Source organism: Solanum lycopersicum, chromosome 8 (genome assembly GCF_036512215.1).
Source record: "Solanum lycopersicum chromosome 8, SLM_r2.1".
NCBI lineage: Eukaryota > Viridiplantae > Streptophyta > Magnoliopsida > Solanales > Solanaceae > Solanum > Solanum lycopersicum.
This window is the reverse complement of record NC_090807.1, coordinates 59,034,865-59,176,202: the sequence shown is the minus strand read 5'-3', so window position 1 is coordinate 59,176,202 and position 141,338 is coordinate 59,034,865. Positions and strand designations below refer to the sequence as shown.

The following is a 141,338-nucleotide window of genomic DNA, read 5'->3' as shown; positions in this document are numbered from 1 at the left end:
ATTCAACAGATGTTATTGGTGAGACATTTAAATATGAGTAACATCTTTAAATTTTAATTGGTGAGAACAGACCAATTAAAAAGTTGACTATTGTGTCTCTGAAAACTGCTATTTTTGTCCACTGACCAATTCTCTATTTTTAGTTAAGTAATTCTTTGGTTCCTAATTATTGACATATGATGGAGTGAAGTAGTAGCTACATTCCACTTTGTTTGGATTCGGACAAATAATTAACCAGTAGCATCCTAGTGAAAACCAAAAATATTAGGAATCGTTTGACCAAAAAAAAAAATTATTCATATTTTTTGGAATAATTTTTATATTTTATTTAAAAATCGGTGTTTAGTTATAAAAATTTTAAATCAAACTTTAAGTTGCATTCCAAATTCAGAAAATAACTTATAACCTGTTTTTCAACTAATTTTTTACTTTTGAAGTTGTATTTACATATGTTCAAAAATAAACATTATTCATAGTATTATGCATTAGCTCTTTCATCCAGCCTTCTAATTAGCGAAACCATTTATACTTGTGTGTAAATTTTATGGGTTTTAGTTAGACATGAATGACTGCTGTTAGCACTATTATAATTCTTAATAAAGAATGAATTGTTTATACGCACGCGTTTAGATTTGTGACTATAGCGATCTTTGCATGTTTAATTTATTTGGATTTGTGTTGTTATTAATCTCACCAACCCTTCATTCATAATACTATTGGCTCGTTAGTTGAGTAGTCACTTTCTAAGAATTGCCTGGTCAAGACCACACATGGGAAATTTAATCATTTGAAAATTGCAAGTGAGAAACAAAATGGAAGAAAGTAAGAGGAAATTAAAGGAGTAGTTGGTGCATGCATAATAAGACCTATATATAAGTATGCAAGACATATCAACAAAATGCACTCAACAGTTATAAATACCTCTCCTTTATTCTAAGCAAACAGAAAACATACTATTAAAATATAAATTTGCGTTTCACGAGAATGGGTAGCCTTTCACTTGAAATGGTATGCACTCTTCATCTTAGCTAGTTACATGCACAATTTTGTCGTATATTATGTCTCAGACATCCTCATTATATCACAAAATATATTTTATTTACTTAATTATATCATTAATTGAACTATGATATTTGACAGGATTTTGAGCCATCACCCATGACACCCAGAAGTTTAGCAGCGATGACACCTAGAAGTTTAGCGCGGCGAAGATTGTTTCCAAATGTGGACAACAAAAAACAGAAGGTGGAACAATCAGGTGCAGGACCAAGGAAGAACTTACAACTTGAAGTCATGGAACCTGCTTTGGACAATGATGGTCCTTCCTTGGACACTATATTGGTCAATTATTTGGACACACTTACTCAACGAGTCAATTATCATTTAGGTTATCCAGTCAATATATGTTATGATCACTATGCATCTTTAGCACCACTTTTACAGTTTCACTTAAACAATTGTGGTGATCCTTTCTGTTGTGCTGAATTTGAGATAATACGAGAAAATATAAACGCGAAAAACAAGACAACAGATTTACGTGGTTCACCAATAAATTGGCTACGTCCACGGGAAGAGAGGGAGCAGTTTTATTATGGAGAGGCAAAAACAGAATTACAGAATAGGGTTTCCCATAGCGTCTATATATAGTGCTAAGCTACGCCCTAACAGGCTTGGGCCCAACATACAGAATCAACAGAAAATTAAGGGCCCAATACAACATAACTTTATCTTAACACAAAAAACATTAAGTAACTATTGTCACAAAATCATGAATGTGCCACTGATAAAAACATGGGAGAAAGAATATTTTCTTAAAAGTTAAATGTATTGACTCAATATATTGGGGAGATCCCATCCTTTCTGTTTGTAGCGGGTCCGATTCAAGGCATTCAACAAATCTCCACCTTGACTTGAATTCTCCGAACAGATTCTTCAGACGCACTATGATAGTGCCAGGACTCCCCCTCTTCCTCAGAGTTGCCCCGCAGGGCAATTAACAGCTTCTGATGTTGAGCAAGTCCAAACAGTGTTGAAACTTGCTCTGTGGAACCGGCTTTGTAAACATATCAGCAGGATTATCAGCAGTTCCTACTTTCTTCACCTTGATTCTCTTCTCACTTCTCAGAAAATGATACCTTACGTCAATATGCTTGGTTCTCTCATGATGGACTTGATCCTTGGCTAGACAAATTGCGCTCAAACTGTCACAATACACCGTAGCCTGATCATGATGCAGACCAAGATCACTAACCAGCCCTTTCAACCAAATCCCTTCTTTTGCAGCCTCTGTCAAGGCCATGTACTCCGCTTCCGTAGAAGACAAAGTCACTGTAGGTTGCAAAGTTGCCTTCCAACTGACGACAGATCCTCCAAGGGTAAACACATAGCCAGTCATCGATCTTCTTGTGTCAACATCTCCAGCATAGTCTGAATCAGAATAGCCAGTAACCAAGCACTGAGTATCACCTCCATAAATGAGACCAACGTCAGATGTACCTCTAAGGTACCGGAAAATTCTCTTCACAGCCTGCCAATGTTCTCTCCCTGGTTGTCCCATGAATCTGCTCACTACACTGACTGCATGTGCTAAATCTGGCCTTGTACAGACCATAGCATACATTAAACTTCCTACGGCACTGGCATAGGGGACTCGTGACATATACTCCTTCTCTTCTTCTGACTGTGGAGCGAACATGGCAGTGAGATGGATATTGGCAGCACTGGGGGTATCAATGGGCTTAGATGAAGACATGCCAAACCTCGCCAAGACCTTCTGAATATAGCTTCTCTGTGACAAGAAAAGTTTCCTTCTCTCTCTGTCTCTAATGATCTCCATCCCTAAAATCTTCCGAGCGGCTCCCAGATCCTTCATCTCAAACTCAGCACTAAGTAAACCCTTCAGCTTCTGAATGTCATACTTCTTCTTTGCAGCTATCAACATATCATCTACATAAAACACCAGATAGATGAATGAATCATCATTGAGCCTATTGTAGTAGACACAACAATCATATGAGCTCCGAGTATAGCCCAACTTCACCATATAGCTGTCAAACCTTTTATACCACTGCCTTGGAGACTGCTTAAGTCCATATAAGGACTTCTTCAACTTGCAGACGTGATTTTCCTTCCCTGGAACTTGGAAACCATCCGGCTGAGTCATGTATATCTCTTCCTCCAACTCTCCATGTAGAAACGCTGTCTTCACATCAAGTTGTTCAAGCTCCAGATTCTGATGTGCAACTATCGCTAGTAACACTCGGATGGAAGTATGTCTGACCACTGGTGAGAAGATCTCATTGTAGTCCACTCCCTCTCTTTGGTTGAAACCTCTGGCAACAACCCTGGCTTTATACTTGACTCCTTCTGCTGGTGATATCCCTTCCTTCTTCTTGAAAACCCATTTGCAAGTAATAATCTTTCTCCCCGAAGGCTGTATGACCAGATCCCATGTCTGATTCTTGTGTAGGGACTCCATCTCATCTCCCATAGCGGCAAACCATTTTTCAGAATCAGAACTTAAAATGGCTTCTTTGTAAGTAGACGACTCAGATGTATCTACCTCTTCAGCAACCTGCAGTGCATAACCCACCATGTCCTCAAAACCATACCTCGTAGGTGGCCGAACTCCAACCCTCCTTGGCCGATCTTGAGCTATACTCTGATGGATATCTGATGGCATAGATTCTGGAATATCAGTTTCTGTCTCTGGCTCTTGATCCTCCTCTTCAGGTTCCTTTAAATCTCTCTCGTTCTGAATGACTTGAAACTCCACCTGTTTGTCAAGACTCCCAGTTTCTGACGTAGTTGTAGGCTTCACAATGGTTCTAAGCAGAGAACTTTCATCAAAGACAACGTTCCTGCTCATAATAACCCTCTTTTCTGCTGGAGACCAGATTCTGAAACCTTTCACTCCATCTCCGTAGCCCACAAATACTCCCTTTTTAGCTCTTGGTTCTAACTTACCTTCACTGACGTGATAGTAAGCCGTACAACCAAAAGCTTTCAGATTTGAATAATCAGCAACTTTTCCTGACCACATCTCCATAGGTGTCTTGCACTGTATGCCTGTATGTGGTCCGCGGTTAATCAAGTAGCAAGCTGTACTAACCGCTTCTGCCCAGAATCTTCTATCTAGCCCAGCATTAGAGAGCATGCACCTTGCTCTCTCCAGAAGTGTTTGATTCATCCGCTCAGCTACACCGTTCTGCTGTGGTGTATTTCTGACTGTACGATGTCGAGCAATCCCTTCATCCTTACAGAATTGATCAAATTCAGACCAACAGAATTCCAGCCCATTATCAGTTCGCAACCTCTTGATCTTCTTCCCTGTTTGATTTTCCATCAAAATTTTCCACTCCTTGAACTTCTGGAAGGCTTCACTTTTATGCTTCATCATGTACACCCAAGTCATCCTTGAGTAGTCATCAATAATGGACACAAAAAATCTGCAGCCTCCCAAAGACTCAACACGGCATGGACCCCAGCAATCAGAATGGATATAATCAAGTGTGCCTTTTGTTCTATGAATGGCCTTTGGAAACTTGTTGCGATGTAGTTTTCCAAAAACACAATGTTCACAAAACTCTAGGCTCTTAACCTTATGACCAGCAAGTAAATCCTCCTTTGACAGAATTTGCATCCCTCTTTCACCCATATGACCAAGTCTCATGTGCCATAACTTAGTCATATCCTTCTGGTGAAATTCTGACGATGCAACATGGGCTGAACCTGTAACCGTGGAACCTTGTAGAAAATACAAAGTACCACGCATGACACCTTTCAGAATCAAATTTGAACCCTTCCAGACCCGCAAGACTCCATCTTTTCCCGACCAGCTGAATCCCTTGCTGTCCAAAAGACTGAGAGATATCAGATTTTTCGTCATCAATGGAACGTGCCTGACCTCGTTCAATGTGCAGAAGCTACCGTCATGTGTCCTTAACTTGATCGAGCCTGTCCCAACCACCTTGCAGACAGAACTGTTGGCCATCGAGATGCTGCCTCCGTCTACCTGCTCATAAGTCGTGAACCACTCTCTCCTAGGACAGATGTGATAGGATGCCCCAGAATCAAGAACCCACACATCTGAATAATGAGTGTGCTCATCCGCAATTAGGGCAATATCTTCTTCAGAATTGGTGTCTTCTTCAGCAACAGCAGCAGACACTGATTGTTTTTCCGATTGCTTCTTCTTCTTCGGACAATCAAATTTCCAATGTCCCTTCTCCTTGCAGTAATTACAAACATCATCCGGCTTTGCACCCTTCGACATCGGCTTATTTTTCTTTCCGCCGTTTTTCCTTCCCTTTCCGCTACTGGTGAACAGACCGGAAGGCTGTATGTCCGTACTTGTGCCGTTAGCCTTATGCCGTAATTCCCTGCTATGAAGGGCCGATCTGACTTCTTCCAGTGACACAGTATCTTTCCCAACAATGAACGATTGAACAAAATTCTCAAACGACATTGGGAGAGATACTAACAGAATCAGGGCAGCATCTTCATCCTCGATCTTCACATCGATATTACGCAATTCTAATAACAAAGTATTCAATTGCTCTAAGTGTTCCCTGAGTTGTGTACCTTCAGCCATTCGTAAACCGAATAGACGTTGTTTCAGAAGCAGCTTGTTGGTTAGAGATTTTGTCATGTACAAACTCTCCAGCTTCAACCACAGACCAGCAGTAGTCTCTTCATCCGAGACCTCCGTGATGACGTCATCCGCGAGACACAGCATGATCGTCGAGTGCGCCTTTTCCTCCAGAATCGCCATCTCAGGAGTAACGACGGCGTTCTTGTCTTTCGACAACGGCGCCCAGAAGCCTTGCTGTTTTTCAACAAGGCCCGCATCTTGATCTGCCATAAACTGAAACTGTTCCTCCCTGTGAATTTGTCGATTTTCACGTTCAAAGCAGACATCTCGAATTCGCCAAGAACACCGATTAACCGAGAGGCTCTGATACCAATTTGTTGTGCGGAATTTGAGATAATACGAGAAAATATAAACGCGAAAAACAAGACAACAGATTTACGTGGTTCACCAATAAATTGGCTACGTCCACGGGAAGAGAGGGAGCAGTTTTATTATGGAGAGGCAAAAACAGAATTACAGAATAGGGTTTCCCATAGCGTCTATATATAGTGCTAAGCTACGCCCTAACAGGCTTGGGCCCAACATACAGAATCAACAGAAAATTAAGGGCCCAATACAACAACATTGTATACCGTCAGCGAGACCCCCGTCCTTTCTGTTTGTAGCGGGTCCGATTCAAGGCATTCAACACTTTCCTTCAAAACACTGTTGATTTCCATTCTAAAGACTTTGAAGTGGCTGTTTTGGATTGGTTTGCACAACTTTGGGGAATTGAAAAGGATCAATATTGGGGATATGTTACCAATGGTGGCACTGAAGGCAATCTCCATGGTATTTTGTTAGGGTAAGTTCATATATACTTATGACACAAGCATATCATATAATGAATTTTATTATTTCGGTGCTCTTACATTTTCATCATATTATTTTTTGCAGGAGAGAGTTACTTCCTGAAGGAATATTATATGCATCAAAAGACTCTCATTACTCAGTATTCAAAGCTGCAAGAATGTATAGAATGGATTCAGAAACAATCAACACATCAGTAAATGGAGAGATGGATTATTCAGATTTAAGAGCAAAGTTACTTCAAAATAAGGATAAACCAGCTATTATAAATGTCACAATTGGTATATACCTATACTCCAACCTCTTATCATTTTTCATTTTTCTTTTATGTGACCAAATCAGTCATCTTATGTCTTTTCCATTGATGGTTCTTTTAATTATAGGAACTACGTTCAAAGGAGCTATTGATGATGTTGACGTTATTCTTGAAACACTCAAAGAATGTGGCTATTCACAAGATCGATTTTACATCCACTGTGATGCTGCACTATGTGGTCTTATGACCCCTTTTATAAACAATGTGAGTTTCAATTGCTTCTTACTTCTAATTACAATATCTTTAGTAATTCTCAAAGCGACAATCTAATTATTCTTTTTAAAAATTTGAACAGATGATTAGTTTCAAGAAGCCAATTGGAAGTGTCACAATTTCTGGTCACAAGTTCTTAGGATGCCCAATGCCTTGTGGTGTCCAAATAACAAGAAAAAGCTACATCAATAATCTCTCAACAAATGTGGAATACATTGCTTCTGTGGATGCCACGATTTCTGGTAGCCGTAACGGTTTAACTCTAATTTTCTTATGGTACAGCTTGAGCGCAAAAGGTCAAGTTGGACTTCAAAAGGATGTTAAAAGATGTCTCGACAATGCCAAATATTTGAAAGATCGTCTTCAACAAGCAGGGATAAGTGTCATGCTGAATGAGCTAAGCATCATAGTTGTACTTGAAAGGCCTCGTGACCATGAATTTGTGCGTCGTTGGCAACTCTCATGCGTCAAGGATATGGCACATGTTATTGTAATGCCAGGCATCACACGAGAAATGCTTGACAACTTCATGAGTGAATTAGTGCAACAAAGAAAAGTATGGTATCAAAATGGAAAGACTAATCCTCCTTGTGTTGGAGAGGATATTGGTGCTCAAAATTGTGCATGCTCTTACCATAAGATTGACTTCATTACTCCTTAGAAGGCAAAGAAATGAGAGACGACCTTTGTTGCCGTTAGTATGTTTTCCATTGAGATGCCATTTTGTAACTCTTATTAATTCTTTCATTTGTTAGAACCATTGAAATTGAATTATATACATGAAACATTTTTTAAATTATAAAGTTTTGACACTCTTTTATGATATTCTTTGAATAAAATTCCTTGACATTCTAATTCTTAGTCTTGTTAGTTAAAATTAACAAGTTGAATTCATTAATTATTCAAAAAATTATTATTATTATTTGTTGGAAATTGTGGAAACTAGATGTTATTGCAGAAGTATAAAGTTTCACATAAAAACAAGGTATATTAATGAAGGAATATTAATTGTATTGAAGTGTTAACCTAATAAGGGAATAATGGGAGATATATATAGGATATATAGGAAGGAGTACTAATCCTAATATGTCTAGGATTAAGGAGTACTAATCCTAATAGGACTAGGATTAAGGAGTACTAATTTTAATAGGACTAGGATTAGTACACAGTAAATACTAATATTATTTAATACTATTTATTTAATACTATCTGTCATTATCCCCCTCAAGCTGAGCTGAGCGGAAGCGAACGAAAGCTTGGAACTGAGGTAATCGTGCTGTCGGCTCGGGAGAGGCTTGGTGAGAATATCAGCCGGTTATTCTTCAGTGGGTACAAGAACCCAAGTTTTCTGATCAGTCAAAGCCTTAAACTCGTCATCCATAGCATGACGCCAATAAGCATTTTGTGAGGCAACACAGTAGGTTGTTGGTTCACTATCGGGAAGGGGTGTATTTGGTAGTATGGTAGCCTGAAAGGTTTTGGGTTTAAAGATACCGGCTTTGCCACGGGTTAACATGGGATGGGTATTGGCGGGTGGCACGGGCGGTGGTGATTCAGGGGTGGCCGGGAAGGACCCAAAACGGATCGGGCTGGAGATGTTGTGGGTATGGGGTGGTTCGGGTTGGTTGTGAGTGTGGGTGGTGGTTGCGGGTGTATTGTGGGTGACGGTCGAAGGGGTGATGAAGGGTGGTTGGGTAGTGGATAGAGGTGTGGGGGAAGGTGATGAGGGACCCTGTGAGTATGTTGGAAAAAGAGGAAGGACGCCAATGAATGATGTATTTGTGGAGGAGGAAATAGACTCGTAAGGAAACTCATTTTCGACAAATTTGACATGACGAGATATGTAGACTTTATGAGTTTGTGGGTCAAGACAGCGATAACCCTTGGAGGTAGGATGATAGCCCAAAAAAATACAAGGACGGGATCGGGGTTGTAATTTGTGAGTAATATGAGGGCGTAGCCAAGGGTAGGCAAGACACCCAAAGACGCGGAGGTTGGTATAATTGGGAAGTTCTTGGTAAAGGAGTTGATAGGGTGATTTGTTGGAGAGGGTGTGACTGGGCATTTTGTTAATGAGGTAGTTTGCGGTGGCTAGAGTAACCACCGTTTCAATGAGATGGCGATGCTTACGCTTAGCCACCCCATTTTGTTCGGGAGTGTATGGACAGGAGGTTTGATGTATAATTCTCAGGGATTGCAGAAACTGGCCAAAGATGTTATTTACATATTCCTTTCCATTGTCACTTCGAAAAAGTTTAACATGAGAATTGAATTGTGTTTTGACCATTTTTTCAAAAGTGACAAAGGTGGTGTATGCCTGTGATTTGTGTTTTAGTGGGTACAACCAAGTGTATTTTGTAAAATCATCCACAAAACAAATATAATAGCGAAAACCAGTAAATGAAGAAACAGCAGTAGGACCCCATAGGTCAGAATGAATAAGTTGAAAAGGTGCAGTTGTACGCTTCTCAGATAAAGTAAAAGGTAATTTATGAGGTTTTGGCAATTGAACAGGAGTCACAATTGTTTACATGAATGGAAGAAAAACCTAATTGAGACATTAAAGAATTTATTATTTGAGTAGACGGGTGACCTAGACGACTGTGCCACAACAGACTGTGGCCATCGGCCGAAAGAGCCAGCGGAGCCACAGGAACGCTTTTTGAAACTGGGTGGGCAGACGAACTTGTGCCAGGAAGAACATACAGACCATGCTCACAGGGGCCCTAAAAAATCACCCTCTTGGTAGTATTGTCTAGGATCTGAAAATCATTAGAGGTGAACAAGAGTGAGCAATTATTGTCTTTTGTGAATTGGTGAACTGAAAGGAGATTGATTTTAATAAAAGGGACGTGGGTAAGGTTACCTAGGTGAAAGATAGCGGTGGGGGTTTTAATGGTACCCGTGCCAGTGTGAGAAATATTAAGGGACTCACCGTTGCCAACAGTAATACCATTGGAGCCATGATATGGATTTGGAGCGTTAAGCTTGGATAGATCAGAAGTAACGTGCATGTTGGCCCCAGTATCCAACAGTCATTCAGAGGAAGGGCCGGCTTGAGATGCATAATTGACACGGTTATCACTATTTCGGCTCTCCTTATACCGAAACCAGCAACGAACAGCGGTGTGTTCTGTTTTCTGACAGATTTGATAAGTTAGACGATCCCGCTCGTAAGTGCCCTGCCCGCCGCTGGAAGATGACTGTCCGCCGCTGTCGAAGGAGTGCAGGCTGTTGTTGCTGTCGTGCTGCTGACCGTCGTACGGCGGACGACTGCCCTGCCGACCGCCACGCCCGCTACCTCCGCTGTTTCTGCCGTAGCCGCCGCGGCCCCCCTGCCGGCTGCCACCACGCCCCCCGCGATAGTTCTGGCTTGCGGTGAGGGCGGTGGCCGGCTCCATTACAGCGGCTTCTCGGAGAAGAAGTTTGCTCTCCAGATCCACGTTGATTTCTTCACTTTTTAGCCACGAGGAGAGAGTAGCCAGGTCACGGGCGTTGGACTGATGCGAACCGCCTGTTTAATGGAGGAGTAAGCTGATGGGAGCCCCCGAACGACGCACATGACGAGATCTTTTTCGGAAATGATTTCATTCACGGTGTCGAGGGCTGTGATGATGGTGGAGACCTCGTCTAAATACTCCGTCATAGTTTTCGTGCCTTTGGTAATTGTGTGGAGACGATCACGCAATTGAAAAATATGAGAGTGGGAAATTGATGCATAGCGTGTTGCGAGAGCCGTCCACAGGGCTGAAGCAGTTGTGTAGGATCGGACGTGTTTCTGAACCGTGGGAGAGATGACCGCAATTAAACATGATCGGGTCTGGCCATCCACGACTTTCCAGGCGGCATGGCCCGGATTGGTTTTTTCTAATTTGTCCGTGGCGGTGATGACTGCCGGCGGCGGTTCTGTGCTTCCATCGACGTATTTGAGAAGGTAATTGGCCTCAAGGGCTGTAAGAACGGTGATTTTCCATGTAGGGTAATTTATGTCTGATAATTTTTTGGGAATCAGGGCATGAAGATGCCTGAGAAGGAGTTTAATGCCAGAAGGAAATGAATCGAGAGGATCCACCTCGGTTGTCATGGCTGCCGCCGCCCAAGAGAAGAGAGGGAACGATCGGTGCCCTAAAGAGAGAAAAGAAAAACTAGAGAAAAGAAGATCTAGGTTTTCTGGCTCTTGATACCATGAAGGAATATTGATTGTATTGAAGTGTTAACCTAATAAGGGAATACATGGGAGATATATATAGGAGATATAGGAAGGAGTACTAATCCTAATAGAACTAGGATTAAGGAGTACTAATCCTAATAGGACTTGGATTAGTACACAGTAAATACTAATATTATTTAATACTATTTATTTAATACTATATGTTATTAATTAACAACAAACTTACCAAATTTTTACTCTTAACTCATAGAGTTGGATAAAAGTAAATACTGATCATAATAGTGTTGAATGTCTTGAATCGGACCCGTTACAAACAGAAAGGATATACAATGTTGTTGTATTGGGCCCTTAATTTTCTGTCAATTCTGTATGTTGGGCCCAAGCCTGTTAGGGCGTAGCTTAGCACTATATATATATATAGACGCTATGGCAAACCCTATTTTGTAATTCTGTTTTTGCCTCTCCATAATAAAACTGCTCCCTCTCTTCCCGTGGACGTAGCCAATTTATTGGTGAACCACGTAAATCTGTTGTCTTGTTTTTCGCATTTATATATTTTCTCGTATTATCTCAAATTTCGCACAACAAATAGAAATATGGTGACAGAATTCAAGATATAGGACAAACAATTATACAATTTTTAAGTTTTGGTTCTAGCATACTTGGACCTTGTAATTTCTAAAGAAAAATTGAAGTTTGAAAATTTCAGTTGTATGAATTAGCAAACGTTCACCAATAATAGGTAGGATTAGGTTCCACCATGTCTAGTGGCAAATTGAGTACCACATCACACTTCAAAAAGATACAAAATCCATACACATTTTCTTTTGAAGTTAAGTTTTATTTAGTAATAAGTGATAAATTCTTTACTCATTAGAACTAATGTCGCTAAAGGCTTTAGGAACATATTCAAAGAGTGATAATTACCGATAAAAAAACATATTTAGCGACAATTAAAAATTAAATACCGCTAATAATCATTTTTATTATAATGTTTATTCATACAAAAGTGAAACTAATCTTATATGATATAAGAGAAGGAGATGCCTCAGAAACATGGGTCAGTTATTGATTATACGTGGATATTTCGTTTTTCTTCGTGTATTTTGCTAATACATCCGCTACTATCAGACCAAAAAGCTTTCAAATTGTCTGAAGGTTGACTTTAATAAGCATAAGTTTAGATTCATATATCTAAAATTTATTTTCAATCTTTGATTTTTGTTTTTAACTTTGGCCATATAGGTCTAACGTTAATTTTGAAATAACTAGACTAATAAATTTTAGATATTTCTAAAGTAGGAATCTTGAAATCGACTATTGGATTGACATTTATCATCAAGTGTCTAACATGGCCAGACTAAATATAAAGTTATTATAAAAAAAAAATTAAATTTTTAAATACAATTAATTTCGAGTCTAACATTTATATATTTAAAAAAATATCAATTTCTGAAAGCTCAATTGCAATCGGAATAAAAAAATATTCATTATTCAAACATGTTATTAATGCCCCATTAGATCTATAAATTATAATTGGTGTGAAGATAGTTAAAATAGACCAATTCAAAGGTTGACTCGTGTCTTTGGTTCCTAATTATTGACATTTGGTGGAGTGAAGTAGCTAAATTCCACTTTGCTTGTATACAAAGAATCCACCAAGTAGCATCCTAGTGAAATCCAAATATTAAGTAGGACTCATTTGACCATAAAAAAATATTTTATCTTTTTGGACTATTTTTTATTTTATTTTATTTCATTTAAAAATTAGTGTTTGAGTATAAAATTTTTTGAATCAAATTTAAAGTTGCATTTTAAATTTAGAGAATAACTTATAACCTGTTATTCAACCGATTTTTCACTTTTAAAGTCATAGTTATGTATATCCATAAATGAACATTATTCATAGCATTATTATGCAAGGCAAATGGAGAAATAACATTTTAATGGTTGTAGTTAGACATGAATGGTTATTATATTAATAAAGAATGAATTGCTTATAAGTACGCGTTTAATTTGTGATTATAGTCTTTGCATGTTTAATTTTATTTGGATTTACTTTCACCAACCCATCATTCATAATAATATTTTCTAGTAAGTTGACTAGTCTTTCTAAGAATAGCTTGGTCAAAACCGCACAGGGAAAAAGTTCATTTAATTTGAAAAATATATAAATATATACTTAATGGAAGTTAGAAAAAGCAAGTGGGACACAATTGAAGAAACTGAGAGGAAATTAAAAGGGTGGTTGGTGCACAAAACCTTCAACTTGTAAGGCCTATATATAAGTATCACAAACATATGAACAAAATGTACTCACCAGTTGCTAGCTTCTCCATTATTCTAAGGCCTAAGCAACCAAAAAAAAAAACTTACTATAAATTTGTATTTCACAAGAATGGGTAGCCTCACACTTGAAATGGTACGTACTCTTCATGTTTGTAACATGCACAAACATCTCCTCTACTTATTATTGAAATTATGTCTCTTGATTTTGTACGACCTCCTCTATACATACAATATGTTTTTATTTACTTGAATATATCTAATCTTAAATTGGATATTTATCATGATTCTTGACAGGATTTTGAGCCATCACCTATGACACCCAGAAGTTTAGCAGCGATGACACCCAAAAGTTTAGCACGACGAAGATTGTTTCCAAATGTGGACAACAAAAAACAGAAGGTGGAACAATCAGGCGCAGGGCCAAGGAAAAACTTACAACTTGAAGTCATGGAACCTTCTTTGAACAATAATGGTCCTTCTTTGGACACTATCTTGGTCAATTATTTGGACACACTTACTCAACGAGTCAATTATCATTTAGGTTATCCAGTCAACATATGTTATGATCACTATGCATCTTTAGCACCACTTTTGCAGTTTCACCTAAACAATTGTGGTGATCCTTTCCTACAAAACACTGTCGATTTCCATTCAAAAGACTTTGAAGTGGCTGTTTTGGATTGGTTTGCAAAACTATGGGAAATTGAAAAGGATCAATATTGGGGATATGTTACCAATGGTGGCACCGAAGGCAATCTCCATGGTATTTTGTTAGGGTAAGTTCATATATTCACACACAAGTTCATATAATATAATAACATCTATTTATGTTTTTGGTGTTCTTAAATTTTTTGGTATAATTTTGCAGGAGAGAGTTACTTCCTGAAGGAATATTATATGCATCAAAAGACTCTCACTACTCAGTCTTCAAAGCTGCAAGAATGTATAGAATGGATTCAGAAACAATCAACACATCAGTGAATGGGGAGATGGATTATTCAGATTTAAGAGCAAAGTTACTTCAAAATAAGGACAAACCAGCTATTATAAATGTCACAATTGGTATATACCTATACTCCAACCTCTATCCTTTTTATTTATCTCTTTTATGAATTTAGCCATCTTATGACTTTTCCTTTGATGGTTCTTTTAACTATAGGAACTACGTTCAAAGGAGCAATCGATGACCTGGATGTTATTCTTGAAACACTCAAAGAATGTGGCTATTCACAAGATAGGTTTTACATCCATTGTGATGCAGCACTATGTGGTCTTATGACCCCTTTTATAAACAATGTGAGTTTCAATTGCTTCTTACTTCTAACAAACTCGTAAGTAATTCTCAAAGCGATATTCTAATAATTCTTTGTGCAATTTGAACAGATGATTAGTTTCAAGAAGCCAATTGGAAGTGTCACAATTTCTGGTCACAAGTTCTTAGGATGCCCAATGCCTTGTGGTGTCCAAATAACAAGAAAAAGCTACATCAATAATCTCTCAACAAATGTGGAATACATTGCTTCTGTCGATGCCACTATTTCTGGTAGTCGTAACGGTTTGACTCCAATTTTCTTATGGTATAGCTTAAGCGCAAAAGGTCAAGTTGGACTTCAAAAGGATGTTAAAAGATGTCTCGACAATGCCAAATATTTGAAAAATCGCCTTCAACAAGCAGGAATAAGTGTCATGTTAAATGAGCTTAGCATCATAGTTGTACTTGAAAGGCCTCGTGACCATGAATTTGTGCGTCGTTGGCAACTTTCATGCGTCAAAGATATGGCACATGTTATTGTTATGCCAGGCATCACCCGAGAAATGCTTGACAATTTCGTCAGTGAACTAGTTCAACAAAGAAAACAATGGTACCGAGATGGAAAAGCAGAGGCTCCTTGTGTTGGGGAGGATATTGGTGCTCAAAATTGTGCATGCTCTTATCATAAGATTGATTATATTAGTCCTTAGAAGGCAAAGAAAACGAGAGATGACATTTTGTAACTCTTATTATTTCATTCTTTTGTTCCAACATTGAAATTGAATTGTATACCTGAAACTTTTTTTAAATTATAAAGTTTTAACACTCTTTTATTCAAAGGGTCCAATCTACGATCCGTAGAAGTTTCTACTAACCGTATATCAAATATGTAGACTTTATACAATTTAATTTCGGGCTCAATTGTCTATTCTAGTACAGATCCAAACTACAGCCCCTAGAAGTTCTTACGACTCGAATAATGGATCGTAGGTATTGGATATTAAAATTCAGCCTCTCTGAAGTTTCTGACAGTACGGGTCGTAATTCAATCTACGACCTGTGGAATGGATCCATAGTTCGCAGATTCAGAAAACACTTATATGACAATCTCTAGTAAAGCGGTCATAACGTTTTTCTCAAAACTCAAAATAGGGTAAACTTGGTAGAGTTAGAAAGACTCAAAGAGCTTCAATATGATAGGTCATGGGACACACAATTCATTATGTATTGGAAGATGTGATCGTATGAAGTTGGGTTAAGTAGAATCTTATGTCAAAACTTAATCAGTAAGGAAGCTTTTGACTCAACTTTGTGCTAGGGGTTCTTGGGACCTTAAGTCATATTCAAATTCATTCCAACACTTAAGATATGATCTTTACACATATGAGTTGTAACATCTCGCAAATAGAAAGAACTAGAAAAGAGTTTAAAATCTGAAAATACTTATTTTTTGAAAGAATAAGAAAATTTGAAAATTTTAAGTAAGTTAAAAAAGTGAGTTTTTGTTCAATTTCAAACGACCATAACTCTTAGCTTAGGATGATTTAGGTGTATTTTCAGATATGCGCCTCTGAGTTTGTGAGATTTCGATATCGTACGAGTGAGTTATGTCTTTCAGAAGTTGGGTTGTTGAATTAAGGAAAGCCCTATCCGAATTTGGGAAGGATAAAGTTGTATTTTCCTTACCTAATTAAATTAATTCGTTTTTAAAAATTAATTGGGGTAAAACCAGACCTTTGTTCAGTTTAGAAAAATAAAATTCACGCTAGAGAGAGAAAAGAGGAGAGAAATCAAAAATCGCCAAGAGCGGTCAAGCTTTGCACGTGAAATTCGTCAGGGATGATCCCTAAAAAGGTATGTGAGATTCCATAGTGTTTGATTAGTTCATCCACACACCAATATTGTTTCAATTCAGCGAATTTAAGTTGTTTGAATGCTAAGAAAGTGAGTTCTTGAAGAACATTGTTGAAAAATTCGTTGAGTTCTTGATGGTTGTGTTGTTGAAGCTTCTTGATTGTTTGATTCATGTCCAGGTATAATTTTGAGTTGAATCTAGTATATATTGATAAAACTAATGATTTTAAGTGTTTGGGGAGATAACCATGGAAGTTTAGAGGGTTTAAATATGAAAAACAAAGGAGGAAAGTCAAGAACACCTGGGTAAGGGGGTTGGGGTGTCGCAACTCTCAAAACCCCATAGACCAGTCTCTGTCCGTAGGGCCTTGGGGCGTCGCGCTAACCAGAACTTCCCGCCCAGCTCTCTGTAATTTGAGGGTTGGTGACCCACGACTATCAAAGCGCCAGGGACGCCGGTTCTCTCCATTCTTTCCCCACCTTTTCGTATGACTCCCTCCGTTTAAAAAAGAATGACCCTATTTATTTTTTAGTTTGTTTCAAAATAAATGACCTCTTTCTTTTTTTGGCAACACTTTAATTTTAACTTTTCACATAGCATATATAAGACACAAGATTAAAGATTATTTTGGTACATTTGACACAACTTTAATTTAGAACAATAAGATTAAAAAGTCTTCTTTCTTTTCTTAAACTTCGTTCTAAGTCAAACTAGGTCATCCTTTTTTAAACGGGAGGGGGGGAGGATAGTTCCAAAGTGATGAACCTATATTTTTTAGTTGATTCCAACACTCTAAGGTACATTCAAACATCATGAAATCATTCATTAACATGAGATCATGGACCTTGAAACCATAATCTAATTCAAGAACAGTTAATATTAAAGTCAAATAAGTTAGGAGTCAAGTTTAGAAGTTAAGAAACAAGTTAAAGCAAAGTTCTTAACAGTTCAAGAGTCTTTAGCAATGTTTTAATTTTTTTTAAGACTTAAGAGTTGAGTTCAGTAAAGAGTAAAGTTGAAGTTCTTTCTTCAAAAATTATATGGGGACTATCTATTCCCAAAAAGGTTTAAAACAAATGTTATCACATTTAAACAAGAACAAAAACTGAGATTTCCAAAGAGCATTCGGGCTAGTTTTAAGAAAATAGTTATAGCTTTCTAAAATGAAGCAGGCATAGAAACTGAGATTTCCAACATAGCCTTTGAGCTAAGTTTTGAGCACTAATCACAAATCACAGAAGAAGTATGTTTTAAAAACATAAGAGCCAGTATATCTTGGAGTAGTATTGAGCACGTAATTAGGGACGAGCATAAGTTTAAATAACTCACATCTCCATAAAACTATGTAGCCACTTTGAGTAAAAAAGGGTCATACTTTTTAGATGAATCCTTTTCATAGTAGACTAGTAGGTCCATTAGACAGTTCAGGTCTTATACCTTTGGCCGGGTATAGAGATGCTCTGACAGCGTGAGGTAGATTGATGTATCATCACTATAGCTCTTATGTGATGGTTGTCGGTTAGAGAAACTCCCACATAAGTTATTGTATTTTTATATACACAATTCATTTATATTCTTACATACATCTCAGAATAAATTGTATCTTTGCATACATACAAAGTTTACAATATGTTTTTAAATAACTTTTCTTTATATTACACTTGCTTTTTAAATTGTTTTATATTGAAATGAGTCAGTTATGTTGATTTGAGTTAAGGAAGGTAAGTCTTCAGTTTCTTTCATATTCTTTCTAGCCAATATTGTTTTAATATTCCAATTCGCATACTTGTACATTCAATGTACTGATTCAGTTGTCTGCATCGTGTTATGATACAGACACAAATAACGAGGATCGGCATCCAACGCACTATTGATTCGGTTCAGCACTCCGTGAGTCAGTTAGTGAGCCTCCTTGCATTCTGAGGGACCCCTCTTTTATTGCTTTCTGATTTAGTTCATTAAGTTATTGTGGAATTGTTCCAACATCCATGTCAGTTGTGTAGACACTTAGTTATAAGTCTTTGAGCTTTGTAATGCAGATGTTTAGCTATGAGACTTGAATAGCCATTCTGGCCCGTTAAATGCTTTGTTTTAAGACATTCTCAGTTCATTTCACAAGTTCCTTATATAGGTTATTTTTGTGTTTTAAGTTTTTCTCTAAGTAAATAAGCCAGACCAAGGGTTTGTTTAGGGCCAACAATGGTACTCTTCGAGTGCCAGCCACGTCCAAGGTGTAGGCTCGAGGCGTGATATGAACAATTTAAAAATTACCCGATATAACATTTTTACTACAAAAAATAATATTTCGGACCTTACCTTAGAAACTTTTGTGGTGTTACAAGTGCTTATGTTACTCATAGAGGTTATTGTGGACAAAATATTCTAGGTTTTTTTTGTAGGTTTCAATCATTAGTCCATAGGCTTGACATGTATATATATACTAGTTTCTGACAACGTGCGTTGCACGTTTATTTTTTACTATTGTTACATAATATAAATTTTTTCTATCAAATAGAAAATGTTTAAATCAACAATATTAATTTTACCAATTATATTTCATGTATCAACAAAAAGAAATAAAAAGGGATTGCACATTTGGCATCAAGCAAAAAGTATGTGAAATTAATTAATATAATATAGCCTTCTTTAACTTTGTTTAACTCTTTTTTATGATCTAAATATCAGTGATAACATTTTATAGCCATAAATGGATATTAAAAATACATGCACACTTATTAATGAGAAATGATAGAATGAAATATTTATAGTATTTAAGGTTCTAAAATTAAAAGACCGTAATATCAAAATTATACAAGATTAAAAGCAATTATATTTAAAATATAAAACTGACAGATATATAATTTAAACACTGAACTTCATATATACATCTATTTCAAAAGCTCATAATAATAACTAAAAGATTACAACACCACAATGAGTTTATTAGAAATGCTAAAGAAATTAGAAACAACACTAATCTTTGTGATAGAGAATATATATCGAAAGAGATATGAGGACTTAGGCATGTCTAAAAAGAAGTCTTCAAGTTCTTCTCCCCACCTCATGTATTCTATTTTTTCATGTCTTTTTTGCCTATCATAGATGGAATAGTTTTTTTATTATTAGTTGAATGACAATATCTTTCATTTTTCAATGGTTATCACCTAGTTCTTAAATAGTAGTAAAAATGTCAGTTTAAATTCTATATTTTTTCAGTTCTAAAATAGTCTTTAATATATGAATAGATGGAAAGATGAAAAATACAAATCATAGTTAGACTTAATAAGAGAATTAACATTACCACTAATAATTATTGCTTTGAACTTGAAATCTAGTCTAGTTTGAATGAATAATTAAAAAGATGAAAAACACAAGTCATTGTAATAAGTAATAAATTGAGGAAATTAGAAGTCATCTCAATAATTTATTACTAATTCATTCATATATAATAACACACTTTTAATATCTTAGTGATAATAAATCAAATAAATAAAATTAGTGACATTAATCGGATAAATGGGGGGTCACTTTTTTTGTATGCCAGTAATTATTCTAGGATATACATGTACAAATAAAATATATATTTTCACATTCCAAACATTTAATTATTTCCTTATATTTTAATTAAGAATTAATTTAAGGAAATGCAAAAGTCATCTACATTTTTATTAAGATGAGACAATTTAACATTTAAACTAAATAATTAAATGCTTTATAACATTTTAATTTACAGTAAAGGTAAAATTGTAATTCAACTTTTAACTTTTTTTTGTTCCCTCTTATAATAATGTGTGTGTGAGTGCGTATATATTTCGGCCTCGTCGGCTAGCTAGTGCTTTTTTATTTTAGACTTGTCTACCACTATTTATATTTATATGACTTATTTTTATTTAGGTCATAACTTTAACGGTCCAAACTTTATATTGCAGATGTTGTGTTGTCCGATTCAGACCCGCAGTTTAATTAGCTAATATGTTTCAGCGGCTAACTCGATTGAATACGGTATTGAGTGTTGATCGTCCCTCCCTATTTTGGATCATGACATCTAACTTCCTTTTTTAAAAAAGATCAAATCCAAAAGTTAAACTGCAGGGCAAATCCAATAGATTGTTGCAGAAAAATCCCGAGTTTGCCTAAAAAAACTGCAACCCAAATAAAAATTCAAATTCCAATTTTGCGTAAACAATGCCACAGCTGCAACAGAAAAAAATAATATTCCTTCTATTTAAAAAAGAATAATCTAGTATTCTTTTTAGTTTATTTTTAAAAAAATGATTATTTTCCTTGTTTTTTAGCAACACTTTAACTTCAACTTTCTGTGTGGCATGTTTAAGATCACAAGATTAAAGGATATATTGATACATTTGACATAATTTTAATCTAGAACCACAAGATTAAAAAAAAACTTCTTTTTGTTAAACTCCGTTTCAAATCAAACTATATGATTCTTTTTGAAATGGTAGGAATGATTCATTATTCAACATGTTATTAGTTATAACTCATTTATATATGAGCAATATCTTTAAAAGTAGGGAAACTTACATAAATATACTAAAATAAAAAAATATTTACCATTTATAGCAATAATATCTTTTTTTCACTTGATCACTTTTAATTCATTTTTAATATAAGTTTAATACATATTACAAATAACAATTTATTATTCATATATAATACAAATTTTAATAATGGATAATACATTTATCGCACATTTTAATACACTTATAATACAATATGTCAAATTTTTAACAAACAAACATAATATATTTTAAAAAACAATTATAATTCATATATATTGCATACATAATTCACTTTTAATTCATATTGTAGATTTGACATAGCATTGTTATAAATGGTAATAAATAAAAAGTATTGCTAAAATCAGTAATTATTTATTAAAATGTACTAATTTATGTAATTTTTCCTTAAAAGTAATTGGTGTCAAAAGAGTCAAAAATAGACCAATTCAAATGCTAACTTGCGTTTGAAAAGCTCCAACTATTTTTGTTCGCTGACCAATTCTCGAAGACATTTGGTGGAGTAAGTAGCTTAATTCCACTTCGCTTGTATTCAGACAAAGAATCCACCAAGTAGCATCCTAGTGAAATCCAAATATTAGGAAAAAATTATTCATATTTTTTTGGAATAATTCTAAATTTTTAAATCAAACTTAAAGTAGCACTTCAAATTTGGTAAACAACTTATTATAACATGTCACATTTAAAGTTGTATTTATACGTATAATATACAAAAATGAACATTATTCATAGTATATTATGCATTAGCTCTTTCATCCAGCCTTAATTAGTAAAACCATTTGTAATATGCAAGGTAGATAGATTTGTAATTGCTACCTCCGTTTAAAAAAGAATGTTCCTATTTCTTTTTAGTCTGTTTCAAAAAGAAAAACTCCTTTCCTTTTTTGGCAACACTTTAACTTTAACTTTCCTCGTGACATGTTTAAGACCACAAGATTAAATGACATTTTGGTACATTTGACATAACTTTAATTTAGAACCATAAGATCAAAAAGTCTTTTTTTTCAAGTCAAATTAAGTCATCCTTTTTGAAACGGAAAGAGTAATATTTTATTGGTCGAAGTTAGAAATGAATAGTCACTATTAGTACCATTACTATAATTCTTAATAAAGAATGAATTATTTATACGCACGCGTTTAATTTGTGACTATAGTGATCTTTGCATGCTTAGTTTATTTGGATTTGTGTTTTTATTAACCTCACCAACCCATCATTCATAATACTATTGGCTCGTTAGTTGAGTAGTCACTTTCTAAGAATAGCCTCGTCAAAGACCACACATGGGAAAAGTAATCATTTGAAAATTGCAAGTGAGAAACTAACAGGAAAAAGAGAGGAAAGAAGAGGGGTGGTTGGTGCACAAAACCTTCATCTTTTAAGACCTATATATATATATAACTATATGAACAAAATGTACTCACTAGTTGCTTCTCCATTTTTCTAAGGCCTAAGCAAACAAAAACAAACAACTTACTATAAATTTGTGTTTCAAAATATATAATGGGTAGCCTCTTGCTTGAAATGGTACGTACTCGATCTTCATGTTGGTTACATCTCCACTTGTTAAACAACTCACACTGTGTTCATTCACAAAGATTTGTTCGCAAAATTTTGTTGCCCCTACCCAAATATATTTGGATTTTGTACCACTCTTGTTAGACAAATTAAAATATATGTTTTTATTTACTTAATTATATCTGTCTTAAATTGGATTATGATGCTTGACAGGATTTTGAGTCATTGCCCATGTCACCCAGAAGTTTAGCAGCGATGACACCCAGAAGTTTAGCACGGCGAAGATTGTTTCCGAATGTGGACAACAAAAAACAAAAGGTGGCACCACCAGGGGATGGGCCAAGGAAGAACTTGCAACTTGAGGTGATGGAGCCTGGATTGAAGAATGATGGTCCCTCTTTGGACACTATATTGGTCAACTATTTAGATACACTTACACAACGAGTCAATTATCATTTAGGTTATCCAGTTAACATATGTTATGATCACTATGCAACGCTAGCACCACTTTTACAGTTTCACCTAAACAATTGTGGTGATCCTTTCCTTCAAAACACTGTCGATTTCCATTCTAAAGACTTTGAAGTGGCTGTTTTGGATTGGTTTGCAAAACTATGGGAAATTGAAAAGGATCAATATTGGGGATATGTTACCAATGGTGGCACCGAAGGCAATCTCCATGGTATTTTGTTAGGGTAAGTTCATATATTCACACACAAGTTCATATAATATAATAACATCTATTTATGTTTTTGGTGTTGTTAAATTTTTTGATATAATTTTGCAGGAGAGAGTTACTTCCTGAAGGAATATTATATGCATCAAAAGATTCTCATTACTCAGTCTTCAAAGCTGCAAGAATGTACAGAATGGATTCAGAAACAATCAACACATCAGTAAACGGAGAGATGAATTATTCAGATTTAAGAGCAAAGTTACTTCAAAATAAGGACAAACCAGCTATTATAAATGTCACAATTGGTATATACCTATACTCCAACCTCTATCCTTTTTATTTATCTCTTTTATGAATTTAGCCATCTTATGACTTTTCCTTTGATGGTTCTTTTAACTATAGGAACTACGTTCAAAGGAGCAATCGATGACCTGGATGTTATTCTTGAAACACTCAAAGAATGTGGCTATTCACAAGATAGGTTTTACATCCATTGTGATGCAGCACTATGTGGTCTTATGACCCCTTTTATAAACAATGTGAGTTTCAATTGCTTCTTACTTCTAACAAACTCGCAAGTAATTCTCAAAGCGATATTCTAATAATTCTTTGTGCAATTTCAACAGATGATTAGTTTCAAGAAGCCAATTGGAAGTGTCACAATTTCTGGTCACAAGTTCTTAGGATGCCCAATGCCTTGTGGTGTCCAAATAACAAGAAAAAGCTACATCAATAATCTCTCAACAAATGTGGAATACATTGCTTCTGTCGATGCCACTATTTCTGGTAGTCGTAACGGTTTGACTCCAATTTTCTTATGGTATAGCTTAAGCGCAAAAGGTCAAGTTGGACTTCAAAAGGATGTTAAAAGATGTCTCGACAATGCCAAATATTTGAAAAATCGCCTTCAACAAGCAGGAATAAGTGTCATGTTAAATGAGCTTAGCATCATAGTTGTACTTGAAAGGCCTCGTGACCATGAATTTGTGCGTCGTTGGCAACTTTCATGCGTCAAAGATATGGCACATGTTATTGTTATGCCAGGCATCACCCGAGAAATGCTTGACAATTTCGTCAGTGAACTAGTTCAACAAAGAAAACAATGGTACCGAGATGGAAAAGCAGAGGCTCCTTGTGTTGGGGAGGATATTGGTGCTCAAAATTGTGCATGCTCTTATCATAAGATTGATTATATTAGTCCTTAGAAGGCAAAGAAAACGAGAGATGACATTTTGTAACTCTTATTATTTCATTCTTTTGTTCCAACATTGAAATTGAATTGTGTACCTGAAACTTTTTTTAATGAAAATGTTTAAACACTCTTTGTGTAACATGAACTTACTGTTAATTTGTGATTGAAATAAGATTACGAATGAAGAAGTAGATGCATACATACAAAAAGGGAAGACAGCATGAAAGTTGTATATGTATTTTATTTTTTTTGTTCGTTTTTGACAGGGGCATACTTGATGATAGATTAATTTTGATAGAATAGCGCTATCAAACTGTTGTTTAGATAGTTGTAGGTTTTTTTTCTTTAAAAACTAAGAAGTTGTCTACACCTATATGGTTTTGGTATCAATATAATGCTTGTTCCCCAAACAATAGAATAAGACATTGATTCATGTTGGCATTAAAGAAAAATTGAGATGACATCGAAATCGAATGGATCATCTTGGTATGAATGCAATAAAAAAGATCGAAAGGATCCAAATTGAAATGAAAAAGACATTTTACAAGTCCTAAGGTAGAGTAGTACAATATATGAGGGGTATAAGTATAATTACACATTTTGGATGAGGCCAGCATCAACCAGGGGCTTTTGGTGCAGAAAAACTTTCAGCCTCTTCTTTTGCTAAAAACAATTTGAGATGTTTTAGTGCTAAATTAAGCATTTTGAGAATCTCAGCTTTTAGGGTAAGTATTTCAATTTGTCAGATTTTTTTTGCTCTCACTTTTTCTGATGTTGATTCTGTGTTTTAAAACTCAGATTGATTCTAATTTGAGCTTTCATGCCTCATTTGAGACTTTAATCGCTACCCAATGATTTCAGGTAAAAAATAAAAATTATTTTCAATTGTTGCATGTATTTTATTACAAATTTGCTTATTGCTCTCTTCCAATTTGAAGATTCAAGTATATGTATGGAAATTTTCTGGTGAAGTTGTTGCAAATAGTAGCTCTAACAAATTTTCACTGTGGAAAATGTAAGTCATAAGTATAGGTTGAGTTGAGCTGAATTTGGGCGCATCAAAATGAGTTGAGTTAATAAATTAGTGGGTTCACCCTAAGAAGTTATTTGGACTGAAATGCGGATTATATCCCAATTCAAATACATTGATATAAAATGAATAACAAATTGAGCTGGCTGCATTCATTTAGCTATGTTTGTGGGACTATAAACTGATTAGCATTTAACAATTCAATGCTAATGTTCCTTTCTATAAACTGATGCTTGGAAGAATATACTAATACTAATGGATTAACAGTAGCACGATCTCCATTACTAAAAAGATAGACAACGATTGATTACATAAAAGAGTTGTCTTGAACGAATTGGGTTGTAGATGATGAACCCCACACTCAAGCTCTTAAATCCTGTAAATCGGGTTTATTCAGCACAATAAGTGATAATGATCTAAATGCTATTACTTTTACTTTCCAGCAGGTTTCGGCTCTGCCGTATGCGTGAGACCTGTTGTCTCCTTTTCAAACACCATAAGAAGAGTACACAACCATGGAAGAGTTACATGTTTGGCTACATCCATGTCATCTGCCTCAATGACTGTTGCAAGAGTATGTCCTAATATTTCACTGTTTTCATATGCCATGTTCTCTTTTACATACTTGTTTGCGTTAAACATCTACTGTTCTAGTTTCTTTATTTTTTAACATGGAAACACTTTTAAGATATTGCCTTGGGTTATTCACAGCACTTCTTACATCTGGATTTTTCTTAGGATGCTGAATACGAATTGGAAAACCGAAAATATGAACTGCTTAATATCATCCAAGATACGCAACGAGGCCTAGTGACAACTGCTGATCAACGATCCACCATTGAGGAGGCTATGGTCTGCTGCTCGTGCTTAAAATGAAGTTCCAGTTTATCCTAGTGTATTGACTAATTGAGATATAATCAGGTTGTGGTTGAAGGTTTTGATGCTGGCAAGGAAATTGACTTGAGTAAGTTGGACGGAACATGGCGGTTGCAGTATACATCTGCACCAGACGTGCTCATTCTTTTTGAATCTGCTGCTAGGCTTCCATTCTTTCAGGTTCAATTTGGTGCATGCTAGATAAATAGTCAACTTCTAAATCAGTAGTAGTTTAACTAACAAATAATATGTAAAATGACCTCGTATTGTCGTAGTTCATAGAGGCTTCCTAACCAGTAATTTGGTATAACTTTTTACTGCACGGATCTTGTGTGCTTTGGAAAAGGAAAAACAGCTTTATTCCTTAAACCCCTCTTGGCTATCTCCAATCATGTGTCTCTAATATGTCTACTACTTTTTTCTTTAATCATAAATTTGTTCCACTACCATCTAATATAATTACAAAATGAACAAGAAACAAATAGACCAAAATGCTCCATTTTCTTTTCCATGACGAGTCAATTTCCTCAACCTGCAGTTCATGCGAGATTTATCAACTCCTATCATATCATTTGCTAGTTACATGCATACTCAGCTGAACTGATCTTTTTGAGCTATGTAATAGGTGGGTCAAATTTTCCAGAAATTTGAGTGCCAGAATGAATCCCGTGGAGGATTGGTACGCAATGTCATCAAATGGAGTGTTCCACGATTATTAGAGGTGCAACAATGCCTTTCCTCCCATTACTTGCTTGCAGGTGTAAACTTTTTTTTATTGCTTTATCTTAAGCTATTTTTACTCTAGGTTTATAAACAGATGTAATCCTACTTACTATGAGGTTTAGGCATAATTGATTGGCATATATTGTTAACAGATATAGACACTTGAACACACCTTTTTAGGTGAAAACTTTTAGAACTGATGTTCACTCAATATTTTCTCAGCCCCTGTCTAATTTATCCAGCTCTTCATTAATCCCACACCCTCCCTTTTCATGATACTCTATCAGGATATCCATTAAGGAGGTTAAAGAAGGTGATCCTATTGTAATTGTTCAGGTCCTTCAGGATAGTTAGACCTGTACAAAAACCTTATGCTCGAGTTTGGAGTTGTGCACTGTGCTTCTCCTTCTAGCATCTTTTGCTGTTGAGAAATTCTCTTAGTAGTATCTGACCACATCAAACTGTTTTAAGCCTCAACGCTGTGAAGGTAAAACAGCTAGAAATTAGAAATGCGGTCCTGACTGAAGCCTGGAAGATTGGAAAGATACTTGAAAAAATAGTATGACGTAAAGTATCAGAAGGATCATCTACTTAACTGTTCTTTTGGTTAATAACAGAGCGACTTGCATGAAGTTCCGCTCTTAGTTGACAATCATTTGTGTCAAGGAGGAGAAATTTGAGATGTCAGAAATTATCAACAATCTTAAGGAATGCCAGAATATAGCATCTTCCAAATTGCCGAATCTAAGAAGTGTGAAATTCCAAAGTTGATGTTTGCTGCTTCAATAGCCACAAGAAGGTTTCAACAGCTTAAAAATGGCATCTCAACCCTTGATGTTTCTAAAGTTTGGGACACAGTAAGTCAACAGATCACAAACGACATGAATGAGTTGTCCCAGTTATTCCAATTCCTAAAACTTCCACGATTAAATGGATGCTGATTTCTTAGTAATTTGAGGCTTCCGAATAAAAATTGAGATGGTAAGTAGTTACATTTTTATGGATTCTTGAACAAGAAACACTTCAAAAAGGAAACCCAAAAATTATACTTTTTGCAACTAATTTGCTTAAGCACTTCGCTTTCTAATATATTTTTGTTTTACACACATACACGCGTCTGGATTAGTTTGTGCATCTACTAGTCCAGTAGATATCTGCTACCTCTTATCAGAACATGTTGAATAGTTATTTCTGGCAAGGATTTGGCAAAATGGGAAAAGTTCACCAAGCGTTGCCTCTGCTAGACTGAACTTTGGTTTCACAGGGAATTCACTCAAGCTCCTAAACCACTATTTTAGCTGACACTTAGATGGCATCTGAGTTAAAACATTTTGGGGCTATTCTTTTGATGTCCTCTTGGCAGCTGTGGTGTTATCAAGATAAAGTGAGCCTCAATATCTGATATATTTAGCATACAAAATAAAACCTTTCTAATGGGCTGTTTAGTCCACAAGCAGTCCACACTTTTAGTAAATTGAAAAAAGCAGGTGCCCTAAGTTCTGAGAATCCAATAACATTTGGCCGCCAAGTATCTTTTATCTCTACTCTCATATATTACTAGTCTATTTAGTTAGAAATGACCTGTATCCACAGAAAGGTAGAAAACTAGTACTGATGTAAAGCATAACCTTTCTCTTTCTGTGGAAAACTAGTGTTGGTGTAAAACATGACCTTTCACGCCACCCTCCGCCCCCTCTGTTTCCTTCAGTTCTGCTTTCACTTCTGAAGTATTGAAACTGTACCTGCTTTAAGCTTCAATGTATTACATTTTAAAACATCCAAAGTTCTTGTTGATACCAAAGTTTGTAAAGTTCCTCCTAAAGAAAGCATGCCAATGCCACAGTCTAATGCCTATGTTACTCTCCTGGTATCTTACAATGTCTTGGGCCCACTTTGAAAGTGGTGTCATGTATTTTCTCTTCTTCTTGTTTGTCGTTTCATCATTTTGTTAATAAGTAAAACTGTTCAACTTATGAACTTTCATACACACTAGAAAAACGCGAGGTTGAGAGGAAGTAATAGAAAGAAATGAAATGTAAGATTACATATTAAGAAGGAAAAAGAGAAGACATGTTTAATTCAAATGATCTGATAGCTATCTGCTTATATCCTACAGGAGAATGAAGGTGCTACTCTGATAGTAACTGCCAGATTTTCTTCCGTTTCTGCTCGTAATATTTACCTCAAGTTTGAGGAGGTAAATTTTCTGATCACTAATCAAGTATACTAGTATTATTCTTGGCATTTTATGGATGAGTCCGCATCCTTCTCCTTAACATATACTATCTTGTCATTGGTTCTGGTGCTCGAGTAGAAGTCCAGGTCCATGTCCTTCTGAAGTAGGGTTTTGGAACTCCATACAGTAGGCCATGTCTAGATAATAGACATTAACGGATTCATTGCCTATCTTCTTGGATTTTTATGTCTTGTTTTGTGCTGGGTCTCTCTTGTAGTTTTGAATTGATTATTTTGGGATGCTTTACTTTACTTAGCTTCTGATGCTTTCTAATTGGAAAAAATAAATTTTGAAAATTCTACATGGATGATGAATAGTGAAGCCTTCCATGTTTCTGTGCTTTTTGCCTCTTCTGATTTTAAATTTCAGTAGTTGACGTCTCTAAGAGCTTGGTTACAGAGTCACCTACTGATAACAAATAAAATTAGAAGTCATGTTTGGTTGCAGACATCACCGATAATGAATATTGATTTTCTCGTTATTGGATGCACAAGAAAATTTACCAAGCATAAAATCACGAAGCCGGCCCAAAACTACTTATTATGATATGAACATTCCTCTTAAAAACGATCATTGATGTTCTCATTGTTGGACTTTCAATATTTTCTTTAGAATTATGCATGAAATTTTTTATTTGCAGATAGGTCTTCAAAATATTAACATCAGTGACGATCTGCAAGCTGTAATAGCTCCAGCAATTCTGCCAAGGTCATTTTTAAGTTTACAGGTACTTGGTTATGTAGTGCATTCTTTAGTCTTCTGTATAAATTTACTCAATAGGTGCATAGAATCAACTTGAGCACCTCTCCCAAATGGAGAGTTGGTCCAGGTACAGTTCAAACAATAAAATAACAGAGACCTAGTTTTGATCTAGTATAACAAGTTCATTCTTCCTAAGTCATATGCATATCATTAAAGACACAACTTGTACATGGAGCAAGCTTTTATGACAGGAAAAATACATATCCCTAAACTATAGAGTAAATATATGACCTCACGAATTGCTATCAACATTCTATGGGCTTATTGAGAGTTGCAGAAATATTGTCAAAATGATTTTCTTGGTTCGCAGATACTGCAGTTTATTCGAAGTTTCAAAGCTCGAGTTCCAGTGACCAGTCCAGAGAGGTATAACTTTATGTAGCCATAAATATCACAATTGACTAGTCCATTATATTCATGTGATGATGGTCCATGTGCAGACACTCTGTGGGGGGCCTCTATTACCTTTCTTATCTGGATAAGAATATGCTTTTAGGCCGCGCTGTTGGAGGTGGTGGAGTATTTATATTCACCAGGGCTCATACTCTTATTTGCTAACCAGCCAGTTCAAATACAAATAGTTCCATTTGTGAGTGTATGTTCCTATTAAGTTTCACCAATCTACCATGCATTTATGGATTCTCACACATACGAATAACAGAGATGAAGATCAAAGATGATAAGAAAGAAATTTCTATCAACGTTTCACTTGATTATACAATGAGAGCATTTACAAGAAGTCAAATACAAATTACATTGTGTAGCTAGATAAAAATATTGTTTTATGTATATATGTATTACGTTTACCTTCTATGCGATTTTGCCTCTTTCTATCTTCGACACTCCTTAGTGAAATTCCAGCTTCGCCAAGTCACTAGACTTGTTGCAGCTTTCATATGTGACAGCCATTAAATGAATAATCTACGTAACTTTAAACATGTTAGGAACCAAAAAATCAGGTGTCAGGCGGAAGTTAGCTAAGTATGAGTAAGAAGATAAACAAGAAACACATCAAAAGACACGAACATTTAGCGTGGTTTGATTAATAGACCTACGTCCACAAAGGAGATGAGCAATCACTATACCAAAAGATACAAAGATTTAACGTGGTTTGATCAATCGACCTACGTCCACAAAAGAGATGAGCAATTCACTTACAAAATATAAATATAGAGAGAAATAACCTCAATAAATTCACTCGGAATTCAAAGAGGTATACGAAATTCTCTCCCATAACCGAAATTCTCATAACCTTAGGACTACATTGTGAATGTTAATTAAGTTAGAAGGAACAAACATATATTTATAAAATCCTAAAAAAAATTATTAAAAAAAAGGACTAGTCAAAATATTAAATTTTTTTTCTAAAAGAAAAACTTATTTATGATAAAATTAGGACAAATAAAATTTCACAAAGCAAAATCAGAGGATATAATAACAATAGTCAAGAGGTCAATAAATCATTGATCGAAACATAGATTTTGTAGAGACGTATAGTAAACATCCAGTCTCTCACCCCAAAATAAAATTATATATATATTCGAGGAAAAATTACAAAAGTATGCTACTTAAAACTATTATTAACAAAATATCAAAATACTTATATTTAATTACAAACTAAGTTTTTAAATTACATACATAACAAAATATTTAATTTTGTTTTTTCAAAATTTTCTCTTTCTGACTTTTAGTAGATTGTGCCATATTTAGTGGACTATATTTTGGTATTTAATTATCAATTATTCTCTCATAGTAAATACACCCACATTCACACGTTTTTATTATTTAAAAAAATCTATTTTTTTAATATTTTGTGTAGTTATTATTTGGATTCGTTTTATATTCAGATTTGTGAAACCAATAAAGTTGGTTATAGTTCCTAGAAATTTACAAATCCTTTTCACACGTTAAGTTTTTCTTTTTCCTTTTACATGTTGAGTTATATTTTGGTGTAATTGAATTATTTATTTTATTTAATTAAAGATTTTTTATGTTTATGATACAAAAAGATTAGTACTGTTTTCAATAGGTATATGAGTTATTCTAGAAACTCTCTCTTACCTTTCATCTTCTTCTTCACTTTGGTGTTTTTTTTATCATAATGGTGGAGATGTACCACTTACAAAATACTTGATTTTCAATTGATAAATATTTGTATCCAATCGTAATTGTGAAGATATAGCAGTAACTAGTCCGTTGTATTTGGTTATTGAATCATACATTACTCCTTCAATATGGTAATCTATGTAATTACCTGTAAATTTATAATTATTCAAATAAGGTTATATAGTTGTACCATAAAATACATCAACACAGTCACTGTGCTATAATTGGTGTCACTGTGTATTAACAAATATACCATCATATGTTCCAGAAAACATTCTAATTTAAATTTCTTCATTTTCTTTTTTTAGGATAAAACTAATCAACATATGAAGTGTTCTCTGTTTATTTTATACACCAATTTAACAACTATAACATGAACATATATCATAGATGTCAAATTGGTGTGTTTTTTCACTAGCAAGTATACCCAATAATAATTATACTATGTTGGGTATAATTTTTTTTAAAAAAAATCTACATGAAATCTCATTATCGGTGGTCGCTCGATCGGTCCCCTATCAGAGAATTAGGGTTTTGTTTTGATAGGAAACAGCTTATAAAAGATAATATATATGAAATTTGAATAAATAAGGGAAGGTATAAAATTTTTGGAGTAATTTATGGAAATAGTGATTATCGTGGCTGAGTTGGAAATCCTTTTTTCATTTTAAATTCTGTTTTTGAAAAACAATACTGCTATTTTAGTGTAAATAAAATTTTTAAATTGTTTATTTAAAAAATCGACTCTATATTCAAACTAGTTAATGATTCAAAATATTTTAAAGAAAAATTAAAAAGAAAATATGATTAAAGGGTTTGTTCAATATGAATGAAAAATATTTTTCACAAAAAATATTTTATAGGGACTAAGCTTTTTGAATTTATTTTCCTATATTGGATAAGTAAGCAAAAAAAAAAAAAAAAGTATTTGTAAATATTACTGTAGGAGGGGAGGATGAGGATTATATATTGGGGATGGAGTGAAGTGAAATGTGTTTAAAGATGACAAGATACAAATCAAATATACTTATTTTTCCTACTTTTGTTAGAATTAGTTTTGAAAATATACATTGTACGTTTATCTCAAAATATTTCTGATAAATTTTGTATTACAAAAGATATATTTTATTATTTTTATACGTAAATATATCTTTCTAATAAAAAGAATATACCTTAAATTATAAAATTAACTAAAAACGCATAAAGTAAAACTAACCATTATAAAAATAGAAAATTCAAATGAGAATAGTAAAATAGCACTGTAGGCTAATGTATACAAAATAACAAATCATGGTAAAATCTCAATAATAATAACCAAAAAAGAAAAGCTGTACAATAACAACAACAAATAAAAATATAAGCAATAAACAATAAACAACAAACAAAACAAATCAAAAGAGACGATAGCAGAGAACATTGAAATTTTCACCTTTTAAAAAAAAAATTAATGTCATTTATTTATAGGATATAATTGAGGAAATCAAAGAATTGTCATGAATATAACATTAATATATTTGAGATCATGAATAAAGACGAAAAGAGAGGATAAAAAACATTATGAATATAATTAGTGAAAATTACATATATTTACATAAACTAGAGTTAGTATTAATAAAATTTATATAATGTACTTCGCACTAAAACAGATACTAATATATATATTAAAAAAATATATACATATATAGATTTGTATGATTCTTTTTCTTTTCGTAAAGAGTCACATGAAACTAATAAAAAGATTAATATATATATTCAAGAGTCTTTATAACGATAAGACTCATGTACTAATATACAATAATTTATTATTTAATATTTAATACGGGAGCAGAATCGTAATCTTAACATTGTTCCCAATAAAAGCTACTTTTGAAACTATTTGAACAAACCAAGTTTGAAAAAATTGTAACTTACCACGAACAAAAGAGGATTCGAGCAAATTTGAAAATTGAGAGAAATATTAAGGTAGAGATGGAAAAGGGCAAGAAGATGAGAGCCACTATTTGCATAATCACTATTTTCTTCCTTTTTTTCACAGCTGATGCCGCTTCCAAATGCAAAGCTTGGTTGGTTCAATCCATTCCCACGGATATGCCTGAACTTGCTACTGTTCACGGAGTCCTTTCCACAGGTAACTTCACTTCACCCAAATATCTTCATTTTTCTATGAAGTTTTGCTACCAATGTCTCTGTTGCTGGAAAGTTTGATCTTAATTTGTATACTGAGAGAATTTTCATCGACTCAAATTATAGCTCATAATGTCAGATATATGCTTGTTAATTGGGTTGATGATTATTTCAGCGGATGTTCTTCAGTGGCTGGCTGGAAACTCTTCAAAGAGTTTGGACATAATTGCACAATATTGGCAATTAGTACCACATCCCGCTGATCCTCGTTCAGGAGATTATGGATATTCAAAAGAGGATTTACTCAGATTTGGTGCGAACGAAGGGTTGAAAGTCTATAAAGCATTAGAAAATGCTGCGAATCGCAAACTTCCAATTAGGTAATACAGCTTAAGGTGATCTGTTATCAAATATCTGCTTTATTGTTATTATTATTATTACTTTCATAAACATAATCTGCTTTTTCTTGCGCCAAATCTGGCTCTATGAAAAAAGAGATGCAAAATAAAATGAGGAAAAGAACCAAAAAGATGACGAAAGAGTCATTTTTAAAAAGATGGCAAAAGTATTCCCAATCCATTATTAAACTTTGGTTAAACTGATATGCTCATATGCAATGCTATTTAGAATGATGAGTAACTTTCATGTTGAGTGAAGATTAGGTCTTTGGTTGGAAAACACCAATATAAACTCAAGACTTTTGTATCTACTATCTTACCCTGAGTTACAACTTGCTGTAAGTGCTGGATCGTAAAGATTTCATGAATGGTTATCAGATGTCTAAGTTTTTTCATTTTGGGCTTGGACATAGGTTACCTGGATCAACTTGTATGTCTTCATGAATGAATAAAGTTCTAAGTCTGTCAATCAGAGTAATTGGCTGGTCTCTTTTTATGTTTTCCTTTACAAGTCAACTAGGGAAAGAGATGAAAGACATGTATATTCTAGCAAAAAATGGATTGCAAGAGCATCTCTTTTACCCCTTTACTCATCACAAGTTGCATCTTAGAACTAGAACACCCAGGGTCTCCTGTCTAGTGGTAAGATGCAGCTTGCGATGTGTGGTTAGGCACACGTCACAAGTTCAAACCAATCTGCAAACAGAGATGGGTGTTTAAGTAGGGATAGGTAGAGGAGTGGCCATCGGAATTTCTCGGTTATAAAAAAAGTCAAAAATTGTATAGGGGAAGGCTGAAAAATTAAATGTCAACTGTAGATTATTTCTAAGGAACCTCTTATTTGGCTTTACAGGAATGTCAAGATTACTCTAGCTTACAATAGTTGAAGTTGACCTTAAAATAGAAATATTTATGTTCTTTACCAATGTATATGCTTTAACTTGTTTTTATGCATGCTTCAGCCACCAAAGGAAAACTTGAGGTCTTTGCTTGGCTTGTATGTGCATATGCTGATTTCTTCAGTTCCCTTGGAACTAATCATAGTTTAGACTTTTACAGCATTCTGGAGTTTCTCCCGATTACACAGAAGAACCATCCAACTTAGCTTCAGGGAGGCCAAATGTAAAGAATGTTACATTGCTTCTTAGCGACTGGTGGGGATCAGGTATAGTTCATGCTAAAGTTTGGATCTCAGACAGTAGAGATGTTTATATTGGGTCTGCAAACAATGACTGGAAATCTCTTACTCAGGTATTACTTTGGTCCAAATTAATAAGCATTGTTTTCACCAAGTGCTACCGTCCTTTTTGCATATTTTCCAACAGCAAAAGAAAGAGTTTTTGATTCTGCAACATTTTATCTTCCCCTCCAAAGTGGACAGCATATGACATAATTGAACTCCAGTACATTGCGTTCATTTTTATTGTTTTGCATCTTGGTTTATGAAACTATTCTGGTTCTCCATTTTATTCAGGTGAAAGAAGTAGGAATATATCTCACTGATTGCCCAGAAATAGCAAAAAAGGTTGAAATCTACTATAACAACCTTTGGAAACTTTCCCACCTTAATGTTTCAGCTTATACAAGATCAGTTTGGGATCAGCAATGGCAGATTAATCGCAAGGTTCCATGTTGGTCCCATTTTATAAATCCTAAAGAAAGGTGCAGGTATGTGAAAAATAAAAAAGCAGACACTCTTTCGAGTAACTGGCTTTTCCCCCTTTTCTCCACATCTTGCAGCAGCTTTATAAGAGTGGGAAACTCTTTTATATTTTCTTGCACATAATAATTGCATAAAGAAGCAACAAAGGAGAATAAAAAAATGAAGTCATATTGGTCTGCAAAAGTCTATGCTTTGGGGTATTCCTACTTCTACAGGTTGAAAAATCTATGCCTTTACGCAATGAAAGTACAGATAACCAAACCAAATTTGGAGTCTGCAAAAATTTATTTGGGGAGCTGCTAAATACCTTGCTGTAGTTATTCCCGTACCTCTCTGCTGAAACCCCTCCTTGCTGATGTATTCGGAAGAGAGATAGGATTGAACTCGAAAAATCAGGTGTTCAAGTTTGCGAAATAAGCTCGGGATTGACTTTAATGTGATTAAATTTCCTTACTAAGAAAATGAATTGATTTGAAACTTCCTGCCCCAGACCTTAACTGTTATTAATATGGCATTATGTTGTGTCTCGACAGATCACCACTTCCCAAGTACGTGGAAATTGCTCATGTCTCTGGCTACCCTGTATTGTCAGACCCGTACATGTCTCACCTTTCCATGGAGACACCTGGAGTCAATGATTCATCTTCCAATCCTCAACCCAACTATCTTTCATTTGCTCCTCCAGAGGTATGTGGTCACTACAACCTTTTACTAGTTATTATCTTCATTTTCATCGGTTCTTATATGACATTTATCTCTTGGGGTTTTATTTTTCATTTTTCCTTTTCATATTTTTTTCTTTTCCTTTGTACACAGTGGGAAGTCAGTAAGTATATACATTTCATCATGTTTACGTAACCCTTTATTCAGCGAACTGTCCAGAAATGACTGATCCAAATTCTTGAGCAAATTAGATTTTCTTGGAATGCCTGCAAATGTGGATACACTAATTTCATTACACTGAAGCAGAAGTTAAATACTACCCTTTTTCATCTAGATCTTATATAAATAGTTTTTATTTTCTACGCTTTCATGGATACTGTTATATAAAATCTATAATCTCCAGTTAATCTAGATATCCTCAAGTCAACTGCCAATATGCCTTAACTGCTAAAAAGAATTAATTATTACAATCATGTCCTTTGTAAATATTATACTTATGCAGTCCCATATTGCAGCTCTTGTTTGGCAAGTACCAAACAGATGAACAGGCGTGGGTGGACACCATTAAATCAGTAGGAAAAGGAGGAACAGTCAGAATTAACTCCATGGATTGGCTTGGTCAGTCAGGATACATAAAAGAAACAGTTTATTGGCCGACACTTTCTTCAGCTATTTCAGAGGTAACTTGTGCTTCTATCTTTTGCATGTTAATCTTCTACATCCAGTCTATATACATATATACCTTCTTTTATGTGACTCACTTCCCTTTGAAGTTTGTTCCAAAAATAACGACACTATTAAATTTAGGTATAATTAACTTTACAACTTCTCATTTTACCCTTAATGAGAATCTTTTATAACCACACAATGGTATGACATGTTTAAGGCCACAAGTTCCAAAAATTATATAGCCACACAAATGTTATGAATGATTTAGACCTCAAGTTTCAAAATTCTTCATTTTATTTCTTAAACTTTATGACCATCCAAGCTATGCCACGTAAACTGGAACAGAGAGAGTATCTGTTTTGACTTCTGATTGACCTTCTCATATTGTTTGCTTAGTGTATTTGACAACATGGTCCCTCTGTAGTTTTAAAATGGAATAAGTGAAACTTTAGAGTTTGGTATTTCCTGTTACCTGATTAGTAATACTGCCTATACAGCTCAAATGAATGATGCACTTTTTCGATTGAAACCTAAAAGCAATATCTACTGAGAAGTTACTCCTCTATTGTGTGCCGGTTGAATTAAATAAAATAGAGCATCCTCTTTCTGATGAACTCTATGTTTCCTAATATGATGAGGCTCTGGTCATTTAGTTTAAACTGAATCTGATGCCAAAACTATCCTGTTTTTGCCTACATGAAATTTCTCAAAATGATATATTCTTTGGTAGAAGAAAGAAAAATTGTTCCAAGTACAGATATAGGTATTTAACCTAGGCCCTTGATGATCACTCCGTCTATCAACCAACCCAAACTTGAGGAGCCAGGATAACTCGAATTGGTAGTTGTGCTTGGGTTTGTCGAAGAACACTGGAGAAATTATACATTCGTCAGCTGAATACAAAAAGAATTCTGTCAAAAAAGTAAGAAGTAAATGCCTCCACTAAATTCTTACGAAAAGATGGATCCTACTACTAGGAAAGGGGGTACACACCAACTTATTTGGCTAATCCAGTTCTTCTCATTTCGCTGTTTCCAGCTTTGTCATGAATTATTGCTTGGATGCTGTTAGGAGGCAATCACGGTAGCTGTTTCATCATTGTGAAAATTCTTTATAGAATTTCTCCATGATAGTTTTTGCTTATTAATTAGTTCTTTTCCCTTTTTTTACTGCATAAATCTGCTATTTAGTTTATAATTTCTCCTTTCCTATTTAGGCTTACAAAATACTTATGGAGCAATATTAGGTTAAAGTATGGTGGTAAATATATTGCCAGATTTGCAATCAAGTATTATGATAAAACCATGTAAAAAATCATTTTGTGGAAGCTGATAGCAATTTTCTCATGTTTCTTAGTGAATGTTGCTTGTCATAGTATGATCTTCTCTTCTTTCTTTTTTTAAATTGTTAAAAGAGGTGGTGGTAAGTGGTAAGCATAATATGGTCTTTTTAATATGCTTTTGACTTCTGAGAATACTTAAGTTCTTGTTTATGCTCAAGGAGTGTTCTACGAATAAGCAGTAATGTGCAAAAGACAAATTACTTCAACATGAAGTCTCTTAAAAAAGAAAAGTTCAGAAAGGAGCTGCGGAAAAGTATACATAGAGAATCGTTAAAACTCAGCTTACTCAACTAGGTAGTTTTTGTTCCTTCGTGGCAACATAGTGGAAGGGTATGGGAGAAACTGGGTATGAGCTGGAGATTAGGTAGCTTTCTTGCTCTATATACTAATGTCCCTTATATGGTTTCAATTGGAAAAAGCATCTTGTAGCCCCATTTCAGTCTACAACAATGGTAAAGGTTAATACATAGACCATTCTTTTCTATCTTTTAAAAGAATAATATACCCTTGTTGAAGCCGCCAAAGCTTTGGTCAAGTGGTAAGAGCAAACACATGATATATCCGTTAGGCATACATCATAGGTTCAAACCCTGCCGCAGATAAATTTATGACTTTATTGGAAGTTTTCTACCTATTGACCAAAGTTCAAAATTTACAGTAGGTTGCTTAAAAGGAATTAATTTTAAACATTGAAATTAAACCCTCTTTTGGTGTTTCTTGTCGCACTTTAAAATATTTATTTGTAATTGCTGCATTGATTACCCATTGCATTCATGTTTTCGTAGAATTATAATTGTTCTAACGGATCTATAAATTTACATGTGAGACTACTATATATAAAAGATGACATCGGATATACACAATACCAACTCCCTGATCTAGAATAATCACTATATCTCAGGATAGCATGTGTTTGTCCTTGATTAGAGCAACCTTGAAATCTTTTCATAGATTCAAGCTTTACCCTCATCCCGCATGTGAAATTAGGTTTACTTTAATTTTTTTCTATAATTTCCTAATGCAGGTTGTCTTCTCCAAGGGTGCAAAGGTTCAAATACTGGTCGCAAAGTGGGCTCATTTTATAAACAATACTGACCAGTATCTGAAGTCCCTTCTTTACTCCAACACCCTATGCTCTTCTTCAAAGTACAACCACTGTTCTGGTAAAGTTGAGATCAAATATTACATTGTTCCAGGATACAATTCAACTGGACCTGCAGTACTTAATGGTGCTGCCACTGGGAATATGTATCCTGGCTATACACGGGTTAATCATGGTAAATATGCAGTTAGTGATGTGCGTGCACACGTAAGCACCAGCAACCTGGTGTGGGACTACTTTTACACCACAGCAGGCGTTAGCTTTGGGACATATCAACCTGCCATTGTTTCACAACTTCAAGAAATCTTCAATGCTGACTGGACTTCACCATATGCTGTACCGGTAGAACCATTGGAGGAAGGCTATGCTTGTCCGAGCTGATGAAAAAAAGAAAAAAACAGGATTGTTCCACAGTTCTTTGAACCCAAAAGGCACAAGAGAATGATTAAAAGTCTTGATGCTTTTGCTTCTCTTTTTCATGGTAGAATTCAGCTACTTTTAGAGTTTAGGTCCTTACCATTTAGTTAAGTGGATTGACAATTTGTTCATCAAATAAATTTGATAAATTTTGTTTATGTAATGCAGCACTCAACTTACCAGATTTGTCTTCCATCAAAAATCAAATTTTAATCTTAAAAATTGAACCAAAATGAGATGTCACATGTGGAATTACACTAGTATGTTGAAATATGTAATCACTTTTATGTCCCAAGTGCTTCAAGAAATAAAATAAAATTCCACGTTTCTTTGACTTTGAGGGAATAGCATATGTTTGAAGCTCAATATAAAATCCTATTTAACTCTAGAGATTACTTTGAAATAAGATCCTTGCGTTGACCCTTACTAGGTTTTCCTTCACGGGAATTAACAAAACAATTTTCTACTCCAACCAAAAAGATTTTCCATAGAAATACTGTTAGGTGCAACCTGAGACAAGTCAATAGGCAAGATGACGCTATTTACAAAATGTAATCAAGTATAATGATTCTCATTCTATAACTAGTTTTTGCATTTTGCTCAAAGGCCAGGAGGTTTGAGAAGTGAAGGAACACAGCTGAATATGCCATCCAAATCCACAGGAACATTGATAGCTCGAGTAACAATTTCCGGCATCTCTGCGTTTCCCTTCCATGTGTTGAACCATGGTCCTCCCCCAACTTCAAGACCTGCCATATTGCTTGTAACATCCAAAATAACCTACAAACATCAATAGCATCAATTAACTAAATGAAGCAATCAATGCACTACGCAGTATAAAACAGGGAGTACTGTAAATTTCAGTATTGGTAATATAAGGCATCTTTGTATAATACAGAGTCATATATGGAGATCAAGTTTTCTTATTCCTATAACCAAACGACACCTAAAAAGTCCTCCAAATTCCAAGTGTTACATTCTTGCATCACCCTATGAATACATGTATCTCTCCACTTTAATATCCAAAAATGATAAGTATGCCCCAAAAGTAAATATTTACCTTTCCTTTACTCCCATTACTCTTCCGTTCCCACAACTGCAGTCTTAGCTCACCGAAACAAGTGTCTCTACATGCAGGAGCGAGACCCATCTCTTCCGTAGGAGCCCGCAACGTGGTACCAGGATCTTCTGCTGTTGCTTCTAGTAATACCTGTTCAAGTTAAATATCCAAATTAGAAAGCTAATGAATCAATCACAAATGCGACTAAATTAGCTTCCAGCTAATCAACGAAATATAGGGTTTTGGACATGATTAGGGCATTAATTTTCATCTGGTAAAGGCTATCCAATATGCTAAGCTTTCTTCAGCATTAATGCAAGACATTGACGAAGGAGTTATATTCTCGAAATGCAAACTTACCATATGTGTCTCATTCTCCGCAGATATATGCCATTTACCCCAGGGAGTAATTTCCCAACTAACACTAGCATTCCATGGAACAAATTCATAGAAGATACCTCTATAGTGAATTCCTATCTGCAATAAGCATAAGGATTAATAAAGCTAGTAAAATAATACAGTAAAGCAAAACTAGTAAAGTAGAAGCTTCAAGATACAGTACAAAAACACTATCTCTTTTGTCGTTTCAATGCATTGCTCAAATCAAGTTCAACAAAATTGGTAACCAACGAAGAAAGAAGGGGAGAAAAGTAGATTCTAGATAATTAGCTAGAGATAAGTACCAGAGCAACACTTTCAAAAGTCTCATTCAATCCCGGAAGTAGCCTTAGTCCACCACCAGCAGTCAAAGCAACATCTCCAATTGCACCTTCAAATACACTGCACTGGACCTGTAATTGAAAAGATCCGGTACAAATTGAGAAAGGAAAATAGTGGCTTGTTGTATTTCTGCCATTGAACGTGTCATATATGACCAGTTTGACAAACTACTGATTGTTCTCATTTCTTCCTTTCACCTGCATATTTGGCTATCCAGCCCACTGACCCTTTTTTTTTTCCCTTCTGGAGTTTCTGGTGAATATAGGTAAGTCTCCACATTGGCTAATTGAATAACTAATAGTTCATTTGTTCTTCCTTTCTTCAGAAGTTTGCCTCACAGAAATCTCATGGAGACTATAACGGCAAATATCAGATCCCTAAACTAGTGATCCCAATTCCCAAAGGCAGGACAGCAGACGAGATATATATAATGGTCGACAATCCTAAGACAAAGTTGGATACAAATAAGGAGCTGCAAATAATTGAAAATATTCTGCAAAAGTGAGATGCCAAGGAGGAAGGAGGTACCCAAAACCACTTTCTTGGGAAGGAACCACCCCAGTTCTTTTCGGAGTAAGAAGGGGCATTTTGAAACTCAAACCGCTGACCATCCCACTCTATCCAGCCTGACAGAAATAATTCATGATTAGGTACTCCCTAATGTTCCTTTTTTATGATTTATGAAACACGTAAAACACTGCAGTCAACTTTTCAGCTGATGAATATCTGCAGTTTAGCTCAAATACTGAAGAACATGAAATGTAAATCTGGTTTCTAAGGCATAGTACAAAATACCAATCTTTTCTATTTTCTTTATTCTATGCAGGCCAAACTTTGAGGTCATTTTATATATGATAACAATTTTAAAATAAAGTTTTTAAATAAGATTATTAAATATCGTAATATAATATTTCAATCCTAAAGTTCTGCGACTCTCTTAGGGTCTAAGATGTTTTTCAAAAGAAAATGTAATTTTCAGCCAGGTAGTAACGTTGTTCAACATGCATAGTTAAGAATCATCTCTTTCATTGCAAACTAAAAGGATATCACTATAACAAAGAAACACCTCTTAGGCTTATCTATCACTAGAAATGATCAAATGACCAATCAAATTACATAATAGCATGTTTATCACATGGTTGTCAAGATCACAATCCAGATCAAAAGATCATAAAGATCCAAGTTATGAGATTAAACCTGTTAACATGGTAAAATTGAAAATTGGAAGACTTAAGGAGGGTGTAAAGTGGTGTATAGAATCATATAATTCCAAACTGGGCAATGAGATCAAACTGAAAGAGCTATTGAGTTAAATTAATGAAAAGCTTCCAACACATACAACAGAGGACTCCATGAATGAAATATGAGAAGAGAAAAGTGCTCGAAAAGCGAAACCAAAACTGAAAAGCTCGGAAAAGAATTCAGATATTACCTGTTGAAAGTCCAGCTGCCATGCAAACTTGCCAATGTGGCTCAAATACAGGAAAAGCAGCAGGCCATCCTGCCGTGGACTTCTGCTTTGAGTTAACATCGCCCCATCCATAAATGGGCCGCGTGCTATACTCCCAGCTAGCAGTTTTCACAATTTCAGTATAATCTGTCCTGTCAAGTAAAGTTATGTCAATTGATCAACACCTATATTTCTCACATGATGAACGTATAAGGGGGAAAATACAAACATAATTTTTCTCTTGCCTTACTTTGACCATAAAATATCTGAGGCTCAATCAACCCTGATTACGAGATAAGAGGGATCAAATATTATTCATGAACTGGTTGATAGCATCACATATGGGAGAAGCTCAGGACCAGAGACTGTTCTTAAAGAATGGGTAAGGAGATCAGCAAGGTTTAGAAAACTTGTCAATGCTTAAGAAAGAGAAATGTGCTTGAAAAGAGAGACAGTAGAAATTGTTACAGTAACAACCCTAGCTAATATCATGGTAGCATACAATTGAAGAGAGCCGTGAAACCTTCCCAAACACTTTATACCAAGTCAATTTCCTAACTCTATCCCGCTATCATGCACCAGATGAGAAGAATCAAGAGGAGTGGGGACAGGGATTATGCATTTTGTTACCATTTCTTTCTGCTTCTACCTGGAGATGAAGAAATCACATAAAACTCACTTTCAAGTTTTACTTCAACAGACAGTCATAACTTTTTCACCTTTGTGGTGTTTTTTTTCTAAAAAGAGAACTGATTGAGATGAAGCTATAAGATAAAACAATTGGTTTCTAAAGGTGGGATAAATTCCATTTCTTAAAGTTAACTGGTGACTACTGTAGAGAATTCTAATCTCATCATTCGGATGTAAAACAAGATCCTTGCTTTGTGCTACAGTATATCTGTTACAACCTTGATATGCCGTGATTGAATTTAAAAAAAGATCCAAGGATTGTTAAATCCAGGACCATATCCTTTCCTCCCTTCCTTGAGTAAGGGTGACTAAAAGGAGAAGAAGTCTATCAAACTCATTACATCATGTAGACTTAAGTACCCTAGGATGGGAACCATCATGGACGAAGAAATACTGATACTCTAAGAGCATCACAATAAATGGAAGCAAAAACTGCTGCTGAACTCAATTTCTTCTACCCTATGTTTCAAGAGAACATGCATTTTGGAAATAATACAAGAAGTTCTCAATGAAATAACTACCTCCCGTCATCGCGAATAGATCCTTGATGCCAAAGTGGGGTAACTTGAAAACCCTCTGTGACGCAACGATTGAACTCCTGTATAAACCATTAGAAAGACAAACAGTCAATCATAGGGCATACTGGGAATGTGAATGATAGACTTAAGAAATACTTAACGTCCCATATTTGTTCTTATAGGAAGTGTCACCAGTCACGAACAACCAAAAGATTCTTCTAGATGTTTCACCAATGACAGCTGAAGTTAATACATTGTATGTCTTGGGAGTTTGGCGCACTACTGCTTGTTTGGGTAGTTTACTCTACAAGCTATGCTTGAAAATAATGCCTCAACGTTTGATTCATTTAGGGTGAGCTTGGTATGACGGCACATGTTTTTCTGCAGAAATTAAGTGGGTTTCTTACTTATTTTCTACTGCTCGGTAAGTAAGCAAGAAAATATTGTCCTAAGAGCATTTATATGTGATAGCAAAACACTATGGAGGCAGGATGATGGGAAGTAAGGTTCAGGGATCTAGGGGTTCAAGGGTGGGATAGTCAAGGGTTGGGGTTGGGGTCGGGGTTGGGGGGATTGGGTGGGTGAAGAGGAAAGTTATAATGCTAAAAAGGGAAAAGGGTAATTCTTTTTGGAACGGACTAAAAGGAAAGTAGGTCAAGCAAATTGAAATAATGGGAGTAGCTATTATCACAACCATGTCAAGATCTTTAAGTTTTATAGAGAATAGATCTATAATAATAGTTTACTCCAATTAAATAGAACTGTAGAGGGTAGCTTCAAGTAACTCCTACAAACACTTCGCCAATTATATAAAAGTGCAACATCATTGGTGTTTAGCTGAATAAATTACTCAATGGATAGTGTCATCATGTGATTATTTAAGTAAGCTCAGGTAAATGCAATATCAATGTCCAAACTGTAATGTCATGAAATGATCTCTAAAAATATACTATTACTTAAGAAAAATAAAGTTCAACAGAAGACAGAAAATGAAAAGTACAGACCTGAGGGCTAACTTCCTTATTTGGAGGCTTAGCACTATTTTGGGCAACAAAGGTGTTGCCAAGCATCAGTTCATGCCTACCTGATCATGAGATATTGGTATTTGTTAGTACACTAGGAAAAATTTTAAATGGACAGTATAACATGCTACATATGGAGTGTTATCACAAGCGGAAAATGCAAAAAGGCTCTAAGGTCCTTCGGGGCTTTAAGTGCAAAGCGCAAATTAAGTCTGGGCTTTAATGATAAAAGGCTCAGACATAGAAAAGCTACAAATATGTATGACCAGTCCAAGATTAATGATTGTAAGCATGAAAAACGAATATACAGTAAATATATTTGTAACAGGTCAGGTGTTCACAATTGTCCTTTTCCTTGTATAGAATGCTCACAAGCCTAAATTTGAGAGTTTTCTTGAAATCTTGTCGTATTCGAGAATATCGGTTTTACATAAAAAATTTAAAATATAATTTTTGTTTCTTCTTAAAATGCCTCAAATATTTATGGAAGATTTTTTAGTTATCATCTAATTGTGTTTGCGTTTAACTAGTAGGAGTTTTATTATTTATTAGTATTTTAACAGAGATAGTAAGTCTAGTAATATAAAAAATTATTACTATATGAGGTAAGCTTTATTCAAAAAGGAAAACAAAAACCTTTTCCTAAAAAAGGATAAAAATAGCTTTCACTTAGAGAATCATAACTAAGCATGCAAAGAGCTCAATCATTTACTTTCAATAGACGGGCTTTAATACGGCTAAGAACGATGGACAATGATAGATCAAAATAACAAGATTCATATAGAAAAGGGAAAAAAAAGAACATACTTCCCCAGAAGTTTGAAGACTCTTCACTATATTGACAAATATACTTGTCATCAGCACCAAGAATTTGAGCTCCCACGCCAGTAAACCGAGGCCCGTACTGCAGCTCCTCCAAGCTGCTTAATTTCTTGGTAAATGAAGGACTTTCAACAGAATACATGAAGCAGAAACTCTGTCTGCACTCTGGAATTGATACTTTAAAGAACCAACCTTCAAAGAATTTTCTGGTACTTCCATCAAAATGATACCTATGGCATCAAAATAAAGTGAGTTATCACCAATGGATCCCTTTGGCTTCTACGTTGCATTCTAGATAACAAAAAGAAAATTTTAACTCTAAATCACTACACCCCTCCCATTTTTCAACAGATACTGCATGGGGTGTGTTCGGTATGGATGAAATGGAAAATGGTTTCCAATTTCTTAACGTTCCGTTGGTCAAAATATTTGGTAAAAATTTTCTTTTGGAAAATATAAGTTCATTAAAATGAGAACAATTACTTCCTTAATGTAAGTAAGAAAAACAAATTCTACAAGTGACACTCTACATTGATCGTTTCGTCCCTATACTCCAACACATCTCATCTTCACCCCACCCCTGTAGGCACCATCCCTCACCACCCAACACCCAAGTTCCTTAAAAATGAGAAATAAATTCTACAAGTGACATCCCACATTGATTGTTTCCTCCCTATACTCCAACACGCATCATTTTCACCCCACCACGTAGACACCATCCCCACCTCTCATAATAATAAGCTCCTTAAATGAGGAAACATTACTTCCTTAATGGAAGTAGGAAAAATAAATTCTACAAGTGAGATTCCACATTGATCATTTCCTCCCTGTACTCCAACACACCTCATTTTCACCCCAACCCGTAGACACCATCCCTACCTCTCATAATAAGTTCCTTAAAAATGAGGAATAATTACTTCCTTAATGGAGATAGGAAAAATAAATTCTACTAGTGAGATTCCACATTGATCATTTCTTCGCTATACTCTTAACACACCTCATCTTCACCTCACCCCTAGACACCATCCCACTACCCAATCCCCACCTCTCAGATTATTATTCTTGATTATATACAAATAATGTATTTTATAAAAACACCGACCACAAGAAAATAAGCAACAAACTGGACACAACCATATCTTCAGTTCTTCCCAGCAACTTCCTCCCTCATTTTTCAATTAAAAATCAAACACACAAATTCAATGGGTTCTTAAAAATCAAATCTTTTTTGAGAAAATCACTGTTTTATCTCAATTCCATTCAACTAAATCATCAATTTTAGGAAGATGAATTAGAAGTTCTCTTACCCGCTATGAGGAGTTCGAAGAGGACGATTAGAAGGCGTAGAAGAGTAAACCGGTTTCACAGGCTCCCTGTTTTCCTTCTTTGTTGTGTCAACAGCTGAATCAGCTTTAACTACAAATGCATGTCTTGATTTTTGAGACTGCAACTTCAGAACAGCAGATGAATAATTGTTCAACAAAACTTCCCCATTTGCAATTGAAGTTGCAAAATGGGTCCTAATTCTACAAAATCCACCATTTTTCGAAATTGGAGAAATGGCGGAAACACACTCCATGGTTGATTTTGGATCAAAGGTGGGATTTTTAGAGTTTTTGAGGTGAAGTGAAAGCGGCAACTGTCTGCCACAGTACAATACTCCCTCTTTTATACACGTAATTGAAAAATATTTAAGCAAATAATTTAAATTATATTCCTATTTTATATCAAAAATATAATTTTATAACTAGTTTATATATTATAAATATTTAAGAACACAAATTTAAATTACATTCTCTTTCGCTTAAAAGGAAAGGAGAAATAGGAAAAAAATCAAATAATATTTAATTTTTGACCAATTTAATTATTTTGAACAATAAAATAAGTTTCGAAAAATTTATTAATATGAAATAGATATATATATATATATATATATATATATATATAACGATTTGTTTGATTTTTTCAAGTTAAATTTTTATTTTATTCTTACACATTTAAGAAGCTGCTCGAACCCACAAAAGTTTGGATATGAAAGATGATTATCAATTTTTAATTTTTACTAAATTGAATCTAAATAATAATTTCATATTACTCACTTTATTTTTGAATATTATTTATTTTATTTTGGAATTTTTGTTTGGTCATAAAAGTTACGCTATTAATTTTTTTCACCAATTAAATTGAAGAATAATTGATTGAAAAATGTATACTTAAAGTGAAAAAAATATTCACGCAATGTGGAATAGTTTTATTAAAGAATAGATATTTATTAGCATTATTTAATTGAACAACTTTCACATAAAGAAAAATAAAATTTACATTTATATGATATAACAAAGTTTCATAATTGTGTTTCATTGAAAACATGAATATGTATAATTCGCTATGCATATACAAAGAAATTCATTGTATAATTCGTTATACATATACAAAAAAAACAGTTATATACAAATCAATTGTATAATTTGTGTATGTTAAAACGAGAAAGAGAGAAAGACAAAAGAAAACTGGCCAGGGGAATATTTGTATTGTCTAATTATAAGTGTTTAGAACAAAGATATATATATTTGCAGATGTATATACAATTTTCTCTCGCTTTATACAAACAGAAACACAATTTATATATTTTTGTTTCTGTTTGTATAAGAGATAGAGGTGAGGGTGGCAAGCGAGATCTGGAAGAGCGGCAAGCAGCGAGTGAGATGCGGGTGAGGGGGGAAAGGAGAATGAAAATATATCTATATATACAATTTTTTCTCGCTTTATACAAACATAAACACAAACACATTTCATAAATTTGTGTTTGTATAGAAGTGAGAGGGAGCAAGCGAGAGAGGGAGAGTGGCGAGCGAAAGTTTGAGGTAGAGAGGTGACTGACAAACGGTTCGCTACAGGGGATAATTAAATTAAAGTGTAGTTATAGCATTTAATTTAATTTATTAGTTTGCCATTATATACATTATTTCTACATTTTTATAATAATTTTATCACATATTCTCTACTCTCTTTTTTTCTTACCTTTATCATTTAAATTAGGCGGAATAGTCTCGTGGACCCTTGTACTTGTATGTGTTTGTATTGTGAATCCTTCTACTTACATGTTTGTCAATGGAACCCTTAAACTCAATTATAATGAGTCTTTTAAACCCCTCGAACGATGTGTGTAGCTCAATCTCTTTTATATAAATGACATGTCATATCCACATCACATATATATGACATGTCATAATTGTTTTTAAAATTATTATTAATCAAAATTGTTTAATAAAAGAAAAAGAATAAAATATTAATTATATTTTTTTTACAGTAGAACTCCATTACTCTCTCCTACTCACACTATTTCACCACCAAAGCCATCGCCGGAAAATTATTTTTTTCGGTGATGCAGCTCATATTCTCACCCTTACTTGTCTTCATCTCCTTTGCACATCATCATCATTTTCCTTTCCTTTCCTCTTCCGACCTCCACAAAATCAACAACCTAAGCCACCAACCATAAGATCTAGGCAGTCGGCCGTTGAATTTCTCCCTATTTGAATAACAACATAAGAGAAATCAAGAGCGTAAAGATGAGTTATGCTACTTCGACATTGCTGAGAATGAAGCAGAGAAAAAGATTAAACATAGCTATTCTTTGCCCATTTATCTTCTTATTTTGAACCTTATATCATTTGTTTGAGTTATTAATGAGCCATATCTTCTCATTTTTGAATTATTGATTTTTTGTTTCATTATTAGTAAAGAAAACGTCACTTTGATTTAAAAAAAAACATATTAGATCTAGCCGAACACCATCATTATTTTCGCCTTCATCTTGGACGCACACACTCACCATTTTTGCCTCCACCCCCTAAAGGTTATTTATTTATTTGTACTTTCACTATTCCAAGAATCTTGATCCATCTCTGCTTCATTCAATGGCACCCTGATACTCTTTTCTAGTACTTTTTTTGTGTTCAGGATACAAGAGAAACTTTCTTGATTCTATTTCTATTCGAGCAACTGCTAGTAGTAGCAGTAGTAGTAGTGGTGGCGGCCCTAAGGATAAAATACCAAGAAAAAAAAGAGAGAAAGGGGCTGAAGCGGAAGAGAGACGGGTGGGAGTGGGGTGGGAGAGGGATGGTTGAGGAAGAGGGATTTTTAATTATTTTTTTTTAAAAAAAATTATAATTATTATTTTTATTTAAATATTTTAATGTAAAATATCTTTCACTCGCTATCAAACACGTGTTCACGTAAATTTCCAACTCAACATTATCAATGACACATAAGTTCGGTCAATGATTAAAGGGGTTTAAAATATTATGTTCTGATGAGTTTAGGGGTTCAGTTGACAAACATGTAAATAGAAGGGTTCACAATACAAACGCATACAAGTACAAGGGTCCATCAAGCTTTTCCGCTTTTAAATTATCGATATGCGACATCATGCAACAACAAAAATGATATAACATATCAAAATTTTGTATTCATTAAAATAATATTATGATATAATATAAAATTTTGTTTTCATTAAAATAACATTGTATAATATTATACGGTATGAAACAATAAGCAATAATCATCTAAATCGTAAAGGATTATCTATGAATTCAGCCAATATATATATATATATATATAAATGGATGAGACACTAGATATTGTTATATTAATGGATTGAGTAACGTCTTTTTGTTACTTATTAGGTTATTAATGTCAGAAAATTATCAATTAATTAGTCAATTTTAATTAGCTGTCATAAAATTGTTAAAAGGAGAATTTTCACATAGCCACTTAAAAATAGTCTAATTACTCTCCATAACTATAGTTTAATAATTACAATTCGTAGTTACATGCTATATGGAGGAAAGAGGTGAGCGAGACTGGGAGAGAGAGGAGAGAGGTGAGACCGCGAAAAAAGAGTGGGAGAAAGCTGAATTGTATATATGTATATCGGTTGTATAATTGTATATTATACATATGTATTTATATATATGGCTAGCGAGATTATGAGAGGAAGGAGAGAGATGAGTGAGATTGGGAGAGGGAGAAGAGATGCGAGCGAGGGAAGAGAGTGGGAGAGAGGTGAATTGCATATGTATATAATTGTATATTATACATATGCATTTGTATATACGGCAAACGAGATTGGGACAGGGAGGAGAGAGGCGAGCGGGAGAGTGGGACAGAGCTAAATTATATATGTATATTGGTTAGATAATTGTATGTTATACATATGTATTTGTATATCCTGGTGAATTATACATATACAAAAAGTGAGTACTTATACAAACTCAAGTCAGCCCATATAATTAATGTATAATGTTAGTCGCGAGTGGTAATTTATAGCAAACTATAGTTATGATAATAATTAAATTGTATAAGTTTGCTTATCCGCGTAATTTTCCTTGTTAAAAAGGGTCGATCTAATCTCATCCGGTCTAAGCCTTGCAGGTTAAGAAATTTTATGGGCTAGGACAGGTTGATTCTTTATTTGGAAGAGCCTAAAATGTTCATTCCAATCTAATTCTAAAAGGACCGTAGGCTAGGGAGAGTTAGTCCTTTATTTTCTTTTCAAACTTTAAATTCTATAACATGAAGAAAATAAGAAGATTTTCAAATCATATATGACAAATAATGGTGTTGTTTCAATAACATTAGTAAGAAAACTAGTGTGATTAACATGTATCTAAGATATTAGATATGCGAGATACATGTCTCTAGTGTAATGTTTCTAGATACGCGAGCGAGATAAGAGAGTGGTAAGCAAGATGGGAGGGAGGCGACCACGCGGGATTTGTCTATATATCCTAGATACATGCAAATCTACTTGGAGAAAATGTATCTAGAACAAATTAAAATCTAATTTTGAGTCCATGTATCCCAAGATACATATATCTGGACGCACCAAAATCAGGTGTTGCAACATAGCGTGCACATAAGTAATTAATTCATATAGTAGTAAATTTTCTGAGAGTTACCCTTAAATAATTAGTATTGACCCATGAGCTGACCCAACCCTAATCAAACCTCAAGCTTCAAGGACATATATGGATCCGACTTATAAACACTAGTTTAAATGGGCTTAAAAAAATCATATAACAATCTTACCTAATGACAAACGGATTGAACCAGCCCTATGGGCTAAGCTTATTTTGACGACTCTATAAAATATCATATTTCATATTTATTTTTTCCTGGTATACATTTATTTTGGACATATTAAGAAAATAATCAACGAATAAATTACATAACAAGATCCAACAACTGCACTACTTATTACTTATAACACAATCGATATGCTGCAATCAATAAAAGTTAAAGCCCAAAAAAATGAAAAAATAAGGGAAAAATCAATCACATAACTCAAACTCGAAATATCTTAAAATTAATTTGCATTTAATCTTATAAATATGGGGGAAATGCCGCTAATTACACAACAAATAAAATATATATCTAGTTAATTAAGATCGATATCATACGTTCTTCATCTTCGCGTTTATCTTGGTCAACATACTTTCCATCGAAGGCTTGGAAACTGATGTATAATATTTGAGACCAATTTGTATCGAAGTACATAGAAATAAAACAAAAGCTAGTTGAATATTAGCATTCAAGATTTCAAAGTACCACGAAACAAAGGCAACAACATTATATGAATCGATCAAAACAATGGAGAAGAGAACGATAGCAATTGCGAGCAAAAGGCAAATCAAGATGATAAAGACAGCCAGAAGAAGAACACATGAGATGATTGAACCATAAATAAGTGCAAGGAAAATTAACTCAATATTTGGTACCATTTGTCATAAAGAAGAAATTAATAGAAAGAATGACAAAATAATTTAATTAAGAGGACATTGTGGTAGTAAGTAGTACCATATATATTTTCATTTTCTCTTCTTGTTATATTTGGGAGAATGTTTGATTTGGAGAAAAGGGAATGAAGTGTGTTACACTCATTCTTTTTAAAATTAATTCTTATCAATAGAGTATAAAAGAAAGAAAGGTTTCGTAACATAGTAATAGGTCGATACGTTTCTTTTATTTATAATATATTGTATATATTTGTTTAAAGCTTTTTATTCTGATTTTGATTAAAAAATTCCCTAACTTACGTTTAGAACTTCACCAGAATGTTTTGTTTCAAAGATATCTTTTTTTATGATCTAACAATTCGGTATCCAAAATCAATAATATCGACTAATTCGAATTTGCAACAAAGATCCAACCTATATCTACTAGAATGATTAATGAACCTACTATTTTACATGCAAAATATACATTTTATTTATGTGGTAAATTGCTACATATAATAGATATGAAATCATAACTTTAAAAACATAGCGAATTCAATGTTATAATCTTAAAAGATTAAACTTATATAATTTCAAACCTGAATTCGCCTCTAGCAAAAATCTCAGTCCAGGAGAGTGCTTTAAAAAGTTTCACCATTATCATGTTTAAGTCCGAGATCTTTAGTTAAATATAATAAATTAATATAAATCAGAAGAAGAGAACTAGCATGATAAAGAAAAATGTGTCAATATAGCTAAAGATGACTGCCTAGTATACTATTAAGTACTCCATAAAAAAAAATGGAGGAAAATAGTAGGTGCATTAGGCAAGTCATCCTTGGCTAATTAACAAAGGCTTTTCTTTTCATGTAAGATCTCTCTTCCTAAATTTCTATATACTGTATACTATGTTTTTTCATGAATGTAATATGCAATTTATAGCTATGAAATTCAATGCATTTCATTTACACAATTTGCCTCATCCATAAATTAATATGCCCTTGTCCCAATCTCAATCTCAATCACCAATATAATGTTTATTTTGTTCTCTTGGAGGAATATGCTCATTTAGGCTGGAAATGAACATTAATTTTCTTCTTGTTGTTATACAATTGTCAACGGGTAATTATTTCGGTAAAAGATTACATCGTTTATATATAGTTAAAATTATTTTTCATGTATATATAATAGATATTAAATTCCTATATCTTCTTCATCAGTGGTGTAGCCACACTTGTGTCAGAGTATCTAATTGGACACCCTTCGTCGTAATAGTATACCGTATATTCAAGTAAAATGATAAATTAAGTGGTTAAATAAAATATTTTGGACACTGTTGACATAATAATATGATATAGCCTAGTAATTTCAGGCACCTTGAAAGAGTAAACATACAAAAATTCAAAGTGTTTTGTGTGTTCGGATTTACTACTAGCAATTTTATTTTTTTTACTTGCTTAAGAAGAGTAAATTCACTTTAGCACTTGAACACTCTTCGTAAAAATTCTGACTTCGCCAATATTCTTCATGTGTTTACTTTTAATATTTTGTATTTGCTTACTGAAAATTTTGGCTCTACATACAATAGTCAAACTAGATTGGAATATTAATGATGTTAAAGAATTGAAAGCAATGTTGGCTTGGAATCAAATAAATAGATAGTTACTTGACCTTCAAAAGCAGTCAATATAATAGATGCTGCTAGATATAGAAGAATCACATGCACAATTTTGAAAAAGTAATTTTGGTGAGTAGTCGTTTATATTTGACTAGCTAATCCACAGAGCTATAAATATGGGCTAGTTTATTCTATTCGGGTTAATTCATATATGCTTTGATATTTTACGAGTCAGGTTGGACTATTCTATTTTTGGTGTGGGTCAGTAAACGGCAGGCCCGACCCATAAGTACGTGGGCTACAGGCTTGTCAAGTCAGCTCACTTTTTAAAAATTATACATTTTTTAATGTATAAATTTAAGAAATCCCATAGTGTAATTTAATAATTACATTCTGTCCCGATAAGTTTAATAATTACAAAAAATCCCTTAAAATTGCTGAGCCGTGATACTTTAGAATGTTGTGATACATGGTAAATGATACATAGTAACTTAAAACTGTTAAGAAAAAATAGGGGATAAAAACGGTAAATTTAAAGCTGTTACTAAAATAGCTTAATTTGTGGTAACAGATCATTAATCAGCATTAAATCAGCACTTAATTGGATATTAATTTCAAAATTTGAAAATCAAAGATTGTATCAGTTATTTAGAAAACAATTGGAGCTGCCGAAATTTTTTTGTTGTTGCAGTGAGTTTTTGAAGATGAATACTTCGATTTTGATGAGACATTCCGAAATTTGGGTGAACGAATTGCAGTATGAAAATTACAAAATTGATGGAATCGTTGTTGGAGATCAATTTCGTTTTCTAATCTCAAAGCAGCAATTGCGGCCGAGTTGGACATTGATGTATCAAGGAAAGAAATTGAAATTCGATACATTGTAGAAGGTAACTCCTGTCCGATGAAACTTAAGAACGATATGAGTGTTTAACTATATTTTAAACTGAAAAAAAACGAGCCTGGATTTTCAATATATCCATTATGTATTGACACAATTGAGAAGAATAGTGGTACTGTACATAACTTTGATGGAAGAAGTGGAGAAATAACGTGTGTAGAAGGCACAACAAATGATACACAGGCTTTGGCAATAGTTGAAAATAGCTTATTTGAGACACATAAAAATTCAGAAGTTGGAGTTGCAAATGTTATAATCAATTCAGATATTGTTGATGTGAAGACAGGTCAGATATACAAGGATAAAGCAACACTTGTAGATGTGATGACGAAATATAAGATAAAGAACAACTTCAACTGCAAAGTGAAGAGGTCTGATCAACAAAGGTATGACAGTATTTTGATATTTTAATGTATCATGTGTTGTTTTATAATTTAATTAGTACATGAAACATTACTGTTCTATATGAAAACCTGCAAGTTTCATATGTTATTTTATAATCTAATGTATCATCATTTCAGGAATTTGTTTTTGATACATTGAAATAAGTATATTTGATACTTGAAAGTACTACTACTGATATAGTAAGGACTATATCATTTTAAACAGTCATATCACAAATAGTGGATAAATTTCATTAAAGTTTGATACTTTTCTTAAAAATTGGTTGATACTTTTTGTGTGATTCATTGTTTGATTACTTTAAACATTATTGTTGAATATATTATATATGATGTATTTGATATGTGTATTAATATGCTTAAAAAATGTACGCAGCTATGTGTTGGTATGCTTTTCAGACAAATGTGGTTGGACTATGAAGGCGTCGTGCAGGAAAAAATCTGATATATTCATTGTTAGAAATTTCAATAGTGAACATACGTGTCCGATGAGGGAGAGGGTATTAACCAAAGTCCAAGCAACAGTGGGATTTGTAAGTGGAGTGACAGCTCCAAAATTGGTCAATTATAAACGAATTTATACACCAAGGGATATAATTGATGATATTAGAGAATATTATGGTGTTGAAATATCTTACCAGCAAGCATGTCGTGCTAAAGAACGTGCACTCTCCATGATTAGAGGAAAACCATCTGCTGGATATAGACGGATGCCGCGATACATACACATGTTAAAAACTGTGTATCCAGATTCTTATATAAGAATGCATAAGACTGAAGAGGATGAATTTATGTATCTGTTCATCGCCTTAAGACCATTCATTAGGGGATTTAAATACTGCAGACCAGTAGTTGTTGTGGATGGTGCACATCTGAGTGGAGCTTACAAAGGGACATTTGTATCAGCAAGCACACTTGATGGCGCAGGTATTTTTAATTTATAGTAATGATGTCTTTTTATATATTAAGTATCAAATAATATAATGTGTGTGTAATCAGGTTGCATATTTCCATTGGCATATGGTGTTGTTGACACCGAAAATGATTGTTCGTGGACATGGTTTTTCGAACAGTTCAAACATGCATTTGGCGATAGAAAAGATATGTGTGTTGTTTCAGATAGAAATGAGAGTATCATGAAGAGTGTAAGGATTGTGTTCCCCGATGTACCTCATTATGCATGCATCTGGCATCTTTGGAAGAATGTATGTGGAAACTTCAAAAGGAGCAGAAAGGCCATAAGTGATCTATTCTACTCTATGGCCAAGGCATATAGAAAGGAAGATTTTGATAAGTTGATGGCTAAGGTTGATAGAATTGATCACAGGGTTAAGGAGTACCTTGAATATGCAGGTTACGAAAAGTGGTCAAGAGTTCATGCAACAGTAAACAGAGGTAGAATGATGACTTCAAACATTACAGAATGTATCAATGGTTGTCTTGTTGAAGCACGCCAATTAACTATATTAGAATTCTTGGAAGAGGTTAGAATTCTTTTTGGATCTTGGCATTGCAAAAACAGAGAAGTAGCCTCATACACAAAGGACACATTAGGTAGAAAATTTGAGGAATTGTTGATTATAAACGCGGCTAAAAGTTCAAAAATGGAGGTATGTATCATTATATGATACTTTATATTATATATATCTAATTCTGTGTATCATTATGCTTTTTTTAACATGATTTGGTTTTTAAAAGTTATATATTTAAAATTTTTAATGTACACAGGTTGTTCCATCATCTGAGTTTATTTTCTCGGTTTATGAAAATGGAAGAAGATATATTGTTTGTCTTGAGCGGAAAGTATGTTGTTGTGGTAGATTTCAACTAGATGAGATACCTTGTTCACATGCAATCGCTGTATTGAAAAAAAAGAATGTCACCGATATGAATCCGTATTGCTCTGATTATTACAAGCCTGATGCGTTGGCAAAAACATATGAAATTCCAATGGTGCCAATGCCAGATAAGAAAGATTGGTCAGATCCTAAACACGTGGTAGCTGAAACTGTGTATCCACCTAGATACAGAAGATCATCTGGACGACCAAGAAAAAGAAGAAGAAAGAATGCAGATGAAAAGATTTCGGTGAACACAAACTGTTGTGGACAATGTGGAAAAGAAGGGCACAACAGAAGAACTTGTACTTTCTACCCAAAAGAGAAGTGAATTTGTCGTAATGTTTCTATGATATAAAGAATAATTTATCACGTAAACATTTTAATGAATTTCAGTTTTAATTACGACTGCAAATTGAACACTTTGTGTTTAGATAAATAAACGTACAAACATGTGGTAATTACATTTGAAGTCGTGCTTATGATTATAAATACTTTCTTATTATTGGTGTTGATAAAAATACTTGTGTCAATATTTGTTTTGAATATATAAATCTTATGCTACGGTAAGATAACATAATGTACATGATACATATGGTTAATCTAGTGTATCATGTACATTTATTGTGTATTTTTTGTACACATTGTTTGTATAAAGTATCATGTACTTTTAGTGTGTATCATTGGTTTGCACAATGATACATCTCCATTAGATAAAAAATACAAATATATTGTTAATGTTATTGAGTACTTTAGAATGACTATAAATCATGTATCATGTGAATTTATATAATTTAACTTGTGTAATGCTTTTTTTGATATGTTTTTATTGAAATATACAGTAAATAACTTTCCTTTAAAAAAATAATAGCAATTCATATGAATATGCTATTCAATTTACCTAAATATCTTGTAAAATTTAAGGATTAGAGTGTAACATATTGTACATTATACATACGGTTTGACCAATGTATCAGTTATTTTTAGTGTGTTTCTGGTACATATGTATCATTTGGTTTTGGCAGTGTATCATCTAGATTAAATAAAAAATTTAAAAATCTTTATGTCTATGTTTGATTATAAATACTTTGATTATACTTTATTAAATGATTTAAACCTGGTTTTGTCAGTATATTTATTATGTCTATTTTTAATTAAAAATTTAAAAATCTTTACGTCTATCATTTGATATTTATATCTTCAATATAAACAAATTTGTTACGTAATGTGAAAAAAAATATTCATGGAAATTGACAAAACCAAAAAAATAACATTAAAAAGGATAAAAATAGTTGTTCAATAACATATAAAAATAATAAATATAACATTAAAACATTGTTTTATCATGAAATGCTACGCTATGTGAACTAAATCTTCTTCTGGTGGTGGTGTGACTACGCCCCTGGATTTTGGTGGATCATCATTGTCGCTAACATATCCGCACTTAGCCTTCTCACTTCCATAACTCCAAAGCAATGCTCCATATCTTTGACGCAGGTAATCAGGATTAAAATCAGCATAAGATATATTGATTTAGTCACTGATATACTCGGCAAATGCAGTAACATATAACCCACAGTCTCTACAAAAAATAAAGAATAAATTAAAAACTTAATGATACATTAAAAAGGGCAAATGAAAAAATTCTTGATACTTACAGGCTATCGCTTTCCTATGTAGGGATGTCTTGTGCAAATTCTATCATGAAAGGAACTTGAGGCTCCAGAAGTGAGCCACTATTGTTGTCTTTATATGCTTGGCAATCAGCAAATTTTGTGCGTTCATTTTCTTCAAAAAATCCACTGTCAAGTAGGTATGAAGGAAGCATTTTAGACAACATCTTGATCTCATGAGGAATTGTTTGTTTCCTTGTGCTAATTGATGAGTCAAAAACCCTTATCAACCTGTTTTTCAACTCAACAACAGCCAATACCCAATGGAATTGTTGATCACAGTTAATTGGGATGTAGACCTCATCTACAAGATGCCATGGTAAAGCAGCTGGTATTCCAAACCCTTTGATGATGTTAATTATTGACCTCTCATGTACAGATACAACTGAAGCGCGATCAATATGTTCTTGTGTAGTAAGACTATCATCATCATCGTCCATGTAATATCTATCATAACAGTTTTTTACATGTGACATGAACAAACAGTGGGTTGTTGTGTATCTGTATTGATCCATGCTGCAAAGTTTTGATTTTTTACGAAGGTAGTAAAAAATCACATCGATGTGCTATAAACAAAATGAAAACAGAGTAAGAAATTATTTACATCTAAACAATATAAAAAAAGAAATATAATTATGTGAATATAGTATGATACTTTTGCAAATTAAATAGTATGATACTTATACATAATGTATCATTGCTAATTAAATAGTATGATACTTATAGATAATGTATCATGATGTTATAATATAGTTATGACTAATACATATTTCATAAATAGTTTAATATTTTACCTCATCAGACCAACACTTGTTTGGCTGTGACATGGCATAAAACCAATTCTTGTTCATTGGAAAAGCAACAACAAAGTCCATCATCGTAAATCCAAAAGAAGAAGATCTTGATCTGTATTTATCGTCCGATGGGTTCCTGCATATATGATACATAAGTTTTCAATGTATGTACATAATACATAACACTCAATTATTTACAGTTTTTATATAACAAAGTATCATGAATTAGTTGTATATAAAATGATTACGCCTAACACTGAGAAAAAAAATGTATAAAACTTACTTATTGTTATGATTTTTTATAAGCCCCCTCAACAACCAATTCATGTAATCCTCAATCAGTTTCGGCGAAACTTTATCTGCAATGCCACATCCTTCGAACGGGAAATGGAGTCGAGCCATATCCTTCAATTTCTCTTTTCCCTTTTCGCTTGACCCAAAAGAAGTACAATATGGAGATTGAATCCTTCTCGAAGGCATTCTATTTCTATGCGCAGGAGTGACTGCATCAGTTTTAACAGCAATCTCCGTTATTGGAATTTCAGTGGGTAATTGACTGTCGGTCAACAAGTACTGACTGCTAGTTATATTCTTTGGATCGTAAGAATATAATGGTCTAGCATTGGTAGCATCTTTACCCAAATCTTTGATAAGCGCATCTATTGCTGCTTGAGTTGATGGCTATATTGTTGTTGAAGTTGAAGAATCCTGTATAATATGATGTAATGATTTTTAGAATAAATTTGTGTGTAATGAAATTATGTGTCATAAATCAAAATTGAAAAATGTACCGATGAATCCGTTGTTGTTTTTTCGGGCAACACATGAGGGATGTTGTGATGAACATTGTCGTCAACGGCTTGGTCCATGATATGTTCATTTAAATCTTGGTGCGACTGATGTGCGTCACCATCCTGAATATGCAGTTTTGAAATAAAAACTGTTAATATAATTTGTGCTGATACGTAACATTGATAACAATCACATGATACATAGTATTGATTAAATATGTATGATACATGACAGAATATAAAATGAGAAAAAAAATGATCATGATACAAATCATTGACTATATGTGCATGATACACAACATACCCAATGTATCATAAACATTACCTTTGAATCACTGACTATTGGTTCACCCTCATTTACGGCAACACCAACACCATCCACATCGACATCCCCTGCACCGTCGACGATATGATGCTCACCATTTTTACCAGAAAAACCACCACCATCCTCAGCTACACCACCCATATCATCGAGATCAACCGGTATTTGCTGAGATGTTTGTTTGTCAGACTGAAATGTGCTTGTATCAGCCTGAAAATTGATGTTCTCTTTGCTAATAGATTGCATCAGCTGGGAGTGATTTGCTTTTATCAAAATAATCAATTCCTCAAATTTCTTGTCAACCTAAAAATTGTAGATACATTTAGGATAAATAAAAGTTTGTTTAAAAATTACAAAATAATTTACTTACGTAAGTTTTCAAATATCCTTTCAACTCTTCAATATGAGGAATTATATTGTTGACATTCTGTGAATCTGCATATCCATGAACATCAGAAGCCGAGTTCTGAGAAACGTCTGGAACAGAACCATGTACATCAGCAGCCGATTTCGGTGACACTTGTGGAACAGAACCATGTACATCATCATCCGATGTCGGAGACACATTTGATTGATCAGGCTGTTTCTGTTCTGACACCTTCTTTTTTTGAATAATTGATTTTTTTCTTCTTTTTGACGGTGGTGGAGGAGATGTATCAGACACTCTAGAATATGTCCTCAATAATTGTTCTGGCGGTCTTGTGGAGAAATCATCTAAATCATCTTTCTCGTTTGGTTGTACTAATGGTATTGATGTAGAATGAGCATGTTCAACTTGAGCAATATCAAAAGCTTCAATTTCCTCTGCTGTTGGGACAATGTTTGAACATGCATTCTAAATGTATCACAAACACATAAGATAATTTAACTGTTAGATACAGTAATAATTCATAATGTATCACAAAGACATAAATAACGATATTCCATATACAAAAATAAAATTTTACCTTTTGGAAAATGGTGGACATAAGCATTTCAAACTTTGCCTTTTCAGACACAACTCTCCAATTGCATATTCTTGGGATGACATTGCGTTCTCTCACAGCTATTTCTGAATTTAAATTGGATGCACATTCGTATATCCAAACATTTAGTGCATATGGCATCCCATATAATCGGTACAACTTTTTACTAACGTCAAAATCCTGTCTAAGTGAACCAATTAGTTTGGAAAATGATAGCTGACCCCAAGGAAAATGTTGATATCTACCATCTTCAACCATTAGAAAGTCGACAATAGATATCGCTGTGTTATCAATAGTAGCTAATACAAATGTATGAATAAAGAACAGTATAGACATTTGAAGTGCATCCTGATTGCTCTCCCAATTACCCATCTTAAACCTTTGAACTAGTTGATGCTTTGTAACACTATTGACTGCCCCAGGGAAATACTTTTTAAAAAGCATACAATTAGTTTGTTCTGGGTATTTGAAATCATTGGTATTTCCTCTGACCTTAAGTCCTGTTAATAATGCAAAATCATCTATACCAAATTTCAGGACACACCCGTTGGAATGTCTAATATGCAACACATTAGGGTTGCTTTGTTCCAATTCTAAAAGCAATAAGCACTTAGTTATTTGGCCCTGAAAATTACATTTAGAGATGTCTAAAAAGGGTCCAAAAATTGTATCCTTAAACATTTGGATAACATTATCCCCCACGTATTTTTCAAAGTCCTTTAGGAAATTGTTGTTAAAGTTGACAGCAAACCTTATGGGATGTGTAGGTATATTTTTAATCTTGTACTTCAATGGCTGCAATTTGAAAATAAAACTGCAAATTAAAACGATATAGAAATATAACTACTAAATAAAACAACTAATAACTTAATGATACATGGTTTCAGTTTTCAGAATTTCATACTATATGAAAAACATGTGATACATGTCTATAACATGTATCATTGAATTAAATAAAACATTATAACATGTGATACATGTCTAATACATGTATCATAAACAACGACTAAACAACATACACAAAGAATCTATATGTATCATCAACTATATCTGATGAAACATTTATTAAACTTAATGAATGATACATTATAACAAGTTTCAAAACATGTATGAGTAGATCAACTAAACAACTAATACCTTACTGATACATGATATCATACAGGAATTCATTCTACATGCAGAACATGTATCATTACATTGACTAAACAATGTACACACAGATTCAACATGTATCATCAAGCACAGGTTATACTTTACTACACTTATTGAATGATACATTATAATAATTTTCAAAAACCTAATGATACATATAAAATATTATGAAACACAACAAATTCACGTATCAGTTGACCATCTAAAACACTATACACCCTTTTTAAAATGTATCAGCAAGCACACTTGATTCCTTAAAAATTTTACTAATTTAAACAACACCATTTTTAAGTACCAAAATACTAACCCGAGACAATGTAGGCCTAACAACAGTGTTTGCTGCTTCTTTTTTCCTTTTTTGTTGTATTTTTACAACCTTTGATTTTCGCCATGGTCTTTGTTTGAATCTTTTTGAAGATTCATAGGATCATGCAAAGACTTTTTCCTATTTTCTTTCCAATTATCATCATCGGAATCATATATCCTTCTATTAATTGACGGATCCATTACTATGAAGTAATAGAACAATTAACAAAAACGAAAAAGAGAAGAATATACGAATTGATGATGGATTAACTATAAAAAGGGTCTGGGTTCTTACGATTCAATATTAGGAAGAAATAGTCGAATATGGATTAAGAATAAAAAGAAGAAAATAGAAAAATCTGCTGGGTTGAAAAGATTCAAAGTTATGAAGAAATAGTGGGATGAAGACGATTAAGGAAAAAAAAGAAGTGAAAGGTGACTTTGGTAAGAACAAAACGGTAGAATGCAGTGGAAGTTACCCTGCTTCTATATTTTTTGAATTTTGAAATTCAAAATTTCAAAATTTAAAATTCAAAAACTGATTTAAGAGGTTTAAATGGAAAAAATTTAAAATTCAAAAACTGATTTAAGAGGTTGAGTGTTTTAATGGAGAAAAAATAGGCATTAAAATTGGTAAATGTGTATTATAGGAGAGAGAGTGTAATGTATCTAAAAACTTGCACTAAAATAAAAAAAATAGGGAATTATGTAATATTTAAAAAAAGTAGGGAAAATTGGAGAATATAAAAATTAAAGTTGTGTATTGAAGTTATTTTTCCTAAAAAAAATAGCATATAATGCATAAAAAGTAATTTACAAGGATACCCTCCACTACTATGGTAGAAAAGATGTAAAGAGGATCTTGAGGGGCAATTGAGTCATTCATCATTTTAATGCATGTATCAAAATCATTACATTGCTAATACCTAAAAATTCTTAGTATTACATTATAATGAAGTATATAACTAATGCAAACATTACTTGTACATAAATTAAAAAGAAGTACCAAATAAAATACTAATAATACACCAGATTAATTTTGCAATGTGCGAAATCTTACAAGAAAAACTTTTATAGTTCAAAATTGAGAAACAAGCTATAAATGATCATCATACATTTCATTTTTGGTGCTAGTATACGTATCAATCCCTTAATTAATATAGAAAATCACAATGGTTAAATAGTTCGATCAAGAAATATTTTTTATATAACTTTTTATTTTTAACTTTAGGTTTAAAATTACAAGATTAAAACACGATATATTTTATATGTATATTATTAATTTCAAAATAAAATAACATTTTTTTCTTTTAAAGCTACATATCAACTCAAACTCAATTTGACTCCTCTCTAGTAATGAATTTCTCCCAGTCTCTAATTGCCGGTATTTATTTGATCTCACTTTCTTTTTGTACTTAAAATCCTTTCTTATCTATCATAGTTTATTATGAATTTGGCTCCTTAACATTTTTTCCTCACATTACTTTAAAAAGAGAAAAAAAACGTATCTCCCAATTTCCAAATCTTTTCAAAAAAAATCATTAACTTTCTGAAAAATGATATGTATATTTTTTTATAAAAAAATATATTATTCATTCGATTTCATTGCATTACTTATAATTGCGACTCTTTTCATTATTCATGAGTTCATGTGTTGAAGAATGTTTTCGATATTTTCTTCTTCATCATATTTAATTTTCTTCTTACACCATTTCAACATATTTTTTCTCTTTAACTAAGTCTGATATTGAAAAATTTGATATACAAATATTCCAACAAAATAAATGAAAATAAGTTGCGAAAAAGGGGTTTCAAAGAAGCCAAAATTTGAAAAATATCTAGGACTTATTGCCAAGTTGTTCCGTAAGAGTGATAGAGAAAGAACTTATTTTAAAAAAAATAACATATGAAAACTGAAATAAGCTTTTTGAGACGAAAAGGTAAATCAATGGTGGGGTCTAACTCAGAAAATTTCAATTAAACTTTGTGAGAGAGAGGCATCAATTGAAAAATTACCAAGTCATTAATAATAAAATGAATTCAAAGTGTAAAATATCAACAATACAAAAAAAAATCCAAAATTGTTGATTTGTTGCAAAAAAGAATTTGAAAAAATAAACTTTGACAGAGAAGAAAGGATTTTAAAAACAGAAAGGAAGTGAGATTAAAATTAATTATGATAAAACTTTTTAGTTAATCAAACAAATTTGAGTCATAGATTATTTATATGACATGTCAAAATGTTAAAGGGATAATAAAAGAACCGAAGGGATTCATATCTAGAGAGGAGCCCAATCCACCAACACTAATACATTAAAACAGAGAAAATAAAATATGAGAAAATTACGCAATAAAGCAAACTTATACTATTTAATTACTCATCATAGAAATAGCTTGCTATAATTACCACTCGCGACTAACATTATACATTAATTATGTTGGTCGACTTTGAGTTTGTATAATTAGTCACGTTTGTATATGTATAATTCGCCAGAATATACAAATACATATGTATAATATACAATTTTTTAACCTATATACATATACAATTCACCTCTCTTCCACTCTCTGCCCTCTCTCTTCCCTCTCTCAATCTCGCTAGCCTCTCTCCTCCCTCTTCCAATTTCGCTTTTGATTTATACAAATGCGTATGTATAATATACATTTATATACAATTATATATACATAACAAGTCACCTCTCTCCCACTCTCTGCCCTCTCTCGCTCGCCTCTCTCCTCCCGCTCTCGATCTCGCTTGTCTCTCTCCTCCTCTTCGATCTCTCTTGCCATATATACAAATACATATTTATAATATACAATTATCTAACCAATATACATATACAAGTCACTTTCTCCCACTCTTTTCCCCTCTCTCGCCTCTCTCTCCCATTCTCGCTCGTCTTTCTCCTCCATATAACATATAACTATAAATTGTAATTATCAAACTATAGCTATGGAGAATAATTAATTATTTCTAAGTGACTATATGTGAAAGTTTTTCATAAAATATTTGGGCAAAGAAATTTATTTTTAATTATCTATAATTAACAACATATTTTGTTATTCATGGGAATATATATCCTATATATCCTTTCAATTTTAAAAAGCCGAAAAATCTTCTACAGTGTCCTACACGTAAAGGCCCGAGTGCTAAGTTACTCAATGATGACTCACTTATCAGATATTATATGAACAATAATCCACTTATGAGATATTAAATGGATCGATAACCCACTTATCATATATTAAATGAGTAATAACCCATTTATGAGATATTAAACGAGTAAGAACAGATTGTACCCTTAAATTTTAGCCAAAGGGTCAAAAAAACTGGCCAACCGGAAATCGGTCAGTGCATGCGGCGTGATGATGGAATCGTGCTCCAACTCCTACTCGGCCGGCAGTTTCTACGTCATTGTTGAGCCCTCTGTCATGGATGACCGTCAACTTGTAAGTTGGTACTACAATAGTACAGAGAATTTAGGTTATATATTTAATTTGCTGTATCAATTTGATTGAATGCTTTATTTTTATGCACAATAGAAATATTCAAACTTGATAAAGCTCCAATTTTGAGTGCAAATATAGACAACTAACTCATCAACGCTCCAATTTACAAAACAATCATATAGGTATTAGCATCATAGGGACAAGTTAGAGTGTTTAGTTGCAGGTTGAGAATGTCTATATATGTACTCACGATCTCGAAGTTGGAGTGCTTACTAAGTTCGAGTGTTTATTTATGTATTACCTTTATTTTATGGGTTAGTACTTTCATACTTACTTTGAACAATTCACCTAATTATCTTTTAGGTGATCTAGTAGTGTATGTAGAAGTTAGAACTCATAAATTGTTATGAACCAGACAATATTAGTTAGCTTATAATCTTGGTGTCTAGTTTAGGCTTTCTCATATGAAGCTTCAGTACGATTTTTAGGTGGTTTAATACTACTGTACTTCACCGCCATAGTTTCTCTTACTGGATTTTTTATAGATTATTTATCCATATGAGAGTTTCAGCTAAAGTTACTGGTTTTTGCTGAACCTGTATCTCGAGTGGCGGTTCTATCCCTGCTAAGAGGCAAATCCCAAATTAAGGGTCAGAAACCAGTGGGTGCGCATAAGAGACATTTGTTATTCAACATAATTAGAAGTAGCAGAACATTTTCAATTTGTGCACATAAGTGAAACAATGATCCCGCAAGGAAATTCATTGCTACGCGATATCTGTACTTTTTGAACTGAATAACGTGATGGAGTACTAGGAGGATTAAGGTGGCATTTTCTTCAAGGATTTTATATAAGAGAGCTTTGTACATAAATTATTTGTATCTCCTGGTTCTTGTATTGATGTTCAGTTGTCATCCCTTTTTAATTTGCTCTATTCAATAGTGCAAATGATGGTAAAAGTTCAGGTGCGGATGATGGAGGATTTATGTCTGAGGTCTTATGATTTTAGTTGCCTCCCCATCGGAGAGATGTTCCTTGATTATCATTCTAGTGGTAAACAGAATTTAATGCAGCATGTATCATTGTCCAATGTCCCCGCTTCTTCGAAGAATTGTGTAACCCTTAAGTTACTTAGAATCTCCTTTTATAACAAAGCAAAGAATGGATAATCTATGGTTGATAATAATACAGAAACTAGGATACATAGTTAATACTTGTGGTGTAGTTCGGATATTGATTCTTCAGTATCTATGGCAAATTGGCTAGTTTTTGGCTTTAGATTACACTGTTGGTACTGATCGAATTCTTGAGATTGTCAGCCATATTCTTCTAGTCTCGTGGCTCCTGCTTATTTGTTAAGATTGTTTTTCTGCTTGCTGTACATGAGCACTCAATTCGAAATTGGTAAAACTTTTGTGTTGCATCGTTCTAATTAGTTTTATAATTCGCACTACAATTTTATGTCTTAAATGGTTATAACTTATGTCTGATCTTAATTTTAAAAATCTATGTTTGTTGTTTCTGTGTGCAGCGGTTGCCAGACAAATTTGTCCAGGAACATGGAGATGAACTCCTTGATACCGTCAAGATTATTGTTCCCACTGATGATTTCTGGTGTGTGGGCCTGAAGAAGGCTGGTAAAATGATTTGGCTTCATGATGGTTGGCAAGAGTTTATGGAACATCATTCTGTCAACTGTTGGTACTTTTTACTCTTCAAATATGGACAGACCTCATGTTTCAATGTCCACATATTTGACCTAGCCGCTACTGAGATTGATTATCAACTTAGGAGTCATGGTAATGCTAAATCACGTGATGTGGCTCAGGAACTTTCTCACAGAAAGGATAAAATTGTTGGTGACAAGGGCTTCACGAGCTCCATTGAAATTGTGGATCTCTTGGAAACTGAGCAGGGACCAGAGAGTTCAGCTAAGTCATCTGAACTTCTGCATAGAGCCAAAAGACGTAAAATAGCATCTGGAAAGATTAAGATTACACGCTGCTATGAAACAAGAAGCAGAACAAACAAATTACATGATAACGGACAGCTATTAAATGCGAAGAATTTGAACATATCGGGCAATGGCAGTTTAACTAAGCCAGTAGGTGGAAAATCTGTTCGGCGAAGTATTAAAACTCCTATACACTCTGCAATGGCAACTGGAGGTATGACTAATCCAAATAATGAACAAGAGAGAAGTAAAACAAAGTACTTCATTTCAATGAAAGTAAAATATATGGAGATTCCAGATGAATTTGTATCAGTATCTTCAAATAAAACCAATTGCAAAACCAGCTAGTTTGTTTTCCAACCAAATATTTTAAGCTTGAAAATTTATCGGCATCATATTGAGATCTAATTTGATAAATGCAGATACAAGGAAATCCTTCACGAGCAAGCAACGGGAGAAATCTTTAGGGCGTGGAAGGTATGATCGTCGCGAAAGAGCACAACAAAAGGTATCAGAAACAAGCAAGGCCATTCAAACTGCCAAATCGTTCCAGAAAATCCTTATTTCTTGCAGATTCTTGAAAAATACAATGTAGAACGGAACTATATTCTGGTGAGCCTTTGTACCTATACATTAAACTGAACGTGTCATTTTTTTCTTCTTTAAACTGCTTTGTATCTCAATATATTCATACTCATGCATACTAATCTTTCATTCTTCTTGATGCATACTTCACAACGCGTCATAATCTGCAGAATATACCAGTTGAGTTTGTCCGAAAGTATATGCCAAAGACTTCAGAACTGATTGAACTTCAAGATACTGATGGAAATAAGTGGAAAGTCCGTTGCATTAGGAGGAAACTTCGGGTGCTTTTAAGCAAAGGATGGTTGAACTTTGTTACGGATAATAGTTTACTGGTAGGAGATGTTTGCGTCTTTGAGTTGCTCAAGGACGTTCAGGCTGTTGAATTAATACTGAAGGTGCACATGTTTCGCAATAGGGTGGAAGAAAATTCGAAAAATTTACACACTGGTAGCCTATCTGAACCAACTCTGTCTACCGGTAAAAATTGTATACTTCAGTTCGATGAAAGTAATCATACAAAGAGTTCAGATGCATTCAAACCATTATCTTCAGATAGAACCAATCACAAGACTGGTTAGTTTGTTTAACCAACATAAAATCTGAAGCTCGAAAAACTTATCTGCATCACTGAGCTAATTTGACGAATTGCAGATACAGAGAATTCATTCGGGCAGCAACAGGAGAAATCCGTAGTGCATGGAAGCTCTGGTAATCGTCGTAAAAGAGGACGACCAAGGGATGCAGAAGCAAACACTGGTTAGTTTGTTTAACCAACATAAAATCTGAAGCTCGAAAAACTTATCTGCATCTCTGAGAGCTAATTTGTTGAATTGCAGATACAGAGAATTCATCCGGACAGCAAGAGGAGAAATCCGTAGTGCATGGAAGTCTGGTAATCGTCGTAAAAGAGGACGACCAAGGGATGCAGAAGCAAACACTGGTTAGTTTGTTTAACCAACATAAAATCTGAAGCTCGAAAAACTTATCTGCATCTCTGAGAGCTAATTTGTTGAATTGCAGATACAGAGAATTCATCCGGACAGCAAGAGGAGAAATCCGTAGTGCATGGAAGCTCTGGTAATCGTCGTAAAAGAGGACGACCAAGGGTTGCAGAAGCAAACACTGGTTAGTTTGTTTAACCAACAGATCTGAAGCTCGAAAAACTTATCTGCATCACTGAGAGCTAATTTGATGAATTGCAGATACAGAGAATTCATCCGGACAGCAAGAGGAGAAATCCGTAGTGCATGGCAGCTCTGGTAATCGTCGTAAAGGAAGACGACTAAGGGATGCAAAAGCAAACAGGGCAACTACTGCTGCCAAAATGTTTACGCCAGAGAATCCTTACTTCATGATAACTCTTGGAGAATATCACGTGGTGCGGAACTATATTCTGGTGAGCCTGTCTACCTATACAATAAACTAAAGTTGTCTGATTTCCTTTGTTTTTTTTTGGCTGAAACTTCTTTGTATCTTAATATGTTCTTTACTCATGTAAAAACTAATTTAACATTCTTATTGTATCTTGACACATACTTTGCAATTTGTCCTAATCTGCAGAATATACCACCTGATTTTAGCCGAGATTATATGCCAAAGACTTCAGAACCAATTAAACTTCAAAATTCTGATGGCAGTAAGTGGACTGCACATTGCGTTAGGAGGAAAACGTGTATGTTTCTAAGCAAAGGATGGGTACATTTTGTTAGGGATAATAGTTTAGTGTTAGGAGATGCTTGTGTCTTTGAGTTGATCAAGGGCATTCAGGCTGATGAACTTACGCTGAAGGTGCATATATTCCGCAATAAGGCGGAACAAAATTCAATAAATTGACGCACTTCTAGTGATCTGAATATATATTGTCTATTGGTAAATGAGGGAGGTGATATTTTTTGAACAGTCTTCGTCACCTTTTTTTTCTTTCCAATTGGAGCCTTTGTAACTCCAGCGGTTGACATGTCGATATTAGAAATACAGAGGCTATTTTCTTGATATTCTTTTGCCCTTTTTCGTTTGTGCATTTTTTTTCTCCCATGCTTTCCGTTGGTCAACAATCAGCTAAAATTCTCCAACAGAGACTTTTGCCAGGTACTTCGAATATTTTTTAGCAGAATGCCAAAATTGCTAATTTTAAGTAGTTGAACTTTTGTTCAAGTGTGTTATGCAACAAAGATTGGATCACTTCATATGGAGTGATGCTCTATTTTTTCCTCAGAAGTTGCATAGACGAGCATATTAATGAGCGAGACTTCTTGGTATAATGGCCAAAGAAGAATATTGACTGAATTTTTGAAGTGTATAAATAGCGAAAAATGGCCCATTGCTCCATTTACTACATAAGAAAAGCAAAAGGGGCAAATGCCCTATGAGAATCTTAAGATTTTTGTAAAAAAAAATTCTTTTACATTTTCTCCTTCAACATAAAACAAGCACATGGGGTTAAGGTCGTGTCGCGAGTTCATCTATTCTCTTGAAATTTGGCAGCAAAAGAGGCAATGGAGAAGGGTTTTTCATCCCTCAAAATAGTGCAAATCCCTCTGGTTGGTTTGTATTTGATTTCTTGAGACTTTTTCTTGAATTTTTTTATATTTTAGGAGTTGCAACAGTGGATTTGGGAAGGGGAAGGCCCTGGTGAGATTTAGATCTGCAAAATTAGATGCAAAATGAACTTAGATACCACATGATTATTAACATTTTATTGAACTGTACTTTTACTCTAGTAGTGTTGTGGAAGGTGATCACCTCACCATCAATGGCTACGCAAGACTTTCGCTCTCATAGTGTTGTTGTGAAAGGTGATTACCTCATCATCAATGGCATGGCAAGGCTACCCTTATTGACTGTTAGACGATCTTCAAAAGGCGACACAAACAGTTTTAAATTGCAACTGCTTCTTGAATTTCTAAAGGGCACACAATCAGTTTTAGATAGTTCTTTTCTTTTCCTTCCTTTTTTTTGTCTAATTTATTTATTTGAATACAAGAGATATCATCGACTAATTTCATGCCACCTTTCTTCTTATTCATTTTTGCATTAGTTTGTCTTCAACAATACACAACACAATTAACCATCATAAATAAACAATAATAGTCGTGAAAATTAGGTATTAACAAAAGTGAAATATCTTAATGCCTCATCTTATATTTGTGTTGCGCGCAACAATTCATCAATTCTCATTATCACAACTATGATGTTGATGATAATTTTATAATCAAAAAGTAATCTCATGGAACTAATTCTTTAAAGTATGAATTCACCCTTATAAAATGGTCTCATGAAAAATCATTTTTAGAATATGAATCATATCTCTGTAAAACTAGAAGCAACTCCTTATAAAAGTTCTCCGGCTAGTATTGTTTGGTGTTATTGAACAAACATTTAATAGTCAATTTTACAAACATGTAGTGCTGATATTTAACTCCAATCTTAGTATAATATGCAAGATAGGAGGTGATGGACTGCACGCAATTTATGAGTTCTCATTTACACTCAACCACAAAAAGTGAGCATAATACAAATCGAGTAAAACTCAATGCATTACAAAAAATTTATAAACATTTAGTGCCATGATTTAACTCCATCTCGTTGAATTATTCAAGAGAAGAAGCTGATAAACAGCACTAATTTTCTGAGTTTTTCAGACCCTAAACCCACTAATTACATACAATCATGATCGTCCTTTTAGGCTAAAAGCCATTATGGACTCAAGGTGGTCTTTCTAATTGACTAAACACGCCTTGGGTGTTGGGTCATTTTAGGCCGATGCTTAAATTCGGATTTGGTTTTGCTCTATCCTAGGGTGATTAGAATTGGTATAGAAGTGACGGTTACCCGAGTCGGACAGACAACGGGGTGAAGCTAATAAACGACGTTGGATGACCGCAAGCCAACTATTCGTTTATTACTTCCAAAGATTAGACTTGTGTGTTTTTCTGAAGGAAGCCGTGGTAAGCCACGTAACTTCATTTGTCCTAATGCAAACTATTTGTCAATTGACGAAAATTATGCCATGAAATGCAATGATAATATACACAAAATAAAATAAATAATAAATAAATACAATATACAAATAATCAGCGAAATATAAAAATACAAGTTATAACATAACAAAATTTCCTCAATTTGAAAAAAAATTAAATTCATATTGGTTAAAACCTCTAAACTCCCCCAGCAGAGTCGCCATTCTGTTTACATCCCTACTCTTTTGAAATAGGACGAAACGTCGCGACAACTTGAAAATAATTAATTGATTCAATTTTAACAAAGTTTTAAAAATAAACGAGTTTTAAAATGAGTCGCCACCTAATTTTAGGAAAAACTAGGAAACCGATTATTAATCTACGAAACCAAATTGATTCTAGGTAAGGGGTTCAAGTTATTCCGAAGGGAAGGGGTTAGGCACCCTTCGGAATCCACAAATGTGGTTCCCGACTGAATTCATTTTTTTTTTCAAATTGAGGAAAAATATAAAATAATGTACAAGTATAATAAACATTGAATATGCACAATAAAATAAAATAATAATTATTGGCCTAAGGTTTGCCTAACGTCAATATTTACAATAATGAAATAAAAGGAGAAGCACCTCCAGGTACCTGTAAAGACACTTAGTAAAAGAGTTAGTGCCAAATAAATATAAATAAAAATGAATAACTCAAATAATAACTTAAGAACAAAAATCCGTCTTATTGACATGGGAGACCTTGGAAATCGACGGTAATTTCTTCATCGGCCCATTTCAACAACTAAAAATATATATAAACTTGAATTAGATTTCCGTCTTTAAAAATGGGGAGGCCTCCAAAACCGACGGAGAGTTTTCTCATTGGCCCTTTTCAACGTATAAAATATATAAACTGAACATCAACAAAACATAACAAACTTATCACAAGAGAATATGGAAAACAACAACCAAACTAAAATAACATAATTAGAAATGGAAACAACAATAACGTAATATATAAAAATTAAAAATAACATTAAAATAGAATAATAACAAAATCCTGAAAAGTTAAGATAGCAAATAGTTGACTAACAATTTTAAAATAATAGTAATAATAAATAAATAAACATCGAATCGTAAAATAATGCTAATATTAAAACTACAATAAACACAAATATTGATTGACTTTTAGAACTACATTAAACTAAAAAACAAAACAAGCTACATATAATAAACAGAAAACATAAAAGAGCTGGGAATTAAATAAAACAAGGCTAAGAAAAAAAAATTTACCTGGTTCTGGACAGCGAACCGGAACTCCGAGTTTGAAAGAGACGACTCCACCTCCTCAACTCGAAAAACCACAAAAACACTTTAAAATTTTTTGAACTATGGGAACCAAGAATTCTCAAAATTTTATGAGCATTCTTTTATTTTTCCCTCCAATCCTCCTCTAAAAATAGTGAATGAAGTGGGCTTATATAGAAACCCAAAAATACTCAAAAAGGATGAAATACCGATGTGGGGCTATTGCAAAATTGAAAAATTGTTTGAGAGACAATGTGGGAAAGTCAATTTTTTTTTTGTATTTGACTCAAAATGTATGAATTTTAAAATCATCGGACCAAAATTTGCTATTAAATAAATAAAGCTTCAAAATCACGAATTTTTAAAATGTTAGGCCAAAATTGGGTGTCAACAGCTGTCCCTTTCGTTGTGTATGATTGATGAAAGAAATCGTGGACAACGAAAATTGACAAACCCAATTTTGACCGAACACATGACCTTTGTAGAGAAGTACGGTTGCATGTGGTGGAAGTCAATCCCAGACCTGTCTCCAAAAGGTTCCATGATGCGTTGCGTCCTTGTTGAAGTAGTATGCACCTGTTTTTTTTTTTTTTATCTTCTTTTATTTTTTTTGTTGAAGAAATTCATCCTTTCGAATGCTCTTGACAAAGACTGAGATAAAACTCGTCAGCTTAAAAATGCAATTTAAATGGGAGACAGTGACTTCCACCGTGTCGACACTCAATTTCTCTCCTCGGCATTTAACGTCAGTTGACGTTGAGGGATAAATATTTCCTTTGAGATGCACGATTCTTTTTCTTGCAGTGCATGATTGCTTTCAGGGCATGAATATCTTCCTGCGATGTTCAAATTTTGCGAGGGATGAATTCTTCTCGCGATGCATAAAATTTTGCGAGGGATGAGATCTTCTCGCAGTGCATAAAATCGGCAAGGTATAAAATCTTCTTGCGATATGTAAACTTTTGCGAGGAATTGAATCTTCTCGCGATGCATGAAATTTTGCGAGGGATGATATCTTCTCACGATTCATGGATATTAATCCGTGATGCATGAATATTAACTCGCAATGCATGAATATTAACTAGTGATGCATGAATTAACTCGCGAAGCATGAATCAACTCTCGATGCATGAATTGACTCTCGATATATGAATATTAACTAGTGATGCATGAATTTTCTGCGAGGTATGAAATCTTCTCGCGATGCACGGAATTTTCTGCGAGGTATGGAATCTTCTCGCGATGCATGAATTTTCTGCGAGGTATGAAATTTTCTAGCGGTGCATGAATTTTCTGTGAGGTACGGAATCTTCTCGCGATGCATGAATTTTCTGCGAGGTATGAAATTTTCTCGCGATGCATGAATTTTCTGCGAGGTATGAAATCTTCTCGCTATGCATGAATTTTCTGCGAGGTATGGAATCTTCTCGTGATGCATGAATTAACTAGTGATGCATGAATTCCGCAAGGTATGAAATCTTCTTGCGATGCATACATTTCAGCGAGGTATGAAATCTTCTCGCGATGCATGAATATTAACTCTCGATGCATGAATATTAACTCGCAATGCATGAATATTAACTCGCGATGCATGAATATTAACTAGTGATGCATGAATTGACTCTCGATGCATGAATATTAACTCGCAATGCATGAATTAACTCTCGATGCATGAATATTAACTCTCGATGCATGAATTAACTAGTGATGCATGAATTTTCTGCGAGGTATGAAATCTTCTCGCGATGCATGAATATTAACTCTCGATGCATGAATTAACTAGTGATGCATGAATTCCGCAAGGTATGAAATCTTCTTGCGATGCATACAAATCTGCGAGGTATGAAATGTTCTCGCGATGCAGGAATATTGACTCGCAATGGATGAATATTAACTCTCGATGCATGAATTGACTCGCAATGCATGAATTAACTCGTGATGCATGAATATTAACTAGTGATGCATGAATTGACTCTCGATGCATGAATATTAACTCGCAATGCATGAATTAACTCTCGATGCATGAATATTAACTCTCGATGCATGAATTGACTCTCGATGCATGAATATTAACTCTCGATGCATGATCTTCTGCGGGGCATGTATATCTTCCCGCGATGCATGATTTTTAACGAGGCCTGGATGGCTCGATAATGTTCCAACTGCAACGAGGTGGATGGCTCGATAATGTTCCAACTGTAACGAGGTGGATGACTCGATAATGTTCCAACTGTAACGAGGTGGATGGCTTGATAATGTTCCAACTGTAACGAGGTGGACGGCTCGATAATGGTCCAATTGTAACGAGGTGGATGCTCGAAAATAGTCCAACTGTAACGAGGTGGATGGCTCGATAATATTCCAACTGTAACGAGGCAGATGCTCGAAAATAGTCCAACTGTAACGAGGTGGATGGCTCGATGGTTTACAACTATAACGAGGTGGATGGCTCGATAATATTCCAACTGTAACGAGGTGGACGACTTGATAATATTCCAACTGTAACGAGGTGGATCGCTCGATAATATTCCAATTGTAACGAGGTGGATGCTCGAAAATAGTCCAACTGTAACGAGGTGGATGGCTCGATAATATTCCAACTGTAACGAGGTGGATGACTCGATAATAGTCTAACTGTAACGAGGTGGATGGCTCGATAATATTCCAATTGTAACGAGGTGGATGCTCGATAATATTCCAACTGTAACGAGGTGGATGCTCGATAATATTCCAACTTCAAATGAATTTTTGAGATCCTCTCAAAAATTCTGTCCCAGTTTCCATTATGAAGAGAAACGGAAATCTTACTGGGTATATGACTGAGCCGTTGTGGCGCCTACGTATCCCATTGGAGCAGGAATCAGGTCAAACGTAGTTCCCCTCTTGTGGATGACGAGTGCTGCAAAGAATCTAAAAGATTATCAGTAGAAAATGCACAATATGAACATGATGGAGTATGCAAATGGTATCCTTTGCTATATTCAAAGCCTAAAACAAGACATATCACATTTTGGGGATGGACAATCCAATGAAGTAAAAATAGGCGTCTCACATATATAAGATTAACTTAACAACACCTTTTATAATGAACAACTCAAAAGACAATTTTTTTTTTCAAAAATAAAAATGCGATGAGATAGTCAATTTTTCACCACGATTGGTACCAACAGTTAAGATTGCAGGCAAATCTCTCATTCTTTTCTGTTTTATTTTTTTAAGATTGAATTAAGGTAATTCATACAGCTTCAAGTGGTACCTCAAATATACTTAAGGATTGACAAGATCCGTTCATCTTGTTTCAAACGAAGATTTTGAATTGTATCAATCCTCATGTTTTAAGTGCCCTCGCGACAAAGGCTAGTCATATTCCACACATATTTGAAACATTTGGTTATAGGACATTTTTCAGAGTGCACTCACACTCACAAGAATGTTCAATGCACACAACTGTGATACCATATGCTTGACCCTTATGTAAATCTCCACTAATGTGAGAACATTTGGAATGAGATCATGTAGGGCTTGTCATTGGCTTGTAACGTAGGGTTAGGGATGGGTAGGATATTTATTTGAGATAAAAGTGACTGAATTCCTCCTTGAGTGTTACACAGAATTTGTGCTCTTAATGATTGGTACGCCTTTGGCGTTAGATCCTCTTCATTGTTCTCCCAGTTTTCAAATTCTTTTGAATTCTCATTTTGAACACTTTCCCCCTTTTTTTTTTCTTTTTTTCTTTTTTTTTTGTTTTTGAGCTTTTCTCTTCTTCTCTTTTTTTCTTCTTCTTTTGATTCCTTATTCGTTGAAGCTTTTCTTTATTCACTTCTTTATTATAATGATTTTTTCCTTTTTTTTTGGAGTATTTTTCTTCCAACCTTTCACTAGTCCTGTAAAGGAATTTTTTGCTTTTCTTTAATTCTTCCACACTTTTTTTTCTCTTTTTCTCTAGAGTCTTTGCTTCCTTGGTTTTGAGAGACTCAATATCTTTGCTTTTTGAAATTTCAAACATTGATCTCCTTTTATAATTTTCACATTCTTTGTGCACTCAAGAAGGTTGGACCAAGAGAGGATAGTGCTCGTAAGCACTCAAAAGGGTAGTGGTTAAAATGTGGTTGTCCAAATGAAGGTTTCAAGCTCAAAATGAGAAAACTAGGGATTAATGTAATTTGGTAGGCTTTGAAAGGCATAATCGGGTCAAAAAAGGCCTACAATCCTTCCTCACACCAAACCTTACTCATGATTTCGCCTCAAAAAACATTCAGGTCAAGTTCTAGATCAACAGTGTAACACAATTGAACTTTGATCAAAATCTCACCACACAATGCACATGATACATAAGGTTAGTTTTATTCTTATCTTGATTGAATGCAAGAGAATTTTCAAGCATCACAAAAGTACAGATAAGAGGTACCACGATAATCTGTAGTTCACCGCAAAGCCAATCTTTTCAACCATATCGAATGTATTTACACACTCTTAACTGCATAGGTTCCGACCGAGTTGAAGACATGACTCTTACAGTATGTACAAATATTTTTTTTTTAAAAATGATTACCGAACCCGAGAAAGGCTGCCTACGTATCTCATTAACATGAGAATCAGGTACGCGTAGTTCGTGCAGATATGAGTTGAAAAATATGCACAAACTTTTTTTTTTAGAAAAAGATAATACCGAACCCAAAAAGGGTTGCCTACGTATCTCACCGAAATGAGAATCAGGTACGCGTAGTTCGTGCAAACATAACTTTGAAAATATGCACAAACTATACCTTTTTTTTTTGGAAAAAGATAATACCGAACCCAAGAAGGGTTGCCTACGTATCTCACCGAAATGAGAATCAGGTACGCGTAGTTCGTCCAGATATGGATTGAAAAATATGCACAAACTATATTTTTTTTTTGAAAAAGATAATACCGAACCCAAGAAGGGTTGCCTACGTATCTCATTAATACGAGAATCAGGTACGCGTAGTTCGGCCAGATATGACTGGAAAAATATGCACAAACAATTTTTATAAAATCTTTTTTTTTCTTGAGAAGATTATACCGAACCCAAGAAGGGTTGCCTACGTATCTCACCGAAATGAGAATCAGGTACGCGTAGTTCGTCCAGATATGACTTGGAAAAATATACACAAACAATTTTTATAAAATCTTTTTTTAGAAGATTATACCGAACCCAAGAAGGGTTGCCTACGTATCTCACCGAAATGAGAATCAGGTACGCGTAGTTCGTGCAGATATGACTTGGAAAATATGCACAAACTACTTTACAAAAAAAAATTTCTTCTTTTTTTTTTGAAAAAGATAATACCGAACCCAAGAAGGGTTGCCTACGTATCTCACCGAAATGAGAATCAGGTACGCGTAGTTCGTCCAGATGTGGCATATAATAATTTAAAGACTTAGACAACTCAAAGAAATTCCTAGGTCCCACGCCACTAAAATTTTTAGTCATGAAGTTTTTTTTTTCCGCACCAATATCTTTTATAACCTCTTAATCGTCAATATTTATATTGTCTGTTGAATATACCCTACGAATTTCTACAGTAGGTTGTACTCTTTTTGGATGTTTTCTTGGATCTTTGTCTCCTTCCAATTTTCACGAGATCCAAACACTGTTATGACCATCCCCGACTGATGTCGGGGACGGTATCCCTACAAAAATATGAGAAATATGTGAGAGAAGGACCATCATGCAAAATAATAATAAAAATAAGTGAATGTTACCTCATAGTCAAATACTCCCCTGATTTATCGTTTTGACTTGATATAATCGAGAAATGCAAGGACTCTAATTTCGCTAATCCTCTTGTCTGTTGCAACTTTGGACAAATAATGATTTCTGAATTCGAACATAAATCAATTTTTTGCTGAGAAGAAGAACAACTCAAAAATGTAAAAGTGTTAGTTCCTGTGCATAATAGATAACGCAAAATATCACACAAATAATGAATAGAACACATAAATTTTGTTTTAATTAAAGACAAACTGAATATATCACATAGCATACAAACAATTATTGCGCGTCCTATACAAATATGTGACCCTTTTATGCCTAGGGTAGGCCTATCGATTCGAAGGATGTATTACGCCTTTTGACAACTTTCCATTGTCCCCCAAAACACTTAATACAATTTACGAATAAATGAAATAAAATTATGAAGTTAGAGGAAAAAGTAAGAAGGAAAAATATTACAAATATTCAAGCCCACGTAGGGGTACCATCCTATTCTAAGCCTTTGTCGAAGGGTCTTCCTCTTGAAAATCTTGTCATCTCCGATTGCCAACACTTTTGGATGGAAATGATAGTTTCTGCAAACTCAAGCTTGACAAAAATAAACTATTAAAATAACCTTTTAATTAAGATGGACAGTGGTTTGTCAAACGACGTATACATCCTTCAAATTACATACAATCATGATTGTCCTTTTAGGCTAAAAGCCATTATGGACTCAAGGTGGTCTTTCTAATTGACTCAACACGCCTTGGGTGTTGGGTCATCTTAGGCCGATGCTTAAATTCGAATTTGGTTTTGCTCTATCCTAGGGTGATTAGAATTGGTATAGAAGTGACGGTTACCCGAGTCGGACAGACAACGGGGTGAAGCTAATAAACGACGTTGGATGACCGCAAGCCAACTATTCGTTTATTACTTCCAAAGATTAGACTTGTGTGTTTTTCTGAAGGAAGCCGTGGTAAGCCACGTAACTTCATTTGTCCTAATGCAAACTATTTGTCAATTGACGAAAATTATGCCATGAAATGCAATGATAATATACACAAAATAAAATAAATAATAAATAAATACAATATACAAATAATCAGCGAAATATAAAAATACAAGTTATAACATAACAAAATTTCCTCAATTTGAAAAAAAATTAAATTCATATTGGTTAAAACCTCTAAACTCCCCCAGCAGAGTCGCCATTCTGTTTACATCCCTACTCTTTTGAAATAGGACGAAACGTCGCGACAACTTGAAAATAATTAATTGATTCAATTTTAACAAAGTTTTAAAAATAAACGAGTTTTAAAATGAGTCGCCACCTAATTTTAGGAAAAACTAGGAAACCGATTATTAATCTACGAAACCAAAATTGATTCTAGGTAAGGGGTTCAAGTTATTCCGAAGGGAAGGGGTTAGGCACCCTTCGGAATCCACAAATGTGGTTCCCGACTGAATTCATTTTTTTTTTCAAATTGAGGAAAAATATAAAATAATGTACAAGTATAATAAACATTGAATATGCACAATAAAATAAAATAATAATTATCGGCCTAAGGTTTGTCTAACGTCAATATTTACAATAATGAAATAAAAGGAGAAGCACCTCCGGGTACCTGTAAAGACACTTAGTAAAAGAGTTAGTGCCAAATAAATATAAATAAAAATGAATAACTCAAATAATAACTTAAGAACAAAAATCCGTCTTATTGACATGGGAGACCTTGGAAATCGACGGTAATTTCTTCATCGGCCCATTTCAACAACTAAAAATATATATAAACTTGAATTAGATTTCCGTCTTTAAAAATGGGGAGGCCTCCAAAACCGACGGAGAGTTTTCTCATTGGCCCTTTTCAACGTATAAAATATATAAACTGAACATCAACAAAACATAACAAACTTATCACAAGAGAATATGGAAAACAACAACCAAACTAAAATAACATAATTAGAAATGGAAACAACAATAACGTAATATATAAAAATTAAAAATAACATTAAAATAGAATAATAACAAAATCCTGAAAAGTTAAGATAGCAAATAGTTGACTAACAATTTTAAAATAATAGTAATAATAAATAAATAAACATCGAATCGTAAAATAATGCTAATATTAAAACTACAATAAACACAAATATTGATTGACTTTTAGAACTACATTAAACTAAAAAACAAAACAAGCTACATATAATAAACAGAAAACATAAAAGAGCTGGAAATTAAATAAAACAAGGCTAAGAAAAAAAAATTTACCTGGTTCTGGACAGCGAACCGGAACTCCGAGTTTGAAAGAGACGACTCCACCTCCTCAACTCGAAAAACCACAAAAACACTTTAAAATTTTTTGAACTATGGGAACCAAGAATTCTCAAAATTTTATGAGTATTCTTTTATTTTTCCCTCCAATCCTCCTCTAAAAATAGTGAATGAAGTGGGCTTATATAGAAACCCAAAAATACTCAAAAAGGATGAAATACCGATGTGGGGCTATTGCAAAATTGAAAAATTGTTTGAGAGACAATGTGGGAAAGTCAATTTTTTTTTTGTATTTGACTCAAAATGTATGAATTTTAAAATCATCGGATCAAAATTTGCTATTAAATAAATAAAGCTTCAAAATCACGAATTTTTAAAATGTTAGGCCAAAATTGGGTGTCAACACTGTCCTAAATTAGAAACTAAAATTAGAAAATATAATTGAATCCCACAAATTAAGCGTACGTTTTTTTCTTCTAACAATCAGTCGTCAGAAAAAGGTAACATAACTAGAAAATTTAAATTTCAAATTGTCAAATTGTTTCTCCCTATTCTTCCAATAAACTGCTTGATCAAAAAAAATTCTGGAGTAGAAAGAAATTGCTGGTTCATTTAGTGAGAAGATGCAAAATTCTTGCAAGATTGGTGGTCTTCGGACATAGCAGTTACAAGTTTTTGTTTTTATTTTTTTATGACTGTTTTTTCTTTTTATTTTCTTTTGGCTTGGGAGGTTGTTTTGGCTTCTTGAATCTTTGGTGTCAGAGCGTTTATTATTTTATATTTGGTATAATTGCCTATATGTATTGTGTGTAATGCAGTTTCAATGGAATCAATGTCGGACAAAAGTGATTGATCAGTCTCGAATAATGTTTGGAAGAAGTTATCTTGCAAACAAGATATAAAAGATGTCCAGCAGATCAAGAAAAAAAGGAAGAAAAATTCAGATGAAAAACTAACATCAAACATGAATTGTTATGGCAATGTGGACAAGAAGATCACAATTGAAGGACTTGTACTTTCTTCCCAAAAGAATCTTTATCAATACCTTTTTGGAGTACTTTATTTTTTCAAATCTAATAATTTTCAAATTATAACATTTCTTTCCACTGTTACAAATGATTACATTGAAAAGTACTTTTAGCTTACTAATTTTTGATTCAATAAATTGAAATATTATGTTTTTCAATTCTGTCTATATCTTTTTATTGTTAATTTTTTATGAAGTGAATCCTATATACATATTTTGTATTGTTGTATGTTTAATATAAAGTTATTTTTTAAATATATGTTGTATTAATTAATTAATTAATGTATATGTAACTGTTAATAAGTACTGAAATACTATTACATTGCATTGATTTGTTTAACATAATGAATTTGATACTTAATTCTTCGAAAATTTTTGCATCGGATAATATAGTATCAAGTATTGTGATATTGTAAGAGTTGTGATGTGTATAGAATAAAACTATGTTAAAAAGTACTAAATATATTACAAATTTAGAAGATTAAAACAATTGTAAATATATAATATCAGATTTTGTGAGACACATCAATTTGTGATTTTAAAAGCATAATAACTAATAATTGTGTATCATATACATAATATATATTTTTTTGACAAATTTGTATTAACTTATACACATTCATTTGTGATTTAAAAGTATGATAAATAATAATTGTGTATCATATACATAATATATTTTTTGATAAATTTTTATCAACTTACAATATAGTATCAAGTATAGTCATTTGTACCAAATTTATAAGAGACATGATGTTAAAAGATACTAAATATATTGAAAATTAACTGATTTGTATCAAGTATAAAAATATAGTATAAGGTGTTGTGATACATAAAAATTTTGTTACATAAAAAATATTCGTTTATCATATATATAATAAAGTTTTGAAAATTTTTGTATTTGCTAATAATACATTATCAATTATAGTGATGTGTACTATACTTATAAGAGACAAAATAATAATTGTGTATCATATACATAATATATTTTTTAGCGAATTTGTATAAGCTTATAATATAGTATCAAGTGTAATCATTTGTACCAAATTTATAATGTTAAAAGGTACTAAATATATTGAAAATTAATTGATTTATATCAAGTATAAATATATAGTATCATGTGTTGTGATATATACAAATTTTGCTATATCAAAAGTAATCGTGTATCAAATACATAATAAAGTTATTTAAATTTTTTTGTAGATGCTAATAATATGGTATCAATTATAGTGATGTGTATTATACTTATAAGAGATAAAATTTAACAAGGTATTAAATATATTGAAAACAAAATGAAAAGCGAAATAAACAATTGTCAACAAAAAAACTTTCACATTAAGAAGTAGTATCGTCAAAAGAGATAAGTACTCAAAAACACAAATTAATGTATCTTAAAAACAATAGATCATCAACAAATTTCGATGAATTGATATATAAAAATCTATGCTACATTAATAAGATCATCTTCCGTTGGTGGAGTGTAGTCACTCTTTGGCCTTGTAGGATCATATTCTCGCTAACATATTCCGTCTTGGCCTTGTTGTGACCATACTTTTATAACAGTATTGCATATTTTGTGCGAAGATAGTCACTTCGAAAATCATTAGATGGGATGTTGATTTCACTGCTCAAAAATTCAACAAAACAACAAAAAACGTTTCGCGGTCACTACAAAAAACAAGAAGATACATTATAAAAACATATCAACTGTGTATGTAAAGAAAAATTAATATTCAATAGTTATGGACTCTCGCTTACTTGTTGCATAATATCTTGAACAAATTCCACCTCAAACGACTATTGTGAATCCAATAGTAACAAGTGAATACAAACTACATAAAAATAAAAAATAAAATAATAAAATACATGTCGTCGTTGGTAATGCAAATCTGGATATGATCGAGGCAATCTTTCTATCCCTTTCCTTTTAGTTTTTGCATCTTTTGCTTTAGATGATGCCCCGCTTCAGTTTTTTGATTTTCGCTTCGTAAAAGTTCGATTCGCCATTTATAGCGATGCATGCAAGCTTTTAGACCTCTTCTGTCAAGTTGGGGTCTTTTGATTCAACAATTTGATCATTGTAAGGTGTTATTATTTGGGAAATCCCAATACTAAAAGATAGATGATCCATTTTGACAACTGATACAAAATCAATTGAAACACAGAATTGATTTTGAAAGAAAAATGAAGAAGAAGATATGCTTATTTTGAAATTTGAATTGTTGAATAGTTTGAAAATCAAATTCCTTTGAATCCGGTAACTAATTTGGTAGTGAAAAAGATTAGAGACGAGATTTTAGGGATTTGAAAGGTGGATTTAGTTTCTTTCAGAATTAAGTATCCGAAATAGAGAAATTGAGGTAAAATAGGGATTTTTGAATTTTTATGAAAGAATAGGGATTAAATGACAATATGTAAATATATGTAGTGTAGTTTAATAATTTTTCCATCTTATAAAGCTAATGTAAATCACGATTGATTCAGTATATTTAATTGCCTATAATTTTTAATTACAATTACATCAATCGTATTTTAAAAAATGATAAAACTTTGAAATTTTCAATGAATACTAACTAGTTATAAGTATACTAGCTTTGAGGAACGTCGTGCAACGCACGTTACCCCTCAATTATTATAAAATTTCTGAATATTGAAAAAGTTTAACTTACCATATAAAAAATATCACTCCATCTATCCTACAATACTTGTTCACTATTTCCTTGCCTGTACACCTTTCTTAAGAAACTATATATAGAAGATTAATTTTAATATATCACTATTTGAATATATTAAATACAGTATCTTGAAAAATGTAATAAGAAAATAAATATAATTAATGATAAGGATAAATTAGGAACAAAAGGGATCGTTTGGTAGGATGTATTAGGAGAAATAGTCCAAGTATTATGTGTGGTAGGAATTTTGAGTCTATGTATTATTAATCCATGGATTAGTTATGCACCCTACATTGTATTAGAGGGTGTATAACTAATACCTTCCATTTGGTGGTATTAACTCTAATACCATGAGACTAATTCAGGTAAAGACAAAAACACCCCCTCAAAACCTTTTAATCATTTTATTTATTTTCTTGATTTTATATTTTGTATTTTATATTTTATTTTTATACTAATAAATTTATTTAAATAAATTAGCTTACAAATTTTATTATTTAGATATGATTTTTTGTTTTTAAAATATGAGTTATTTAATCTATTTATTATTAATATAAAATATTATAATCCGACTAATATGCTAGTGCTGATGTATAAACTTAAAAACAATTCATAAGTAAAATATTACATCTAAACGAAAGTTCATTAAACATTATACAAGTAGTCTAAAACAAGAGCATGTATATTTATTTTGCTATATATATATACACACACATCTCGAGTATAAAAATAGTTTAATTTATTTTGCTATATTTATTTATTTATTTATTTAATTTTATTTTATGATAAAGAGTTTTTTAAAAAAAAATTATAGATACAAAACAAAGTTCAATAAATTTTCTCTATAAATCATTATAGTTGTGTGACTTTTTGAGATATTAACTCCAATTTATTAAGATGAGAATTATTTACACTCAAATAATTTAATTGAGAAAATAGTGATCATGACAATAAAATTTTTATTCTCCTAACTAGTTAAAAATGTTATAAAAAATAATACGAAAAAGGGTCAAAATTGCCATTGAACTATGCGAAATAGACCACTTAAACCGTTCATTACATTTTGGATAGTCATACCCTTCAAAATGACATCTTTTTATTTTTGGGTAGTCATACCCTTCAAAATGACATCTTTTTATTTTTGGGTCGTCATATCCTTCAAAATGACATCTTTTTATTTTTGGGTAGTCATACCCTTCAAAATGACATGTTTTTATTTTTGGGTCGTCATATCCTTCAAAATGACATTTTTTTTTGGGTCGTCATATCCTTCAAAGTGACATCTTTTTATTTTTGGGTAGTCATACCCTTCAAAATAACATCTTTTTATTTTTGGGTCATCATATCCTTCAAAATGACATCTTTTTATTTTTGGGTCGTCATATCCTTCAAAATGACATCTTTTTATTTTTGGGTCGTCATATCATTCAAAATGACATCTTTTTATTTTTAGGTCGTCATATCCTTCAAAATAACATCTTTTATTTTAGGTACTCATACCTTTCAAAATGACATCTTTTAAAGTTAGGTAGTCATACCTTTCAACATGACATTTTCTTAAATTTAGGTCCTCATACTTTTCAAAATTATATCTTCTCAAAATTGATTTGTTATATCAAATAAAATGATTTATTTCATATTGGTTTGTCATGCCGTTCAATATGACATTTTTCTTATTCCATTTTAAATTGACATTTTATTTAATTCATGATGTTATTATGTTTGAATCATTGCATTGGTTAATACCTTGTTTATATGGTCATGTTTGCATAATTTATGTTATATTTGCTACTAACATTAATATTGCAGATTTTGTGATACGTCATGTTAAGTTCAAGTTGGGTCGTCCGTCTTTCAAAGAGACATGTTGGGTTGTCATCTCCCTTCAAATGATACTTAAGTTCAATATTGGGTTGTCATCTCCCTTCAAATGACACATTAAGTTCAAGTTGAGTTGTCATCTCCCTTTAAATGGCATGTTCAAGTTGGGTCGTCCGCCTTTCAAAGAGACAAGATTGGGTTGTCATCTCCCTCAAAATGACATATTAAGTTCAAGTTGGATTGTCCACCTTTCAAAGAGACAAGATTGGGTTGTCATCTCCCTTCAAATGACATATTAAGTTCAAGTTGGGTCGTCCGCCTTTCAAAGAGACAGGATTGGGTCGTCATCTCCCTTCAAATGACATGTTAAGTTCAAGTTGGGTCGTTCGCCTTTCAAAGAGACATGATTGGTTAGTCATCTCCCTTCAAATGACATATTAAGTTCAAGTTAGGGCGTCCTCCTTTCAAAGAGACACGATGGGTTGTCATCTCCCTTCAAATGACATATTAAGTTCAAGTTGGGTTGTCCGCCTTTCAACGAGACACGTTGGATTGTCACCTCGTTTAAAGTGATATGTTATGTTCAAATTAGGTCGTCCTCCTTTCAAAGAGACGCGCTGGGTTGTCACCTTATTCAAAGTAACATGTTATTCGCATCATCCTTCTTTCAAAAAGGTATACCACCTTCATTGTGCAATTTTGCAAGTAACATCAAAGGTATGTGAAATTTCTCAGTTTGCAATCTATCTCCGTCTTTTGTTTATTATTTTCATCCCAGTCGATCAATGTGGAGTCTTGCTCAAAAGTTCTACTAACATCTCAATTGTTTTGTTCAATGTTTATCAAACCAAATTTGGTTCGTCAACTTAGTTTGACCAAGATCTCTTTCATTGATCCTAATCAAACAAAGGGGCAAGTTGTTGACACCAAATTTTGGTCCGATGATTTTAAAATTAATACGTTTTGAGTCAAATACAAAAAAATATTTAGGAATTCTATTTTTTATTTTTGGGCCACAATATTGAGCCCATAGCTTAGGCCCGTAATTTTTTTGGTGTGGATAATATTTGTGGGTAGAGGATGAAAACAAAAAATAATTGATTTTATCTAAAAAAATAAAAATAAAATAAAAAATATGTCTTTCCCATATCGTTTCTCAAACAATTTTCAATTTTGCAACAGTCTCACATCGGTATTTCATCCTTTTTGAGGATTTTTGGGTTTCTATATAAACCAACTTCATTCACTATTTTTAGAGGAGGATTTTGGAGGGGAAGACCAAAGAGTACCCATAAAATTTTGAGAATGCTTTTGTGATTTTTCGAGTTGAGGAGGTGGAGTCGTCTCATTCAAACTCGTAGTTTCGATTCGCTGTCCAGAACCAGGCTAAGAAAAAAAATTACCTGGTTCTGGGCAGCGAACCGGAACTACGAGTTTGAAGGAGACGATTCCACCTCCTCAACTCGAAAAACCACAAAACACTTTAAAATTTTGAACTATGGAACCAAGAAATCTCAAAATTTTATGGGTACTCTTTGGTCTTCCCCTCTAAAATCCTCCCCTAAAAATAGTGAATGAAGTGGGTTTATATAGAAACCCAAAAATCCTCAAAAAGGATGAAATACTGATGTGGGACTGTTGCAAAATTGAAAATTGTTTGAGAAACGATGTGGGAAAGGCAGATTTTTTTTGTTTTTTTTTTTTAGATAAAATCAATTATTTTCTGTTTTCATCCATAACCCACAAATATTATCCACACCAAAAAATTATGGGCCTAAGCTATGGGCTCAATTTTGTGGCCCAAAATTAAAAAATAGAATTCCTAATTTTTTTTTGTATTTGACTCAAAACGTATTAATTCTAAAACCATCGAACCAAAATTTGGAGTCAACACTTATCCCTCAACCCGACTTGAGACACGACCCTAACCTTGTCCACCAACCCGACTTGAGACACGATCCTTGACCCTGACAATAACTTGATCCTCAACTCAAGGGACCTGACCTCGAGTTGAATCTCAATCTTCCCTGAGCCCAACTCGGAGTCAAGATCAGATTCAGGCTTAAGGTTAGCTCTCTGGTCTCAAATTTGATATTAGAGTCGAGGTTACAGCCTGAGTCGCCATCAGTCCTAAGTCATGGGCAGTGGCGGAGCCAGAAATATCTAAAAGAGTGTCCAGAAATAACAACTATTTATGTTAAGTGTGTCCAAAATAGGTTCTTTAATCATTTCGTATATCATTTTACTTGTATATATACTAATTTTTACCCTTGACAGTATGTGGCTTAGCCACTGGTCATGGGTCAAATCCCAAGTTCGGGTGCTGAAAGAGTATTTATGTACGAAAGTTCTTTTTATAAAATTTTTAGAAGAAAATAAGTTTTTCTGAAAAACAATTTTTAAAATATTCTGACCATGAGAAATAAAAAACAAGAAAATGCAGTATCCTCAATGCTTAGCTCTTCCATTTGCGGTCACCCATCAAATGTGTGATTCCTGAAATCATTTTCCCCTCCATGCAGGACACCTTAGAGTAGGGAGCATAGAAAAAACAATTTGAAATCTCACAACACCGGATGTATGTTTAAATCAACGAAAGAAGCAGCTACAAATGCAATATCGCGCAAGTCAAAACGCTCATGAGTCATTTTAAAACTAAGATGTGGTTTTTTCAACCTTATTGTTCAAGGCAAAATCAATCCATTTTTCGACCATGGATTCAGCAGAAGAATTATCAGCTGTGACGCGAAGAACGAGTGTGTGAACTTCAAAAATCATATTCAGAGGATTTGGCGGATATTTTCGATAGGCAAACTGGAAATTCTATCTTGTCCTTCCCCTGTTATCATTCCAACTTCATCAATTTCTGGAATGTTGAGAAATGACTTACTGAAGGTGAAGGAACAAAACATTGGGGGTAGGAGGAGGAGAGAATGAACTTGCAATCTCACTTATACAAACATTTATGCATTAATTTTACAAAATGACAAATATTACGAAAAATCTATTTTTAATAAGAACGACAGATAAATAGGAATGGAGAGAGTAACTTTTTCCCATCAAAAGGTATATAAATCCAACTTATCAGTATATATGCAACCGTTTGACTTGGAACATACTTTAAACCATCAACTGAAAAGGACCATTTTCTCCCAAATGTACAGAAACAGTAACTTGATCAGTTTTTTCAAAAGAGGATCATCCAAAAAGAAGTAGTTAGTTGCACAAAAAGAAACAAAACAAAATTATCCTCCAATCTCATTGCCGATAATATGCAATAACTTGTTATTTCTTAGAATGGATACGCTCTTATCAGGTTTTGGTTTGTGTACTTCTTCTGCTGAGAGCTCACCATCCTCCTCTCTACGAAACTGCATTTGCAATAATAGAATATGAAGTTTGCCAAGCACAATCACATTAACAAAGAAATAAAAACACACCAAAATTAACAAGACTAAAACAGTCGAATCCTCACTCATATACTAAAATTTTATCCTTAGTCATTCATCCTATATCTCTCCTTAGTGAATCGTGCAGTGCCATTGCCTATTGGAGTTGTAGATTACCTGGAAGAACTTTGTGGTGGAACCCAAAGTCAATGACAAAGTCTTCAAATCTGGAAGAATCCAAGTGAAATCATCTATAACCCCTTCAAAAGTACCATGACGTGAAATAATTTCTAACTCCAGATTCGTGATATCATTTACTGGTAATATATCAGTTACCTCAACAGGAATGAGGACAACCTGACAACCATCAAAACCAACTCACAATGATTGGTAACCAAACAATCGTATAGTCAAAAGCAACTCGTTCTGGAATCCCATTTGGAAAACACTTAGTTGATGTTGACAACAAGACTATATGACGTTGAAATTGAAAAAGAGTACTCTGGAAGGTTGTACTGGAAATGAATTTCACTAGAAAAGAATGGCAGAAAGTTAATAGAGTGAAAACCATTATTTACCTTGAGATGCTCCTCAAGTTGAAACCGAAATGATCGACAAAATTGTAAACAAACATTAATTTGCAATATATTAACATTTGTAAATTGTGAATGTCAAGATGCCTATCAAGTCAGAGTTACAAATAACAATAACCAAAAAGCAGCTTACATATGTCTTGGAAACCAAATACAATGTAAGCTAGTATTCAACTCAGTGTTTTAAATCAAAACTTTCGCCACATTTCATCCAATTAACCTATTTTGGATGTGTTACCAACAATATAATTTGCAAGCACTTTCTTTGTGTTTATCTCAATATATCCTCTAGTAAGAATTAGGAAGTTGGAGATGCGTATCAAGCAAAAGTTCTGTCATGCAACAAAGGAACATTAAAGATGAGTACAAACACGCAAATTGAATTCAAATGCTTTAATTTGTGTACAAGCAAGCATTATGGCTTTCATACCTATTTTTATTTATGAATTCAGGCCTTTAACAAAAAAAAAGCGTTATGGCTTTCTGGTGATAAATAAAATTGAACAAATTCCAAAACTCGTGAGAAGCTTTTATTAAAGGGGAAAGACTTGAGGCCACCATATTAAGTAACAAAAAAAACCATCAAACAGTCGATGCTTTCCTATAAGGCCATCCAAAGATAGCTTATAAGTAAAAAGGAAAAGTAAGCTAATATGCAACTAACCTATGTTGATGTGTAATCAATAATTTCATTTGCAGTCACGTTCTAATATTTATAAATACATGATCCTCTGGCAAGGGTACGAGTGTTGGGCATCAAGAAAATGCAGTATGGCATACAACAAAGGAACTTTGTAAGCATATAGAGGACTGGAGAGTCCCAGAAAAGGAGGAGAAAAAATGGTTACCTCTTCAATATCGCAGATCAAACTCAAATGCTTGGAGCGAGCACACGACTCCAACATATCTCTAAACCAACTGTAGTAGTAATCACGAAGCTTAAGGGGATCTAAATATAACAGAACGAATTCCAATTCTTGTAAATCTTCTATGCCTGTAAAATCTGTGAGGCCACCCTTATACTCAAATGATTTCAACTTGGGCGAATTTATTCTTGCCTCCCATTTCACAATGCTATCCTTCAGCACCAAGCTAACCAAATTCGGTTGAGAAATATGAAGTTTTTGCAACCTACTGCAAGTATCTATGATGAGTTTCTCAAGTAGAGGGAAATTGTCTATAAAATTCATCCATGTCATTTTTAAATCATCGCCATCCCAATCAAACAATGTCAAATCTTCATCATTAATATTACACAACGTCAAACTCCGCACTGTTGGTTTGGAAGTAATCTCAACTTCACATAAGTCACTGTAACCATCTATGATAAGTTTCTCAAGTAGAGGGAACTTTTCTATAAAATGTATCAATGTTTCTGGGTCATAAGCATCTCGCAACGTCAACTCTCGTACTGTTGTCGTGGACGCAATCTCTACTTCACACATGTCTATGCTGAATGAAATAAATTCAATCGAATGAAGATTTGGGGACTCGACACGTATTTTACCATCAGAACAAAGAAGATGCACTCCGAAAAATTCCAGATTAGGATTTGAAACTACAATAGTACGCAACTTTTTAGTGTCCTGAATGCGTAACTGTTCAATTAGTGGGCATCCAGCAATGAGATCCTTAAAATCATCATCCTCAATGCAAACAACAAATAGAAAGAGTACTTTAAGAGCAGGAAGCTTAAAGGAACAATTTGTGATCTCACAATCCGATATAATTAAATGAACTAATGTATGAGCGCAAAATGCAAAACCACACAGATAGTAATGATCACGATTAATCGTTTTTAAACTGAGACATAACCTTTTAATGCTATTTTCCAAGGCAAAAGAAATCCACTTGTTTACGAGCAGTTCAGCAGGAGAATTTTCAACTGTCATTCGAAGACAGAGTTTGTCGACATCACAATTGTATTCAGAGGGCTTCTGACGGATTTCTAAGGACTTTATCAAGTAAGTTAAGAAGGAATCTCTTTTAGGTTTATCTGCAACACTGTATCGTGAATAGTCGGCACCAAAATCAATTTCGTCCAAAAAAATTCTAGGATGAGAAGCCCAAATGCTTTGCCATTTTTTGGACAAAATACTAGTTTTGACTGCATCGATCCGTGGAAGGCGAAAGTGAATTTCACGGATGATTTCAATTGGCAAATTGGAAATTCTGTCCACCGAATTTCTTTGTTGTTTTGGGTTTTTTTTACGTCTGTAATACCTTCTTCTCTTCGGCATTTTCAGACGGAGGTGAAACAAATTAGATGAACCAGAAGAAGTTAAAATGCTAAACTTTTAGGTTTAGGAAGATGACAAATGTTCTTGGTTATATGTTCTATATTTACTTACTACATATAAATTGGATCCTTTATTTGGTTTCAAATTACAACTTTGACCTTTTAACTTTGTCACTGCACAAATAGATACTTTAACTATTCAAAACTTTAAAAAAACACTCGAATCCTACCTAATAAAATGCGTGAAATACACCCAAATTAGGCGCATCGGAGATAAACAGTAAAAAAACATTGAAAAGACTATTAAATCCTGGGAAAATGCACAACCTCCCTAGATTATGATCGAAATTCCAGAAAATACACCTTAACTAAACTAAGGTCCTATTGTCCCCCTGAACTTATTTTTTTGTAATTTTATACACCTTTTTTTACGTGACATCCAAATATCTCTCATGCGCCTCAATTACGTGAAGTCACGAAATATGCCACGTAAGATAAAATATGTATAAAAATTTTTAAAAAAAAGTCCAGAGGTAATAGAACCTTAGTTTAGTTAAGATGTGTCTCTGAGATTTCGATCATAGATTAGGGGGTACTTGTGCATTCTCCCTTAAATCCTTCTCTGAAATAATTTTGCAACAAAAACATTAAATTCCTCTAGTGATTTCCATATTGGCTTGAATATCTCATCAACAATATGCGATTCTTGTTTGTAAAGTGTTGAACCTTGACTAAATTAAGGAACCTTGACTAGTGATTTCCATATTGACTTGAATAACTGATCAACAATATGTAATTCTTGTTTGTAAAGTGTTAAACCTTGATTAAATTAAGGAAGAAGATAGAAAATCGTTCAAGAATATAATTTTTCTACACATATCTTGAACAATTTTTTCTTTGACGTATAAGAAGCATAAATTTTAGAAATTTAGATTAGGATTTTGTTTTAGAACAAAGAGATGAAGAGCTTAGTAAAAATTTTTCCCATAAATGAATTTGGTATCTTTTTAAATAATTTTCTTACCTGTTTCTAATGTTTAGTTAGTAATAAGAAATTATTGGCTTATATAATTTAGACTAGTTCTCGACACTTGCTTTGCACGTGTATATTACACGTTTAAATGAAAATAAAATTTGGTTCAATCTTTTTTGGCTAAATACACATATGAAAATGTTAAAGAAAAAAACAGTTGTTACCTTACCCTCCTAAGGGATATATATATATATATATATATATATATTAGTATCTTAGGACCATCGGGTGGTGGGGGAGATTATCTCCGGACAGGTATCATCATGGTAGATGTTTTCAATCATATGTCAGATTTGTAATAATATAACCATGAATAAATAACAACTCTGGTGATCTATCTTCTGGAGTTTATTCTTCATATATCGATCCTGATATCCCAAACCATGATTCTCCTATCAAGGCACAAAGCATATTTGCCCAAGAAGCTAAGATGGTTTCATTTTTTGAATTCCATCTAACCTGGAAAACTTTCTCTTTGTGACAATCTAAATGATGAATATGAGTATATCTCAGTATGGTACTGATGTAGCCATTTGAATTCCATATAATGAAGTATATAAGCATATTTACAGTGATGTAACCCTTTAAATTCCATATATAAATGATTATACTCCTTTCATTTTTCATGCATCCTTTCAAATTTCCTAATAAAGTGATTAAGTCTTTTCAACTTTCAAATTAATTGACAGAAAATGTTGTTCAATAATTTTATCTAATTAATTAAAAATTTAATTACTTTTTAATTTGTATTAAAGGCTAATTAGTAATTCAACTTTGAAGTTGAGAGCTTCCCACTTATAATAATATATGATTAATTTGGGAAAATACTATGACATCGGACCTAAAAACCCAAGATTTAACACAAACTCATCTTGAAACTAATATGACCGTACCAACGACCCGATACATGACCCTATTAGATTCAAGACATAATACATTAATAAGCTCTTTAATTTGGTCTAATTTCATATTTATGTCCTTCAATTTTGAGTATGAATAAATAGACACTTAAACTACTGAATACTTTTGTCATAATAAGGAAACATATTATTCTTTTTGAAACAGACTAAAAAAAAACAGAGACATTTTTTTAAACGAAGGAAGTACTATTTAAGAACGGTATTATTAACCGAAAGAAACTGTCATTCAAGGATATTAATTCTAGAGCTTTACTTAAACGATACAAATATTTCACGCTCCATTTCTCATTAAAATAAAGTAGACAATGTTGTCGCATGATTTTTTTTTTTATCCATTCATGACTATAAAAATGCAACTCTTTAAAAATGGTAAGCTACTGCAACAGTTGAATGCTACTATGATATCACTAACCCCTCAAAATGCAGGCCGATTCAGACCTATATCATGTTGTAATGTGTTGTACAAGATAATTCCAAGATGATCTGTGGAAGACTGGAAGGTGCTATAGCTATATTGTCGCAGAAATCAGGCAGCCTTTGTTACAGGAAGGTCACTATTGCATAATGTGTTGATATGTCACGACCTTCTAAGGCATTAAAGAGAAAGACATCCCCGCGGTGTATGATGAAGATAGACCTCAGGAAGGCTTATGATATGGGAGTTCATTGAGGAGGCACTACAGGGCTATGGCTTTCCGAAGACATTCATACGATTAGTAATGAACAGTATAACCTGAACAAAATTTTCTATCACGGTAAGCTGCTAAGGAAAGAGAGGATGTGTAGGTTGCAAATACCAGTTGAAGATGACAAATGCTGCCTATGTGATGCTAATAAGGTGGAAACTTCAGTGCATCTATTCTCTGAATAATTTCATGCTCAATAAAAAAGAATGAAAATGGGACTTGTTGTAAAAAATACGAAATAGAGTAATGAAACATAGCAAATCAACCTTGAATGAGCAAAATATTTCTTCTCCGAAATGTACAGAAACAAACAGTAACTTCATCAGTTTTTGTCAAAAGAAGCAGAACAAAAGCATTCTTTCAAATCATGGAACAATTGTTTGGCTGCACAACTTCTCCAATCTCAAAATCTTATCAGGTTTGGATTGGGCACTTCTTTTGCTGAGAGCACATTATCCGCTCTACTAAACTGCAATTGCAAATAATAGAATATGATGTTTGCCAACCACAATCAGAGACACGAAAAGTAACAATACTAAAACAGTCATTCATTCTATACTAGTTGTTACGACCAGACAAAAGTTAACTGTGGAAAAGCCAATTGGAGTTGTAGATTACCTGGAAGAACTTTGTGGTGTAACCCAAAGTCAATGACAAAGTCTTCAAATCTGGAAGAATACTGATGAGCTCATCTGTAACCTCTTCAAAAGTACCATGACGTGAAATAATTTCTAACTCCAGATGCTCCATATTAGTTACTGGCAATATGTGTGTTACATATTTAGGATTGATGATAACCTGACAACCATCAAAAAGCAACTCAGAAAACCAAACAATCGTATACTCGTTCTGGTGTCCCATTATATTGGCAACATAGACTATATGACGTTGAAGTTGAAAGAGAGTACTTGGAAGAAATGCAGAACATCGTATGCATATGGAAGACAGAAAAAGGGTTACCTTTTTACTATTGCAGATCACACTCAAATGCTTGGAACGAGCACACGACTTCAAAATATCCCTAAACCATCTGTACCAGCATTTAGAAAGCCTTACAGGATCTAAATATACCTTAACGAATTCCAATTCTTTCAAATCTTCTATGCCCTTAATTTTTGTGAGGCGACCCTTGAACTCCAACGATTTTAACTTGGATGAATTTATTCGTACCTCGTCTTCTACAATGCAATCCATCAGCACCAGGCTAGCCAAATTTGGTTGAGAAAGATGAAGCATTTGCAACTTACAATCAGCTATGATCAGTTTCTCAAGTAGAGTGAATTTGTCGATAAAATCCGTCCATGTCGTATATTTTTCTCTAACATTACGCAATGTCAAATTCCTTACTGTTGGCAATGGATCATTCTCACATTCACTTACCATATCGCAATCATCTATCAGGAGTTTCTCAAGTAGAGGGAATTTTTCTAAAAAAACCGCCCATGCCGTATTTACTTGACTAACATTACGCAATGTCAAATGCTGTACCGTTGGCATTGGATTAATCTCAGCTTCACTTAAGATACTGCAATCATCTATCTCGAGTTTCTCAAGTAGAGGGAATTTTCCTATAAAATTCAACAATGTCTGTTCATGATAAGCTCTTCGCAATGTCAAATTCCGTACTGTTGGCAATGGATTACTCTCAGCTTCACTTAAGATAGTGCAATCATCTATCTTGAGTTTCTGAAGTAGAGGGAATTTTTTCATAAAATGCATCACTGTCTCTTTATGATAAGCTTTTCGCAATGTCAACTCTCTTACGGTTATGGTAGAAGTAATCTCTAATTCACAAAAGTCCACAATGAATGAAATAAATTCAAGTGAATGAAGATTTGGGGACTCTATACGTATTTTACCATCACAACTAGGAAGATGAACTCCGAAAGATTTCAGTTGAGGATTTGAAACTACAATAGTATTCAATTTTTGAGTATCCAGAACACGTAATTTTTCAATTCGAGGACAAGCAGCAATGAGATCCTTGAAATGATGATCCTCAATGCAAACAACGAATAGAAAGAGAAACTTAAGAGCAGGAAGCTTGAATGAACAATTCGTAATGTGACAATCGGATATAGTTAAATCAACTAATGTAGTAGAGCAAAATGCAATACCATGCAGGTAGTAATGATTAGGATAAATCGTCTTTAAAGCAAGAGATAACAATTTAACGTTTTTTTCCAAGGCAAAACAAATCCACTTCTTTACCAGATTTTTAGGAGGAGGAGAGTCTTCAAGTGTTGTCATTCGAAGAAAGAATTTGTCAATATCACAATCGTATTCAGAGGGCCTCTTACGGCTTTCTAACAACTTGATCAAGTAACTCAAGAAGGCAACTCTTTTAGCTTTATCTGAAACACGATATTTTGAATAGTCGGCACCAAAATCCATTTCGTCCAAAATAATTCTAGGATGAGAAGCCCAAATTCTTCGCCATATTTTCGACAAAATATTGAATTTCGCGCCAACTTTCCATGGAAGATAAGACTGAATTTCACGGATTATATCCGTTGGCAAATTCGAAATTCTGTCCAATGGCGAATTGGAAACTCTGTTCACTGGCGAATTCGAAATACCCTTCACTGGCAAATTCGAAATACCGTCCACCTGCGAATTGGAAATTCTGTTCACTGATTCTTCTGGCAAATTGGAAATTTCGTTCACTGATTCTTCTGGCAAATTGGAAATACCGTTCACTGATTCTTCTGGCAAATTGGAAATACCGTTCACTGATTCTTCTGGCAAATTGGAAATTTCGTTCACTGATTCTTCTGGCAAATTGGAAATACCGTTCACTGATTCTTCTGGAAAATTGGAAATACCGTTCACTGATTCTTCTGGCAAATCGGAAATTCTGTCCTGAGATCTTCTTCGTTTCGTCATTTTCAAGATAAAAGTGTTGTTGCTTTCCAACTGATGTAATGGGGAAAAAGAATTACAGAGAGAAGAATAATGAGTTCATTCTGTTATATATATATTGTGGGTATCAAAGAAGAAGGATTAAAATGCAAAACAGAAAATAGAAAGGGACTAAATAGCAAACTAACTCAATTTGAAACTTGATATGACCCCGAGCCCACTCGTGGTCAAGATTGGAGATTAGAGTCATCATTGTGTCTCAAGTCATGAATCAGATCTCAAGTTGGGATTGGTGAGGTTGAAAGAGTATTTTATGTTGTCAAAGTCATTTTTTTTGTTAAAATAAGAAGAAAATTGGAAAGCACTTTTAAAAATATTTAAGCTAATTAAATATGAGAAAATTAATAAATATATTCTGATTGAATTCATGATCTGGGGTCGTAGAATTGTTAATAATCCCGGATAATTAGTGATTGTTTATTGATTCTCGAATTGTATTGATGACTCTGTTACAACTTTATCAGGGAAAATGTTTTAGGGTGAGATTTGAAACTTACCACATTAGCATTACAATAAAAATGATCATTAGCGATATTTAATTTTTAATTGCCATTAAATATTTTTAACGGCAATTGTCACTCTTTATATATGTCCCTAAAGTCTTTAGCGACATTAGTTCTAATAACACTTAACTAATACCGGTAATGATATTAGCACTTTTTATTAGTATCAATATTTAGTACCGCTAAAAGTTGTTTTTGTTGTAGTATATGCAATATTTTAACTCTTCGATTCTAGGGCACACAACAATGCCCTAGATCCTCAATGCATACATAATTCAGAAAAAAGTGACCGTAGAGTAGGTATGTTACACAAGTGAAATCATAATCTCCATTAGAAGCTAGAATGCTACGTTACACAAGTAAAAACGCTTTCAATGCTGCATCTGCCATTAATAAGCATAGTAATATTGATGATAACAAAGTTTTCAAGAGTTAAAGAGGCACTTCTGCAGAAAAAGAAAAAAAAAAAGAAGAACAAATTACACCTATCACTACATATTAAATTTTCTTTCAAAAAATTGGTCCAGTACCATAGCGACTGACCAAGTCATGGAACAATTGTTCAGCGATAACAGTTGCGAATCTCTAAGCTTCAACCTCTGATCGATAATATGGAGTTCAAAATGAGTTGTTAATTCCTTCACATCATTCCTCTCTACGAAAACTGCATTTGCAATATAATAAATATGAAGTTCGTCAAGTACAATCACAGAGACGGAAATAAAAAACATAGGAAAAACACTCCCAACCTAATAAGACTAAAACAGTCGAATCCATGAACTCTCACGCATATCCTAATATTTTATCCTCAGCCATTCTACAATCTCTTCTTAGTCAGTCGTGCAGTGCCATTGCCGGCCAAAATGACTTGACAAAAAATTAACGACAATGATAGAATTTAGACGCCAATTGGAGTTGTAGATTACCTTAAAGAACTTTGTGGTGGAACCCAAAGTCAATGGCAAAGTCTTCAAATCTGGAAGAATACTGATGAGCTCATCTATAACCACTTCAAAAGTACCATGACGTGTTTTAATTTCTAACTCCAGATTCTTGATATCATTTACTGGTAATATGTCAGTTACCTTAACAGGAATGAGGACAACCTGGCAACCATCAAAAGCAACTCAGAATGATTAGTAACCAAACAATCGTATACTCGTTCTGGTGTCCCATTAAGAAAACATTTAGTGATGTTGACGACAAGACTATATGATGTTGAAGAGTACTCAGAAGATTGTGACTGGAAATGAATTTCACTAGAAAATGAACCATTATTTCCCTTGAGATGCCTCCTCAAACAAGTTGTTAAACTTCAAATTGTCTATTTCAAGTTGAAACCGAAATGATCGACAAAATTGTAAACAAACATTAATTTGCAATTACAAATAGTGCATGTCAAGATACCTATCAAGTCACAGTTACAAATAACAATAACCAAAAAGCAGCTTATTATATATATGTCTTGGGAAACAAAATATATTAAGCTAGTATCCAACTCAGTGTTTCAAATCAAAGGTTTCGTAACATTTCATCCAATTAACCTATTATGGATGTGTTACTGATAATATAATATGCAAGCACTTCCTTCGTCTTTATTAAGATTAGGAAGCTGGAGATGTGCATCAAGAAAAAGTTGTGTCATGTAATAAAGGAACATTAAAGATGATTGACATAGATGTATTCTATGAGCTTTACAATGTTAACACGCAAATCAAATTCAAATAGCAATATTGCAAGTCAAATTCAAATAGCAATATTTTTTAACCAAGTAAATGCAGTATGGCATGCAACTAATTAAGGAACGTCGTAAGCATATAGAGAACTGGAGAGTCCCAAAAAAAGAGTTACCTCTTGAATATCGCAGATCAAACTCAAAGTTTTGGAACGAGCACACGACTCCAAAATGTCTCTAAACCAACTGTACAAGTTATCAGGAAGCTCAATGGGATCTAGATATAACAGAACGAATTCCAATTCTTGTAAATATTGTATGCCCGTAAAATCTGTGAGGCCACCCTTATACTCCAATGATTTTAACTTGGGTGAATCTATTCTTACCTCCCGCCGCACAGTGCTATCCTTGAGCACCAAGCTAACCAAATTCGGTTGAGAAATATGAAGTTTTTGCGACCAACCGCAAGTATCTAGGACGAGTTTGTCAAGTAGAGGGAATTTTTCTATAAATGTTTCTGGGTCATTAGCATGTAGCAACGTCAACTTTCGTACGGTTGTGGTGGACATAATCTCTAATTCACACAGGTGTATGTTGAATGAAATAAATTCAAGTGAATGAAGATTTGGGGATTCTATACGTATTTTACCACCACCATGAGGACAAGGAAGATGCACTCCAAAGAATTGCAGGTTAGGATTTGAAACTAGATTAATAGTACGCAACTTTTTAGTGTCCTGAATGCGTAACTGTTCAATCAGTGGGCATCCAGCTATGAGATCCTTAAAATCATCATCCTCAACAAATAGAAAGAGTAACTTAAGAGCAGGAAGCTTAAAGGAACAGTTTGTAATCTTACAATCCGATGTAATTAAATCAACTAATTTATGAGAACAAAATGCAACACCATACAGATAGTAATGATCACGACGAATCGTTTGTAAACTGAGACATAACCTTTTAATGCTATTTTCCAAGGCAAAAGAAATCCACTTGTTTACGAGCAGTTCATCAGCATCAGAATAAACTATCATTCGAAGAAAGAGTTCGTCAACTTCACAATTTTTGTGCCTCTCACGGATTTCTAACGACTTAATCAAGTAAGTTAGGAAGGCATCTCTTTTAGGTTTATCTTTAACTCTGTATCGTGAATAGTCGGCACCAAAATCAATTTCGTCCAACAAAATTTTCGGGTGAGAAGCCCAGATTCTTTGCCATTTTTTCGACAAAATACTAGTTTTCACTGCATAGATCCGTGGAAGACGACTCTGAATTTCACGGATGATTTCAATTGGCAAATTCGATATTCTGTCCATCGGCGTTATATTTTCAGACTCAACTTTTAGGTTTAGGATGTCAATTTATATTCTCTATTTACACAAGGCTGTGTGTTTGTGAACCAAGCTGGCTCCGTAAGGCCCTATTAGAGATTTTGATTTGGGATCCAGGCCCAATTAGTTATTGTTAAAAGGTCTAGCGATTAGAGGAACAGGATTTAAGTGAGTTAGATATACATTCAACACACCTAAAATTGAACGATTTGAAATCAAGTTAAAAGGATTGAAACGCGTTTCCCATGTAACCAAGTTTGAAAGGGAAGATATTGTATGCTCTATAAAAAGGAATGAAAACGAGAATGGTATTGAAAATATGAAAGAGATTAACGAAATATTTGATTGTAGCAAAATATTTCTTCACCGAAATGTAGAGAAACAAACAGTAACTTGATGAGTTTTTGTCAACAGAGGATCATGCAAAGTAAGTAGAAAAACAGAACAAAATCACTCTCCAATCTGTTTGCTGATCATACTTCTAAGAATGGATACTCTCCTATTAGGTTTTGGATTGTGCACTTCTTCTTCTGCGGAGAGATCACCATCCTCGTCTATACGAATCTGCATTTGCAATAATAGAATATGAAGTTTGTCAAGCACAAACAAACAGTTGAATCCTAAAATTCTCTTCTTAGTGAGTCGTGTAGGTTACCTGGAAGTACTTTGTGGTGGAACCCAAAGTCAATGACAAAGTCTTCAAATCTGGAAGAATACTGATGAGCTCATCTGTAACCTCTTTAAAAGTAGCATCAAGTGTTTTAATTTCTAACTCCAGATGCTCCATATCAGTTATCGACACTAAATGTTTTAGATATTCAGGAATGATGATAACCTGACAACCATCAAAAAGCAACTCAGAAAACCAAACAATCGTATACTCGTTCCCATTATAGACATTGAAGTTGAAAAAGAGTGGAAGAAAAAGGGTGGGTTGGGTTACCTTTTGACTATTGCAAATCACACTCAAATGCTTGGAACGAGCACACGACTTCAAAATATCTCGAATCCATTTGTACCACCAGTATGTATCCATGTCTACAGGTTCTAAATACAACAGAACGAATTCCAGTTCTTCCAAATCTTCTATGCCCTCAAAATTTGTGTGTTGACCCTTATACTCCAACGATTTCAACTTGGGTGTAGTTAGTCGTATCAACTGTACTACCGTGCAATCCATCAGCACCAAGCTAGCCAAATTTGGTTGAGAAATATGAAGGTTTTGCAACCTACTGCAATCATGTATGATGAGTTTCTCAAGTAGAGGGAACTTATTTATCAAATGCATCAACGCCTCTTGGTTATTAGCATTTCCCACTGTCAACTCTCTTACAGTTGTGGCGGAAGTAATCTCTACTTTACACACGTACTTGGTGAATGAAAATTCAAGTGAATCAAACTCTGCAGACTCTATTCGTATTTTACCATTAGAACAAGAAAGATTCCCTCCAAAAAATTTCAGATGAGGATTTGAAACTACAATAGTATGCAACTCTCGAGTATCCAGAACACGTAATTTTTCAATTCGAGGACAAGCAGCAATGAGATCCTTGAAATCATGATCCTTAATGCAAACAGCGAATAGAAAGAGAAGCTTAAGAGCAGGAAGATTGAATGAACAATTAGTAATGTGACAATCCGATATAGTTAAACCAACTAATTCAGTACCGGAAAATGCAATTCCACGCAGGTAGTAAGGAGTACGATTAATCTTCTTTAGACCAAGACATATCATTCTAACCTTTTTCTCCAAGGCAAAAGAAATCCACTTGTTTACCAGATGTTCAGCAGAAGGATCGTATTCAAGTGTCATTCGAAGAAAGAGTTTGTTAACACTGTAGTCCAATTCAGAGTTCCTCTCACGGATTTCTAACAACTCCATCATGTGAGTAAAGAAGGCATCTCTTCTGGGTTTGTCTGTAGAACTGTAATTTGTATAGTCTGCCCCAAAATCCGTTTCGTCCAACCAAATTATAGGATGAGAATACCAAATGCTTCGCCATTTCTTCGACAAAATACTAGTTTTCACTACTTCTTTCCATGGAAGGTGAGAGTGAATTTCACCGATCAGACCGATTGGCAAATTAGAAATTATGTCCATTGGAAGATCCTCTATAGACATTCTTCGCTGCTTCACAACTCTTAGATCTAGGGTTAGAAAGATGAAAAAGTGTTGATGAGTGAGTTACAGAGAGAAAAATTCATTCCCAGTTCATTCTGTTGCAGAGAGTTTTATATATTCTAAGTATCAAAGAAGAAGGATTAAAATGAAAAACATAAAACAGAAAAGGACTAAATAGCAAATTAATGATAACTAACTCCAACCGCCAAACTATTTCTATACAACTCAATGCTCATTCTCTATTGGCTCGAGATTAGTTAGATATAAGATGGGGAGTTATTATAAAGTGATTTTATTTACGGAAAATTGTATATGATAACAAGCTAATAATTTAAATTAAACATTATAATCGTACTTTGATTTAATTGTGTCTTGTAATAAACTGTTTGGCAGTCGTATTTCTCTTAAACTCTCGTTCGCCACTCTCCCTCTCTCGTTCACTACCTCTCGCTTTTATACAAACAAAAATGTATAAAATGTGATTGCGTTTGTATAAAGCGAGAGAATTAAGTTACCCCAGGAATTCTTGTTGATAGGGGAGAACCGGTGAATAAGTATGTTATCATCAACAAAGGGAAAATGTTAGTTTGAAGCTGATTTGAGATGTTAGTTCGAACTTGATATGAAGTTTTAATGATTTAACAAACTTATTCATCTAACAAGAAATCAGATCCTTGTTATTGGAACAGCTAACAGTGAGATATATGTTAAACTCAATATGAGGTATATTTGTGTGTTATTATCAAACAGAGAGAAAATGTTATATTTTAAGTGTTTTGATGATCCTCACAAAAAGGGGAAAATGGTTAATATAGAGTTAAAGTTGTGACCTCTACCTTCACACCTTGTGATCAAATTTTAAATTTTAATTCCATATAAGAATAAGACTACTTCTGGCAAAAATTAGTAACTATAACTAACAAGTGACTATAACTATAAGATTAAAACTTTCAAATTTTGAATTTGTAGATTAAAGGAGTTTGTTCTTCTACTAACTTTGTTAAAACCAAAACAAATACGGTTTGTGGGCTTCCTTCCCCAACGGCCCATCTAAACAGATAGAGGAGTAGAATAATTATTTATTCAATTTTAATATTTTAAAAAATATATCATGTATGCGTTTAATTTAAATTTTGTTTGAATGGTTGTGACATATTAATTCATAATATACTATATATTGTATTGTATGCTTTGTGTTCTATTGTTTAAACAACTATAGTTGGATAGGCTGAATTATTACGTAATATCACATATTTATAATTTGAAAGATAAATCAACAAGAAATCTATGCTATGGGTATGGGTGCAACTATTATGAAAATGTAAGGTAAATGATAAGATAATGTTATTAAATAATAAATAAAGATAAATTATGACTAAAATATTAAGATTATGATACAATCATATCAAATCGGGCGTTACACAAAATGGATATTGTTCATTGTTACCTAATAATGGATTTAGACGATATAATAAAAATAACGTAACTATCAAAATAAACATTGTACTCAAAATAACAATACAATACGATAGGTAATGACTATCAAAACAAAAGTGTTATATGTCCATTTAATTTGTATAGTAGATGATTTTAGTGCATAGAAATTCAGCTTATACGCATAAAGTTTTTTGTTCACAATAATTTATCTTGATTATTGAAAACGATACTATTTAAACTACATATGCTGCTGATATTTTGTATACATTAAACATGATGGAGTAGAGATAGATGTTTCAAACTTACTAATAAAATATATTCTATGAACTGTTAAAGGTACTTTTATTATCATTCCTAATATAACAATTATGATTTGTATATACTAATTATCGTTTTGATTTATTAAAATGTTAGATTTGATATAAGAAAACGATAACTCAATTAAAAAAAAAGGGAAGGTTCTACCGAGAATTGAACTCGGGCTATTGGATTCAGAGTCCAATGTCCTAACCGCTAGACCATAGAACCTTTGTGTTATAATTTTTCTGTCATTATATTAATAGAATAAATTAGATACCCCAGAGAATTTAAATAGCTGGTTTTAGTGAAATTTATTTCAGTAGAACGTCTGATCTTTTATTGTTTATTTAAGTTTTCGATAAAAGTCAAATTTTCATTTTATATATATATATATATATAAGTATTGACACTTTTTAATAGTGTTTTTGGCCAAAAACATCTTTCAACTATACACCAAACATAAACTACATTCTTAAAGTATCATTTTTAGCAGAAAATATCCTTTAAGATACCCCAAACTTAAACTGCATCCTTACAGCATCATTTTTAGCAGAAAACATTCTTTAAGTATTTGTAAGTGAACAACTTTCATCCTTTTGTTAAATATTGTCAAAAAATTAAGAGATGTTACAAAAAAAATGAGTAGCTAACATGACTACTAACAAAAGTTATTCTGGAAAATTTTAATACTTTCTACAAGAAGTTCTTTGAAAATAAATCTTAGACACTATTGTTCATGGATGATATTCTTGGCATATTTAAGAATAATAATTAGGAAGGAACGACTTAATTTTTTGTGGGATATATCGATTAGTTTTCTGATAAATTCAAGTAGAAGGATGAAAATTGTTTACTGTAAAATACTTGAAAGATGTTTTCTACTAAAAATGATACTTTAATGATGTAGTTTAAGTTTGGGGTATAATTAAAAGATGTTTTCTGCTAAAAATGGTACTTTAAAGATGTAATTTAAGTTTGAGTTATAATTGAAGGATATTTTTGGCCAAAAACTCCTTTTTAATATAAGTGAAAAGTTTAGTCTAGTGAATAAGTGGTTGGGAAAATTCCTTAAGATTGCGTGTTCAAAAAGTCTCATATTAGGGGGTAAGTGCTCCCTAACAAAGGTGACTTCGTACTCAAGGAACTTGAACTCGAGATCTCTTGATTAAGAATAAAAAAGTACTTATCACTCTACCACAATCTTTATTGGTATAATTTTTTTTTTTTAATTATAACCATTGATATCTTTTTATGTAAGTGCAGAGCCTGTTACTTTGTAACCACTTTTCTGTTCTTTTGCTAGCCTTCTGTGATAATAATGCAATTTCACTTTATACAAAGATTCTGACATAGTACAACATGGTTTACAGGTATCCGATTCTAGTGTTGTGGTGTTTCTCCTTGCAATTACATTGTCAAGTTTTAGTGTTACTTAACCTTAGATAATAACCGCCTGAGGCGAACCCATGATTTGAAGATCGTTTGGTATAAAGATCAATAATGTAGGGATTAGTAATGCAGAGATTGGTAATGCAGGAACTAGTAATGAACGAATTATTTTTATCAAGTGTTTTGATTCATTCTTTCTTACCTAATTTTGTATATGGTTTAAATGTTTAAAAACAATTCTTTCCAATTATACCCTAGAGTTATTATGAAATTTTCTATTTCTATAATTGAGTCAAGGTAGATAATTAACGGAGAATGTTATTTTTTATAACATTTTTAATTAGCTAGGAGAATAAAATTTTTATTGTCATGATCATTATTTTCTCACTTAAATTATGTGAGAGTAAATAATTTTCATCTTAAAAATTGGAGTTAATATCTCAAAAGGTCACGCAACTATAATAAATTATAGAGAAAATTTATTGCAATTTGTTTTGTATCAATAATTTTTTTTTAAAAAAAACTCTTTATCGTAAAATAAAATAAAATAAATATAGCAAAATAAATGAAACTGTGTTCATACACTCTAGATTGTGTGTTGTATATATATATATATATTACTTGTGTAATGTTTAATGAACTTTCGTTAAGAATATGTGTTAACAATGAGATTCGAACCTTGGTACAACAACATTAAAAGAGTCTTAAGTACCCATCTTAGAACCATTGGGCCAACTATATGATTTATTCATTGGGTGCTCTATGTTAATTTTATACAAATACCAATCGATTTCTACATAGATATATATATATATATTTCGTAACGAAGTTAATGGGTGCTCGAGCACCCGACAGACACCATGTGGGTCCGCCCCTGAATTCATACATCAACATTAGCATATTAGTTGGATTATAATATTTTATATTAATAATAAACAGATTAAATAACTCATATTCTAGAAACAAAAAATTATATCTAAATAATAAAATTTCTAAGCTAATTTATGTAAATAAATTTATTAGTATAAATATAAAATATAATGTCAAAAAAATAAATAAAATATCAAAAAGATTTTAAGGGGGTATTTTGGTCTTTACCTAGAATAATCCCATGGTATTAGAGCTAATACCACCAAATGGAAGGTACATAACTAATCCTAGATTGATAATACATAGACCCAAAATTCCTACCAAACATATTATTCAATAATACCACACATAATACTTGGACTATTTCTCCTAATACTCCCTATCAAACGACCCCTAAAAGTTACTCAAGGGTAAGGTTAGGAGAAGTAGAAGGATAAGTTAACATTTTTGGGAGAAGTTATTATATTATCATAGCATTTTTTGTAGCATGTTTTATAATAACATTATTCATATCCGGAAGTATTTTTTCAAGCTAATTCAAAAAAAAAACTAAAAAAAGACTTGTTTTTTGAAGACTCACTTTCATCATTACCTCGATAAAAGACGATCCAAATTTCAAGAGGAACCATGCCACATTAGTAGAAGCCCCTAAACGAATTCAACCCTCATATATTGTTTTCTCCGATTGCTTGTTAAAAACAACTCGAATGGATTGAGATTGATTCTCAAAATTTAGCATCTTGTTGAAACACTTCTTGGGGATGCTACTTATTTCACCAACATGTAAATTAAATCGTTCCAAAATATTATTCCAACCAGTTTTTACGAAAAAAATCATAGGAATCGAACTCGCGAAGTCGTTTTCCAACTGAGCAACTTCAACCAATTTGCCCAAACACCTTTTAGTCATGAGGATGCACAGTTAAATATATAATCGTTTATCCATTATCTATACATATATACGATTATTTTTTAAAAGTTACTGTGCAATCTCATGGATGCATGTGGATCCGCTCCTAAAAAGGTATGTATAGATCAAGAATTAAGGTATAAAGTTAGTAGTTAATGATTGTTATTGCAAAAGTCATAGGCTAACCCCAACTCATCTCCTTCTTATTTGTAGTATAAGTATATAATATTTAGTAATCACTTAAAAAAAACTTAATTTATTCAACGTGTTTTACCATATAGTATATTATTTTATTTGCTTTGTATCTAGATATTTTTTCATCGAATTTCTCTTACAACCCTACTTTGTATTGAATAACTTTCTTTTTAGTCGAACGTCTATCAAAAACAATTTCTCGACCCAACAAAGATACAAAAACTCTTTGTACACCTTATTCTCTGCATACCCCACACGTGAAATTATATATTAACATTATTAACTACTTTTTTATATTTTTTTATAGAGTCTCAAAACTTCAAATACTGAACCGTCTCTGACCCTACAATGTGTGGAATATCTTTCAAAGTCCAAAGATTGCAAGGTTCTGTGTGTATTTGTCCTTCCGTACAAATCTAGGTATCTCACATGACTCAATGGTCCTAATTACACGTTAGACATTTTGTATGCTATGTATCTGAATTATAGAGAAGCTCTATTGCTTTCAATTTTTTATTTATTCGTCAATTTATTTCGTATCATATTTAATGTGTAAAATAATACTGAATATATTGTCATTGCGCATACCTTTCATTCTCAATGCTAGATGTTGTTTCTTATTTGCTATGAGGTTAGATATGATCTGTTTTCAGCTGGAAAATGAAAGGTGTAATGTACTCCCTCCGTCTCATTTTATATGTCATTTTTTGGATTATAAGAGTCAAATAAATCTATCTTTGATCGTAAATTCTTCATAGATCTTTTAAACATTTTGAAATGTCAATTATGGTGACCCATAGTACTTTTTACGTAGTTTACAAATATATAAATTTTATTTTAAAAAAATTAAAGATTTCATGCATAAATTTTTAATGAAACTTAAATTGTTTGACTCTCAAAACATAAATGATGTAATATAAATCGGGACATAGAGTAATATTTGAAACGGAAAAGGGCCTAAAATACCCTCGAAGTATTGAAAATGGTACACAATTACCCCCCATCCACCTATTAGCCCACAAATACCCTTCACATCCACCTTTGGGTCCAAATTTACCCCTTCATTAACGGACCAAAATTTAAAAAAAAATTATAAATTTTAATTACGTGGCACTCAACCATTGATTGTAATTTAATTATTTAAAATAATTAAAACCCACCCATTACCCACCCAAACTCGCCCAAACCCGCCCCACTTACCCAATTTTAAAAAACCCACCTAACTAAAAAACCCAAACTCTTAACCTCTTCAGAAATTAAGCCAATCTGTCAATATTATATACTGTAACTTCATCAAACATGTTTCATACGGAAAAGAAGCAAAATCATTAAACCGCTTCTACAAGTTGGAACTTTACAGCTTGAGATTGAAAAGGGAACTAAAATTTATTAACATGGCATAAGACACAGGATGTATGATGATTTTTACAAAATAACAGCAATAAAAGCATATGTTGCACACTAAAATAAGTGAACTGCTGGATAAATCCATAGAAAAAAACCTAAACATCAAAGCAAAAGACTTTTTAAAATTGTTCTGATCAGAATAATCTTTTGATGTAAGAAAATTATGCTAAAGAGAAGTTCAACAGAGCTTCAGGTATACAAGGAAATGATATTCGTAAAGAAACCATATTCATTGAATTAAACACTCAATCAACTGGTTGCAGTACACCAACAATGTCTTTACACAAAAAAATTGCTGCCAAAAAATTGGGTTGCAGTACACCAACAATGTCTTTACCATGAGTTTGGGTTTTTTAGTTAGATGGGTTTTTTAAAATTGGGTAAGTGGGGCGGGTTTGGGTGGGTAATGGGTGGGTTTTAATTATTTTAAATAATTAAATTACAACCAATGGTTGGGTGCCACGTGATTAAAAATTATAATTTTTTTTTTTTAATTTTGGTCCGTTAATGAAGGGGTAAATTTGGACCCAAAGGTGGATGTGAAGGGTATTTGTGGGCTAATAGGTGGATGGGGGATAATTGTGTATCATTTTCAATACTTCGAGAGTATTTTAGGTCCTTTTCCGTATTTGAAATTTTTATGATTAGTAAATGCTGAAACGGGACAAATTATTGTTTTGGTGGGACATTAGAATCTTTCTGCAACATAATTGATAGGCCAAATCTCCAAATAAAATGCATAACTTGTATATATATTATATATATATATAAATACAACAGTAAATTCAGATTATGATAAAAGTTTTGGTCCTTCAAAAAATTGTCAATCAAATCTTTCAGTCCTCTGGTCCTGTTGTCATGAATGCTATAATATTATGGTGCGGATATGTTATAATTATGTGAATCAAATATTTAACGATAAGAATATATCGGAATTAAAATTTATATTGGAGGCTATATTTTGCATAGTACGAGTACACATATGAGTTCATAATGTAACAAGAATACTTTACAATTACGCAATTTACATAAGTAATATATTATTTGTCCACCTTTGTCGTAGTTCTATAATTTTATTGACCCACACGTTAATTTTGTCATTCACACAATATTAATTAGTAAATAACAAGTCCAATTGATCCATAAATTGAGTAAACGATTAGTAGGAACTCAAAGGAAGTTCCTTGGTGTACACCTAGTTGGTAGCGCGGTAAGAAATAACTAATTTATGTATTAATTTTCATATACTTTATATGATATTTGATAGATAGATAAATATGAAATATGTTATTTATATATAAAACTCACGTAATGTGTATTGGATATTTAGAAGTACATAACTAATTAATAGTACATATATATTATGAGGGAATCTATATATGTATTATTGTAAAATAACTTTAAACGAAAAAATAAAAAATAACTAATACATGAAGTCCATGCATAGGCCATAGCTAATTTTTACATAAAATAAGTACATAGATTCATTCTAACTAATCTCCGAATTACAATTTCATTTGTCAAACTTTACTAAATCACCCTTTGAATATATTTCTTCCGTTCGATATTATTTGTCATGATTTCTATTTTTAGAGTCAAATTATAAAAAATTTTACTAAAATTTTAAGATGTATTTTTTCATCATATTAATATGCAAAAAATTGTAATTTATAGTACTTTTCATATAGTTTTAACAACTCTAATTTTTATGTTTAAAATATTGAATTAATTTGATCTAATTTAACTTTGAAAATTAGTCAAATTGACTTTCGAAAAGCGAAACATGACAAACAATTTCGGACGGAGAGAGTAATAAATGCAATGTCTTGAAAAATATAATATAGAAACAATTGTAATTAATGATAAGAGTAAATTCGGAAATAAGTATTAAATTATTCATTGATTTGATAAAATGAACAAATATTGTTGGATATTATTGTGAATCAAGTAGACTTTGTACGGGCTTTTTTGTTAGAAGTCATGAATGAGCTTGATTTAGATGGAATTATTGGGTTGAGTAAAGTATTGTAGAGTTTTATTTGGGATCAAGACCCGATTATCAATCAGTTAAATAAGATTAGGGATTAGACAGAAGGGTTATGTGTATTATAAAGAAATCGTTTGTTCCTCTCATCTTCTTTTTAGAATCTTAACTTCTCATCTTTATCTTTAATTACTTATTATTTCGATATTTCTCTTTATAATTCAAGTATTTTTATTCTAATTTATCATTAATGATTTAATATTTATGTATATGTATTTAGAATTTGAATGCATTTAATTGATAACTATTATTGAAAAAAGAAGATAAGTACCGTTAAATGATTACCAAATGACACCTAGTTTGATATAAATGCACCTCCTTTCAATCATTTATTGAATAATGACTTTTCTTAGCATTATCATATAAATTTGTACGTTAATAAATATGATGTGGAGATTTCTTCTGTTCCTTATAAATATCCATCATCTCTGTAACAAAAATTTGGAAGCGGAATAAAATTTGAAGTTTATAAATTTTAAATGTTAATTTTTTAAGTTATTGACTTTTAACATAATAATTTCTTTATATTAAAAAAATTCAATACGTATATATATACTAAAATTATTATATTTGATCTAATTCGAATCGTGATTTCTAACTCCTTCACTAACTAGTTATAAAGTTAAATTTGATTCTTTATCACCTTATCGTATCATGCTTCCCGATGTTCCGTCGTATCGTTTTCAAAATTTTGAAAATCTGTTTTTTGTTTTATACATTGGAAATAGCTTCTTTTTTTCCCTTCAATTATTGCCATCTTTTTCCTTCCTTAATTAAATAAAGGTTGAATATAATATTCCATCTTCTGTCCATAATTATTTGTTTATTTTTTTTAAAATTATTTTTAATTAATTGTTTATTTTCACAAATTAAAAAATAACAATTATTTTTATCTATTTAATTTTAAATATTTATTTTATCCTTAATGAAATTGTTTATAGCCACACATCTTTCTATGATTCATTTTATATCACAAATTTTTAAAGTCTTCATTTTTTTTAAAATTCTATGTCGAGTCAAACTACCACACATAAAATGAAACTGATGAAGTAACATTGTTGAAATTTTTAATGAGTAAATCGATTTAGGTATTCTATCAATATATTAATAGAATTAAAATGGTGAGCTCATTATATCAATTGTTATTTTTTTAATTGGCGTGTCAAGTAAAAAATGAACAAGTTAGTAAAAGAAGAGGAAATATTAAAGAACACCTACTTTTAGTAAGGATGACATGTGAATAGAAATAGATGAACTGCTTTTTTCAAAGTTTTGAATTACTCTCTATTCACTTTTATTCGTATAATATTTCAAACACAGAGTTTCTTTAAATATGTATTTTTTCAATTATTAATTTAACATAAGAATTTCATCAATTCAACCTTTGAAAAACCTTTCACTAATACAATTATTATATGAACTATTGACATAATTCTATAAGTAATAAACAACAAAATAAAAATAAAAATAAGAAATAGAACCATAGAATCTACTTCAAAATGTTGATAACTTGGTTCGCGCCTCAATATGCTTGTTATAAAAAGAATAAATTATTGTAAATGTTAGCACATAATTATGTAAGAAGGTAAACAATATTTGTTGATTTCTTTTATTTGAATGCGGTTAAAGAGAATATGTATATATAAAAAAAATTATAAATAATTATTTTTATTTTTGATAAAAGTTTGAAGCCATATTTTTTTTTGCGCTATATAGCCGCCCCTGCCTATTCTTCATATCATTGATATGTTAATAATTATGAGCGAGTACATTAAATTTGTGCCCTCAAAGTCTTTGGTAGTACACAATTACACACAATCAAGATGATTATGCAACTTCAATTTCTTTGAAGAATGAAATGAAACTTTTCGATCTTCTTTTGGTGTTTGACATCTGTGTTAGAGTTTGAGTAAGTCTGAATATACACTTAAAAGTCTCATATTAAAAATAAAGTGCTTCCTAACAAAACAGTTTTCGTATTAAAAGACACTCAAATCTAAAATATCGAATTAAAAATAAAAGAATATTCACCAATCATTCCATCACAATAGGTGTCCATCACTACTTTGAAAAATATCCATTTTACTTATTAGAAGTAAAATAATAAATAATAATTGGTCCCCTCTATGGACAACCACTTTTTAGTCTTTAACCTTAAACGTTATCTACTATGCTAAATCACGAGCCTACTCAATACAAAGATAATATGCATGTGTACCAGGTTCATTTGATTTTTTACTTTTATTTTTTAGTACAAGAAAAATAAATTTATGTGTAAAAATCTATTCATTTTAAAAATACAATTACAAGCCGGTTGGATACTAAAAATCTACCACACCTTTTGTCCAATTGTAAAGGTCTAATTTACTTTGGACTTAGGCCTAGATTTGATTTTTGGATTTTTCCCATTTCAATACGTGATTTCGCCTAAGGTGTAATGTGTATCCTTTTTCCAAAGGCTTGTCTTCCGTCAATTACATGGTCGTCACCAATTCATAAAATATTTGAGCTTATAAAACTTAAATCATGGATTCGATCACCTCCATGGACACTTCTTTAATTTTCTTTAAGTTCACCATTTTAAGATTTATTGGTAAATAAAAATAGGAAGTTTTTGATATATATTTATATGTATAAACATTCTATTTTGACTTTCATTGATACGAATTATAAAAAAAATAAAGAAGATTTTTTAATCTTGTAATCTTTATTAAACATGTCGTTTGTGTGTAAAGTTGAAATGAAAGAGTTGTTAAAAGGGGAATAAATTCTTTTTTTAACAGAAAGTACGATAAACAAATTGAAACGAGGAAAATATATAACATATATAGCTATCAAATTGATGGTTGTTGGTCCATACATCATATCTACTATAGATACTCTTATCTACATCGAATTCCTAAAAGAAATCTGATGAAAGAAAAATTCTATGGTCCATAAAGAATTCGTACACATTTCTTTTAAAAGAGATATGGGGGTTGCTCTATTTTTGGATCATCAAACCACAATAATGCTTACAAAATTGATATATCATAATGCATGTGGGCTGCATAATCCAGCAACTTGATACCCTATATATGTTTGTATTAATAATTCTAGAAAAGGTAGATTATCGGAGTTTGAATAAATTATTTATTAATATATATATACATACATAAATAAGATTAAAATTAAAATTATTGAATTCTGACAAACTTGTGAACAAAACTATAAGTTAATTTAATGTCCTTAACCGATGATGAAAACAAATTCAAGATTTCAACTAGTATGATTCAGATTATAAAAAAGTAAACATAAATTAAAGTAAAAAATATTCAATACTATATATACGTTTTTCATTACCCCACACACACCCTCATTTCGTTATTAGTTCATTTAGAAAAGAATAGCATATTCTTATATTTTCATTAATAAGAAGTTTTTATTTTTATAGTTATAGTAATATACAAATCTTCAACTCTTTATTATTGAATTTAGTGTCCAATCAAAACTATAACTTAAAAAAAGTGAAACCTAAGTAATATCATTTTTATGGATGAAGTAAGTATAATTTTCCAATATAAGTGAGACTTTAAAACTTTGATGTTGACAGCTAGCTAGCTAGCTAGCTTCTAAATAATTCTAATATAAACAGTTGTCGAGTCACGTGTAGTCAATTTTTAAAAAGCCAAACAAATAATGCAAATCATTTCCCAACAACAACAACATTATATTATATAGTATATAGTTTTATTATTTTTTCTAACAACATTACATTACATATATACAATTTCTTCCTGCTGGCTGCATGCCACCCTTGGCCTAACAAATATGACGAATAATAATTGTAAGGATAAAATAGAAACAGACATCATAGGATGGTTCGATGAAGTCGCCGAAGATTCCGCCGTTATACAACGGCAGACGCTTCGACGAATTCTTGAAATGAATCACGGTGTGGAGTATCTTAAAAATTTGATTGGAGATATTAAAATTGAAGAAATTGATGAAAATTTATTGGAGTCAATTTATGCTTCTTTAGTCCCTCTTGCTTCTCATGCAGATATTGAGCCTTTTACAAAGAGAACTGCTGATGGAGATACAACTCCTCTACTCACTCAACAACCCATTACAAATCTATCATTAAGGTGAGGGTTTCTTTTTTATAGTATTTTTGTTTTTGCTTTTTATAGTATTTTTGTTTCCCTTAGTTTATACATGTTTACTTTAATTATGGAGCCTACTTTTGTGCCTTAATAATTTGGCTGCTACTAATTTGTTTCTTTCACTAATAAGTAATTATTTTTTTCATATAAAAGTGGAAGTTTGTTTTGATGATATTTTATTTGTTGTGGGAACTATGTTTAGTTCAGGAACCACAGAGGGAAGACAAAAATTTGTGCCCTTTACACACCATAGCTCTCAAACTACTCTTCAGATTTTCAAGTTGGCAGCGGCATATAGATCAAGGTATGATTTTTTTAATTTTTTTTACAAATTTTGGAGATTTTTAAGTGTTTAATCAAGTTCTTAGTGAAATTAAAAATTAAGTGTATCGAAACAAAAACTAATTTTTGGAAAGCTAAAAAAGAAAAACATTTTTAAATTTGGAAATTTGGTTAAAGCTTAAATTGTTGCTCTAATATTGACAAAAGTGTTTATTTTCGAGAATTAAGTTGTTTGGTCAAGCTTATAGGAAAAACATAAGTATTTTGAGTAATAGCAGACTCTTTTTTTTAGAGCGTGAAAAAAATAATTTTTCTTTAGAAACACTTTTGATATCTTGGTCAGACGTAAATTGTTGATGAATTGTTCGATCAAGCTGCTTTTAGGTAAAAACATAAATATTTTGAGTACTAGCAGAAATTATTTTTTAGAGCGTAAAAATAATAACTTATCTCCATAAACACTTTTGATATATTGGTCAGACATAAACTATTGTTAATTCCAAGCAGATTTTAAAAATTTGACCAAACTAAATATTTTCATCATGAGTTAATTATTCTTAAATTTGACTGATTTTTGTATTAATTTTGCATGGTGGGGTGTCACAGGATATATCCAATAAGAAGAGGAGGAAGAATTCTTGAATTTATATATAGCAGCAAACAATGTAAAACAAAAGGAGGAATAATAGTAGGAACAGCCACAACACACTATTATGCTAGTGATGAATTCAAGATTAAACAACAACAAACAAAGTCATTCACTTGTAGCCCTCAAGAAGTTATTTCATGTGGAGATTATAAACAATCAACATATTGTCACCTCCTTCTTGACTTATATTTTTCACGTGAAGTTGAATTTGTTACATCAGCTTTTGCTTATAGCATAGTTGAAGCATTTAGATCATTTGAAGAAATGTGGAAGGAATTGTGCCATGACATTAGGGAAGGTAGTCTTAGCTCAAGAATCAACATAGATAATGTCCAAAAATCCGTGTCAGGTATTGTTATTATCTTATCTAAAAGTTTACAGGGTGTATTTTTAATGACTTCTGTTATCTGTTGTACACGTACACCCCCAACCTTTACGTAACACTTAAAAAATCTTTTTTTAAATAGGGATAATGCCCAAGTACCCCCTCAACCTATGCCCGAAATCTCAGAGACACACTTATACTATACTAAGGTCCTATTACCCCCCTTAACTTATTTTATTAATAATTTTTTACCCCTTTTTAGCTTACGTGGCACTATCTTGTGGGCCCAACGATGGTTGACTTTTTTTCCGAACTAAAAAGGGGTAGAAAATTACATATAAAATAAGTTCAGGGGGTAATAGGACCTTAGTATAGTATAAGTGTATCTCTGGGATTTCGGGCATAGGTTGAGGGGGTACTTGGGTATATTCCCTTTTAAATATAATGAGTGACATTGAGATTTGAACAAAAGATCAATAATTAGTTGCAATGTTATAGTATGTTGACATCTTATATAAAAGCTTGAACTTGTTGAAAAAAAATTCATTTTTAATTACTTCATTATATTTATGCCTTCAACGTACACCTCTTCACGTGCTACACTCTTTCTTCTTTGGTTTAGTACGTAATATTCTTTTAATAATGAGTGGCAGGGACTAGGGAGACTTAACAGAAGATCCCTAGCCTGCTCTGATATCAATATTAAAGTATAGATATATGATACTATCTGATCAAGATTATAATATTAGAAAAAAAATACATTTTTAATCACTTCATTATTATGTCTTTAACCCCCATACATGTTACACTTTCATCTTTTCCCCTAGCACGTAAAAATTCATTTTAATAATGAGCGACAATAAGAGTTAAATATTAAGATCTTATATGAATACTAAAGTATATATATGCATTATTACGTCATCTAAAAATTTAAGCTGTTAATATAAAAATAACACTACATTTTTTAATTACTTCATCATGTCTTCAACAGGTATCACTCAGCCTAATCCAGAGTTGGCTTCAAGAATTGAATCAATTTGTGTGGAGCAAGAAAGGGCAGATTGGTTTAACATAATCCCAAAATTATGGCCAAATGCTAAATATGTTTACTCAATAATGACAGGATCAATGATGCCATATCTAACAAAATTAAGACATTATGCTGGGGAATTACCTCTAGTGAGTGCTGATTATGGATCCACTGAGAGTTGAATTGGAGTTAATGTGGATCCATCTAATCCACCAGAAAAAGTTACTTTTGCAGTTGTACCTACTTTTTCTTACTTTGAGTTTATACCCCTTTATAAACACAAGTCAAATTATAATTACCAAAATGGAAATATTAATTCAACAAATGATGATTACATAGAAGGTAATCTTGTGTCCTTGTGTCAAGTCAAAAGTGGACAACAATATGAAATCGTCCTAACAACTTTTACAGGTACGTAAAATATATTAATTTTCTCAATTTTGGTACTACATGCATGTAAATATCTCTATACATATCAGATTCAAAATTTAAAATTTCTTGTTTACTTGTGAAATTAGAGTCCCCTTGGGTACTAGGAGTCTTAACACCTTTACGGCTTGAATCTGAATTTAGTCAGATACTAAGTGGGAAAAAAAATTAAAAAATTGGTTATGTTGACATATTAACAACTCATTTTATGTATAACTAATTCCTACTTCTTAAATTATATCATATTATTTCTACTTGCAGGTCTTTATAGATATAGATTAGGGGATGTGGTAGAAGTGGATGGTTTTTACAAGAAAACCCCTAAACTCAACTTCATATGCAGGAGAAACCTGATATTAACAATAAACATCGATAAGAACACTGAAAAAGACCTCCAATTAGTAGCGGAGAGAGGCTCACGAATACTAAGCAAGGGCACAAGACGAGCCGAGCTAGTAGATTTCACGAGCCATGCAAACGTGACAAAGCAACCGGGTCACTATGTGATTTATTGGGAAATCAAAGGGGAAGTCGATGAAAAGTTACTCGATGAGTGTTGTAGAGATATGGATGCTTCGTTTGTAGATCATGGTTATGTTGTTTCAAGAAGAACAAAATCCATTGGTCCATTAGAGTTATGCATTGTAGAGAGAGGCACTTTCAAGAAAATATTGGAATCTTACATAGGAAATGGGGCTGCATTGAGTCAATTCAAGACTCCTAGATGCACTAGCAACAAAGAGTTACTAAATATCCTCAATGTTTGTACCATTAAGAGGTTTTATAGTACAGCTTATGGGTAGTAAATTAGAATAATATGGTGATTATGTATCCACGGTTCGTGATATCTTAATTTATGTGACATATTTTTATCTTAATTTATGTGACGTATTTTTATTTGTAGTTTAAATAACTTGAGTTTTAAAACCAACCACTTCTACCATATCCCCTAATGTATAAAAAAAAAAAACCGGCAAGTAAAAAAGAAAAATATAATTTAAGACATAGGAATTTTATATTGACATTTTGAACAAAAAATTTCCAATATAATATAGGAAAAATTATTAAACTAGTCATAATTCCTAACTTAATAAGTAAAAATACCTACATTTTAAGATAATTATTAAAAATGTCAAAATGTCAATAATCAAGAAATCTCTCTATTAATAAAGGTATTTTTGAATTCATCATTTATTTTGCGAGATTTTGTTTTCAAAATCACACATTATGTTGAATTTTCGGATTGTATGTATTAAGGATTTTCCGTCATTTTTTTAAATTTTTATGTGAGTTTGTTAACTTACTCATCAAATATTTACGTCTTTCATATTTTTTGTATTTAAAATAATTTTTGTCGATCTATGTTTACATTTGTTTTTATATTTCAAATTTAGTAGAATCCACATTAACATTTAGGTATTGAGTTGTTTCGCAAAAGTATTTGAAAGTATTTTGAATGTTCTATAGTTTGTAATCAAATTTATGTTTACAAAGTGATAATCTAAATACAAACCTATATTTTGATTATTTAAAATTGTGAATGAATACGAAATCAAAAATAAACTAGTTGGTATAAACATATAATGAGCAAAATAAAATACAAAATATTTGACTGATGCAATTAGGATGAATACACATATAATGAATACATAAACAAACTGTATTTTAGCTATTTATAGTTGAGAATGAATTGAATATCAAATATAAATAAAAATTTTTATGATATACATTAGGACGAATACGAAATCAAATCTAAATACAAATTTTATGATATACATCGGGACGAATACGAAATTAAATCTATATACAAACTATTTGGTATACAAAGTGATATAAAAAATAAACAAAATAAAATACATATGTAAGATGGATGAATACCTATATCATGAATACATGAGTATTGTATTCTGAATACTGGAAAAATTTCTTAAAAGGAGATTTTCATAAATCATAATCTTAACATGATAGCCAAATAACTTTATAAAATTTCAGACATTTTAAAAGATAAATTATAATTTAATAACGTCAAAATATGTCTTAGTAAAATAAAGTGCTTAAAAAAAAGAAAATTGAATATTGAATTTTTAGAACAATGGTGATAGGCGTGCTTTTTAGAACATGGTGAAAGAAGAAGAAAGAGATGGAAGTTGGTGTATTTTGATAAATTGTCAATTACTTCTTTGTTTTAAAGTTTTGTAACATATAAGACTTTTACGCAATTCTTTCTTTTTAATATTTTTTTCTCCCCTTAATTTCTCTTTTCTCTTTTTAGTAATTGTTTCTTTTTTGACATTTTTATTAAATATTAAAAGTACTGTCAATGAATCCTACTAAATGTCAAAATATTGACATTTTGAAAATTTTCATTATTCTAATATATTGTTTGTGCTTTCTAAGTTTAACATTTTTGTCAAATAGTAAAAAACAAAAGTACATTTTTTTTATTTTCTAATCTCTTAGCTACACTTCCAATATTTATTAAAAATATATATATTTTAGTTTGACTGTGAGGCTACTTTAGCAAAGAGAATGTAAACATACAAAACAATGTTTTCTTAGTTCTTGTAATATGAATGGCGTTAAAAAATAATAAATTACATATTATTCTTTTCAATAATTACATTTTATATTATACTTAGTTGTTTTTAATAAATATGTTAAAAAATTTGACTCGTTACATATTTTTTTCCAAAAAGAATTGCAAAATCGTAATTTCAAAGGTCCATAAATTGAGAAAAATTAAATAGGGACATTTACTAAGCAAATGTTCTATATGAGATAATCGGCGAAAATTAGCGACTTTCGGCATATGCATCTAAGAGGTCAAAAATTAATCTTGCAACTTCTTATTTCCAAAATGAAGCTAATATACATAATTTTTGAGTTTTGTATACATTATTTTGCGATAAAGTTATTTTACAGAGACAAATCGAGTGTAGTTTATAATGTTAATATGTTTCTAGAGAGTAGTTTTTAGCCTTGCTAATCTTTTCGTATCAATTTATGTAAAGGTATTTGACTGGACACAATATTTAAAATAAAACGAATTTTTTTTAAAATTTGTATATAATAAGTCATATATATAACTATAAATCATATTCCTTTGCGATTTCACTGATTTTTTGAGCAAATGACAATTCCATAAACCAAAAACTAAAATATGACGAAAACTAATGTATAATTAAATAAACTTAGAAACAAGAAGATTTACCTAAACTATTAACTCATCGTTTGGTACAAATTACAATGAAAGCATGGAAATATTCCATGTATTTCATGGGATTAGTATATTAAGTTATTCCGAAATTAACTTATATCCAAAAGAAACATGAAATAAAAGTTAACTATAAAATCTGTTCTCGAGGTTATTATCCATATCTCATGTACTAATAAAATTACTATAAACTCTCCTTGTGCTATTGAACATATCAAGGTCTAGCACTAACTAAAAAACCTAGAACTAATCTAAGGCTTTTAACTTTCTAATAGAGATGAATTGCAAAGCATATATTATACGTTAATTACCATCCATAGCAACAAGAAGTTCATAGGAATAAACTAAAACAATGCAAAAAAATTTTGGTATTTTGCGTTGGCTCTTTCATATATATTTTAACCAATGTCACACTTACAAAGGCTCCCCTTCTTCCAAGAAAAATAACCAAATATACATTTATTATTAATTAACATGGGTTCGATTTCATCTCCATCACGAAACCCTAATCGATTATCTCAAGAAAATGATGATCAATATTATCGAATTTACGCCTCTTTTTGTGGAAAAGACTATACTCCAAACATGAACATGTCGAATTGGATATCATGTTACCACCCTTCAACAAATTCCTGGCATCGACTCACTACAATTCCAGGCCTTCTCGAGAATAAGTGATAAAAAGCTTTGCAATGGTTTCCATTGGCAAAACAATTTATGTAATAGGAGGACGAAATTATTATAAAGCTTTTGGTGATGTACTTGATGATAATTATGTTCAAGAAATGAGGCTAGGAGGTGTACGTTCTTCAGTGTTTAAATATGATACGCGTGTGGATACTTGGTCAACTTGTGCACGTTTAATTACACCTAGGTATAATTTTGCGTGCACTTGTAAAGATGGTAAAATTTATGTTGCGGGTGGACAAACAACGTTGGATAGTGCTGAAGGTACTTCTTCTGCTGAGATTTATGATCCTGTAAAAGATAAATGGGAATCATTACCAAATATGAGTACTTTGAGGTATAAGTCTGTTGCTGTGGCATGGCAAGGTAATGTTGACTAATTTTTCACATAAGCCTTTTTTTTTTGTTACACATATGGTATTTGAAGTTCGAAGTCCGCGTTGGAGCTCCAACTGTATTCAGTTCGTGCACTGTAGATTTCATTTGGGAGTGGCGCTCCCAACACGATTTTCTTCTTACCAAGGACTTATAAACTTACGATACAAGAAATAGGCAAATACATATTTTATAAGTATTTTTCTACCCTTTTTCGGCCTACGTGGTACTAACTTAAAAAAAAAGTCAACCAGCGTTGGGCCCACAAGATAGTGTCATGTAAGCCAAAAAGGGGTAGAAAATTATTAATAAAATAAGTTCAGGGGTAATAAGACTTTGGTATAGTATAAGTGTGTCTCTAAGATTTCGTGCATAGGTCGAGGGGTATTTGTGCATTATCCCTAAGAAATACGGCGTATAATACATAAACGTATCATTTAACTTGGTCTCAACTTACATTTATGTATGCAAATAGACTTTTAAACTCGTATAAAATTAAACAGATAGACATATTCGTCCAACATGACAATTTTATGTCCTACGTGTTATCTTACATGTATCATTCCATGTACGTACATGTGTCTACTTTTTCAAGTTATACAAGTTTAAGTGTCTACTTCCTAAAATTAAATGGCATAAATGTTAGTTAAAACCAAGTTAAAGGGCATATTAATATTATGCTAAGCAATATTTACAAAATCAAATATACGTGTGTGATCTCATAGATAGAGTCTGAAAAAATGTAGTATATATATATACAGATCTTAGTTATTCCTACTTTGTATGAAATAGAAAGTTGATTTTCGATAAATCACTGACTCATTATATTTCGATTTTTCTTAATAGGTAAAATTTATGTGGTGGGAGGATTTGCTAAAAGAGGAAATAGTGACAGCCAAGGACCATATATCATGGAAAGAAGTTCAGCTGAGCTGTACGATCCACATCAGCAAAACTGGGAGTACGTGGCAAGAATGTGGGACCTAAATGTTCCACCTAATCAAATAGTAAATGTTGATGGAAAATTATTCAGTTCAGGTGATTGTTTAAAGGCATGGAAAGGACATATTGAAGCCTATGATGAAAATTTAAATATATGGAATATAGTGGATGGTTCGAATTCACCAATATCCACGTCAGATGACACGTTGGCAAAGTCGCCACCTATGCAAAGAATATTTTGTACAATGGCACCTATAGGGACTCAGCTCTACTTCTTAGCTGGATACAGGATGCCAGCTGGCGAAACATCGATGATGAGAACTGAAGTACACGTGTTTGACACGTCAGCAATTGGTAATGGTTGGAGAGCTTTTGAACCAATAGAGGAAGAAGGAGAGAAGGAACTTTGTAGTCATTGTTATGTTCTTAGAATTGATTAATTTTACTTTTTTTTTAGAGAGAATTTTGAAAAAAATATAGTTATATATATAAATAGAATAAGAACTTATCTGAGTCGAGTATAAAAGAAATTAACGACTGATATATATATAAATTGTTTCGAAAAAATTGGTTGTAGATCTTGATATATATTGTTCATGTATGTAAAATTAATGAAACGTAATGCGTATAGTGGATCATTAGTTGAATTTTTCTAGAGGAAAAATATCGGGATTGTATGAATAATAAAACCAGTATAGAAAGAAAAATGAATATACGTTTGATAATCAATTTAATTTTTGAGAAAATTATGTGGCTAAGCAAACTTATATTATTAATTACTCATCATAGTTATAGTTTGCTATAATTATCACTTGCGACTAACATTATACATTAATTACGTGGGTTGACTTCGAGTTTGTATAATTAGTCATGTTTATATATGTATAATTCGGCAGGATATACAAATAAATATGTATCAGATACAATATTTTATCATATATACATATACAATTCACCTCTCCCCCACTCTCTGTCCTCTCTCGCTCGCCTCTCTCCTCTCTCTCTCAATCTCGCTTGTCATTTATACAAATGTATATGTATAATATACAATTATATACATATACAATTCACATCTCTCTCACTTTCTGCCTTCTCTCGCTCGCCTCTCTCCTATCTCTCGCATTCTCGCTCGTCTCTCTCCTCCCTTTCTCAATCACTCTTGTCATATATACAAATACATATGTATAATATACAATTATCTAACCAATATACATATACTATCGCCTTTCTCCCACTCTTTTCTCCCTCTCTCTCACCTCTCTCCTCTCTCTCCCAGTCTCGCTCGCCTCTCTCCACCATATAACATGTAGCTACAAATTATAATTATCAAACTATAGCTATGGAGAGTAATTAATTATTTTTAAGTGGCTATATATGAAAGTTTCCTATTTTTTCTTAAAGTAATATTTGTATACGTAAAAACGTTCAATTATGGCACAATTACTTCAAAGTCTTTCAAAAGCAAATGTTTTGAAACATTCTATTCTTATAACAACCACCGCTTTATTAAAGTGTTCAATTCTAATAGGATGACTTTTGAACAAATAAAGTATTCAATTAGCACAAAGATTAGTTGAGGTGTCTAAATGAATTATGAGGATAACTTTGAGTGGCTGCAGATGAGTTAAGCCTTCCAAAATATTATCATAATCTTAGTAAGCAGATGGAAGCATGCATTATTCCAAAATATTATGATAATCTTAGTAAGCAGATGGAAGCATACATTATTCCACAATATAGTATCACCTAAGGGGTAAAAATTAGTACTAAGCTAACACCCTCCAGCAACAATGCTTACATGATACACTTTATCGTTTATTTTACTTATCTACTATTTGTCTACTTTAGTAAATTAAGAGAATATAATTTATTTTTCATATTTTATTCTTATTTTTAAATTTTATACATAAATTAATATGTATATTATGATAAAGGCGGAAATTACTTTTTTTCTTCCCTCTTGTCCATTTCAAATTTCATGGAGGAGTACTATTTTATTGGGTTTTGTGAAGCGTGTGGATTACTAGTACTGGAAGGAACTGTTCCCTTTACTTCTTTCACCAATATAATCATATTTCGATCTAAAAGAAATTTAATGCTAGTGTTTTTTATATGATGAAATTTACTTTTTTTCGTAGAATAAAAGAGACAGAATCAAAATTTTAAATTTATAAATTTTATTTTTTAAAGCAAGAAGAATCTAAGACGATCCAATGGGAATCTCCATTTATTGAAGTGCCTACAACTTCATTCATGTGGACAAAGACACTAAACAATAACTATGTCCTTTTTCCACAAAACAACAATTGGATCAAATAAGACAATTAGGTAAAAATAAATTTATTTTTTAATTTGGTTTCGGGTGATATTTACGTTTTTTAATTTTAAATGTACATAAACAGATAGTTAAACAAGCATAGAAATGAACAAATAGACACATATATTTACATGAAAAATTATATCTTAAATGGTGTCCTATGTTTATAATGGACTTATGTAACTACTTGTTTATCTTTATATAAGTTTGAGTGTTTATATGTATATGCTCAAAGTTAAAAGACATAAATATAAAATGATATGAAGTTAAAGGACATATATGTATATTATATCTAAAAACTATGATGGTATGAATAGGGTTCATTAGGTTTAAGTCAAAAATTTTGAGTTTGAACTTTTGAATATAGTTTTTTTTATATATAAAAAGAGTGTTTTCTTCTTTATTGAACTTAATACAATTTGAATTTGAATTAGTCGGACCCTACTACGATACCCGACCAGGATGACAAATCAAAATAATTGGATCAATTGAGGACAATCTAGTGTTGACCTATTATTTTCTTGTCCTTTTTGCAACACAAGTTAATTTTTTCTTCCATGACATATCTTACAATATTTTATGCATGAGCATGCAAAAAAATTGCAATCTTCAAAGCATATTGTATTAAAAAATAATAAACAAGAAACGCAATTTTATCAAGAAAAACTAGTACACTAAAATACAACAGGCATGTTCTTGTAAGCTCAACTAAACAAGGTTGAATAGAAAAATGAAAAAGAGTTCATCCCAAGGAGGGAACAGAAGCTGCATATTCACAAATCTCCATTTAGATGACAATCTCAATAACCTTTCACTAACACCAAAAGAACACTTAATTTCTTTTTTCACATCCACACATGCCCTTAACAAGTTAAGGGCGGAGCAAAATTTTTAACTTTAATATAGCCGATAGCTAGCTATATCAAATTTCGCAACTGAATTCTAATACAAGCATAGTTTAATTAAATTGCTAGGTTTTGTTGAATCCATACTTAACCTCTTAATTTTGTTGATACTCTAAGGGGTCATTTGATACGTTAAATTATTCCGCGATCATAATTCTTGGGTTATTTAACCCCTCCTACAACTTGAGATAAAATATATAATCTCAAATTTGATGAAACTGTATGAGTAATGATTAAATTTAAACAAATGGTCGTCAATCAAACATACTCATCTCAATCCAAGAAACCAAACGACCCTAACATTATACTACTTGGTAGTATTACAATTTACAGGAGTTTGTATATACAAATTCCATTAAAATTCAATATTTTCATAGATATATGATGAAAAAAAATAAGTAAAAAAGCTGATAAATATTAATTTTATATTTCAAAGATATGGTATGAATAAGTTCAATTCAACAACCTATTATAACATCCCCAAGTTAACATAATTTTTTTTTCTTATTTTGTCTTCAAGTTAATAGTTACTTGTATCAATTATATGATGACATGAAAGACTTATGAAACAAGTAAAAATCATGACAAATAATTATTTTTGAACAAAAATTAAATATGTCACACTTGAGAGTAATATCAAGTTAGTACCTTATATTTACAAAATTTGAAATTTTCCACCCCATAGTTTACCAAAATAGTGAAATACACCTCCTTTAAAGTCTTAAACGACGACGTTTTTGTCTTCTTCTTCCTTTTAGCCTACAGGAAAATGAAGCATTCCATAGAAACCAGAGGATTTTCAAGTGATTCGCCGGTTGCCGGCGAAACTTCTTCTTTGGGTTTTTCAGTTTTACTACTACTTCCCTCGTTCTCGGCGTTTCTCGCCGGCGATTGATTACCAGGTTTTTCTGCTTCACCCGCCGCCGGACTTCTGTTTCTCACATTCCGATGTGCATCCACCGTTCCACGTTTCGCCGGAGAATTTGACCGCCGAACCCCATTTTCGCTGGGACCTCGTCGGGGTCCATTTGGGGGTCCCACATTACGCCTTTGTTGCGGCATTCCCCTCCCATGTACTCCCCTTGACGAAGCCGGCGACCTTCTTTTCTCCGGCGACGGCGCTGATCTTCCCGTCTGAGACCGAAAACTTCTCTCTCTGACTCCATTGAGATCTCCAGTGTTTTGCCTCTTCCTATGTACTCTAATCGGTGACCTCTATGTCACTTCCCCATCTTCCTCTCTCTTCTCCGTCGCCGTCGCCGTCGTGGAATAGCTTTCAGTAAAGCTACACATCTCCGAAGGCTCTTCAGACACTTCCGGTTTCATCACAACCGTAGACTCAAACTTCATTTCATCTCTGGGTTTAACAACAACAGCTGATTCAAACTTGATTTCATCTCTGGGTTTAACGACAGCCATCGATTCAATTTTGACTTGAGGAAAGTCAGCTACTTTGTCGTCGATTAGGACTTTTGGTGGTGAGGGGTGGTGGGGTTTGGGAATGGGTGTTTCAGAAAGAACTTCTTTGACAGTTTCTTCCTCCAATGGCGGTGGATCTCGGCCGTTCACGGCGGAGACATGCGGTGGCGTTTTCTGGTGGAGCTAAAACAGCAGCCCATTTTAGAAAAATGGAAACTTTGGTGAAAGAAATTGAATAAAGGTATAGTAAGACGGTAGACAAGAAAGGCCAAATATAGAGGGAAAAAAAAGAGTTCCTATTACTTTACTTTTTTCACTTTTTTATTTTTTTAATAATTTTTTAAATAAATTGTTGAAATTAGCAAAAGTTTAGTAGTACTCATATCACTAATATTACTATTTAATTTAATGAAAATAATTTACTCTATAGTTTAGGGCAGATAGAAGTTGACTAAAGGTCTGTTTAGATTAGTTGATTGTAAAGAGTTGTTTTAAAGTATTGAATAGTACTTTTAAGTGTTGAAATAGATTTAATAAATAAACAACTAATAATTTTAATAGAAATATTGACATTGATAATTGATAATAAGTAATAAAAGTGGTTGGTAAAAAGTTATGATAAAGGTACTTCTTATTTAAAATATCTTTTTAAAATTTTACAAGAAATAAAACAAATTTAATGGAGTAGTATCTTTTGTAAAGAAAAGGCTAAATAAATATATTTTAAAAATATTAAGAATAAAATAATAAAATTCTTGGTTAACTTATAAATATTTATAAACTTCAAAATTATATATTAGAGGTGATCAATTTATGATTTTTGATTGATTTTTATTTATAAATATGTTGAATATTTATTAAATAAATAAAACGATAATGTAAAAAACGTTTTTAAATCTTTTTTAATGAAGTCACATTTTTTGGAGCGACTTTATTCATGTTAGAAGGTTGCTTAATGATCCCTCTGTCCTGATTTTAATTTCTTATTATCGCTAAATAATAACAACACTTTACTGATCTTATAATGCACGATTTAAATTTAATTAAGATTTTAAGAGAAATATCGAATAAATAATCAAGAACTTACTTCACTTTTATCTTATGATTAAAAGTATTTGAATTATAAAGAAAAATATTTTACTTTTGACCCCTTCAATTTTGTGGAGGCAGGCAAGGGCCTGGTAATACTTTTGACTCATGCTTTGTTCTTTATTTTGATGTTATGTATGTGGGGCTTGGTTTGAATGAAAGACTTTTTGAATGGGCAGGAGATGTTTGTTGTGTTTTAAATCGTAGAGTCAGGTACGATTTGGAATTTTTTTGATAGAAAATTATTTTATTTATATATAATATAAATTATTTTTTATGCATATATTGTATTAGACTTTTATTTGTATTTATTTCTTTAATGAAAATACTCTAATATTGTTCTAAACGGGGATAAAAGATTTTGTTATATAATAGTCTATAAGTTTTGATAAATTTAGCAATCAAAAATGTTTGAACACACAAAATATTATTTATTAAAAATTATCTTTTAATGATTGATAAAATTAAAAATCTAAAATATAAATTTAATTTTAGTCTAACGATACAAACCAGTTTGAGAGCGTTTAAAACTTAATATTAAAAAGTTATCACCATTTATTCTTGTATGGTAAAAGATATCTTATGGTATTCATGAAGTTATTTACCTACTACCTACAACATGTTTTCCAGCTTTCATTCATTAAATGCTAGTTAAAGCAACAAGGATTAAAAAGTCTATTAAGGCTTAATTAAATAATTAAGGTTTAATTAAAAAGGTGGAAAAGTAGGTAATCATTGTAGGGAAATATGAAAAACAAAAGCTCCATTAACGTGTATATTTTATATAATATATAAGAGAAAAACATTAATTTTTTTAAGACAATTTTATAATTTTAACTTTTGGACTGATTTGATTTGAATTGAATGCTAGATTTTGAGGGGTCCCCTAATTAATGTATAGTCTTTATCTTTTTTGAATGATTAATTTAGAGCCTAACATAGCGGTGGTTCACAAATACTGTTAATTACATACAATTTAAAGTTATCTTCTAAATTATTTTATTGATAAAATGAGAAGTTTAAAAATATATTATTATCTTTTGAAATTAACTACATAAAAAATGAGTCATATAAATTAAAACAGTCGCGCTAAAAAGTTATTTTGCAAGCATTATTTCAGGAGGAATTTTTTTTGTCTCTCTTTTGGGATATAATTACTACTATTACATACAATTTTAAAGGGTCCACTAGGCACTAGTTTACCCCCAAAAGCAAATTTGCTTTTTTAACTAACAATTCCAATATTCCATTTGACAACTACTACTCAATTCAAATAGATTTCGATTGACAAATTGACAACCACAATAATGATATTGTAAAACCGTTTCATAGAAAGATTGAATTGGCCAAATTAAGAAAAGAAACAAGAGTGTGGAATGCCAATAACTTACATGTCACTTCCCCAAATATGTTAATTTATATTTAATCAAATGTCAAACTCTATAAGAATATCATACACCGAGCGAGCGAGAAATAATAATAGCCTAAGAAATTCTCCTTGCATGAAAAATTAGGCAACACCGACAAATTTCAACCAAATAGAACTAAAAAGTCACGCAAAATTAAGCTTTCCAATATTTTATGAATAGCAAAGTGCATTAAGTTAGGGGTCATTTGTTTACCGGTTATATTACATCACAAATGATCATTAACGGTAATTTAATTTTTAATTGTCGTTAAGTATATTTTTTTTACGGTAATTAATACTCTTTTTATATGTCCCTAAAGTCTTTAATGACTTTGGTTCTAATGACATTTAAATAATGTCGGTAAAGACTTTAGCGCTCTTTATTAATGTCAATACCTATTGCTGCTAAAAGTTGTTTTTGTTGTAGTGTTGGAGTTATGCAAATATTAGTTATGCAGGATTTAGATGTGCAAGTATTAGTTATACAAAGTTTAGTTATGTTGGATATAGTAATGCGGATATTAGTCATGTAGGTATTATTTAGTCATATAGGGATCATAATACATGAATTATCAACTATTCAATTTGTTGTAATATATATATATATATATATATATATATATATATATATATATATATATATATATTACAAATAAATAAGTAAACAAATATAAATTCTCCCTCTTTTTAAATATTCTCTCTGACTTTTATGTTTTGAGAGGCAAACAATTTAAGTTTGATCGGAAATTTGTGCATGAAATTTTCAATTTATTTGAAACGAGATTTATATATTTGTAAATTACATAAAAAAAATACGATGAGTCACAATAAATGATAATTTCAATTGTTTAAAAAATTTATGAAAAATTTACCGTCATAAAATTGTTTTACTCTTGAAATTCGAAAAGTGACATATAAAATAGGACGGCGAGAGTACATATATAACTAATACCGACATAATTAATTTTACCTTCTATCCCCCATTAACTTACATAAATTCCTTCATAAATTATGTTGATATTAATTATATAAAATTAAAAAAAGAAAAACATCGCGTAAAATTAATACTTAGAATGCACATGTATGGATAACAAGAAGTTGGACTTCTTATTATGACTCTAGATGTGTAATGATGTAACAATAAAATAACGAACACCACTTATTCACTCAGTTGTTTTATTTCAATTTAAAAATATATAATTTAGGTTCAAATAAAACCATAGAAAAACGTATTACTCAATATATTAGATAATATTCTGGAATTTTAAATAAAACTACTCACATCTTTTTATTAGTAAATAAATTTTTTACAAAATCATTAACTAGAGATTATCTATTAAGAGACTAGATTTTTTAAATTTACTAAAACAGTTGAGATTATAAATGAAATAAAATAAAATTTTAAGTCATTATCTGATAAATTAATACAATTTAATAAAAAAATGAATTTTCTTTTATAAATTTAATTTTTTAATATTAAATTTAATTAGAAAAGAATTATGAACTTTTTTTTACTTTTATTAATTTATTTTTTTAATATCAAACTTAATTAGAAATTTATAGTTGATGGAATTGTGTTAACGACGCAATAAGTAAATATTTTTCTAAAAGAATTCAATATGCAATTATCTGAAGTAATGCAATATCCTAAGTAAATATTTTTCTAAAAGAATGCGGAACAAAACTTCCACAGATAACAATTATAACTAATCAAGATTAGTGATAATCTAAATCAATTATTGAATCAAACACAGGGACTAATCTAAGCGTGTACCGCTTAATGGGGTGGAATGCATATATGGATGAATAGGGAAACAACTTTCGTTTTCTGCTAAAATACGATCTTCACGTTGTTGATTTTCCTCTCTTAATACTTTCAACTTCATATCCCGTTCCTTTTGACGTTTGTAATATTTTCTAAAATTATCGATAGCATAATAACCTTCCGTCATCATAAGAACGCAACCGCCTACCCATGGATTATCATCAGAACCATCATTGCTCGTATAAGTTTTACCATAGTGTCTCTCAGCCATTGATCCACCTTCGCTAACCCGAACACCGCCTTTCAACATACTAATTTCACCTCGGTGTCTCCGAGCCATGTCACTCATGTTCAACCCAGCCATATGATTTGATAGTACACTCTCCAAAAAATTTTACGATAAATTAAACAAAGAAGACAGTTTATTTTTCTTATTACAATGAAAAAGTTGGTATAAAACCTTTTACAATACCCTTTATATCACGTATAAACCCTTCTCCAAGAATAAGGTAATGTTTATAAATCCAAGTCGTACTGAAATACAATTTAAATTTCCCTTTGTTTTATTAATTCAATTTCAATTGGACTTCCATATCATGTCGACTTCGCAAAACTTACATTAATAATTTATTTTATACTAAATATAAATTATCGTATAAGCTGATGCGGCACCGTTTAATGACCACTATTAATATTTATGTTTTTTTTTTAATTTTTAAAATTTTCCTTATTTTTCCTCTATTTATGTATTATATGAAAAAGTTAAGTTGTTACTTTAAAATTATATTTTCTAAGTTACAATTTACAGCTCCCTTATTTAATCTTCTTTATTTCTCTTTTTTTTTTCCCCGGTTTTTTAAACCAAAAGGATATAATTAATTCTCTAAATAGGAGACTTAATGGTTACTCTACAAATCAAAACGTTTATTTTTTCTTCTAGTGTTTTAGTTCTCATGGCTTCACTGTCTCTATATAATATTCTCAAAGCTTCTTTTTTAGGAAAATTGTATATAAAGTAGTAAACTATTAATTCAAATTAAATGTAATAGACATAGTTTGATTTAATTGTATCTCATAGAAAATTGTTGTTATTTCGCCTCTCTCCTAGTGAATCTCGGTTGCCACTCTCGTTCACTCCCTCGCCTCTCTCGCTTTTACACAAATGCATATGTATAAAATGCGCTTCTATTTGTATAAAGCGAGAGAAAATTGTATATATACATATATTGTCGTTCCCCTTCTCTCCCCCTCCTAGATCTCGCTATCAATCTCTCCCTCGCTTATACAAATCAAAATGTATAAATTGTGTATCTGTTTGTATAAAGCGAGAGAAAATTATATATATACATGCAAATACATATATTTTTGTCTTATACATTATAATTATACAATACAAATATTCTCCTGCCCAGTTTTCTTTTGCGTTACTCTCTTTCTCATTTTATACAAACACAAATTATAATTGATCTTTTGTATATGTATACCGAAACTGAAACAAATTATATATAATTGCTTTCTTTTGTATATGTATAGCGAAATATACATAATTTATGTTCAACTTCTATTTGAATTTTTTTGGTTTGTTTTTGTGCAACTAACGAGTTCTTTTTAGAGTTACTTTGCATGATCCTCTATTGAGAAAGACTGATGAATAGGTTACTGTTTGTTTGTGTACATTTGGGAGAAAATGAGAAAGAACTTCTTTCTGGTTGATGGTTTAAAATAGTTCAATTGAATACTTATCGTTACCAACCTAAACGGTTGTAAATTTCAACCAAGTTGAACAATAAAATCGCAAAAAATCAGCTTTCTGATGCTCATGTATGGCAAAGTAAAATCAATATTCAAAGAATAATTACATTAAGTTAATGTACAACTGCATGAGATTGTTAGACATAACGACAGCTTACAATAAGGAAGAAAATATTATAGCCCATCAAACTTTTGAATACCTACACCTTCTTTTTTCGAGCTCTTTTCTCTTTAAGAGGAAACATGGCCAACAGAAAACAAGAGTCAGATGGCTAACTAAGCTTTCCAATCTCAAAAAATGTTGTGTGAACATCATGTTTGTGGTACAAAATCATCTCAAAACCAGAAACTAAGACGACGATGCTGCACGATCAGATTCTATCATGGATTTAATATAGAATTCCCCTGCCTTGTAGGATGACCTAACCATGGGGCCAGAAGCCACATATCGAAATCCCTGCAGAAACACCAGGTAGTTTATTAACACTACGCAAATAACTAGGTGCTGCATTTGATATCAAAATATAGTAATGAAGCAACATTCCGAGCTTCGAGTACGACCATGTCGTGCAACAATAAAGTAGTTTCAATTAAGCTAGATGATGCTGAGTGAAGTTGGACAAAATAAAAAGCAGAAATAAGAAAAATAACCAATCCATGATATATTCTGAGCAAGATAGCCAGAGACGTAATTCTCAGATTTATCTATTACCTGTAAGACTAGTTTAAATACTTGAAACTCGGAATTGACTTGTTATAAATCAGAGATTTGAACAGTCAAAGTTCTTTCTAATATTTTCTTCGAAATAACAAGTTGTAACAAATGGGCAATGGCTGACAAATTAATAAGGGAAGCTGCTTTGGCCTTCACCTAATTTATCTCAACCTTCGCCATAGTAGCAAACTTACAATATCCAAACCTTAAAACAGATTAGACATTGAGATATATATTTTCTTTAGATGTGATATAGTATCTCCATCACAAGCAATATACTATATTACCCAATACAAACTCAGGAACATGATATGCAGAAAGACTTTAAACAATAAAAAGAAAGGAGGAGTAAACAAACCATTTGTGTGCCGAAAACTTGATAATTCTCAAAGGCTTCGGGGGTTATGTATTCAGTAACAGGCATGTGACGCTTTGATGGTCTCATGTACTGGCCAAATGTCATTACATCAACACCCGCCGCACGCACTTTTTCCATTGTTCTAACAACTTGTTCAGGGGTTTCCCCACAGCCCAACATTATTGAAGTCTTTGTCAATGTCCCAGCAGGGGCATACTCCTTGGCCATCTTCAGAACGTCCATGGACTGCTTGAAGTTAGCACGATGATCTCGTACTACACTCTGAAGCTCTTCAACGGTTTCAATGTTATGAGCAAAAACATCTAATCCAGATTTTGCAACTTTCTCTACACACCCAGGATCACCTCGAAAATCTGGAGCTGCAGGATGAAATCAAATAATATCACAACCTTTTTGTTTGACTTTGACTATGTGATCGTATAAAGGATACACAAATAGGCTGGCGTTACACAAATTTAAATGTCAAATGTCATTCACTATTTCTTCTCTTTGATTAAACTTTTAGAAAGAAGGTCAATATGTCTGAGAATAGCACTTGAACAAAAGGAACCATTACACTTGCCAGAATAGCACTTGGACAAAGGGAACCATTGAACTTGCCAAAATCCCTGTTTGAGCAGCTAGAGTGCCAACTAAACAAAGGCTCCAAACCACTTATTAACGTATTCTTAACTGATGGATAAAAGGGAAAATAAAGGGACAAAAGTTAAACTTCTATAATTTGTATGTATTTAATTAGTTATACAATGGAAGAAAAAGCATAAATGGTATCTACAGACAAGATCCTTTGTCTATAGGACTTTGACAGAATCTTGTGACCAGCTCCTGCTCCTCTCATTTCAAAAAAGACAAAAAAAATCAACTCAAATGACATTTTCCCAGTAAACTCATTTTAAAATAACTTCTGCGATACCCAAATGAACGTTTGACCGCTTAATTTTGGGACAGCTACAACAAGGTATAGACTACTTTTGTAACTGTATTTGAAGGTCAAAAACTAGGAGGTAATACCTTTAATCGTATGTCTTACAAACAGAAATCTAGATTCTCAAAAGAATCAGACCAAAATAAATATGTGAATTTCATACTCTAGAAAGTCATTATGTCATGAGCTCTGTTGGCATTTAGTTGTCATGGCTACGAGAAAAGGATAAATGCTAACAGATGAGATTCAGGCACTCATACAGCCAAGGTCCACTAACAACCCGAAGATAATCAAATCAATTGAAGCACATCAAACTGATGGCGCAGGGGGGAGAAGGAGAAAGAACCAAAGAGGATGAAGTACAAGAACAGAAGCATGTGTATGGATGACAAGGAGTTGGACTTCTTATAATTGACGCTAGATGTGCAATGATTGTTCAGTGATGTAACAATAAAATAAGGTACACCACTTATCTGCACAAGGCAGACTGCTGCCATTATCAACCTAATTGCAGTAACTTCATTGAAATTTTGTAGACTGTCTTACAAAATCAGATCAAGCACAAAGGCAAAAAAGTAAACGAAGTCTGAAGCCATATAAATGTTCACAGCTTTTTGGGGTTCTGGTCTAGGAAGAAAGTTAACAAGGTATTTAGAAAAGGAGCTGAAATCGACTCTCTGAACTTTGTAACGAAATGGCAGGACGGACCGTCACAGGTGTGACGGACCGTCACAGACCTTTGGTGGAAATTTGGGTCTCTGAACTTTGCGACGACCTGCAGGACGGACCGTCGCAGGCACGACGGCCCGTCACAGGTTGCGCAATCCCAGTCCGGGTCGGATTTCTTTATACGTTTTAAGGGACATTTTTGACTATTCCTGCTTTAATTATAAGATTAGTGGGTTAATGTTAATAAGTCTAATTACTTGGGGGTTAAAAGAGGTAACCTTAAGTTAATTAGTGGGTTATTATTGCCATCTTTTACACTTGATTATATGTTAATTAGGGTAAAAGAAAGAGGGTTTGAATAAGAAAAATAGAAAGAACAAGTAGAGAGAGAGAGAAACGAAGAGGATAGCAAGGATTTTGAGAAGATAGCTTGTTGATCGCAATTCTTCGGTGGAGGTAGGTTATGGTTTTCATGCTATTCGTAGTAAACTCTTAATAGCGAATGATATGTGTTAGTAGTATTGTAAACCTTCTATATGCTTAATTGTATGCTTGCATGAATGATGTGATTATGTAAATGTGAATAAATAAGCATGATGAAGCTATTGAATCCCAAATCTTGAAAAGAAACCCTAATCTACTTTGTTAATGATGATGCCTTGGTATAAAAGAAGGCTTGATGAATGAAAGTAGTGAGATTAGGGGATCGGGTGCCACGTTCCGGTACCAGGATAGTATATGAGGATCGGAGTGTCACGTTCCGACACCAGGATAGAATATGGATCGGGTGCCACGTTCCGGTACCAG

At 32.6% G+C, this 141,338-nt stretch overlaps 16 protein-coding genes, 2 long non-coding RNA genes, 3 other non-coding genes and 1 pseudogene across 26 annotated transcripts; 10 read left to right on the top strand and 12 right to left on the bottom strand.

Moving 5' to 3' along the window:
* The first annotated feature begins 897 nt into the window (after positions 1–897).
* LOC101263045 (histidine decarboxylase-like) lies at positions 898–7,632 on the top strand. Its single transcript, XM_004245379.4, has 6 exons — positions 898–1,008; positions 1,141–1,468; positions 6,284–6,437; positions 6,530–6,723; positions 6,826–6,962; positions 7,054–7,632. Exons 1-6 carry the CDS (start codon positions 985–987, stop codon positions 7,630–7,632), a joined length of 1,416 nt encoding a protein of 471 aa, XP_004245427.1. The 5' UTR covers positions 898–984.
* A 5,831-nt stretch (positions 7,633–13,463) lies between these two features.
* AADC1B (aromatic amino acid decarboxylase 1B) lies at positions 13,464–15,654 on the top strand. Its single transcript, NM_001246923.2, has 5 exons — positions 13,464–13,564; positions 13,726–14,207; positions 14,300–14,493; positions 14,591–14,727; positions 14,815–15,654. Exons 1-5 carry the CDS (start codon positions 13,541–13,543, stop codon positions 15,391–15,393), a joined length of 1,416 nt encoding a protein of 471 aa, NP_001233852.2. The 5' UTR covers positions 13,464–13,540; the 3' UTR covers positions 15,394–15,654.
* A 6,738-nt stretch (positions 15,655–22,392) lies between these two features.
* LOC101264847 (histidine decarboxylase-like) lies at positions 22,393–24,599 on the top strand. Its single transcript, XM_004245231.5, has 5 exons — positions 22,393–22,601; positions 22,806–23,287; positions 23,380–23,573; positions 23,671–23,807; positions 23,895–24,599. The coding sequence occupies exons 1-5, from the start codon at positions 22,578–22,580 to the stop codon at positions 24,471–24,473; spliced, it is 1,416 nt and encodes a 471-aa protein (XP_004245279.1). The 5' UTR covers positions 22,393–22,577; the 3' UTR covers positions 24,474–24,599.
* Positions 24,600–24,914: 315 nt separating this feature from the next.
* Positions 24,915–30,924, top strand: LOC101264541 (probable plastid-lipid-associated protein 10, chloroplastic). Of its 2 annotated transcripts, none has more exons than XM_010326875.4 (10): positions 24,915–25,185; positions 25,259–25,321; positions 25,934–26,064; positions 26,229–26,342; positions 26,412–26,546; positions 26,992–27,087; positions 29,206–29,286; positions 29,966–30,052; positions 30,398–30,453; positions 30,528–30,924. In XM_010326875.4, the coding sequence occupies exons 2-10, from the start codon at positions 25,312–25,314 to the stop codon at positions 30,643–30,645; spliced, it is 828 nt and encodes a 275-aa protein (XP_010325177.1). In that variant the 5' UTR covers positions 24,915–25,185; positions 25,259–25,311; the 3' UTR covers positions 30,646–30,924. The 2 variants fall into 2 exon arrangements, with proteins under 2 accessions (XP_010325177.1, XP_004245278.1); XM_004245230.5 differs by having other exon boundaries at positions 25,041–25,185; positions 25,937–26,064.
* A 1,271-nt stretch (positions 30,925–32,195) lies between these two features.
* Positions 32,196–40,755, top strand: LOC101264238 (uncharacterized). Its single transcript, XM_004245229.5, has 7 exons — positions 32,196–34,321; positions 34,493–34,697; positions 35,765–35,966; positions 36,190–36,383; positions 36,912–37,065; positions 37,557–37,721; positions 40,077–40,755. The coding sequence occupies exons 1-7, from the start codon at positions 34,162–34,164 to the stop codon at positions 40,533–40,535; spliced, it is 1,539 nt and encodes a 512-aa protein (XP_004245277.1). The 5' UTR covers positions 32,196–34,161; the 3' UTR covers positions 40,536–40,755.
* A 263-nt stretch (positions 40,756–41,018) lies between these two features.
* Positions 41,019–48,514, bottom strand: LOC101263925 (probable tocopherol cyclase, chloroplastic). Its single transcript, XM_004245228.5, has 10 exons — positions 48,161–48,514; positions 46,839–47,083; positions 46,014–46,093; positions 45,013–45,089; positions 43,784–43,953; positions 42,880–42,977; positions 42,315–42,422; positions 41,992–42,108; positions 41,632–41,781; positions 41,019–41,351 (listed from the first exon to the last, which is right to left on the bottom strand). Exons 1-10 carry the CDS (start codon positions 48,430–48,432, stop codon positions 41,172–41,174), a joined length of 1,497 nt encoding a protein of 498 aa, XP_004245276.1. The 5' UTR covers positions 48,433–48,514; the 3' UTR covers positions 41,019–41,171.
* A 7,541-nt stretch (positions 48,515–56,055) lies between these two features.
* On the top strand, positions 56,056–58,158 carry LOC138337087 (uncharacterized). The gene is made up of 4 exons (XM_069287922.1): positions 56,056–56,140; positions 56,438–56,537; positions 56,929–57,479; positions 57,626–58,158. Exons 2-4 carry the CDS (start codon positions 56,476–56,478, stop codon positions 57,646–57,648), a joined length of 636 nt encoding a protein of 211 aa, XP_069144023.1. The 5' UTR covers positions 56,056–56,140; positions 56,438–56,475; the 3' UTR covers positions 57,649–58,158.
* On the top strand, positions 57,656–58,721 carry LOC101262739 (uncharacterized). Its single transcript, XM_026032348.2, has 2 exons — positions 57,656–58,162; positions 58,281–58,721. The coding sequence occupies exons 1-2, from the start codon at positions 57,656–57,658 to the stop codon at positions 58,719–58,721; spliced, it is 948 nt and encodes a 315-aa protein (XP_025888133.2).
* Positions 58,722–61,663: 2,942 nt separating this feature from the next.
* LOC104648927 (uncharacterized) lies at positions 61,664–62,537 on the bottom strand. Its single transcript, XM_069288533.1, has 3 exons — positions 62,534–62,537; positions 62,341–62,447; positions 61,664–62,273 (listed from the first exon to the last, which is right to left on the bottom strand). The coding sequence occupies exons 1-3, from the start codon at positions 62,535–62,537 to the stop codon at positions 61,920–61,922; spliced, it is 465 nt and encodes a 154-aa protein (XP_069144634.1). The 3' UTR covers positions 61,664–61,919.
* A 5,108-nt stretch (positions 62,538–67,645) lies between these two features.
* LOC101263629 (B3 domain-containing protein At4g01580-like) lies at positions 67,646–72,378 on the top strand. 2 transcript variants are annotated; one of them, XM_069288174.1, is made up of 6 exons: positions 70,270–70,410; positions 70,554–70,959; positions 71,038–71,142; positions 71,407–71,511; positions 71,589–71,782; positions 71,947–72,378. In XM_069288174.1, the coding sequence occupies exons 2-6, from the start codon at positions 70,584–70,586 to the stop codon at positions 72,217–72,219; spliced, it is 1,053 nt and encodes a 350-aa protein (XP_069144275.1). In that variant the 5' UTR covers positions 70,270–70,410; positions 70,554–70,583; the 3' UTR covers positions 72,220–72,378. The 2 variants fall into 2 exon arrangements, with proteins under 2 accessions (XP_025888129.1, XP_069144275.1); XM_026032344.2 differs by lacking the exons at positions 71,038–71,142; positions 71,407–71,511; positions 71,589–71,782; positions 71,947–72,378 and adding exons at positions 67,646–67,843; positions 69,376–70,012 and having other exon boundaries at positions 70,221–70,410; positions 70,554–70,804.
* A 356-nt stretch (positions 72,379–72,734) lies between these two features.
* LOC138337794 (uncharacterized) lies at positions 72,735–75,762 on the bottom strand. The gene is made up of 3 exons (XR_011211239.1): positions 75,623–75,762; positions 73,129–73,238; positions 72,735–73,030 (listed from the first exon to the last, which is right to left on the bottom strand). It is a non-coding gene; the product is annotated as an uncharacterized lncRNA (long non-coding RNA).
* On the bottom strand, positions 73,784–73,888 carry LOC112942100 (small nucleolar RNA snoR97). Its single transcript, XR_003247978.1, has one exon. It is a non-coding gene; the product is annotated as a small nucleolar RNA snoR97 (small nucleolar RNA).
* On the bottom strand, positions 73,941–74,048 carry LOC112942099 (small nucleolar RNA snoR97). Its single transcript, XR_003247977.1, has one exon. It is a non-coding gene; the product is annotated as a small nucleolar RNA snoR97 (small nucleolar RNA).
* A 16,433-nt stretch (positions 75,763–92,195) lies between the features above and the next one.
* Positions 92,196–95,459, bottom strand: LOC101263338 (F-box/FBD/LRR-repeat protein At1g13570-like). 2 transcript variants are annotated; one of them, XR_011211238.1, is made up of 3 exons: positions 93,976–95,457; positions 92,712–93,065; positions 92,196–92,516 (listed from the first exon to the last, which is right to left on the bottom strand). XR_011211238.1 is itself a non-coding variant. In XM_004245226.5 (3 exons), the coding sequence occupies exons 1-3, from the start codon at positions 95,365–95,367 to the stop codon at positions 92,391–92,393; spliced, it is 1,698 nt and encodes a 565-aa protein (XP_004245274.2). In that variant the 5' UTR covers positions 95,368–95,459; the 3' UTR covers positions 92,196–92,390. The 2 variants fall into 2 exon arrangements, 1 of the variants encoding a protein (XP_004245274.2); XM_004245226.5 differs by having other exon boundaries at positions 92,712–92,891; positions 93,976–95,459.
* A 2,795-nt stretch (positions 95,460–98,254) lies between these two features.
* Positions 98,255–101,763, bottom strand: LOC104648861 (putative F-box/LRR-repeat protein At3g28410). The gene is made up of 3 exons (XM_010326872.3): positions 98,966–101,763; positions 98,624–98,803; positions 98,255–98,474 (listed from the first exon to the last, which is right to left on the bottom strand). The coding sequence occupies exons 1-3, from the start codon at positions 100,889–100,891 to the stop codon at positions 98,409–98,411; spliced, it is 2,172 nt and encodes a 723-aa protein (XP_010325174.1). The 5' UTR covers positions 100,892–101,763; the 3' UTR covers positions 98,255–98,408.
* A 61-nt stretch (positions 101,764–101,824) lies between these two features.
* On the bottom strand, positions 101,825–104,507 carry LOC104648925 (putative F-box protein At1g49610). The gene is made up of 3 exons (XM_010326978.4): positions 103,282–104,507; positions 102,357–102,536; positions 101,825–102,094 (listed from the first exon to the last, which is right to left on the bottom strand). The coding sequence occupies exons 1-3, from the start codon at positions 104,419–104,421 to the stop codon at positions 102,086–102,088; spliced, it is 1,329 nt and encodes a 442-aa protein (XP_010325280.1). The 5' UTR covers positions 104,422–104,507; the 3' UTR covers positions 101,825–102,085.
* Positions 104,508–104,754: 247 nt separating this feature from the next.
* Positions 104,755–106,681, bottom strand: LOC104648860 (putative F-box protein At3g58860). Its single transcript, XM_010326871.4, has 3 exons — positions 105,380–106,681; positions 105,092–105,271; positions 104,755–105,000 (listed from the first exon to the last, which is right to left on the bottom strand). Exons 1-3 carry the CDS (start codon positions 106,556–106,558, stop codon positions 104,887–104,889), a joined length of 1,473 nt encoding a protein of 490 aa, XP_010325173.2. The 5' UTR covers positions 106,559–106,681; the 3' UTR covers positions 104,755–104,886.
* Positions 106,682–108,451: 1,770 nt separating this feature from the next.
* TRNAQ-CUG (transfer RNA glutamine (anticodon CUG)) lies at positions 108,452–108,523 on the bottom strand. The gene has a single exon. It is a non-coding gene; the product is annotated as a tRNA-Gln (tRNA).
* A 10,256-nt stretch (positions 108,524–118,779) lies between these two features.
* Positions 118,780–122,848, top strand: GH3-18 (GRETCHEN HAGEN 3-18). 3 transcript variants are annotated; one of them, XR_011211235.1, is made up of 5 exons: positions 118,780–119,237; positions 119,458–119,559; positions 120,144–120,535; positions 121,503–121,952; positions 122,232–122,848. It is a non-coding gene; the product is annotated as a GRETCHEN HAGEN 3-18 (long non-coding RNA). The 3 variants fall into 3 exon arrangements; XR_011211237.1 differs by having other exon boundaries at positions 118,810–119,237; positions 122,314–122,848; XR_011211236.1 differs by having other exon boundaries at positions 118,810–119,237; positions 121,503–122,848.
* Positions 122,849–125,876: 3,028 nt separating this feature from the next.
* Positions 125,877–127,628, top strand: LOC101262138 (uncharacterized). Its single transcript, XM_004245376.1, has 2 exons — positions 125,877–126,237; positions 127,093–127,628. Exons 1-2 carry the CDS (start codon positions 125,877–125,879, stop codon positions 127,626–127,628), a joined length of 897 nt encoding a protein of 298 aa, XP_004245424.1.
* Positions 127,629–130,989: 3,361 nt separating this feature from the next.
* Positions 130,990–132,088, bottom strand: LOC101262442 (uncharacterized; annotated as a pseudogene).
* Positions 132,089–137,915: 5,827 nt separating this feature from the next.
* LOC101261841 (lipoyl synthase 1, mitochondrial-like) lies at positions 137,916–140,394 on the bottom strand. The gene is made up of 3 exons (XM_026032561.2): positions 139,949–140,394; positions 138,917–139,296; positions 137,916–138,300 (listed from the first exon to the last, which is right to left on the bottom strand). The coding sequence occupies exons 2-3, from the start codon at positions 139,157–139,159 to the stop codon at positions 138,193–138,195; spliced, it is 351 nt and encodes a 116-aa protein (XP_025888346.1). The 5' UTR covers positions 139,160–139,296; positions 139,949–140,394; the 3' UTR covers positions 137,916–138,192.
* Between the last annotated feature and the right edge of the window lie 944 nt (positions 140,395–141,338).

What these genes read in the sequence shown, in the direction of transcription:
- LOC101263045 (XM_004245379.4), top strand. Translation starts at nt 985, where the DNA reads ATGGGTAGCCTTTCACTTGAAATG. An exon ending in CTTAAACAATTGTGGTGATC is followed by an intron (nt 1,469 to 6,283) that starts CTTTCTGTTGTG and finishes AGGCATTCAACA; the next exon opens with CTTTCCTTCAAAACACTGTT. An exon ending in TGACCCCTTTTATAAACAAT is followed by an intron (nt 6,963 to 7,053) that starts GTGAGTTTCAAT and finishes AAATTTGAACAG; the next exon opens with ATGATTAGTTTCAAGAAGCC.
- AADC1B (NM_001246923.2), top strand. Translation starts at nt 13,541, where the DNA reads ATGGGTAGCCTCACACTTGAAATG. An exon ending in CTCCATGGTATTTTGTTAGG is followed by an intron (nt 14,208 to 14,299) that starts GTAAGTTCATAT and finishes ATAATTTTGCAG; the next exon opens with GAGAGAGTTACTTCCTGAAG. An exon ending in TATTATAAATGTCACAATTG is followed by an intron (nt 14,494 to 14,590) that starts GTATATACCTAT and finishes TTTTAACTATAG; the next exon opens with GAACTACGTTCAAAGGAGCA.
- LOC101264847 (XM_004245231.5), top strand. Translation starts at nt 22,578, where the DNA reads ATGGGTAGCCTCTTGCTTGAAATG. An exon ending in GTAGCCTCTTGCTTGAAATG is followed by an intron (nt 22,602 to 22,805) that starts GTACGTACTCGA and finishes GATGCTTGACAG; the next exon opens with GATTTTGAGTCATTGCCCAT. An exon ending in TATTATAAATGTCACAATTG is followed by an intron (nt 23,574 to 23,670) that starts GTATATACCTAT and finishes TTTTAACTATAG; the next exon opens with GAACTACGTTCAAAGGAGCA.
- LOC101264541 (XM_010326875.4), top strand. An exon ending in CCACCATTGAGGAGGCTATG is followed by an intron (nt 26,343 to 26,411) that starts GTCTGCTGCTCG and finishes AGATATAATCAG; the next exon opens with GTTGTGGTTGAAGGTTTTGA. An exon ending in TTTACCTCAAGTTTGAGGAG is followed by an intron (nt 29,287 to 29,965) that starts GTAAATTTTCTG and finishes TTTTATTTGCAG; the next exon opens with ATAGGTCTTCAAAATATTAA.
- LOC101264238 (XM_004245229.5), top strand. Translation starts at nt 34,162, where the DNA reads ATGGAAAAGGGCAAGAAGATGAGAGCCACTATTTGCATAATCACTATT. An exon ending in TCACGGAGTCCTTTCCACAG is followed by an intron (nt 34,322 to 34,492) that starts GTAACTTCACTT and finishes TGATTATTTCAG; the next exon opens with CGGATGTTCTTCAGTGGCTG. An exon ending in ACTGGAAATCTCTTACTCAG is followed by an intron (nt 35,967 to 36,189) that starts GTATTACTTTGG and finishes CATTTTATTCAG; the next exon opens with GTGAAAGAAGTAGGAATATA.
- LOC101263925 (XM_004245228.5), bottom strand. Translation starts at nt 48,432, where the DNA reads ATGGAGTGTGTTTCCGCCATTTCTCCAATTTCGAAAAATGGTGGATTT. An exon ending in CTTCGAACTCCTCATAGCGG is followed by an intron (nt 47,084 to 48,160) that starts GTAAGAGAACTT and finishes TTGATGCCATAG; the next exon opens with GTATCATTTTGATGGAAGTA. An exon ending in ATAAGGAAGTTAGCCCTCAG is followed by an intron (nt 45,090 to 46,013) that starts GTCTGTACTTTT and finishes TGGTTTATACAG; the next exon opens with GAGTTCAATCGTTGCGTCAC.
- LOC138337087 (XM_069287922.1), top strand. Translation starts at nt 56,476, where the DNA reads ATGACGAAATATAAGATAAAGAACAACTTCAACTGCAAAGTGAAGAGG. An exon ending in AAGAGGTCTGATCAACAAAG is followed by an intron (nt 56,538 to 56,928) that starts GTATGACAGTAT and finishes AAATGTACGCAG; the next exon opens with CTATGTGTTGGTATGCTTTT. An exon ending in AAGCACACTTGATGGCGCAG is followed by an intron (nt 57,480 to 57,625) that starts GTATTTTTAATT and finishes TTTTTCGAACAG; the next exon opens with TTCAAACATGCATTTGGCGA.
- LOC101262739 (XM_026032348.2), top strand. Translation starts at nt 57,656, where the DNA reads ATGTGTGTTGTTTCAGATAGAAATGAGAGTATCATGAAGAGTGTAAGG. An exon ending in CTAAAAGTTCAAAAATGGAG is followed by an intron (nt 58,163 to 58,280) that starts GTATGTATCATT and finishes TAATGTACACAG; the next exon opens with GTTGTTCCATCATCTGAGTT.
- LOC104648927 (XM_069288533.1), bottom strand. An exon ending in AAGGATATTTGAAAACTTAC is followed by an intron (nt 62,274 to 62,340) that starts GTAAGTAAATTA and finishes TACAATTTTTAG; the next exon opens with GTTGACAAGAAATTTGAGGA.
- LOC101263629 (XM_069288174.1), top strand. Translation starts at nt 70,584, where the DNA reads ATGCCAAAGACTTCAGAACTGATTGAACTTCAAGATACTGATGGAAAT. An exon ending in GGATGCAGAAGCAAACACTG is followed by an intron (nt 71,143 to 71,406) that starts GTTAGTTTGTTT and finishes GTTGAATTGCAG; the next exon opens with ATACAGAGAATTCATCCGGA. An exon ending in GGTTGCAGAAGCAAACACTG is followed by an intron (nt 71,512 to 71,588) that starts GTTAGTTTGTTT and finishes GATGAATTGCAG; the next exon opens with ATACAGAGAATTCATCCGGA.
- LOC101263338 (XM_004245226.5), bottom strand. Translation starts at nt 95,367, where the DNA reads ATGCCGAAGAGAAGAAGGTATTACAGACGTAAAAAAAACCCAAAACAA. An exon ending in TGATCTGCGATATTGAAGAG is followed by an intron (nt 92,892 to 93,975) that starts GTAACCATTTTT and finishes GATGGTTGTCAG; the next exon opens with GTTGTCCTCATTCCTGTTGA. An exon ending in CCACCACAAAGTTCTTCCAG is followed by an intron (nt 92,517 to 92,711) that starts GTAATCTACAAC and finishes TTGCAAATGCAG; the next exon opens with TTTCGTAGAGAGGAGGATGG.
- LOC104648861 (XM_010326872.3), bottom strand. Translation starts at nt 100,891, where the DNA reads ATGACGAAACGAAGAAGATCTCAGGACAGAATTTCCGATTTGCCAGAA. An exon ending in TGATCTGCAATAGTAAAAAG is followed by an intron (nt 98,804 to 98,965) that starts GTAACCCTTTTT and finishes GATGGTTGTCAG; the next exon opens with GTTATCATCAATCCTAAATA. An exon ending in ACACCACAAAGTTCTTCCAG is followed by an intron (nt 98,475 to 98,623) that starts GTAATCTACAAC and finishes TTGCAATTGCAG; the next exon opens with TTTAGTAGAGCGGATAATGT.
- LOC104648925 (XM_010326978.4), bottom strand. Translation starts at nt 104,421, where the DNA reads ATGGACAGAATATCGAATTTGCCAATTGAAATCATCCGTGAAATTCAG. An exon ending in TGATCTGCGATATTCAAGAG is followed by an intron (nt 102,537 to 103,281) that starts GTAACTCTTTTT and finishes GATGGTTGCCAG; the next exon opens with GTTGTCCTCATTCCTGTTAA.
- LOC104648860 (XM_010326871.4), bottom strand. Translation starts at nt 106,558, where the DNA reads ATGTCTATAGAGGATCTTCCAATGGACATAATTTCTAATTTGCCAATC. An exon ending in TGATTTGCAATAGTCAAAAG is followed by an intron (nt 105,272 to 105,379) that starts GTAACCCAACCC and finishes GATGGTTGTCAG; the next exon opens with GTTATCATCATTCCTGAATA. An exon ending in CCACCACAAAGTACTTCCAG is followed by an intron (nt 105,001 to 105,091) that starts GTAACCTACACG and finishes TTGCAAATGCAG; the next exon opens with ATTCGTATAGACGAGGATGG.
- LOC101262138 (XM_004245376.1), top strand. Translation starts at nt 125,877, where the DNA reads ATGGTTTCCATTGGCAAAACAATTTATGTAATAGGAGGACGAAATTAT. An exon ending in TGTTGCTGTGGCATGGCAAG is followed by an intron (nt 126,238 to 127,092) that starts GTAATGTTGACT and finishes TTTTCTTAATAG; the next exon opens with GTAAAATTTATGTGGTGGGA.
- LOC101261841 (XM_026032561.2), bottom strand. Translation starts at nt 139,159, where the DNA reads ATGGACGTTCTGAAGATGGCCAAGGAGTATGCCCCTGCTGGGACATTG. An exon ending in AAGTTTTCGGCACACAAATG is followed by an intron (nt 138,301 to 138,916) that starts GTTTGTTTACTC and finishes GTGTTTCTGCAG; the next exon opens with GGATTTCGATATGTGGCTTC.